Source organism: Selaginella moellendorffii, unplaced genomic scaffold (assembly GCF_000143415.4).
Source record: "Selaginella moellendorffii unplaced genomic scaffold, v1.0 SELMOscaffold_19, whole genome shotgun sequence".
In the NCBI taxonomy this organism is placed as follows: domain Eukaryota; kingdom Viridiplantae; phylum Streptophyta; class Lycopodiopsida; order Selaginellales; family Selaginellaceae; genus Selaginella; species Selaginella moellendorffii.
Window position 1 is genome coordinate 2,037,360 of NW_003314280.1, and position 126,839 is coordinate 2,164,198.

Here is a 126,839-nt window from a genome sequence, read left to right on the forward strand (position 1 = left end):
AGTGGCTATTTTATCCTTATTTATCCCCCAAGGTTCTAAGGATCCACAGTGACAATATATCCAAATCTCATCCTATGATCACATGCACTACACTTATCCCCCCTTTTAGAGATGTTAATGTCCTCATCGACTATTGACTAACAACACCCCCCATTCAAAGATATCAATGTCCTCATTAATTATTGACTAACAACCCTTACTGAGCCAAGGGGAACCAACACCTCCATCCCATTCAGAGATATCAATGTCCTTATTGATTATTAGCTAACAACCCTTACTGAGCCAAGGGGAACTAGCACCTCCATTTATCCCCAAGGTTCCAAGGATCCATAGTGACAGTATATCCAAATCTCATCCCATGATCACATACATTACACTCGCCCCCCCCTTCAAAGATGTTAATGTCCTCATTGACTATTGACTAACAACCCCTACTGAGCCAAGGGGAATCAACACCTTTATCCCCTTCAAAGATGTCAATATCCTTATTGACTATTGACTAATAACCCCTACTAAGCCAAGGGGAACTAACACCTTCATTTCCACACTAAATCTACCAATCCTTCCATTGTGTAGACTAACTATTCCATGTGAGTCAACTAGTCATCCACCCGTACTACAGTCCTACGATAACAACCCCTACTGAGCCAAGGGGAACTAGCACCTCCATCCCCTTCAAAGATGTCAATGTCCTTATTGACTATTGACTAACAACCCCTATTAAGCCAAGGGGACATTGTGTAGACTAGTTATTCCATGTGAGGCAACTAATCATCCACCCATACTACAATCCCACGGTAACAACCCCTACTGAGCCAAGGGGAATCAACACCTCCATCCCCTTCAAAGATGTCAATGTCTTCATTGACTATTGACTAATAACCCCTATTGAGCCAAGGGGAACTAGTCATCCACCCGTATCACAGTTTTATGGTGAATACTGAGCCAAGAGGACATTATGTAAATTAACTATTCCATGTGAGCAACTAATCATCCACCCGTACTGCAATCCCATGGTAACAACCCCTATTGAGCCAAGGGGAACTAACACCTCCATCCCTTTCAAAGGCAGCTAATCATCCACCCATACCGCAGTCCCACGATAATAACCCTTACTGAGCCAAGGGGAACCAACACGTCCATCCCCTTTAGAGATGTTAATGTCCTCATTCACTATTGAGGGACGGTAACAACCCCTACTGACGGTCCCACGGTGGATACAAATCCTTCCATTGTGTAGATTAGCTATTCCACCCGTATTGCAGTCCCCCTACTAAGCCAAGGGGAACTAATTATCTACCTGTACTGCAGTCCTACGATGAATACCAATCCTTCCATTGTGTAGACTAGCTATTCCACCCGTATTGCAGTCCTCCTATTGAGCCAAGGGGAACTAATCATCCACCCGTACTGTAGTCTCACGATGGATACCAATCCTTCCATTGTATAAACTAGTTATTCCACCTGTATTGCAGTCCCACAGTGGATACCAATCCAGACTAGCTATTCCATGGGAATGAACCCATGCCATTTGCTCCGATATCAATTGTAGTGCACCTTATTTCTCTCCTCTTAAGTTAACTAAAAAAGGGGCAATTGCTTAATAAGAGAGCTTTTAGTGACTATTTTATCCCTATTTATCCCCAAGGTTCCAAGGATCCATGGTGACAGTATATCTAAATCTCATCCCATAATCACATGCGCTACAAAAGGTAATAATTGTTGAAATTTTTGAAAAGTATTTTTGAAAAATATATATTGTGAGGTCCAAGTGTACAGCTACAATGCTGTATACTAATATTAGTGTAGTGAGATTTTAGTAGCCAGACCATTCGCTCTTATATATAAACTAGGGTTTTTGGGCTAATTGATATGCACATTTTTATATTCCACTTCCATATTCTATGCACTCATAGTATTATCTAAATTAGAAATATCTATAAACACAATATGAATTTAGAAATGAATTTCACATTAAAGATAGTATATACTAATCAATTTAGTTTATAAACATATCTTATAAATTAGAAAGGATAAGTTGGAAAAAGGGAAAATCCTTCACAGTTTTAATGATTTGCATGTGTAAGAGGTTACTCCTTTAGATTTAAAAACTAGAAAATACAATGGGTTTAGAAGTAGAAATTCCACAAATTTCTAATAATTGCCTCTTATTATATGATCATGTGATTTTTCTTTTGAATCCATCCAATGATTTATTAGAAAATATTCTTGATAAAATATTACAAATATATTTTACTAGAATAGTTTTATCTATAATATAATCAAACTATCTTCTTGCATAAAAATATTTGAGTGACATTTTAAGTTTACGAATAATCAAATCGACTACCAAAGCCACGACAATTGCAAACGCTTCTAAACACTTCTCCCACATATAGTTCCAAGCCAAACCCAGAAATCCAAGCAGGTAAGAGCATTCAAAGCTTTTGAAAAGCTGTGAAGGAAACCATCTGCTGAAAACTCTGGTGACAATGGCCTGGAACATATTCGAGGTAGCATTTTGTACCTGCGACGAGGCAACACTTGGGCTTGGACGGCTCGGCCCAGCGCTACTTGTGGTAGCACGAACGCTGCTTCCTTTGAGCTTGAGGAAGCTCTTCCAGCAGCTGATCCGAGCGGAATAGTCCACCCTCCTCCAAATCCCAGCACCATGACTCGCAGGTCCGCCATGAGGGGCCGGGCCAAGAAGCATGAAAATTCTCAGGTGGAGTAGCACTCCCTTCACCTTGGCTGTGACTGTCGCCTTGGCACGCATCTCATCGTCTCGCTTGCCCCACCACAGGAAGCGCCGCCTCGCCCTACCTTTGAAGCTCCACGAGAGGCCGCAACCCAGCGACCGGAACGAGAGACGCATCCTGTGAAGAGCAGCCATAGCCAAAGGCGGACGTGGCAGTTTACCGTTGAAAACAATCCGACGTGTCAAGCACACATGGCTTGGTTCTCATTGCGAGATGAATCTTTACACGCTCTCGCCACGAGCAACAATTCTAGGACAAATAAATTGTCACTCTACCTCTCTACTAGAGCTTTGGTGGAAGTGGTGACTGTGGCTCTGGCTTGATGACCCTCCTCCATGAAACATTGGATCCAGCTGCAAGAGCTGCGGAGGGGTGGGCGATCCTCCAGTTGCTGTTGCTCCTCCTCCCACGGTAGCAGCGGCAGCAGCAGCACCACCACCACCTTGCTGGAGATCACCCAGGCTGGTCGTGTCGCCACTGATGCTTCCACCAGCATCAACGCCGTGATCTTGCAACACTCCCTTAAAGATCCGGCCCCCTATTCGGACCACTGCCTGATACGCAAACTCGTCCTCCCCACCGTCCTCCACGCTCGTCACCTTGACGCACTTAAAAACCGCCTGGGCTCTCACCTCCGAGGGCAAGCTGCCTGCATCTGTCGCAAACAAATGCAAAGCTGAGTACGGATTATATGTTCAGTTCATTCATTCATGAATTCATGAATTCAGAGAGCAATCTTATGCAAGCTTTTCAGTTCGGCAGCTGCTCTCAGCTGCATGGAGCATTCAATTGCCCGGAACTTAAGGTGCTTTTGGTGACAGACAAACCTGACTAGTTGGCTGCAGTAACACTTTGGTTTCTCTTTTTCCCCTTGTACTCTGATTGCTGAGAGCAAACAAGAGGCAAGGTCCTTCAGAGATTCCTCACGCTCTTAGGCCACGCCTGCCTATATGCATCCCTAGGTTACAATGCCGTCGTGAATGATGCATGCACTGCCCAGGAAAAAGCAAGCAAATGGCAGTCGCTTCGAGAAGAAATAGCGTACCTTGCGGCTGCCTGGCGTCACTGTGAGGGGAATTGGAGGTGTTGGTGGTGGTGGGGGTGACGGCGGTAATATCCTCGTCTAAGATCATGACCTGCTCGGCCGAGGATTGTTGGTGTTGCAGCTGAAGCTGTTGCTGCTGCATGGCAATGACTCGGTTCCGCTTGGATTTGGGACGGGGCTGGCCCGATGCGACGGCTGCAGCCTCGGCGAGCTGCCGCTCTCGTCGCTTGGCAGCCGGGACCCAGGTGCTCCTAACGTGTGTGGAGCACTCAAAACCTCGGCTCTTGCAGCAAGTCCGGCACCTCTGGTACACGCAATCCTTCTTGGCCTGGTTGCCGCATTCCTTACAGGTGCTGCTCCCGCCGGCGCTGGCCGTGCTGGAGCTGCTTGCCAGCAAATTGTGCTGCTGTTGCTGCCCAGCTTGTTGAAGCTGCTGGTGGAGCTGATGATGCTGCTGCTCGTGCTGGAGAATCGGCTGCAAGCCCGATCTGTGGAGCTGAGCAACAACAGTGGGAGAGTCTGGCCTTTGGTGATGAATATTCTGCTGTTGTTGATGATGCTGTACATGCTGTTGCTGCTGCTGCTGAGCGTGTTGCTGCTGCTGCAGCTGAAGCTGGTGCAGTTGATGAAATTGCGCCAGCTGCTGGTGGTGGTGGTCGGGCCATGAACGCTGCTGGGGTGCTAAGAGGTTCATACCTCGCACGTTCATATCCAGGGTGTTGGGTTCGTCGGATCTGCTTGCCTGCGGCTGCGGCCTCGCCATATGCTTGGGAATTACGAGACCCGCCGTCTCTTGCTCTTGCCTTGCCGGCGAATCGCGCAAGCCATATGCCACTGGACCTGAGCTGAAATGCGGAGGCACCCCTCCTGCAGAGCGAGCTGCCCCAGGCCAGAAGAATCCCCCTTCCAGCACGTGTTGCTGCTGCTGCGGATGTGCCGGTGGCTGCCTCGAGCTGGGGATCGACTCGTAAGGCAATCTGTTAAGCTGGTAGAATTGGTCGTGTTGATCTCTACTAATCGCCATAGCCACGGGCAGTCGGCTGCCCATGTACGAGACGAAGGTGGGGGGAGCAGCCCGACCTTGTTGCTCTTCCAGGTCCAGAGACAAGGATTGCTGCGGTTGCGGTTGCGGCTGTGGCTGCTGCTCCGAGGATGATCGCCTGCTTGCAGACATGCCGACGGGTTGATGATGCCCAGCAGCGCAGGGCGTCGAGGAAGAGGGATCCCTGCCGACGATCAGGAAGGGGTCCTTGTGTGAGGACGACGAGGACGACGACGAAGACGACGGCCCAGCAGGCGCTCCTGCAGCACTGAAATGCTGCTGAGCTCCAAAAATGAATGGGAGGGCCGCTCCATCGCTGCGTTGGGTGGCCGTGAAGAGGTAAGCTCCATGGAAGCGATTGTCGAGAGCGCGTCTCCAGCTTTCGTCGCCTTCACCTCCTTCTCCTCCTCCTCCCTCTGCCGATGAAGTCCCAATTTCGTCCCGTGGTAGCCTTTCTTACATGTATGAATCTTGCTACAAGCTAGCTTTTGCTATATAGCTTCGCGCGCTGCTGGCTCGGAATGACTCCCCGTGTTGCCATGGACACAGCTCCTCCATTTCTCGTCCATCTCTCCGCCGTACAGCCCACGGGCACGAGATTATAGACGTCCGAGGCAAATCCATGAATCCGTTTGCTCTATTCCTGTGCTAGATCGATGCAAATCTGGTGTCGCGTTTTGGATTTCGTTAGAAAACTTAAGAAGATATGTTAGTCCAGAAATTTTTCCAGCGAATTTGATCAGTCGATGGTGGGAGTCGTCACGCTAGACGCGGAACAAGAATCGCTCGCCTAGATCTCTACCTACGCTAGAACATTGCAGCCATAGCTATTCTACCACAATGAACTCTACAGTAAAACGGAGGAACGAACAAACGAATGTAGGCATCCATGCCTCTCTTTGCCATACGACCGTGTATGGGGGGGGTCCTGTCTACGTGGCTTACATGATTGGATGTGAAATGGATGTGTTGAATGAATGCTTTGGCTGGGATCCAGTGTTTATACGTTTCTTTTACCTTTGTTTTCCTCTCTTTCAATGCTCGAATTGACTGAAGGATTACATGGACTCGAGTCAAGAAAGGCGGTCTGTCTGTATATAGAAATTTAAGAGCAGCTTAGAGGGTGTCTAATGATCCGACCACATTGGAATCTTATGCCTTGTTTATCAAAAGTTTGGTCGCTGCAAGCAAAGGCTGGTTTTTTCCACGTTTTGTTTAGAGAGGCCAGAGTCTTCCACGCTCCACAAGTACGTTATGAGAGGGTCTACATGCACCAACTTCTTTTCTTCCAATGTTCCAAGGAAGGCGACGACTGTTTCTCTCAATCGATTCATTCAATTCTTTCTCTCGTATCGTTTAGATTGAAATAAGAGTTGTAAAATTCCGGGGTGGGCTCCCGGCCCATATGCGCCGACCACATTGTCGTTACCTGGTGATGGATCAACCGCACTTACCAAACTGCCTAAGCTAGCAGTGTGCTCGCATTTAGAGGCCTGATCAAAGGAGCGGGAGGTATTAGCTTTTGGCCAGCTCTTCTTGATGCTTTCAGAGAAGAAACCAAACACACCAAGGCAAAGCGAAAGTAGACCACGATATCAAGGAAAACGATGTGCCAATATTGTTTGATTTCAAAGCAGAGAACTGTTTATAGCAACGTTGGAACATGCTCCTTTCAAAGAAGCTTCCATATTCGATACATACAGAGATAGATGATCTATACAGATGAGGAGACTCGTCCTTGTCCGCCTTACATTACAGCACATCCAGATCGGATGAGAAAACAAACAACAAAAATCAGGTTGTTAAGTTGCACTCCAGCTATAGTTTTTTCTTCTGATATAAAACAACCCAGGGATAATCTCTCTCAATCACTTGCCAGAATGACCCTTGTGCCGAATTGTGTCATGGACCACACCACACCAAATGATTCTTTGAGCATGAAATGCTGTGGGAGAGAAGGAAGAGAAAACAAAAAAGTCTTGGAATCACACAGCCTTCAGGTTGGAGGGGACCAGCAACGGGACAAGGCGAAAACAAAGGTGGTGGAGGTTCGGCGGAAAAGTGTTAGAGCTGCGTTGCCCTTTGCATCAAGTGCAATCCAATCCTCTCTCCTTGAATCCCCCCGGACCACTAGAACAAGTCTCGATTCACGAGAGCAGCGCAAGGACGGCGCAACTTGGGTGTGTAAATTAGTCGACTGAGTGGAGGTCCTCGGCGCCACGTACGGTTTTGTGTTTGTGTCAGCTTTGGCTTGCTTCCATGCATTGGCGATCATGCATGCCCATGCATAATGCATGGCTGGATCGGATCAATCGCTTTTGTCATCCAATTAATCCGCCAGATTTGCTCTTCCAAATCCCGGACTTGATCATTACTGACCATATCAATCATCAAAACACATGCTCCATAGAGTCCCTCGTCCCCCGTTGCGCTGAGTTAGTTCATCGCTTTGCGTTTCCAGAGTCCGTGTGGCTTTGCTAAAACCCTCCGGAGGAGCTCTTACGCTCTGTTTCATCACCAGTTCATGATTCGCTTGCAATCGCAGCAAGTTCAGGCTTTTGTGGCATGCGTTTGTTCCCATCCCAGTGTAGATTTTCGATACAAAGCAGACCTCCCAACTTTTTACATATGACTATTTAAATTGTGTGTGTGTGAGTCTGTGTCTCAATCTGATCAGATCAGAGCTGAGCCTGGCAGCAGCCAGTGCTGGAGCCTGGACACTGGTATGCTGCTGCTGATCAAGAAAGAAAATTCATTCTTTCAGAGGCACTGTTTTTGTTGCTGGCTGCTCTCGACTTACTGGGGCATATTTTCTCAATGGATCCTCCCCCGCAGTAAGGACGATCAAATCATGACATGCGCGCATTTATGACGCATGAACAGTGATTCAACGTATGGATGGAAGCAAGGACACGGCAAAATGTCCACAGAGATACGGTAACCGGTAACAAGTGTTCAACAACGTATATAACACCCTGAGACGCAATAAGATTTGCTTTTGCAAGAGAGATGAGAGGCATAAGGTCTAAGTCGCTTTCCCTCGAAGAGTTAGCAGACCGGACAATTTACAAAACTGGGATCCTCTCCTCTCGTGTAACTTCCTTGAATTTGTGGTGTGCAAGGGTGTTAGTTGGCTGTCTCTGTTACGGTACTATACTTTCCTATTGACACTACGGAAGGACTTGTCATATCTCCTCCCCGCTGGAAGTTTCATCAATGTATTCAAGTGATTTCTATCAAGGTTATACAAGATCATCGGATGATCATGGGTTTTTGAAAGAAGAAGAAGGAAAAAGATTTTATGGTCACCGTGGCGTACTTTGTAAGCGTTCAAGATATCCTCCAAAAAGAACGATCCTTTATGTCATGTCCAACTTGGCTACATGTATATACTGCATGAATCTAAGGAGCTCTTTGGCTCATAATTCAGACCAGCAACCACAGCCAGCGACAGAGTCAGCCGGCAACAGCAACACACACGAGTATATGGCCTGTAAATTTCCTGTCAGGAAGGAAAACACAAAAACAAAAAATCAAAAAAATAAAAATAAAAATAAAAAAGATGGGGAGACAATGACAATCCCGCATCAGTCGGTATATAATCTCATGTTTTTCTTTCTTCTTACTTTCTAAAGAAGAGCCATGCCAGGCCAGCCTTTTGAGCCAGGGGAAGAAATATACACTGTGTCTCTCTTTTTTAATGTAACTCGATCCTGCCTGCTACTTTTGTTTTGGAGTGCAGTCAGTGAGGAGAGGCTCTGTCTTTTCATACATCAGTGTTGTAGTGCTACAGACAACAGCGCCAAGTGGATCGAGATATATATGTTGGTGTTGTTAAGCTTGGAGCGCCTTTGTGGCGGTCGTATAATATACCACCACTATACTATACTATATTGGTCGTGCTATACTGACATACTCCAGCCAAGAAGAGCTGACTTCTCCCCCGATCTTTTGTTTCGTGGTGGTGTTGGTGTTGTTGTTGTTGCTCAAATTGGTTCTTAAGGATCTGGTTCTTATTGTTGTTGTGTAATGCCACTGTCGATATCATGCTGAGAACTTAAAGGAACTCCACTCTCCTCCCATTGTTTTTACTGTTTAGACTTTCTTCTTTGCTTGTCAGACACAGGCAGAGACGCACCATACATTACTTGGAATAAAAATGCAAGAAAAAGGAGAAAAAGTTTTTCACGGTGCTGTTGTGTCGTTGTCCGGTTTGCTCTCGAGATTCCTATTTCCTTTTGTGCAGTCTTCTGCTGAATTGCAATCGGAGGTAATGCTGTCATCACCTTCACAGCTTTGAGTAAGTAGCCATTGTAAATAACATATAGCTTTCACTGCAGGGACAAGCTTCCAAGAACAAAATGCCTACATCACTGGAACATAGAGTTGACCTCTTCCATGTACTAATAATAATAATACCATGACGAGCATTTTGTCTTTGAGAATTTGTCTTTGAGTAATGGTGCTGCATGCAAGTATGCATATTCACCAAGGCGGTCACGCTCTTGCTGCGAAATCTAATCAAGCTCATGTTGTCTTGAGAAAATATTGAAACTTCGTCTACTCTTGGGGGGAATTCATGCGGCATATACTCTATACGTATGGTCTCACACGTTCATGCCTCAACCCAAAGATCATGACGGGTGACGGTGGATGCTAGTGAGGAGCATTATAAAACTTCAGGTTGCCAGAGAAGCAGTAAAGTTTGAAGATAAGGGCGTTACTTGTCCACAGTTTGGGGCAAGTAGAGTTCTAGAAAGAAATCGAAAGAAAGATGAAAATGCTATTTGACGATGATCTTTAAGGACAAGTGTCGGAAGTGCCAAATGAATTGCGTTTCTGCTGGGAATTGCAGATGCAATAGCGGGGTCCTGAATCTCGGCCGCCACTCACCAAGGACAAAGATTTCGGCACTCCCCAAGGTCCACGAGGGGGATCGGGCAGTGGACTTACAAGAGCGCTCCAAGATCCACGGTATCACTTCCGCAGGTGTGTCGCCCTTGATGCCCACGGTAAGGACGTCGAAGTTTGCGAGCGGGATCAAAACGGTGGGCATGAATTTCGATCTGCCGTACTTCTAAGGCAAGGTCATAATTTTGGAGGTGGTGCTTTTTTCCTCCGGTGTAAACTTAGCTTTTAAAAGGTAAATCCTTAATCTGCTATTTTTTCTTCAGGCCATGGAGAAGGAGTTGAACGCGCCTGTGCTTTGTGCTGCATGGGCCAAAAACGGGCATATAATCTGCGGTGGTGGAGGTGGCAATCGACACATTGGAGCCGCCAACTTTCTTGTTGTCTTGAACTTTGACGCTGATTCCCTGCGCCTCAGTGATCCGGTTAGTTTTTGTACACAAATACTCCGTAATTGATCTCTTGGTTTCTGTCTAGCTCTATACGTTTGACACGGACGATGAAGTTCCCAACATTTTGGCCGTCCATCCCAACGGAACCGACTTTATGTGCTCCTTCATTGCTAACCGAAGGCAGACCGATTTTTCACGATTATATGTTGTGGTCCTACTGATCTTGTACAGACACGATGGAAAATTGGAGATTTTGAGGCTCTTTTGTGACGAAGAGGAAGGGAAGCGTATAGAAATTGCTGCTGATAGGGAACAACTTCAAGCTTTGAAACATGTCAACGAGCAGTCCGCCTTGAAATTTAGTCGGGATGGGAGCTTTCTCGCAATGGGTGGAAAGGTACCACTTTGCCATCTTTCCTTTCTTGTTTCCAATTGAAGCTGGTTAGAACGGGCATCTGCAAGTCTTCGAATGGCCTTTGCTAAAGCTTGTTCTTGACAAGCCGCACAAGGCAGACAAAGGGATAAGCGATCTGGATTTCAGGCAAGCAGTTTGATCATCAACTTTCGATTAAGTTTTCTCTGTTTTCTAAAATGTTAGCTCGGATAACTCTTGTCTGGCGGTGACGGTTGATGGGCGAGCTTGCGAGCTATGGGATCTCACAAAGAGGTCCCAAATAAGCACGATTCCTCTTCCTGGAGCAACGTTTGGCCGCTTCTCTCTAGCCGATACAAACCTTCTCCATTTGGTAGCCCAAGGCAAGTTTTTTTCTCTTTCCATCCGTCTCTTTTCATGTCAATGATCTAACTTCCAGGTCAAATCATCACCTGGAACACCGTAACGTCTAAGCGTGTCCGAGGGGCCAGAACTTGGGGTGGCAATTCGGCCATTGCTGAGATGCAAAACGGATGCTTGGCAGTGTAAGCTTTCCGTCACCCTTTAAATTCCATGGTTACTTACAGCAATGCTTGCGCAGTGGAAGGCCTTCAGGAGCAGTGACGCTTCTAACAGAAGACTTGCAAGGTTTCTGGCAATACAGACCCCATAAGAAGCTCGTGTCTTCCGTACAGTTCTCGAGTGACGATAGGTAGCTACGACTGTTTGAGATATAAACTCACTCTGATCTTTGTTCTTGTTCCTAGATTTTTGCTCTCGGCTAGCAAAGACCACACTGTAAGAATCACTCCTAATGACAGAGGTTGGTTTCACATTGCTTGAATTCTTTGAATTGCAGTTGTCTGAGATACGTGATCTTGTTTGTCTATAGGAATGGTGCCCGACCTTCTAGCTGCAATATTCGCGATTGCAGCCACCGCGGGTATCGGGGCGCTTTGCGTGTACTTACACCAATAAGAGAGTATATTCCGGTCCGAGGATATTCCCGGCGTGATGCTTGTTAGGGTACACGTGGCCAAAAGGTTTAGCAATGTTCGCTTCGAGGAGGGAGGCGGAGCGCTGATTTGAGAGGAGAGAGGGCGAGTTCCATGTGAAGCGTGAGTGCTTGCAATCTATGCCTGGACCGCGCATTGTCTCATCGCTGCCTGGTTTCCCAATCTCTAGCAGTGGCAGTAGTTCATTCCATCCCTCGCATTTCTCCAAGTCTTCCGCGCCAGTGATTTTTTGCCGCAGGCGCAGGCACGGCGCTAGCTCGAGAGGCAAGAAGAGGAAAGGTACATGCGCTTGCTTGACTGAGCTGCCGGGCGTGAATCCCTCTTCCTTGGTGGCAGCCGCCTCGTCTGGATCCATGGAGCCGGCTCCGTCCTTGTATCCCCTCCACCGCTGCAAGATCATCCACCTGGTAAGCTCACATCTTCCATCCAGAGCATCGCGAAAGTTTTGGATTTCTTTCTTGCAGGTGAGACATGCGCAGGGATTTCACAACGTTGCCGGTGAGGCGGATTATCGTGCGTACGAATCCTACGAGTTTCTCGATGCGAGTCTCACTCCAATGGGCTGGGATCAAGTAAAGTTCTTGTGGCATAGCTTTTCCAAGATCCTTCTTTTTCTTCTCTCTTTTGCAAAGGTTGCGAGGCTTCGAAAGCATGTCATGACTTCTGGGATCAAGGAGGCTCTTGGATTGGTGGTTGTCTCTCCGTTGACTCGGTGAGTGGATTTTTTCCTTTGGTTCCCTGGCGTAATATAAGGTGGTCTTGTACAACTCCGGCGTGGGTATTGATTTTCAGAACCATGCAGACAGCAGTGGGAGTTTTCGGTGGGAGCGATGTGAAAGACGGTGTGAAAGAAGAGAATCCACCTCTGATGGCCGAGGGAGTCGGGAAGGCTCAACACGCGGCGATTTCCAGCTCGGGCTGTCCAAAGTTCGTAGCAGTCGAGTGGTGTAGGGAGCATATGGTAATGCATTCCACCGTAAAGTTCCTTTGGTTTTTTCTCACACAATCTTTTCTCTTTCTTTGTCCAGGGCATTCATCCTTGTGACAAGCGTAGTCCTATCCGGGACTATAAGAATCTGTTCCCCGCAATTGATTTCTCGGAGGTAAGAAGTAGCTTTGTTGACAAGAAGGGGATCCAAACCTTGTTTTGTTCTCCAGATAGAAACCGACGAGGATACGTGGTGGAAGTGTAGCTCCAGAGAGACTTCCGAGGAGCTCCATGCTCGCGGCAGGAAATTCATAGAGTGGTAATTCTGTTGCGCCTCCGGAAGTTCTCTCACTCGCGATTTCTTTCAGGATACTAAATCGCGACGAGAAGAGAATAGCCGTCGTCTCGCACAGCAGCTATCTGATCCACCTCCTCGAGTTGTTCGGCGAAGATTGCTCTCCACTCGTCCAGCAAGAGATTCGCTCGCCGTAAGCTTTGAACTTTTCGTGTTTTCTCTGACTGAATCCTTTGCACTCGATGTCTAGTTACACCAATTGTGAGCTCCGGACGGTCGTGCTCGCGGATAGAAGGCGAGTATTCTTCTACTTTTGTTTCTATGTTCTCAAGTTTTCCTCGGTTGTGTAGAGCTACGAGCAAGATTGCGGCGTCTAGTGACTTCCCTGGAGGTGTTCCAGAAGGACCCAGTGCTGGCAGTGATTTGGCGGATGTGATCGAAGATACTGGCAAGGAGCTAGAGGATGCTGTTGAAAATGGATCTCTCTGAGCTCCATCCACATTTCTCTCTTTTATATTTTTTCTCACTCTGTCGAGAGTACTACTATAATCAAGCCACAAAGATTTGTCCATAATTTGTCCTATGCTTCAGTGTTACATAGCCTGGGTAGGGCTCTTAGGAGGAGAATGGAGCAAGGGCCGACGCTCCTCCCTCTCCAGCACTGCAAGATCATCCATTTGGTAAGCTCCCATCTCTTCTCGGCTTGCGTTTGAGCTTTGTGTGTGCTACAACTACAAGGTGAGACATGCCCAAGGATACCATAACGTTGCTGGAGAGATCGACATGGCCTCCTACAATGACTACGCTCTGCTGGATGCTAGCCTCACACCCAATGGCTGGAACCAGGTAGATCTTTCTCTTCGTCCCGGCAAGCAAATCTTTTTCTTTCTTGTTGCGTGCTGTTTGAAAGGTTGCACGACTCAGGAAGCATGTCGTTGATACTGGTCTCGGCAGTGGCATTGAATTGGTAGTGGTATCTCCTCTTACTCGGTAAGACCAGGACAGCCGTGCCCTTCTTTCAAGCTTTCGATCTTGCTGACAGAACTTTGCAAACTGCTGTGGGAGTTTTTGGAGGTGGTGAGTTCGTTGATGGCGAGATTGCACCACCGTTGATGGTGAATGGAGTGGGGAAGTCTCCTCATCCAGCAGTGTCGAGTGCACGGTGTCCTCCGTTCCTTGCACTGGAACTTTGTCGAGAGCACACAGTTAAGCTATTCTTTCGCGCTCCTCCTTTTGCATAATTTCTTTTCTTTTCCTCGAGCAGGGAGTGCATCCCTGCGACAAAAGGAATCCCATCAGCCGGTACAAACTCGAGTTTCCAGGAGTAGATTTTTCCGAGGTCTGACTTGTCTCTCCTGCTTCGCGATCATCTTTGATTTGCTTTGTAGATCGAGACTGACGAAGACGAGTGGTGGAATGCTGATATCAGAGAGCCTGACGAGGACCTCTGCCAGCGCGGTGTAGAATTTTTAAAGTGGTAAGTGATGCGAGAAAAGCTATAGATCTCTACCTGCAGAACGGAACTTGTTCTTCTTTGTTGCACAGGCTCCTCCGGCGTGACGAGAAAGAGATCGCTGTTGTCTCTCACAGCGGCTTCTTGACACACATGGTCACCTTGTTTGGCGACGACTGTGGAGATACTGTCCAGCAAGAAATCCGATCTCGGTATGAGCTCAACTTTATATTGCTTTTTGACTAACGTACAAACTTGACTTTAGATTCGCAAACTGCGCTCTAAGAACAGTGATCCTGACAGACAAGAAGTAAGTGGAACCACGTTTCCTTGAGATTTCACTTGCTTTTGTCTTGTGGCTAGTGGTTTCACGAAGAAGCCATCGCAAAGTATCAACTTTCCGGGAGGAGTTCCACCGGGGCCGAGCTCTGGCAGCCACCTCAAGGACAAAATCGAGAGAAGCCTCTCCCAGAAGAATTAAAGTTTCTTCATATAAATCATAAAGAAAAGCACTGCTGGTGCTGATGCAAGTTTTTTCTCTAAAAAACTGGGAATGGTGGAGGATGATTCAGGACGCGTCCAAGAACTGCCTAGCAAGAGGGTGGCTCGCGTTCTCTAGCTCTCCAGGCGTGACAATCTCCACAATCTGTCCATTCACGAGCAAAAAGACAACGTCGGCCATCCTCTGGACCTGGTTGATGCTGTGAGAGACGAGCACCAGCGTGAGGCTTTTGTCCTTGCACAGCTTCAGTAGCGAGGCTTCTATATTCTGGGTGGACACCGGATCCAAGCTACTCGTTGGCTCGTCCAGCAACAGCACCTATAACGATCAACACCGCATTAGGAAGGACCTCTTCGCCAAGAGCATCACGACTCCTTACCTCTGGACGATTCGCTAGAGTTCTCGCGAGCGCTACTCGCTGGGACTGGCCGACCGAGAGGCCGTGGACGGGCTTGTCAGCAAACGAGGAATCCAGATCGGCTTGCTGGAGTAGAGCAAGCACCTCGCCATCTTCCAGAGTTTTGCCTCGGAGCTTGGGTCCATAGCGAACGTTGTCGCTCACAGTCCCTGGATCACAGCTGATGGAACAAGTGAGTGGCCGGAGAGAAACAAATCTAGGTGGCGACTTCCAAGAGAAGAAGGAAAGAACTCCACGAACACGACCGCATTACCTTCGAAGAGGCAAGGAGTCTGGAAGAGCATTCCCACGCGGCGGCGGAGGGCGATCACGTCGAGCTTGGTCACGTCCTGGCCGTCGAGGAAGATGGTCTGCGCGGGGGGCTCCCAGAGGCGGTTGAGCGCCCGCAGGAGCGTGGATTTGCCGCTGCCGCTGGGGCCGATGATGCCCACCACGGCGCCGGGGAAGACGTCGAAGGAGAGGTTAGAGAGGATGGTGTCGCCCGTGTCGGCGCGCCGAGAGAGACGACGCACGCTCAGCTTTGGGTAGGACTTGGTGCTGGGAATGTTGAGGAGATGATCCTTGTCTTGCTCTGTCCAATCAGGAAGTAAGAACAAGGAGGGAGGGAAGGAACTGACCTGTGTAATCGTGCGCCATTCTTCTTCTTCTTCTTCCTCCTCCTCCAATACCTAAAATCAAAATGCGGGTGGTATCTTTGTGAAGGGGAGAAAGTGCTTGACCGGATTGACCTTTTCTGACCACCATTTTGTGTGATCTAGTATATTGTTGATACGTATCTTCTTATATGCTCCTATCATAAGCTCCTAAACTTGATAGATTTCACTTAGTACGATGTATAGCTCACTTGAGACCAAATTTGTGTGAGAATGAAAGTTCCAATTCCGCAGTAAAAACTTGCACAAGACCATTGACGTAACCAATTGCAGTAGCAGCAAACCCAGAATTATCAGCACAAGCTCCATGTTCCAAAACGCTAGTAGCACTAAGTTCACTCGTTCAAGACGAAACTTTCTAAAATTTGTCGTGGTCGTCGATGAACAACAAAAACATGTTGTCAGCCATGTACAACCACACTTTCTATACTTGTGGTGGTCGTCGATGAACAACGAAAGCAGATATTGTGTTCTTGTCAGCCATAAACATTCTAAACTTGTGGTGGTCGTCGATGAACAACGAAAGCAGATATTGTGTTCTTGTCAGCCATAAACATTCTAAACTTGTGGTGGTCGTCGATGAACAACAAAAACATCTATTGTGTTCTTGTCAGCCATGTACAACCTCCTCCAAAAACACGGCATGTCACCTTGAGTATAAAGAAGCTGGTCTCGTTTGAGCGGCATATGGTGCTTTGAAGTAAATAACGGCTGCCCCCATGAGGAGCTTCAGCAGCTTCCACATCTCCCCAATGAAATGCAAGCCTGCATTGCGAGTCCATCCATTGTGTGACAAGCTCCAGATGGAAATGGACCGCTGGTGTGTAGACTTCGCTTCGCCAGAGTCCTCGGACGAGGAGATGAGGTCCTTTGTAGCTCAGAAGCTGCCCTTTCTCTCGTGCATGCTCTTCCCCACGGTTCTCAACTCAAGGATCCCATGGCTGATCAAGTTCGTATGCTGGTTCACACTGTTCGATTCGCTCGTCGACGACGTCAAGTCCCTGGGCGCGAATGCCCGAGACGCGTCGGCGTTCGTGGGTAAGTACCTTGAAACCATCCATGGAGCTAAAGGGGCGATGGCGCCGGTGGGAGGCTCGCTCCTCTCGTGCTTCGCCTTGCTGTGGCAACACTTCCGCGAGGACATGCCGCCGCGGCAGTACTCGCGCCTGGTGCGCCACGTGTTGGGTCTGTTCCAGCAGTCGGCTTCGCAGTCCCGGCTCCGCCAAGAGGGCGCGGTCCTCACGGCCAGCGAGTTTGTGGCCGGGAAGCGCATGTTTAGCTCGGGGACGACGCTGGTTTTGCTCATGGAGTATGGACTGGGGGTGGAGCTCGACGAGGAAGTGCTCGAGCAGTCGGCCATCCGGGAGATTGCGACGACCGCCATCGACCACCTCATCTGCGTCAACGACATCCTCTCCTTCCGTGTGGAGTATCTCTCCGGGGACTTCTCCAACCTCCTCTCCTCGATTTGCATGTCCCAGGGCGTCGGATTGCAAGAGGCGGTGGACCAAACTCTCGAGCTGATGGAGGACTGCAACCGGAGGTTCGTGGAGCTGCACGGCTTGATATCCAGGTCGAGCTACTTCTCCACCGCTGTGGAGGGCTACATTGACGGCCTTGGCTACATGATGTCCGGGAACCTTGAGTGGAGCTGGTTGACTGCGCGCTACCATGGTGTGGACTGGGTGGCGCCAAACTTGAAAATGCGGCAGGGGGTGATGTACCTTGAAGAACCACCACGTTTTGAGCCAACTATGCCACTAGAAACTTACATTTCTTCTAGTGATTCTTGCTAGACAAGGAATGCCATGTATATGCATGCAAGGTTATAAACTGTTTATTGTTTTCTTTACTGGTCCTCTTTCCCCTTCTTGTTCGCCATCTTCATTCTTCTCCCAACAATTCTTGAACGAGATGATTCTTCTCTCCCTAAGTTTGATTTTGAAGCGTGATTAATAATTAAGAAACTTTGTAAAAGGAGATATATTTCTTGGAAGACCTATAGGAATCCACATTTCAAAGCCAAAAATCAAATGCTGGCCAGCATAAACTCATTAAATAGATTGCTTAGCATATTTGATTTGATTTGTATTCTATTCCGATTAAAAATCCGATTTGCTAGTAGATACAAACACTTGGTTTCAAAGAAGCAAGATGTGGGACAAGGGGTGGCTGCTGCTCTGGAAGAGGAAGAAGAGGAGGGAGGGAAGGAGTAAACAAAAGAGGATGTGGAGGAGGAAGGGGAAAGGGAAGAAGGGGAGGAAGCAGGGGAGGCCGAGGTGGCCGAAGTGGTGGTGGAGGAGGAGCAAGAAGAGTACTAGCAGCACCACCACCTGCTGTGCAAACCAGGCCGGGATCCATAGCCAGAGCTCCCGGCTGGGCAACGTTGCTGAGGTTAAACTTACACGAGGAGCCAACCGGCAAGTTGGCACCAATCTTGGCCAGCCGGTCGGCGGCCTCGTTCCCAAATAGCCCAGCGTGCGCTCGCACCTTGAGCAAGTGTACGTGCTCAATGTAGCTGCTGCGAGCGACGCTGGTGATGGCGGCCAGCACCTCGCCATGGACGTGCCTGGCGAAGCTCCCCGGTCGCTTCTGGAACTCGGCCAGGAGCTTGAGCGCCGCCATGCTATCCGTGTAGAGGTAGAGGCGCGAGTAGCCCCAGAAGCTCTGCACAAGCAGCAGCGCCTCGAGGATGGCCAGGAGCTCCATGGTGAGCGCGCTCTCATCGCCACCCAGCGCGAGCTCGATGATCCTTATCTTGCGACTCCCGTCCATCGCCCATGCATCGTACGAGATCCTGCTGTTGCCTTGGACGTGCTTGGCCAGGCCGCAGCCGCCGTTGCACCAGACGTAGTAGACTCCATAGCCGGCTTTCACTGCCTCGCCTCCCTCGGGGACGATGAGCGACCCGTCCGTGAAGACGTTCCACGGCCAGGTCGCCTCGATGTCTTCCTTGCCGTGCTCATGCGTGCAAATCGTGAAAACCGGCCTTGCTTGCTGATCATCCGGAGGAGGGTGGATCGTTTCTTCTCCTGGTGGTGTAAGAGCTTCGTTGACGTGCGCATGGGGGACGCCCGCCGGAGGGAAGTGCTGGGGGGTGTCTTTGTTGTCGCGGACGAACGCCAGGAACGCGTCCAGGCGCTTGGTGTTGGGACTGTTCATTGCCAGGAATGACTCCGGCAACTTTCTCTTGCGAGAGTTCTTCACTCGTCCGGCAATGGGAGAAGATGGCTTAGCCGTAGCTAGAGAAGCTGGAGCGTGCTTCGTCATCGCCGAAGGATCTTGAGCAGCGTCGGCGGCTTTTGGAATGGCACCCTTTTTCGCATTCGTGCTCGTCATCCTCTTTTCCTTCTTTGCCGCCTTTGTAACCACAGCGTGAAGCTGAGAGCCCGACGCCGATCCCTCCTTCTTTTGCTTGTTCTTCGTCATCTTCTTTTTCTTGGGACCTAGTTTTACCTTGACAGCCACCGTCGCCTCGATCTGGAGCTCCTTGGGCCTCTTCTTCATCCTCTCCTACCTTTCAATGCGATATAGCGATCGTTGTCTTGCAGCGCTGCTCCAGGGAATCACGTAGCTCGCCCGACGAACGCAATCGAAAACCTAGCCCTCACCTTTACGTTGAACCCAACGTTTTAGGGTTCCTCCCTTTAGCGTCATGAATGTATGCGGCGGCAGCTTCCTCGATACGATCGCTGCGATGAGCCGCTGGAGCGATCGGTTCCGCGGCTCGAGAGGCGCGAGATCGCCGCAGACAAGGCCACAATCGTCGCTCTCCTCGCCCGATGCATTCAAAACGACGCGCTGTGGATGGGTAGGCGAGTCCACGCACAGATTTCCAGGGCCGGCCGCGACGGAGAGGCTTTCATCGGCAATCACCTCGTGGAGATGTATGGCAAGTGCGGCAGCATTTCTGGAGCGCACGCTGCGTTCGAGGCCATCACGGCGAGAAATCCACACTCCTGGAATATCATGATCTCAGCATATGCCCAGAACGGGCATCTGGAAGAGGCTCAAGTGTTGTTTGATGAGATGCCGGAAAAGAATGTTATCTCGTGGAACACAATGCTTGCTGCGCATCTAGGGGTCGGGAATCTCGATCGCGCAATGGCGGTGTTTCATGCAATGCCCGAAAGAGATTCCATCTCCTGGAACACGCTAATCACTGCATTTGCCGAGGCCGGGCATCTGTCCACGGCGAGGAGCTTGCTCGCCCAAATGCCCGATCGGAGCGTCTCGTCCTGGAACGCGATGATCACAGGCTACGCTCGCAGCGGCGATGGGAGATCCGCCTTGCAGCTCTTCTCCGCCATGGATCTCGAGGGCCAGCGCGCGAACATCATAACTCTGGTGGTGGCCATTGGCGCTTGCCAAGATGTAGACGCCACGCTCTCCCTCCACTCGAGCCTCGCCGCGCCGGGCCTCGACTCGGACGCCATCGTTGCGAGCGCGCTCGTCGCCGCCTATGGAAGACACGGCAGCGTAGAGAACGCCCAGCGTTGCTTCGATGGAATCACCCGCAAGGACGTGGTTGCGTGGACGGTGATCCTCACCGCCTACGCTCAAAACGGCCATGCCCGCGAGGCCCTCCGCGTGTTCCAACTCATGAACCTCGACGGTGCCAAGCCATGCAAGGTGACGCTCTTGGCGATCTTCCACGCCTGCGCCAGCGACGCGTCGGCAGCGCCGTTTGGGAGGACGATCCACTCGAGCTTGGCCGGGACCGGGATGGATTACGACGTCTCGGTTGGCACCGCGCTGGTGGACATGTACGGGAATGCCGGGAGCCTGGAGGAGGCGCGGTCGGCCTTCGCCAAGATCGCCAGGAAGAACGTCGTGTCGTGGACTGCGATTATCGCCGCGAATGCCCAGAACGGGCATAGCCGTGAGGCGCTGGAGCTCTTCCGGGAGATGCTCGTCGAGGGGGTGAAGCTCAACGAGATCACGGTGCTGAGCGCGCTTTCGGCGTGTAGCCGCGCGGGGCTCGTGGAAGACGGCCATAGCCTGTTCGCTGGAGTGGAATCTGACTACCACTTTTCCAGGAACTTGGAGCACTACCAGTGCGCGATCGATCTTCTGGGGCGAGCCGGTCATGTGGAGCTCGCCGCGGAGCTGATGAGCAGCATGCCTTTCCAGCCGGGATCGGTGGCGAGCGCGACGCTGGTGGCAGCTTGTCACACTCACGGGAATCTGGAGCAGGGGCTGAGAGCTGCCACAGGTGGTGGATCATTGATAGCGCCATCACCTGGAGGATCATCCGGACGGGGACCAGGATCATCAGGAGGAGCAGCCGCCGCAGCGGTTTTGATCTCAAACATTTACTCCACGAGCTTGTGAGCGAGTGAGCGAGTGACGCATCGCTGCGCTGACCCTGACTCTTTGCGAGTAAATGCGAGTCACGGATGGAGGAGAGGAGCATTCATCGCGGTGGTTCCGGGACGCGGCTTCATCATCATCTTGTCCAGATCTATAAATCTTCCACAAAAAAATATCCATGCCAAAGTACACCACCTTTTTGTCTCTCAACGCTCGCTCGCTCTATCTAGCTATACAGACATTGATTGCTCGAAAACAAAAGAAAGAGAGCAAGGAATTTGACATCACCACCACACCACCAGGCAACGATGGTATGGAAGAAAAAAGGAGAGAAAGAAAGAAGAATAACAAAAGCTTGGAGAAAGAAAGAGGAAGAGCTTTCCAGTCGATCGCTCGATCGATCGATCTTGTTCTTCCCAATTGGGTCCTCTGGCTTCTCCATCCAATCCAAGCACTCACCAGTTCCAATTCCGCTCGCTCAAACCTCGTTTTTGCTCGATAGAAAACGGGAAAGAAAGCCCAATCCATCAATGAGCGACGCATTCTGTGCGTGCGAATCCAATGCGCGCGCTCGCGCGATCAAACTCGACGTGGTAGCCCTGCTGCATGAGATTCCCCAGCACATTAAACGCGAAGGGCGAGAGCGTGGGCCGGATGGCCAGGCACTTGACATCGTCGGCCACATCCACTAAGTAGTTACCAGTCGGGAGTTCGAGACTCAGCCCCTGCGCAAAGTCAATGGTGAGACGTGGAAACCCCCCATTGGCGGGGGCTAAGGAAGACGAGGAAGAAACGTTATAGCATAGTTCCAGGCCTTGGAAGAAGGTGGCCGAGGATGGAATCCGCGGGAGATGGACGCTGGCGGCGAAGGCACTGACCAGATGGAGGTACGCGCCCAGCCGGAGATACGTGAGCGTGGAGCCCGAGTCGATGACGGTACCGCCATTGCCCAGCACGTCGATCGCCCACTCGCTGCCCGGCACCGGCAGCACGCGGTTGCCCACCCGGATCGCCACCACGCCCACGTAGTAGAAGGTGGGCGCCAGTGGATTGCTCACCAGCGGCGTGTAGGCGAATGCCGCGCGCCTCTCGGGCCGGCCCAGGAAGAGGAAGCTGGAGCTCCGCCCCCGGCGCCCGCCCTCGAGATCGAGCAGGCAGTAGGAGAACGTCTGCGCAAAGAGCGATCCCGACTGGGCGGGGAAGGAGAGCTGCCCCTGGCCCAGCCCGATCACGCCGCCGGTGCCCGAGAAGCTGCCGCCCTGGTTGCGCGTGCCACAGCCAAACGCGACGCCGCGCACCGCCGCGCCGCCCGAGGTGCCGTTGCTGATGGTGGCGGTGTCGCGGGCGAGGAAGCCGGTGGTGGAGGAGCCGTCGGCGTAGTCGTAGGCGTAGCCGCACGGTACCGGCGCCGCCGGGCTGCACGACGGGCCGTGTCCGCGCGGTGCCGGCACGAGCAGGCACTGTGCCGCGCTGCACGGCACCACGGACAGCGTGGCCGACTTGCTCGCTACGAACGCTGGCCTCCTCGAGCAGGCCTTCTTGGGGCAGAAGGCCGGCGGCGCCGCGGTGGTGGAGCACTGGAGCCAGATGAGATCGCTGCCTGTGTCGGCGATGAGGAGGACCTCCTGTGGCGGCGTTCCAAACGCCATGCTCACCAGGTACTGGCCGAGGCCCAGGAACGCGCCCGACTCCATCGGGCTCTCGGCCCAGAAGGAGGTGATGGTGGCGAGCTTGGAGGAGCCGGAGGTGGAAGAAGCTCCTGCTGCTACTCCTCCTCGTCTTCGTCGATCCAGGAGGTAATGCTGCCTGGCGCTGTCCATGCCGATGATCAGCTGGAGCCTCTGGGCGTCGCTGAGCGTGTCGTTGTAGAGTGGCGACTGCTGCGAGTAGAGGACGTGGATGAGCTCGAGCTTGGTAGCTCCCGCTCCTCCTGCTAGCATTGAAAGAGTGAGCACCACCAGCGAGAATGCCATCACCAGGAGGAGCGCTCTCGTCCTGTCCATGGTCACTCGTCGCCCGCTGCCTCGTCCCTGTTGGGCCTAGCTAGCTCTTCTTCCCGGCCTTGCTCTGGAAAGACGAGAGAAGGATCTTATAAGTCATGGAAGATCTCCAGAGCTCTAGCAGAGGGAAGCAGGCGAGCAAGAAAGGAAGCAAGCAAATTGACGCATACAAACAACAAACAACGCTAGCCAGAGCCAGAGCCGAGCCAAAAGAGCAACGACTTTAAAAACATATATACCACCACAGAGGCATACGGAAGGAGATGTCCTTTGCTGTACTGGCGACAGGTTGTTCGACTCACACGCCTCGGCGCAAAGTTTTTACTCTCGGCGCTCTCTCGGCGGTGGTCATCGTCGCTTCGCCTGCTTGCAAAAGCTGTGGGCGTTAGAAGTTAATGGGATCTTGTTGTCAAGCGTCTTTCCAGCCAGCGAAAACGAAGCAGCAGGCAGCATGCAGCGATGAAAATTCAAGAGCAAACTTGGAAACCATCAGGACGAGACCAGACCAGAAGCAGACCAACTACGACGAGAGGAATTTCCACAAAGTAAATGACAGACTTAATGGGAGCTCGTAGCTGGAATGAATGAAACCGCTCTCTCTCTCTCTCTCTCTCTCTCACTCTCGCTCCCACTAAATCTCTCCGAGAGAGGTGGAGGAGGAGGCGGAGCATAATGAGTAAGTCCCGAGTGCCTCTCTGCTTCAGCAGCGTAAATGTATGGTGCCTGCGCTCACAGAGTGAAAGGAGGAAAAGAAATAAAATCAGGAGGAAGAAGTGAAAGAAATTCCTCACGGTCTCTTTTCTCCTCTCGAGCCTGCGACTCTGTCACTGCTGTGCGCTGCTGCTGCTGCTGCTTTGGAGAGATTATTGTACGTATAGCGACGCACCGGACAATGGGATAGAGTTGGACTCGAGCGAGGCAGGCAGGCAGGCAGGAAGACGGACGGCCTCTCCCACCTAGCTGGCACGACACACGCAAAAGACTGCCGGATTAGCGAAGAGATAGATATCCGAAGCGGCACTCTCTTTCGCACAAGGGACACCCAGCAGCGCCATGAGTCTGGCTGGCCTGGCCTGGCTTGGCCCTTGTTGGACTTGTGCCTGCGCGAAGAAAACAGCAAGCAAAAACATCAAAGCTGCTCTCCAAACGAAACCTCTCAAAAATCAAAGAAAAATAAAATGTCTTGGTTACCTTTGCAATGCATTGCGGCCCACGAACTCCGTTGTTAATAATGTCACATGCAAGCGCTGTCTTCCACTCTCTTCTTGGTCAGGCATAACAAAGGCTTTTGAGCGAGAAGCGGCTGGCCGATTAGATTGGCTGGGCAAATCTAAGGCGACAAGAAAGCCTGCTGCAAATGTGTGTTCAACGCATCTGTTAGTGTCATAAAGAGAAAAATCGCGAGCGAACCTGGTGCTTGGCATGCGCGCCGTGTCAGATTGTTGGCTCCAAACATGTGGTTCCAAGCGAGAAATAAGCTGCCATGTATCACGTACAAGCTTCTTGATCCAGGTAGAGAATGCTGTATATACACTACTACATAAATCAAACAATCAGAGAGCTCCCAAGGCAACGAAAAAGGGAACTGCTTTCATCGGAGAAGGATTAGAGTGCATTATGCGCTGCAATTCGGATGTCACAGCCTTTGGATATTGATTCCAGCTCAAGCTTGACATGCTACAAAGAGAGAAAGTCAGTGAGAATCTAGAAATGAACCAAAGAAGAAAGTGCAATGAACCTTTGGTTATTTAGATAGCCACCAAATAACCCTTTTTCCATTTGTGGTTAGAAATTTTAAGTGGTTCATGTTAAGTAAGATTAAATATTATTTCACATGATTTTATTATAATCACATAAATATATTTTTATATTAAAACTAAACTTAACAAAATTATACTAATTAAAATCACAAATAATTTAAGTGGATTGAAGGTCATATCTATATTTTAGTAAGTTTATTAGATTTTATAGTGGAACTTATATTGTTAAAAAAATTTGTTTATATATATCATTCTCATTCAAAAATTGTATAACTTATATTTCTTCTTATATTAGTAAAGTTTATTAGTAAAAAAAAAACTCTGTGCACGAAGTTTAAATATATCTATTATGGTTATACAAGTGACATTTATTATGCAATTCATAGTCTGTAATTTCAATTTTGAATTCAATTTATAAAGGGTTTTAAAAGTATATGAAGGATAGTGAAGCTAAGAATATAGTTTTGAAAAAACTTTTTAGTGGTGCTTCCAAAAAACCTTAGGGATTAGTAGCCTTAAATAGCCAACAAGCTTTTCAAGAAAGTGCTTAAAGAATAATTCCCATCCCAAAAACTATAGTATACCATATCCATTCCTAAAGGTTTAGGCCTTTCCTTTGGGATGGAATTGGGGAGTTAGGGTATCCATACTATCAAGCTAATTTAACTTCGTTTACTTTGGCATTAGGTAATTATATTGCTAAGGTTTTTACTTAGTGTACCAACTCTTTTTTTTTTTACTGGGGTTTTAACTATGCATTACATAAATAATGGGGTGTTAACAATTTCTTCATAGATTCCTGAACTCTCTCTTAAACCTAAGCTAAACTTAAGGTTTGGTTATATTCCTCGCAGGTACAAGCAACTAAATACATGGAACTTTTAAATTCATAACATCCCTTAGTACAATTAAACTTATTTATAGGATTCTGTTAATCCTTAGGTGCAGCTCCTAATTTAGGACCTTTAGAGGAAACACTATAAGTTATTTAAAAGTATGTATATATATATATATATATATATATATATATATATATATATATATATATATAGTCATAATTTATATCTTTAAATGATTATATATACTCTTTTATTTTAAATATAATATATTTCAAAATAAATTTAAAGGTGTGAGATCCAAGTGTACGGCAACGATGCTGTATACTAATATTAGCATAATGGGATTTTAATAGTTGTCGAATTAGTTTCAATCCAAACCACTCATTCTTATATATGTACATTTCTATATTCTATTTATGCACTCATATTGGTGAAGATGAGGGGCAACTTTCATTGTCCCTAAAGAGTGTTTGGATTTAGGATTTTGATTTAGATTTAACTTTTGTATTGTCTAAATTTGCCTTTCCTTATAGCTTTTTCAAATTTATTCTCTTTTATTTTTTTCTTTTTATTTATCTTCATGGCAAAGCACTAACCTCCTCCTCTTTTGACTTTGGAGCAGCAATTAGTGCATTTTCTTGATGCTATATGGTTATAGTTAGGCAATTAGATTCAATTGATAGCAGCATTTATAGCATGTGGTACATCTCCTCTTGCTCTTAGTGCCAATCTTCGTGTCAGACTGGAGTTCTTTTGTGGGAGTCTTGGGGATGATATGTACCATTGGTTTAATCACTTTACGGTGATTATCACATATTATTTTTAGGATGATGCTTAATGTTTGCATGGGTTTCCCACGTATCTCCAAGGGACAACACTATAATGATACAATGGTTTGAATACAACCACTCATAAGGATTGGAACATTCTCCTGGATGTCTTCAAACGAGCATTTGGATATGCTAACGATTGTGATGATACCTTTTAACAATTACATCATTTTTATCAAGGGCCACTTGAATCAGTGATGCAATTTAACATTCATTTCCGAAGCTTTTTGCTTTGTGCGGAGTTAAATATGTCAGAGTGGATCAAGTTGGGAATGTTGTGGCTAGCATTTTGTCAAGATATTATAGGACTTGTGCATACACTTGCTCTAACCATCCCTAACTTTTTGTAGGAGATAATCTTGTACTAATGGAGGTTGATGCTATGTCGCAAATGTGACTTCGAGTATCAAAAGATACTTATTAGCCAATCTTTACAGACACTCTCTCTTTACTACTATAACGGAAGGAGGATGAGCATAAGAAAGGAATTCCTAAATGTCTATTTAGCCAAACATACTTGGCCTAATTTGTTAATTATCTTTTACTCTGTCTTGCATTGGCTTGGGAAAAACCCTTGCGTATCAAATCCCTCAATATCATTATATAATAGTTTACCATGCTTGCCAAACACCTTTGCTATCATGCCCTTTGTGTTAGTCTTATTTCGGTCCCAAATATTATTTATGAAAAGTGTCTAGATTTGCTCATTTGGCATATCTACGGAATATAGAAATTGTTTTGAACACAATAGTGTTTTTTCTGTGTTTAAATTCATAATCTAAAAATATTTCATATTCAATAAGTTTCGAGCTTGTCCCAAAGACTAACTCCTAGTACTAAGGAAGGCTTGGGGTGAAAGCCCAAAGCGTGTGTTCCTCGGGGGGGGGGGGGGGGGAGGAGGCTATAGGGGGTTCCCAATGTATTGTAAGGATAGTAGTTGGAATGTATGTCTGACCATCTAAGACATACATATCATACATATATTGGGTTATATCACTCTTTATTCTGTGTCTGGCTTGGGTCTAAGCCCAGTGTAAAGCTCTTGAGTTTGGACTTCCCAGGAAGTCACCCAGCCTAGTACTATTCAAACCCAAGGACGCTTAACCCCAAATATCCCAAAACCCTTAATCAATTGAGAAAGGGGGTGCACTCTTGTTCATGGGCCCTTTCCCTCTATATTTGAACCTTATAGATCATCTCTCAAGTCGTTCCCTTTGGTTGCTTACACCAAACTCCACACTACTTTAGTCAGTGGGGTACCTTCCATGTTAAGTCACCAGTATGCCAAAATTGTGCTAGACACTGTTTGACACTATTTTGCATGCAAGTGCTGGATATGGGGAGCTGGTGCTTGTGGGATTGTACCAGACCCTCATTTCGTAATGCAATGGGCTTGGAATTCAACTCCAAATTCAAGTGCACTACATGCTGCTATTGTCAAGTTCAAGAACAATGTTGAAGACATGGTCGTGGCTGTGGCTATGATGTCCACTGCTGGGCATGTGATGAAGTTGGTCACATTTATCAGCATTATTAGCGTTTTCTAAATTGGCAACTTCTATTTCCTGGGTGGAGACCTTAGTGTCAACAACATCCTGTTAATGCTACTATAGTAGAAGGTTTAAACACTAAGATGCTTCTAGCAAATAAGGAGTTATGTGAGTAGTGAAGGGTCTTTATATAAATAAGTTAGTGATCCCTCCATATTTCATTCGAGAGTATCATCAAAGGGTTCACTCGACATTAGTTCATCTAGTGTTTACTTTTCAAGCTTATTTTATAACAAGAGATCTCCTTTTATTCTTTTTGTGTTGGTTGATATAAGCTTAAGTTTATCTTCTATTGTTCGACATGTTTCCACATGTTATCGTCTATATTTATGTCATATTGTAGAGCCAATTTTCATTATTTATAGCGACCATACATATGCATATGCATGGGATAAGGCAGACTAGTTGTGTGTGTAGGCAATCTCAAGCTTAAGCTGCAGTTATTATGGGTGGTATTGAGTCAAGCTTTTGACCTTATTATTGGTATGAATTGGTTGTAATGCAATTATGCCAAGTATGACTTTGATGTTTCTCTCCTTTATCTTATACTTCCTTAGATTTCTTTCATTCCTCTTATTTTTATTCTTTTTTATCCCTTTGTATTTACCTCTGCTTCCATCATATTTTTCTCCCCATTACTTCCTTCTTTGTTTCTGTCTTGTTCCTTTATTCCCTCTTCTAATCCCTCTAACGATCTTTGTGTTGTAGTAGTTGACCGACTCATGAAAGAGTATGCCAACCTCTTTGAATTTGACCTGTCGTCTGAGGCCAAGATTGCAATACATTATCCCATTCCAACTGGGGATACTTGTTTAATCTATGTTTCTATTCATCATTGGTTATCAAAAGAGATCAAGATTTTATGTGCAAATGTCAAAAAGATGTAAAAAAGGGTGTTATTCGAAAGTTGTGGAACCCTTGGGTATGTGAACCTTATCTCTTGAGGAAGCTTGATAGGAGTATTCATTTCTGCATTAACTATCGTTTGTTAAATGAATTAACGATTTTAGAGATGTACCCTCTTCCTCATACTACTGATCTTATAAATCGTATAGGGAGAAGTCATTGGTTCACCAAGTTAAATCTTGCTTCTGGGTATTGGCAAGTGCCAATAGTTGAAAAAGATATTCCTAAGATTGTTTTTCGTACATTATGTGATTTATACAAGTTCTTGGTGATGCCATTTGGTTTGAACAATACTTTAACCACTTTCTAACAATGATAAATGAGGTTCTTTATGATATGCTGAAGTGACTACTGACTTTATCAATGATGTTTTGATCCACTTAGAGGGGACATGGGAGGAACACATTTGTGATGTTTGTAGGTGTTGGATCAACTATATGAAGTTAGTTTAAAGCTTAAGTAGTTAAAGTGTGTGTTTAAGTCTAAGGGCATAACTTATCTTGGTTATCATATTTTTCGTAAAAGTTTGCAAATTGATCTTGACAAACTTGTGGCTATTCTAAAGTTTTCTACTCCAAAGTGTGTAAATGATGTGTAGCACTTTTTAGGCAAGGTGTAATATCTTTGTTGTTTTTATCTTTTTGATTGCATCTTCACCATTGTAAATGTTGTTGAAGTCATCAACATTGTCTTTCATATGATTTATAAACTGTGAACAAGTGTTTATGGATCTCAAAGAGCTATTAACAACTCCTCCAGTTTTGGCATATTTTAATTACACTTGGCTTTTCATTTTGCGCATGGATGTTTTTGATATTGGTCTTAGAGTTGTGTTGATGCAAGAGAGCTTGAGTGTGCCTAATCAGTGCCATCCCATTGCATATATCAGCCATATATTACAACCAGTGGAGATGAACTACTCCATGATAGAGAAGGAGTGTTTAATACCTTTTGGGTTTTGAGAAACTTCATGTATATCTATATGGTTCTTAGACATTATTAAAAGGTGATTATGTTGTAGTTACTTTGTTATTGAAGCAGAAGAACTTAGTTGGTCGTATTGCTTAGTGGCCTTTAAAGCTTTAGATATATGATTTTGAAGTTGTTTATTATTTGGGGAGTTCTATAGCTGATGTTGATGCCCTTTCTCAAGTTCTTTTTCCTTCTTAACTCTTTTCTCATGGTTTTGAAAAATTTATTATTCTAGCATCTATGGATTTTATGGATGAGGATTGTGTGTCATCAGAAACTGCTATACGTGATGTTCAATATTTATAAGGTGTAAAACAAGATTTACCTTCTCTTAACGAAGTTTCTGAAACTCAAAAAATTGAGCCATAGATTTAAAAGCTTCGTGACGGGTTTAAGAATCCTTCGATGACTTGCCATTTTAACATTTACATTCTCAATATCACCTTAAAGATGGTTTTCTTTATTTTGTTGGGATAAATTCTGATGATCATTTATGATTGGTGGTGCTTTCAATCTTCATTCTACATTTTTTTCATGTCTACCATGATTCTCTTATTCTAAATGGGTATATGGGACATATACCCATTCGCATGACCGAGAAGTTGGGCAAGTCTTTCTAATTAGCTGAAGATGTGACGTGATGTTATTTGGTATATGCATAATTGTGTTTGGTGCCAAACTCGTAATACTCCCCCTCATACTATGAAAGGACAGTTAGAGTCAATTGCAATTTCCTGTTCGTTTGAATTGGTCGCATTTGATCTAATAAGGCCTTTTCCACTAGCAATGAGTATGTCATTATTGTTTCTGACTACTTGACTTGCTGGATGGAAGTTAATTTTCTTGCTAATGCATTTGCAATTACTATTAAATACTTCATCCTCAATCAAGTGGTATTTCAGCATTCCTGTCTGAAGCAAATTCTTTTAAATAATGGTCTTACATTTATGGCTGAGGTATTTCATGTTTTGATGTCTTGGTTGGGGTATTGTGAGACATAAAATCCCTAGGCCCCAAAAAGGAGCCAAAAGGGTGCCATGTGGTAGTGGCTAAAGTAAAAGCCAAATGAGGTAACACATATAGACTAAAAGCTCTGACTTGAAAAGTTGAGAGTGGGAGTGGAACTCCCAACAAAGTGCTCAAGGAATGAGCACAAAGCGAGCAATAAGTGAGTCTCTAAAAAAGGGACACAAAAGGACCAACACATGACATATGGAAGAGTTCGAGATGGACCTGAGATGGAGTCTGAGATGGACCCAAGATGGAGTCCGAGATGGACCTGAGATGGACCCGAGATGGAGTCCAAAATGGACTTGAGATGGAGTCCAAGATGGATCTGAGATGAAGTCTGAGATGGACCTGAGATGGACTCCAAAATGGAGTCTGAGATGGATTCGAAATAGAGTTCTAGATGGAGTCCAAGATGGAACCGAGACCGAGTCTGAGTTCGAAGCCAAGACCGAGACCGAGACTGAGTCCGAGTTCGAGTCCAAATACTAATACAGGCTGTTGGGTGAAAGCCCAAAGTGACCGTCCCTTGGGGGCAGGGGGGGTTCCAAAGTATAATAGGGAGAGTGTGGGGATTGGACCCTAGTGGAGCCAGTTTGGCCAGGAAAGGCTAGTTTGTCCCAAAAAGGCTATACCAAGGTGTTAGGTGATGAGATAACCACTGGGAAGTCTAAGGCTAAAGTGAATACAGACTGATAAACGGGGTAGTTTGGTGAATTGTTCAAAAGCCGGCTTTAGTTCCCTCGGGAGATTAAATGGTCGATGTTCCTAGTCCAAATGTCGGTGGCACTACCTACTTGGATACCTGGTGTGGCTCAATGAAACCTCGTTTGAAGCCCATGGCTAGAGCACCCAAAGGCAAAAGGCGGGGAGAGTACCTATAAAGCTCGTGTAGGGCCATAGTATTCCAAAATGTTGTCCCAAAGTCCTATATTGTGGAAAGAAAGAGGGGTAGTCTTCTGATGTAGTGACCAAGGTTACGATCACATGGTGTGGAAGTCCCAAAGGACAATGGGACTTGGTGGTCGAGCCTGTGGGCCTTGACCCAGTGGCAGTGTCAGTGAACATAGAAAGGGATTTGGTAGAGATTAAAAAATGGATATTAAGGAAAGCTATTCCCCATGTCTATGGGCATCCAAAGGATGCTAAAGAATGGATCTAGGATGACCACTCATGGACAGATGGCCTAGTCTTTGAGAGATGAGACTTTGATGCAAGTGGTGTTGAACCACAAGTGTGGCAAAGGTGAATGGGCATAGCCTTAGCGTAATGAGCTGATATGTTAGTGGTACCTTTGGGTGTCAATTGTGGGATTGGACATATAGGGCACTTGGACCAAGTGCAAAATTTGAGTGGCAAGGATGCCATTCTTGGGGCTAGTTAGCCCTAAGTTCGGAATAGGACTTATGGAGGTTGTGAGTGAGACTCCTTTAAATGGTTGGAGGTATGGTTAAATGACTAAAATAGAATGGAAAATTTAATCACTTCACACTTTCATGAGTGTTTATCATCCATAGTCAGATGGTTTAATGGAATGGTTCGTTCGAACATTAAAAGGGATGATTATGAAGTACATGAGCTTTTAACATTCGAATTTAGATGGTTATTTGCTGTTTCTTTGATATATGTATATCATAAGGTTGCAAAGCTCTATTGGTGCTTCACCATTTTAACTTTTATATGGTCATGATCCAATATTACTAATAGAGTTGAGTTTACCTTTGCGATTACCATAAGTTGCTAATGCTAGGTCTTGGGATCAATATTTGATGAACATTCTTTCATTTGTCTGAGTAAAGTCTACCAAACACCTGAGCCGCATATAAGTGGGACAACAATGGTCTTACAACTCCTATCATCATCCACTTGTGAAGTACAAAATGAATGATTTAGTATTAATCTATTTTCCCAATCTTACAGTACGTGGGTTGTCTATAGGGCTCCTTGTTCAAGGGAACAAACTATGTCAGATATTGTGGAAAGTTAGACTACAAGTTTATGGGGTTTAGCATGATGTCTAACAAGCCAATCGTCCAGAAATTATGCATTTGCAATAGCTAAAATGCTTCATACAAAGGGATTAGGAACAATTGGCATCACTTACAAATCCATTAATGTTTCCTCCTTATGTTCCTTTAGATTTTGGCCTATTCACAAGAGGATCTTAATTGTTTTCCATCATTCTAGAGAAAGGGATGTTGTAAGGTCCAAGTGTATGGCTATGATGCTATATATTAATATTAGGTGTAATAGGATTTTGATAGCTGTTAGATTGGTTTCAATTTAGACCACTCACTCCTGTATATAAGCTATTATAAATTATTTTAAAAAAAATTATCAAAAGCTTATAAGAAAAAAAATTAGGTTTTAATTTTTAAAAATTAACTATTTTTATAAAAACAATTATATAACTTTATAATTTTTCTAGATTCATATATCATCTCTACTCTTATAAAGGTTTGTGAATGAAGTATTTAAATTGAAAACTATTTTATTTTTGTGAATTTGAATATCTACTTTTTATATTAATAAATATATTTATTACTTTAAAAATATTTTTACTTAATATTCTTTTATATAGGTTCTATAAGAGTATTTAATTAAAATATAATTTATTAACTCTATATATAGATATTTATGCAAAACCTATTTTTTGATGAGAAAACTTCAAAATCTAAAAATAATTAAAATGTATATATTTAGTACAAGTACATAAACTACTGTAATTTAATAAATATTTTAAATTAAATAAGTTAAAGAATATATGCATCCTATGTGTTTAGTTAGAAAATATGATTGTTAAATTTTTTTTACTCAAAACTATAGTTATTTTATATTTGTAGTAAATTTTTTTATAAAATCACATAATTTCTAAAGTATTTATTAATAATATCTTTTGCAAAAAAAAAATTAGATAATTATATATACACTAAAAATACTTTAAATCATAATACTATTATATTAATTAATAAAAATAAATCTCATCTTTGAGACGATTCACCTTACACCTGACTTGACTTTGCCGGTGATAACTTAAATTCTTCAACCTTGTCTCTTTTTAAAATTAGTATTTAAAATAAAAGTTTTTGTTTTGAATTTTTTCTATATATAAAATTAATTTTATATCTTTATTTTATAATATAATTATTAAAATTATTTCATAAATATTATCTTAAATTTTAATTTTAAAAAAATACAAATATTTAACCTTAAAACTTAATACAAATAAATTAATATGAGTGTGTTGAAAAAATTATTTATTATTTATTTATGAACTTTTAGAATTTCCCTATTGCTAACATTAAACTTGAATTTTTTTATCCTTTAAATACTCCAAAATAATCTAGATGTTACTTAACTTTCTATATAAGTTTTATAAAGTTTTATTTGAAGTATCAACCAATGTAAATCTAAATTCATCATCTTTTAAATTGTTAATTGTTATCCAACATTTGTGAAAGAAAATTGGAAAAATTACCTATATATATATTGTATTTTTCTACAATTTAAAAAGTTCCTAAATCATCATATCATCATACAGGGAAACTCAAGAATAAAACATTTAAATTAGAACTTTGCATTGTCTACTATTGCTTGGCCATACACTTACTATAATATAATGGGGTTTTCTCTTTATCTTGATCTTTTATGTAAGTTTTTTTTGTCATTTGTCTTTCAAGAAGTTTGGTGGGTGTAAAACTACTCACTAGAATGCAATTGTCCTTGGTTAAATAAAAAGACTGTTTTAGTATAAGTTGACTATAGTAAATATGGTGTAAAACACTTATTTGCACAAACTTGAATTAAGATATGCTCATAACCAATGATGCATGACTATATAGAGCCATAATTGCTGCCAATAGAGGTAAAAGAAAATCCCTTAACTCAAATGTTATTTTCTTTTTGGCAATTCAATACAATAATACCTCATACTTACAATGTCCTTTTGCAGTTTTTTTCTTAGCATCTGAAATTAAAGATGCCTTATTAGTAGACTCTAAAGTATCTTGATCTCTCATTCTCCTTTCATAAAACCAAATCATAACTTTTTATTAGATCACTTCTGATATGCAAAAGATAGGCATTTCTCTTGCTTCTAACAACCAACCACTTAGAACTTCACTAATGTTACATATCAAATGACCAAAATGATGATCTTAAAATAAAGTGATTCCCCAATGAACTTCCACTCCAATATGTACAAGGTTAATTTGAGATTTAATCTCTTCTACTACTTTTGTAAATGCCTACTTCCACACTCTTTTGAATTCCTTTTTAAAATTCTGTGCAAAATGTCTTAAATAAAACATAATCCAGAAACAGTTTTTAAGGTTCTAGAAAAATAACTTTCAACTATTGTCATTTTCATTGTCAATCACCCCAAAAGTAATCAAATATAAGTTTAAAAAATTTTGAGATAAATAAAAATTGAAACTACACTAAGATTTTTAAATGTTATATAGCTTAAAAATTGTAAGCAAGCAATGAAAACACTTAACTTGAATATAAGTTTTGTGCTTTTAAGCAAATCAGTATATCTGGTCTGTTTTTTTGTTCCTTTTTAATGGTCCAGATTTTATGATAATTTATTTTAATGGATAAGAGTTTTTTACTAAGCATAGTGTTTAAAATTTTTTAATTACCATACATCTTTGGTTTTATTAGTCTAATGGTTCTAAACTATTTACCAATACTACTTTTGATCATGCTTGGAAAAAGGAACAATAGATTACTCTAAAGCTTGAAGAGTCTACTCTTCTTTTTCTTGATTTGATCTTGATGCTCTTTTCGGAGTATAAGAAAAATATTAATAAAAAATTTCCGGATCCATTTATTTATTGATCTTACTAGCCGCTGCTTTTCAGCATCCACACAGCAAGCGCGAGGAGCAATGGCTGGGAGGTGAGCAGACCACTGACGAACGAGGCCTATAGAGGGTATGGAGACTTTCTGCTGCTCCGCCTAGACAACCGAGTCCTCGGCCAAGTTTTTCGGGCGCTAGGCGAATGTGATGGCGCCACGGGCTGCTTCCAGGCGAATCTCCTAGACCAGACGCTCAAGTACGCCGAAATCGTCAGCGGCGAATTCCCCCCACCCGCTGAAAAACCACTCGGGTTTGACGACATAGGCGACTACCCCATCCCATATACACACATGATCAAGCTCGTGGACAACGCCACGGAGAATGCAATCCGCTGCTGCCGTGGAGAGCCACCCATCCATCACCGCACACAGGAAGAAACTCCCCTCGTGCACGACTTTTGCCGGAATGTTGCCTGCCGAGCCGAGAAGGAAGTCTTTGCCGGGGAGCCAAACGTGCACGAGTTGAAGGAGCAGGCGCGTGCGTTTGCCGCTGAGTGCTATCCCAACCTCTTTGGTCTGCACTCCACAAACCTCACCGCTCTTGTCCATGAGCGCTCTCGATCATTTGCTACACCTGTTGTTCCACGCACTTTCTTCTCCAGCGATCACTTGAAATTGATGAGGTGTGCCAGGAGCCTCGAGTTGGCGCAGGAGGTGGCTGATGCCGGGGGACTGCCGGAATTCCCTCATCATGGAGGTCTCGTCTACAACTTTGAGAAGAAACACTGCTGCCACAAGTACAATAAAGCTATGGCTTCGATCCTGCCTGGAGTGTTTTAACTTCGGTTCTTTCTGTGGCTTGCTGAATATGACGAGCGCAAGCTATTGTGGTTGTCCTTCTAGAACCAGCAGTTCTACACTGTCGATGTGCAAGTGCCCGGTAAATAATTTGCAGACGTTATCTTAAATTTTTTTCTTGCGTACAGGTCTCACGTCGCTGGATCAAGTGACTGTTGTAAAAGATGGACAGGGCATGCGTGTTTCCATGGAGAAGGACGTGTTCCGCCCCGAGAGGCTTGCGGTTCCTCCTTATGCCGACGTCCACAGTGCAATACATAATCTCCAGGATGAGATTCGCACCATTCGCCTTCCCAAGGGGCCTCTGCGTTCAAAGGGACAGCTTCAACAATGCCAATTGACAACCTAGATGATCAATCTTATGTTTTTCTTTTTCCTTCTTTTAATTTCCTGTTGTTCTCTTCTTCTCTGCTGTAGCCAAGAGGCGATCCATCAGGGCAAATACAGCAGATGACGAGCATCACCACATTCTTTGTGTCGAAGTTCCAGGTATGTCTCTGAAAACTCTCGCGTTTTCTTGGCTTGTTGACCATGCAGGCTTGTCGCGAGAGGAAGTGATTGTGGACTGTGCAGGGCCGGAACTCATCGTTAAGACCAGCGGCAACGTCTTCAAGCAAAAGAAGCTTAAGCTCCCCTCTGGTGCAGACGTGAAGCAGGCTAAAGCGTCTTTCCGGAACGGCTTGCTTACCATTCGTGTTCCTAAGAGTGCAGAGCTAGCTTGTTCTGCAGAGCTAACTTTTCAGTAGCACTTTTTGTTTATGATGCCTGTTCTAATGTCATGTAATTGTAATATTGTTATATAAAGCGCTTAATTTCTATTGCGAATGTTGTGACGCAATCGCCCGCATGGATCTTCCGGAAGCTGTCGAAAATTCCTGCGGCTCCATACATCTAGATCTCAGGTCTCGGATTTTCGTAAAGGGCATGTAGCCAATAATCCCGATTGTGTGTTCAAGCAAAAAAAGAGAGAGAAAGTTGCTGGAGTAGAATCGAATAGTAACTTGATTAATCGTTGTCTAATCACGGTGTTAGCTATGGTTAGCTCTTTTCTATTTCTGAAGCAATAGATTTTCTTTTTCCACTAGAGGTACAAGAAATGTTCAAAATTCAGCATGAGACCTAAGGATTCAAGAAGCATGAGACCAAATGATCCCCTCTACCATAAGTTCAGCCGATGTCTAGTTTAGTTTTATCTATGCATTACTTAAGAGTGGCTTTCTTTATAAATACCTGCATGATAGATAGAAGAGTGAGACGAACGATCTTAAATAACTAGACGTTTGCACTACTTTGTCTTCGTAATGTATTACCGAAAAAGTGACTTTCTCATAAAATTGTGGGCTTTTATATGTGAGTTTTGAGTAATAAGCCAAGCAAGAAGAATACAGTACTGACAGGTATATTCACTTTTCTATCGTAAATTGCACCGTGACAGATTGTTGGCTCCAAACATGTAGTTCCAAGCGAGAAATATGCTGCCAAGGATCACGCACAAGGTTTTTGGGCCAGGAAAGAGAAAGCTGCATATACATCAACTACATCACAACTTGGAGAAGCAGGCCAATCTATCAGAGAGTTTTAAGGCAAAGAAAAAGCATTCTCGGAGCTGTATTACAGTGCATTGGTGCGCTCCAATTCGGATGTCACACTGGATAGTGAAGAGATTTCTTTCCAGCTCCAAAGGTGGAAGCTACGAAGAGAAAAAGACAGAGAATATAGAAGACCAACCGTAGCAGCTCAGTTCGCCCAAGATCCCTTGAGCTAGAGAAAGTTTCCGTCTACTCTATTGAATGATAAAAGTAAACAAAGGCACCTTTTCAGATTGTGCCAGTAACAAGTATCATTGGCAATGCCACACCTTAGAGATTCCGTGATCTAGCAAGGATCAAAAAGGCAAGCAGAGGAAAAAAAGGAAAAAGAAAGAGAAGATCCTTGTGAAAGCAGCGAAAGTTTCTCGAGCTTACGTAAGGGACGAAAAAGAAAGAGAAAAGCGGCAAAAGTTTCTCGAGTCGGATCTAGAGAAATTGAAAGTCACAAGAGAAATCACGCAATTGCGCTAAATCCCGCGCAAAGGATTTGTAGCCCTAACTCCGTTTGGACGGGAATCGAACCGCCAACGTTTTACTTCGCTAATTCAAGAAAGACGCCTTTAGAGCCTTTAGAGGGCAGCGGTTTGTTATGTTTTCTTGCTTCTTGTTTGCGTACTATAAGGAGGAGGAGCGGCGGCGCGATGAACCGGAGAGCTGGATGGCCGAGAAGATCCTCCACCACCACCACCACCACCACCGCCACCTCCATTCCCTCCTCACCACCTCCACCGCCGCCGCATTCCTCACGCTCGTCTTCGTTACCGCCCTTCTACTCTGCGCTCTCTACTCGGATTCTCCCTCCTCCACCCCGGCTTTCATCCTCCGGAGCCTCTCGGGCGCCGCCGCCGCCGTCTCCTCCACGCTCTCCGGCCAAAGCTCCCGCCTTTCGCCTCCGCTAGTCCAATCTCCATCGCCATCTCCATCTCCATCTCCCTGCGATCCAGAGAAAGCCCAGCGATTGCGCGGCGATCCAGAGAGGAGTACGAGAGGGCGATGGATCTACGACGATTCCTATCCACTCTACGAATCCCGGTCGTGCCCATTCATCGACGATGGGTTCCGGTGCTCCGAGAATGGGCGCCCGGACCTCGGCTACCTCAAGTGGCGGTGGAGCAGCGCCGAGAACCTCCGCGCGCCGGATCCGCGCGCCATCCTCGACCGCCTCCGCGGCCAGCGCGTCGTCTTCGTCGGCGATTCCATCGGCCGCAACCAGTGGGAGTCGCTGCTGTGCATCCTCGCGCAGGGCGTGGCCAACAAGTCGCGGATCTTCGAGGAGAACGGCGAGGCCATCACCAAGCACACGGGATTCCTCTCGTTTCGGTTCCAGGACTACAACTGCACGCTCGAGTACTACCGATCGCCCTTCCTGGTGCCGCAGGGCCGGCCACCGCCGGGCAGCCCCGCCAAGGTCCGATCGGCGATCCATGTCGATGTCTTGGACTGGACGTCGCCCAGGTGGATTGGCGCGCGCATCCTCGTCTTCAATGCCGGGCACTGGTGGAATTACGAGAAGACGCTGCGCGGGTGAGCTGCCCAATCCATCCCATCGATCGTTAGTTACTCTTTTCGATCGGATTCTCCCCTCTTCCTAACTGTTTCGCATGAACCCTAAAAACAGGGGATGCTACTTCGCCCAGCGCAACAGGGTGAACGTGACAATGCCCGTGGGCGACGCGTACGCGCGCGCGATCCACACATGGGGCGAGTGGGTGCGCCAGCGGATCGACACCAGCGCCACCGCCGTCTTCTTCCGATCCTACTCCTCGGTCCACTTCCGGTATCGCGAAATCCCCAAAACAGAGCACTCTGTTCTAAAGCTCCTCTCTCCAAATCTCTTTCTTTCTTTCTTGCCAGGAATGGGACATGGAGGAGTGGCGGGCACTGCGATCGCGAGACGATGCCCGGCCAGGCGAGCGATGGCGGGCAGCGGAGGGAGGAGGCGTGGACGACGCGCATCGCCCGCGACACGATTGCGAAGCTCCGCGGCGTGAGATTGCTCGATATCGGGGAGATGACCGATTTGCGGAGGGACGGCCACCCATCGCTGTGGTACCGGGGACCCAACGCTGGGCCGGCGGCGCGGAGCAAGCAGGACTGTAGCCACTGGTGCTTGCCGGGCGTCCCAGATACTTGGAACTTGCTGCTACTTCACCATCTCTGGCAAGATCTCTGACCATTCTTCCTTGTTTTCCTTTTCGATCGCCGCCACCACTGCCTCGATTCGCAAAGTGACCGAGCGGTTCCACCACACTGCCTCGATTCTCCAGTGATCGAGCGATTCTTTTTTTCGGACGACTGTATATGACAAGAGTTCTTTCTCTGCACAGCAATAAAGAAACCTTTAGCTTCCATGGGCGTTGACGACAAGCTTACTTACCTCTTCGACGACAAGCTTACTTACCTCCTCGATCGTTGGAACTGCCTTTTCGGAGTCGTAGCGTACTTTAGAGCGTGTGCTGGCTTTTATGTTGGAATGTCGACTTTGCGGGTCTGCGCGTTGAAGAGCTGTACGAGCTCGCTCGGCGACGTTGCGTCTTCCGGGGACTTGTCGATCCTCTCGCCCACGAATCTGGGGAAGCGTAAGGAAATGCCTCGGTCTGGATGGACTAGGCCAGCGGCTGCCTGGTGAACCGGGGAGATTGTATAGTCTGCATTAAACAAAAGAAACGCAATCACAACTGATAGCTTTTGTGCTGACTATTCTCACCGGCGCCGCGAATCTCCCACACTTTAGCAGCTGCGAACCACACATCGGGCCGCTCCAAAGTTTGATAGTAGCTTGGTTTTTTGCTTAGAAGCTTGTCCTCCGAGTAAAACTCCTTCATCTGGAGAGCAATGAAACGGAGGACGGATCATACAGAGGATTTACCTGCTCGTAAAAGGCGTCGGTGAAGCCGGACATAACGCGGCAAACGCTTTGGAATACCTCCTGATCAGGATCGTAGCACGCAAGGAGAAACGGGCTATGCCTGCAGAGGACTTGATGAGCAAAGACTGGAAGCTATTTCTTTGTACGTACCATCCAGCTTTGCGTCCATTCCCATACCAAGCTCCAATAGGTACAAGGTCAAGACTATCGCTCAATCCCTCGACATAATCTCGCTTCAGCTGTTTACACATACTTCAAATGATTATCAGCACAAAATTCAAAGAATCACCTTGAGCCAAGATTCTGCTCTTTTTGCTGGAGCGTAAAACGAGCCTTCGTCCAGGGCCTTTACCATTAATCCTTCACATGAAGCAGCAATAGCTTGTCCCAAGAAGTCCTGGATATGCTCCGTGTTATGCTCCTCGGGTGTGAACTGCAAAAGCCTAGAGTCGGTTCTTACCTTTTAAACTTAGAACCACTTACAGTCTTCTCCGCCGCAAAATCGAGATAACCAGGCCTTACTTCTGGAAACAAGTCATGCATGCGTCGTCTCCTGAGCCTGAGAGGTGCTTTTACAAACCTGCCAAAACTTACACGCTATGATCAGGCAAATTTCGACGGAACAAGGAAAAAAACTCACGGTTCACCATCCACGTACATAACATCGAAGACGAAAACGCAAACGTTGACCTGCGAGAATCTTTTCACGGTATGCTAGCAAGAACATGGGCTGTACGCACCGTAATTTTGTCCAAATCCACACCCGTCCCTGTTCGTCCCCCTCTCTCACGAGTACTGAGTGACTGGAAGGCCATTAACTTATTGTTGTTTGCCCTGTCAACTGCGACCAGCTGACAATACAGTTTTAGAATAAGGCCATACCAGAATCAAGAAACGATCAGACCTCTGCGTCGATGATAAATGATCGGCTGTCTCTTTTGATCGTTGACGACTTAATAATTTCGACCACATCCGGGAAACGCGACGTTGAATTCTCGCAATTACGAGAAAAGATTCGAACGGATCCGTCGTCTAAAAGATGAATTTGTGCTCGAAAGCCATCATACCTGTCGAGAAAAAAAAATCTGTTACTAAATTTACATCTCGCTCCTATACATACTTAAACTCCGACGTAAACGATTTTCCTTCAAAGATTTTCAACACGTCAGGGACCCCGTTTGCAATTCTGTAATTAAACGTTGTTATGGCCAAAGAAAAAAAGTCGAATGTGTGCAACATACTTTGCTAGCATGGGCTTTATGGGAATTCCAGGGGTTAAAACCATCCTCGTAGCTAGTGCTACCATGCCTTGTTCTAGTAGAAACGGAACTAGTATGTCCTGAGTCACAGGAATTGAGTGACATGTAAAACAATGTTACTACTTACAAAATTTGGAACAAGATTGAACGCCTCTACAATTAGCGCTGACACTTCCTGTGATCAACTCTTGACAAAGGAGCGTGTAAGATAAAAGAGCGTACCTGATGCTTCAAGGCCGCTACTGCAGAATTGTCCCGATGTAATACAACCGCTTCTGCCAGAGCTGGAAGAACCGTTCGTACCATAGCACCAATTCTCATGTTCTGTACCTGTTTGGATCATTACTAAAGAATAATTATTTGGTCGTCATTGTCCTACCAGAGTGCGTACAAGATATGTGACTTCCTTCTCACGGCATGATCGCAGGAGACCCACAACCATGTTTTTCTTGCGACTACTGCTTCCGATGCCGGTTTCTTTGCTGAAAAGGAGGCTCGGTGATCGGATTTAAGATGACCAGCAATTTCACCTTATCTGCTTTAATGTGCTGAAAACGTGACGTATCAGTAACGGTTGCGGATTCCTCAGCATGGATTGTGTTTGCTTGCATGCTTGTGCAACGTCACCTGCAAAACAGAAACACATTCCTCAGTACTTTGTGTAGCTAAACAGAGTGACGCACCCAGATCGCCCATACGGTTGTACATCTCCTTAAGTTTGGACTTCGGTGTTCCTGTTGCTTCTTCAATAGCCATAACCACGGTAGCTGTTCCGATGCTCAGGTCCTAAGAACAAGTAGACTAGTCATAAACTGATGAAAACTATCCTTTGAGCACGCCGTATGAGACAGAAAGACAACTAACCACATTTTCATAATCGGGGGCGATACGATTTGTTGTCAAATACAGTGCAGCAAGAACATCTGCCGATGACAGCGCTAGCAAACTGCAGGACAAGTTTTGCAAATTACGAGATAAACAAAGAGAAAAGAATGTCAGCGTACCTCCGGAACATGTTACACAGCATTTCTGTGGTACGATAGCGACCACTCTCTTTCTCAACGAGTTCAAACGTGCGTGCCAGATGCAAGTATGGTGCTAGTTCATCGGCTTTCCAGCAAGCTAGCACGAAAAGAAAAGGAGAGACAACTAAGCTTAGACATAAGATAATAGAAAACTATACCGTGGTGGACAGGATCATAGCTGCTGAGTGGTAATGCTACGTATGTTGCTCTAGAGCTTTCTTTGGGTTGTGATAATCGACCACTTGAAACGTTTCCATCCAGCCTGCCTTCGCTCATGTCATCTATTGTTTCCACCGCCACTGCTGTCGAAGGATCTTGCAAGTTCTCCTCGTTACAATCTTTCAATGTTATAGCTGGTACCTCTGAGATGTTGGCGGAATTGAAATGCAAGTCTAGTGCTGCCGCGATATCCCCGCCTCCCTTTTCTAGTAAAGCCAACGCTGAAGGTTCAGACACCTCTAACATGGTGACTAGCTGCTTCACCTTTTGATCAGTTGTCGTTCCAGAGCTCCTACTTTCTGTTGCTTCGGACGACGCGGATTCTTTCTTGAAGAACGAAAGAAGAGACCTTTGGCCGCTGATTAATGAGTTCTTCGTCTTACTTTTAGATCCTCTAGACTTGTTTGTAGTTGGAACTTTCGTTGGTCTACCGGGAGGCGGTGTTGCTGGAGGATGCTTCGGCCCTTTAGCACTCTGAGAACTACAGGATCTCAGAGTGATCGTTGTGCCTGTGTCCTTCCGTTCTGGTGAAGCTTGCTGTTTGCAAAAAAGAGCCACCGCGGCATTAAGGTCTCCCGATGCTTCCAAGAGCAGCTTCTCAATCTGTGTATCCGAGACCGACTCAGGCAGGACGCTCTTTAGCTGCATTTTCGTCTCGATATTCTCGTTGCTTATATCGTTGCTTCCATCGTTCTGCTCAAAATCTTCCCTGCTCCTCCTCCTGGCATTACGTCCAAAGGCAGTCAGATGCTCGCTGCAATCCTCGTTTTCTACCTCCGGTGTTTTATTCGTCGCTTTCCTGTTAAAGCCTTTAAGGAACTTCCTCTTGCTTCCAGTCTCGTCCACGAGATTACGAAAGTGTTTCTTCATAGCGTCCGCGGTCTTGCTGTCCATGCCTTTGTCATCAAGCCCGACCGTCGGAAAGACTTCTCTTGGCCTTAAGAATCCCACGTACTCCCTCAGCTCTTCATAGTTAGAATGCTCGCTGTATGGCACCAGATGAATTTCCAGTGAGCCCCTTTTCCTCACTGGAAAAGTTGCCTCGTGCGTCCAGCCCGTTGGAACGAAACCAACCACACGATCAACCTTGTTTTCCAGGCACAACATCTCCATATTGCTGAAGTTGGGACGGAAGAACGGCCAAGTCTCCCCAAGAACATTCCAGCCTACGACATGCACGGAGCTCCGTGCTTGATCGGTCGTGAAGCAAAGCATTGCCTGCTCTCCCAAATCCAAGCACTTGAGCAACGCGAGCTTCTTCTCGTTCACGTAAATCATGCACTTGCACCTCTCAGCCACGGCCAACAAAATCTTCTCCTTCCCAATCACGTACGTGGATATCAGGAACAGCGTGCGCTGCTGGCTTCTCTCCTCTTGCAGCATCATCCTCTCGATGGTCTCTGCGATATAGCTGATTGACTCTTCCTGTGCTGGAAACACGAACTTTGGATTGCAGTAAGTGGTGTCCAGGAACACGGCATCGGCTCCAACAAAGTTGCAAAGCGAGGCATCCTCCTTCATCACCGGCGTAAACCTCATATCCCCCGTATGAACAAACCGAGTTCCGTGCTCGGGGACCTCCACCAAGAACTGCACAGCCCCGGGGCAATGATTCGCATCCACCAGCGTCACTTGGCACTCGTCAATCCAGATCACAGAGTTCATCGCAAGCTCCACCACGAAATCCCGGCGAACACCCAGCGCCCCCACCACCAAGTGCCCGGTCACCTGCGAGCAGAAGATCATCCCCTTGTCCCACGACGGCGCCAGCCCGGCGTAGTGATCGCCGTGGAAGTGCGTGAGGAAATACGCCCTGGACCAGTCCCCAGCACACTGCGCCCCGAGTCCATCCACCACGAATCGAGTACCTGGAATGCGCTTGTGGAAGGGAAAATCCGATGGAAATCTCGAATAGCTGTGGCCGCCGCCGCCGCTGGCGCCATCGCCGCTGGCGCTCGCGCGGCGCCAGAGATCGAGCGAGGAGAGCGCTACCATAGACGTCGCTAGGGCAACTTCATAAACCCTAACTTTTGAAAGTTTCCCGCCATTAGGGTAACTCTATAAGTTTTGAGTCAGTTTAGTGTTTGAAAAAGTTCTACAATCGATTGCGAAGCTCGCGATGGTGCTTCACGAGATTGATCTTGCCATCCAGGAAAACGTCCCGCGAGATGGTGCCGGAGCTATGGTACCCACCCACACCGTCGAAGACGATGAGGTACCTCAGCGCGACACTCTTCTCGTGCTCCTTTGGGATGACATAGTAATGGCTGAGGCTCACCGGCGCGAACACCTCAATCACCCCAACGCACGACGTCCCAGTGCCAAATCTCCCATACCCAGCCCCACTCCCGCCGACGCTGCAGTAGCCCCGGGACATCGCGAGTGTAGTGGCTGCATAGATTCCCATCCCGGACGCCGCCCCGGTCGACATGTAGCGCGTGTTGCTCATGGATCGCACGCCGTTGCGGAGAATCGAGTACCAGTTATAAGTCGGGCTGCCGTGAAACGCAAAGAACGAGGCCGTGGAGGAGTCTAGAACCGCCTCCTGCTCGGGCGTGTCGTAGAGCACCACAAATTGGTCCGAGCACGCAATGGGCAGCCGCTCCTGTTCGCCCAGATGCCGCAAGCTCAGCCGGTCCGTGGCGAGGCAGAAGCGCAGGAGCTTGAGCGGGAGCCTCTCCGGTTTGCCAGCCGCCGCGCACCGCTGCCACTCCTCCTCCAGCAGCGCCACCACCTCGGCCTCGCTCGAGCACTGCGCCAGGCGCTCCACTGGCGGCACCGTCTCGAGCGCCTGGGACACCAGCCCGACCATCTTGTTGGCGAAGTTGGGGGACTTGTTCATGGATCCAAACCAGCCGTTGCTCTCCCGTAGCTCCCTCTCCTTGAGCATGAAGCTCGGGAATGGCTCCAGCACGTCCCGGGTCGTGGACAGCGACGCGAACTTCATGAACGCCACCTCCAGCTCCACCACCGCCGGGCTCGCGCGCACGGCTTCCAGGACGTTGGATCCCAGCCCGGTCTCCTGGCACGTAAACTGGCACAGATCGTTGCTGCACGGCTGGACCTTGAACGTCGAGGCCGGGAGGAGCCTGTAGCAGAACGGGCAGCTCTCCCACAGCATATCCAGCTGCAGCGCCATGAAGGAGACGAGGCCGAGCACCGGGTTCTCGCGCGCCGCCGCCTGCTGGAGCTGGCAGCTCATGATATAGTTGCTCCACTCGCCTCGGCTGCCCAGGCAGTAGAAGTCACAGAACACTCTCACCAGGTCGGGGAGCATCGTCGAGAGCGCGTACGAGGCCTTCTCCGCCTTGAGCTCGCCGCCCTGCGTCACCTCTACGCTCCGAGGATAGAAGCTCTTCTTGGGAGCCAGCCGCGCGTTCCCCCACACCGACTCAAACTTGAGAAGGATCTCCAGCGGCTTCTCCGTGACGAGGCCGTAGGCGTGGGCGATCCTGGCGTTGAGAAGACCGATCCGGAGCGCCACCTTGATGCCAATCTCCACCGCCACCCTGCAGTGCTTGAGCGCCGGGTCCGCCTCGCAGGCGCTCGCCGCTGCCACCGCCAGGCCGTATAGAGAGCTCGGGGACCGGGAGAAGAACTCCGAGTTCTCGTCCACGAAGTCCTCGCCCTCGAAGATCCCAACCCTGTCCTCGTCGTCCTCGTCGTCCTCGTCACCGCCACCATCGTCGTCCGCCACCTTTTGCCTCTTCCTCCTCGCGTCCAAACCCATGATCGTGGCCAGTAGCATGTCTAGAACCGTGTGGAGCTTGGCCGGTGCCAAATCCTGGAGCTTCGAGTTGAGATCTCCCAAGAGGTCCTCGAGCTCGTCGGCCACCTCCACCCCGATCACCAGCGCCGCCGGCATCATCACCACCATTTGCATACTCCCAATCTCCACGGCCACCGAGTACTCGCTGCCATGGTTCTCGGCTATTCTTACGTTGCAGTGGATCGCGTCCAGCTCCTGCTGGTTCCGTGACGTCCAATCGCTCAGCCACTCTTGAGCCATCCAAAAACCTTTAAACCCTAGAAGTTCAGCAAATTTGACCATTATTCTCGTCAGCGCACACTGGATCTCATGCTAAAGTCGATGGTGTTGAAGCAAAATGGATGCCCGATCACTGCGTTCCTGCGCACGATCTCTTCGTGTTGAAGAGAAAAAGCAAAGCAAAGACGCAAGCTTACTGGCGAGGGCCGTAGATTTTGATCTGCCGGATGTGAGTGTCTCTTCCGTTTTGATGATTCGAGAGCACGGCCAATTGGACTAGAAAAGCTCGCAGGTATTCCCTGAAGAACACAGAATCCCAAATCTAGAAGAAGAAGAATGGCGGAGAGAAAGATTTCTTACTTGGAGTCTGTGGGACACAACGAGACTTTCACCCATCCAACTGGCTCCGCGAGCTCCACCATTTTGATCTCCTTGGAAGAGGAAGAGAAAAGAGAGATTTTGTTGACACAGTCGAGACGAAGAACGAAAAGTAAACATACCCTCAAGTCATAGAAAGAATTTCCAGTGCGCACCGAGATCTTGTTGGGCGTGTAGCTCTCATCCAGCTTGAAATCCACGTAAATCGCCAGCAGCTGCAAGCGCACCTTCTTCTGGAACTGGATGTTCACCAAATGCGGCTGCGCGCCATCGGATCTAAGAACCCCAGCGATCAGAGACGGGGAAAATGCGCAAGAACACAATACCCCTACTGCCAGTAGGTCTCCAGGCTCGCATCGCGCAGCAGATCGACGCCATTCCCGGGCTTGGCGGAGCTCACGCTCCACACAGCCAGCTTCCCGATCTCCCGCCGCTCGCCTTCGTCCTCGTCCTGCTGCATTAAGCGCCGGATCTTTTTAGGGTTCTTGCGGATCTTTAGGGTTCTTGGAGGAGGAGCAGCGATGGTGTGCATCCGGCAGGCGACAGTGGACGATCTCCTGGCGATGCAGAGCTGCAATCTTATGTGCCTGCCGGAGAATTACCAGATGAAGTACTACTTCTACCACATTCTCTCGTGGCCGCAGCTCCTCTACGTGGCCGAGGACAACAAGAAGATCGTCGGGTACGTCCTGGCCAAGATGGAGGAGGAGAGCTCCGAGTGCCACGGCCACATCACGTCGCTGGCGGTGCTGCGCACGCACCGCAAGCTAGGGCTGGCCACCAAGCTCATGAGCGCCGCGCAGCGCGCGATGCAGGAGGTTTTCGGGGCCGACTACGTCTCGCTCCACGTCCGTAAGAGCAACCGCGCGGCATTCCACCTCTACACCGAGACGCTGGGCTACAAGATCAACGACATCGAGGCCAAGTACTACGCGGATAGCGAGGACGCCTACGACATGCGCAACATGTTCCACAAGCCCGGCAAGAGCAAGGCCGCGGCGCTCAAGGACAAGGACTCTGGCGGGAAGAAGCCATCGCCCACTTCGGTCGAGAAGGAGAAGGAGAAGGAGAAGGAGAAGGAGAAGGCGTCCAAGGCGCCCTTGGAGAAGAAGCCACACTCCAAGGACAAAGACAAGGATCCGGAAGGAGGAGGGGCGCCGACCAACACGAATTCGCGAAGAGGTCTCAAGGCTGTAGATTGATAAACGAGGAGCTCGAGAGCTCAGTGAGCTTGGAGCTTGGAGCTTGGAGTACAAGGTATTTTTTTTATTTGATCTCTCATTCTCACAGCCGAGCTCGCGCAAAACACACACAACACTCCAGAAACTTACTTCTATTCGTCACACTCCATGGCTGGCCGGGGCTTATTCATCCTCCATCCACCACCTTCTATGCCTGGGAATCACACCTCCTGGTCGCAGGATTATACATCTTCGGCACCAGGAACTGCCGCTTGCGATAGCCGAAGACGTTGAAGCTGGCTCCGGTGGTCTTGTTCCGCAGCAAGTCGTCCGGGAGAGCCTTCCTGTCCTTGCAGAAGCCCACGGCCTCGCTCATCACATTCTTCCCCTGGAGCGAGTAGTATCCGTTCAAGAACGGATTCGTGGCCACCGACGACAGCATCTCGGCAATGTTGACGATCATACCATCGATCCCGACGTCCCCGTTTGGCGGAACGAGCCCCTTGACTTGCTGCGGCGGCGGTGGCGGCTTCTTTCCTTCTTTCTTTGGCGGCGGCACGGGCTTCGGCTTGGAGCTCCCGAAAGGCCAGCTACAAGTTGCCGGGCATCGCTTCTCGGTGTTGGCGATCCAAGCGTAAGCAAGGCCTTTTCGGTCGGTGGCGGACTGGGGAACCACGAACGAGTGCTGTCCGCAAAACTGCTTGCACAGGCCTTTCACTTTGACGTCGTCCGCGAGGAGCAGTAGATAGATTCCCTGGGGATCGGTCGGGAAGTGGCCCAGCAAGCGCAGGATCATCGTCTCAATCTGCGTCAAGTTGAGCTCCTTTCCCATGGAGTAGGACTTGTCTCGGACCTCCCGTCCCCGCCTCACGAGTCGTCCCACGGTAGCGCCCTTCCGGTTGACGTAGCTTTTTGTTATCTCCCACCATCGTGCGACCGTCGGAGACGCTGGAGGCCTCTCGGACTTGAATGCTGGCTGATGCTCGGGTAACGGCGATGGCCTTGGTGGCTTCGGTGGAGACTTCTTCGGTGGTAGTGGCAGCGGTAGCGATGGAGGTGGCGGAGAAGGCGGAGGTGGAGATAGCGGTGGTGGAGAAGGTGGAGGAGGAGACGGAGGTGGTGGAGAAGGTGGTGGCGGAGGTGGAGGTGGGGAGGGAGGTGGTGGTGGTGGTGGCGATTTATTCGACTTTGGAGGATTCTTTAGTGACGGAGGCGGTGGTGGAGGTGGAGAAGGAGGTGGCGGTGATGGCGGCGGCGGCGGTGGTGGCGATTTGAGTGGCTTTGGCAGCGGCGGCGGTAGCTTCTTCTCTTGCGACTGGAAGGACCTGAGGAAGGACCTGATAGTTCTTCTCTGCGCCTTTGTGAAGTTGCCGTAGAACGTCACGTAAATGGAGATGGTGTTGTTCTGGCCGACCAGGATGGGTCCATCGTGAAATGAGAGGCCGCTGGGGCCTTTCACTCGGCCAATCGGCTGAGCCTTGAGCTTGCTGCTATCCCATGGCGAGGCGGCCGCTATCTGGACAAGAGCCGGGAGTACGCATGCCAGATACAAGAGCAGGCTCGTCATCCTTTTGCTGGCATGAGAGCATCCCTCCTTTCTAGTAGTCCACTTAGCATCCTTGTCAGCTTGCCGTTCACAAGCTCGTTGCGGAGTAACTGTCAAACGGTAGTTACGGGTAGCGGGACCAAGGAAAAAACAGAAAAAAAATTGCAAGCAGCTATAAAAACTCACATTTCAGATGTTGTGAAACAATCTCGGACTTCTTCCATCCGATGCTCTGCAGTGTGGCGCTGATTGAATCGTCCAACCGGAGCAGCTGAGGTGGGATAACAGTCTCCACACAAATCGTAGCCAACTTTCTCTGGACAGTCTATACATTTGTATCTTGAACCGATAATTGGCAAGACCTGCGAGCGACTGTCAGTCCATGCCAACTTCCGATGTAAAATCTAAGAAGCTTACCCCACAGCCATCACAACCTGCACCCCGGTGGACATGGCAAGCTTGTTTGTTGCTACCATCCTTTGATGATGCTGCGGCAATGTCAATGTTAGCGATAGCGGCATATCAACGAAAAAGAAACGAACATGAGCGTGAGCATGTTGAGCTCGAAGCCCGGGTCGAGGCTTCCGTCGTCTCAACTTCCTTAAGCTTGTCTTCTCTTTGTTTATACTCCGCGGGAAACGTCTTCTGTATGTACTCGTTTAGCTCCAGGCAAACTTGCACTGGAAAAATCCTTTGTGGCATACCGCAAGACGGGCACTTGGGACTTTCACCTTCGACTGGGGCCCTCAGACAGCTTTGACAAAACGCTGTGCCGAGAAAACGAACAAGTTAGAAGCAAAAATAAACAATGACAAGGATTGATCTCACCGTGTCCGCAATTTAAGACGACTGGACGGTATATCAGCTCCTTGCAGAGCTCGCAAGGCAGGTCGGATGCCTCTATAGCTCCATCAATGCTTTTTTCAATCACTTCTTCAGGAGAAAAGTATTCCATCTCGCTCTCCATCTCTTCAAGAACAAAAAAAGAGCTTCAAATGAGAGCATTGATAAGAGAAAGAAAAGAAACCTAAAGCGTAAGGCTAGAATGGATTGCCACTCACCTAGTATCTCTTTCCTTCGCTCCTCGTACGCCTCGCGAAATCCAGCTCCCAGCAAGCGATGGAGGAGCCCGCAAATCCTCGGGAACTGCGTGTACTCGCATCTACACATCGGGCAGCGCGAAGGGCCGGATCCATTCATCGCGTAATCGACACACCAGAAGCAAAAGAAATGGCCGCACGCTGCAATGGCAACAAGAGATCACAAAGAGAATCCATGGAAAGAACAAACCGACCTTGGACGATAGGTTTGAAACAAAGCTCCCTGCAAGGAAGAAAGCATGAGAAGAAATCCCCCACCGCGCAATCGAATCGATCTTACAAGCACATCGCGCACTGGAAATGCGGCCAATCCTCCAGCGCCTTGGGATCGAGTGCCGCGTAAGCGTCCATCTCCATTCACAACCCTGCCCTAGTTTTTTGAGGACACGACTTCTTGGAATATCTGTGTTATTCCCATTTCTTCTTCCTATTGGAGAAAGTAGCCACTGAGGAAGAGGATAAAGAAGAAGACGAGCGATCCATAGATGAGCAAGCTCTTCTGGCCGGATGTGAGAGTGTTGGTGCCAAATCCATAGCTCTGGTTCTCGGCGAATCCGGCCACTTCCACGCTGATGCTATTGAAGTAGGACTTGGCGGCGCCGCAAGTGGAGCATCTCCAATCCTCGGGCAGCTGCGCGAATTCCACTCCTGGCGCGATGGGGTAGGATGGATCGCCCACGGTTTGATCGTAGACGTAGCCGCAGGAGCGGCATTGGTGCTTGCCCAGATCGCGGACGGCGAATTTCTCCTCTGGAGATTGATTGGGATCGTTCTTGGAACTGGGGGAAGAAGATTATCGATGCTTACCTCTCCTCCGATCCACATTCTCCAGCGGCAGCGCCAAATCGATCTCGCTATCGTCCTGCTCGCTCGCTACCACATCGTTGTCCACCGCCCATCGCCGGATTGCTACGAGGCGGGATTTCTGGAGAGGCCGGATGATCGATCGATGCGCACTAACCTGGATGATCGATCGCGATGCTGGATGGTGGGATTTGTGGACCACAGGAGTGGGAGGATGATCGAGGAGCGTGGCCGCCATAGCTCTCCCAGACCTCAAATCCATGACGTGGCAAATGTGGTGGTCTAGCTAGTGCCACGTGGCAAGAGGAATTTAGGCCAAGTGGATTAGGGTTTTTCGGGGGTTTTAGGGCTCTTCGGGCGATGATAGAGAGAGATCTCCATCCAGGGCAGATCCTATGGCGGAATATAGTGACGAGAAGCAGGGATTCCAAGGCGTTCTTGGTCGGACTGATGGGAGCGTGCATTGTGGTGCCGTGGGCGGTCGCGGAAGGATTCATGTGGGGCGCCAAGCGCAACCAGGCCAAGCTCAAAGAAGAGCTCCGCCACGCGCCCTTCAATATGACAGAGGTGAGAGATTTTAGATCTAGTTTCGATCGATTTCTCGCAAAGTCTAGCTCCATTCCTTGCCGCATTCCCTCGGTCTTGTCCAGTTTTGATTGAATCCGAGAGGAATTTGTAGGAAGTGACCAGCGCGAACAAGGAGAGGATCGAGCAGCTGTTTGACGACATCAAATACAAGCGCAATCTAAGCGATCGCTACTTGAAAGCGAAGAATCCTCCACGAACACGAGGAAAGACTACCACAGTGCCAGAGCAAGAAGATCCAAAGCTATGATCTTAGTACAACTTTTTGTTCTTGATAAAATGAGGGAAAAAGAAAGTTTTCCACTTTGCATCTGTTGGAGACATGGGGTTTTGATCCCCAGACCTTTCGCATGCTAAGCGAATGCTCTACCAACGGAGCTCTATCCCCGACTCACGTACACGTGTATGCGACCATTTCCCCTCGGCCCTTTTCATCAAATCAAGGTCACTCTGTCACACACTATTTGAATTATTGTTATGAGTTCCAGCAACTGTGAGATGATATATCACACATTTTTATTTCATGAACATGATTGCTTCACAGTCTTAGAATTCAGACTATCATTGTCACATGTCACTTGCTACATTGTCACAATGTCATGCGATAGCCATACGCATCCGCGAGAGAGGACTCCACCGTGTTGAACAGGAACTCACAGCCGTCGTATGCAAGCGTGATGCTTGGATTTCTTTCCCACAGTCTTGTAGAAATAGAAAGAACCACTTGTCTGTAGTTTCCAAATGATCCATAGTTTATGAACATGTAAGAATGATAACAAACAATGGCCGAGAACAAAAAAGACTTCGCATGATTTACTCGAAATCTTGGGGTTGGCTGCTTGCAAAGACGTTCCACACGATGGCTCCTGTCACGTAGAAGAAGATTGAAGGGAGAAACAACGAGAGCTGAGGAGGAAAAGAAAAACTTTGAGCCTCCTTGAGCATCTGGGAAGTGCTTGAAAGGCTTCGCTTACCGTCCAGGAACCGGTTTGATCGAAAATGTAACCGGTTGCCGCAACTCCTACCACTCCAGGAATTGCACCAGCAGTATTTGTTATGCCCTGTGTGAGAAATGCTTTGGTTTAGAAAGGAAAAAAGAAAGGAGATGATTTGATTCCATACCAAAAGAATGCCGGCGTACTTCCGTGATATATCTTGGTGTGTACAGTAAAGCCCTGGCAACACTGTTAGCAGCCGAAGAAACAAGGAAAATGACTACCAGATACCTGACAGCGCGAAACTTGACAATCCAATACCACCGGTTAGAAGCAGTATGACCGACCACGGTGGTAGACTAGGAACCAATGAGACAATACTCATGGAAGCTGATGGAGAGAGAAAAGCGATGCTTTGGCAGATTTTTCTCACCTAGAAACATAACAGTGCTAGTCAGAGGGACAAGAAAGAGAACACCAAACTTACCACTGTGGTGCTTAGTCCAGATGTGATCATGCTATCAGCCCAGACAGCCGCAAAGCTTGTTACTGGAACAGATGCTAGAGGAGGAAGAATTGATATCTGTACTTTCATTAATCAGCCATTTTGATAGCAAAAGGAAAAGCTCTCACCAGTGCTGCATTAGTCAGATTCAGGTGTAGCTCATCACTGATATAAAAAGTCAGTACACATTGGTTTTTCTACAGTTTAACGCACCTGACAAATGTCGGCATCCAGGAAAGAAGTGTAAAATATCCCCAATTTCCACAGAAATGGGCATAAATCATCGCCCAGACTGGTGGACTTCTGAAAAAAGCGCTCCAAGGGACCTGTGACGAAACAGAAAAGATGATTACGGCGTCGAACGAAATGTTCCTAACCTTTGACGGTTGTCCAGTCTCATTGTCAGCAGCTGCTTGATCTGTCTCTGCAAAAAATGGTGTTTACATCACTCAGAACGCTGTATACTTGTATTTACCTGAATCGCATCCTTCCGGATTGAACAGAAGGCACCTGGTCAAACACACGTCAACAAAAGTTCAAAGGCTTGTTCCATACCAGAAAAGGCCGAGCAAACCAAAGACGTAGAAAACAGATTGCCATCCAAAGTTTTCAATGAAAACAGGAGCGAAAAGCAGCCTGGTTTGCAAGATTCCATAAGTTACGCATTAGAGAGGCACAAAAGCTCACCCCGCTATACTTCCAACGCTGAGGCCACCGAAAATAACAGAGACCGCTCGCGAACGCTCGTTCGCACTTACTGTTCTACATTCACACATGAAAAACAAACAGTTACTGATAATGTTACGTAATTGTACCTTGCTACGAGATCGGTAGCGGCTGAAGGAGACACGCCTTCGCCGACACCGACCTGTCAATTCCGGAATCCATCACTCTTTGTCAGAGAAAGAAAAACTATGCTAGAATGGAAAACATACCATCACCCGGCTTGCCAGAATTAATGGTAGATATCGGGCTGAAAGTGGGACAGCCATAGTTGCCAACGACCAAAGAAAGACACCACCACGCAACACATATCTAGTACCAAACGGCAGGGAAAATAAAAAAAGAAACGGAGAATATAGAGCCTTACTTTCCAGAAAATTTACGTGAAAGCCATCCACCAGGCAACTGGCTGAAAGCGTATCCCAGAAACAGCGACGACTGAACTAATCCAGAAGTTGTTGCCGGCCATCCAAACTGCTGCGACATCGGTATAATAGCTACACTCAAGTTCACCTTGAAACAAACAAGTAAATATCGTTAAGTCAGCGATAAAATTAATCAGCGAGAAACTGAGAGGTACCTTGTCCATGTTGCAAATCACGAACGCGAGAGAAGCCATGAGAATGACCCTGTACTTGGGTTGATTCCAAGAAACACTAGCAGTATCTGTGGACGAAGGTATTGCAGTAATTTCATCTTCTTTATCCTGTGAGACACAATGGAATCTCAGCCCTGAGCCGTTCCGGAGTCTGAGATGCTTTGTACTTAAAGGGCTAGACTGCGGACAGATACTCATCTTGGTCGCGACTCGAGGTAGCCCAAGACACAAAGCCACTGCTGCCATTGACGGACCTTTTATCTACAGACCATAGCTGACCTTCTAAACTCTTTGGTTACACAGACTGGGGGCGTTTCACTGTTGCTTTACAGTCAGTGAGGGCTGGCCCCGAGGCAGCCTCTTTGCAATCTCCTGTATGTTTCTGAGAGTTAAAAAGGGATTCAACAAAAGACCTTAGCGTACCTCGAAGAGCTCGTTAATGTTGCCGGCGGTTTTCGCCGACGCCTCCGTAAAGAACATGGAGTTGCTCTCTGCATAAGCCCGAGCTTCCTGTAGATAGCATGTTGTGAGAGCAATTTTGAACTGCCAGCTTGAACATACATCTGTTGAAACCGTGCGCAAGTTGTCAAGGTCGGCCTTGTTCCCAACAAGCGCAAGAACTATCCCTGCGTTCGCATGTTTTTGTAGCTCCTACACGAAAATAAACGAGCAACCATAGTTAATGACAAACACGCAAAATGAAAAGCAAGGGTGGAACCTTGACCCAGTATTGAGCTTTCTGAAATGACTCCTTGCTGGTCAGGTCGTAGACTACCACCGCTGCAGAAGCTCCCCTATAGTAAAGTGGTGCTAATGAAGCATATCTCTCTTGTCCTGCGGTGTCCCATATCTCAAACTTAACTGTGCTCGAGTCTTGGAGAGCTATAGTTTGCGACAAAAAAGAAGCACCAACAGTAACCTGTAGCACCATATCAAAATAATAAACACATTAAAAGCACTACTTGCCTTTGATGACGGATCAAACTGCCCCCTTACAAAGCGCAGAACAATGCAGCTCTTTCCCACTCCGGAGTCGCCGAGAAGAACCAGCTGATTGTAGAGAGTTGGATCAATTCACAGCACAGGCTTTCCAACTCACCTTGACCCGTAGGTGTTTAGTATCTTGCGATCCATTTTCCAGAGAACCGTCACTCAGATGTGGCAAACCTTTAACTGGAGAAAAAGGAAATCAGCTTCGAACTTGGAGCTCACACAAATAGATCGCATAAATTGACGATTTGGGTACAACCATCGAAGGAGCAAAACATACCGGGTCTAGAAGCCGCACACCCCATCGTCGTCCTCCGGAGCTTAAGAACCTATGGAATATGCTGATCTCTCACTGGAGTTTAAGTAGTTCCGAAATAGTCACGACCGAATAGCCCTTTCGTTTAAGCTCGGGGAGAAGTACCCTTAGCACCTGAAACCAAACTCGTGATCGAAACTAGGAAAAAGGGTAGTACCTCCGGAGTCTGTATCTTCTGCTGTTCCCTGTCGTGAAGAACGATAATAGCACCGGGATGAACCTACAACTTTCCACAATAAAGGTTTAAGGACCATCTGGAAAATTGACACATACCCTCCACAATAGGTACTTGGCAATCAACTTTCCTTTGTTCCTGAACAACGTGTCGAGAGGATACAGAGAGCCGAGTACCAATTTGTAGCCGTACCCCTCGACAAGATCTATCATTTCTCGAGTGTAGAAGCCGTGTCCCTGCACGAAAATTATGATTGATCAGTGAACGAAGAAGCTTGAGTTACATACGGGTCGAAACCACTTCCACGGTTTTCCGTCCTCGCCTTTACGGAAAAATGGATTGAGCCGTCTCTCTGTGGCAAGAAGCTGGGCAGTAAACTCCTCCTGCATGCACACAAATGCTTCAACTTACACCTATAAAAACGAGGCATACCGGAGAGAGACGCCAGGAAGCACAATCGTACATGGTGTGGTTCCCAACCTCATGCCCTGTATCATCCAACGTGATGAAAAGCAAAGCTATGGCGACGCACCTTCTTTGTAAATTCTCTCGACCACCTCTGGGCACTTGTCCATATTACTTCCTATCAGGAACCACGTCGCTTTGCTGTGGTTTTCCTCAAGAATGTCCAGTAGCTGAAACACGAAAATCCCTTGGGACGATTTAGCTAAGAACATGTCACAAAGAAAAAAAAAAGAAAAATCTCTCCACTCACTCAAGAAAAACTAGTTTACTACCTCGTGTGTAATGTCTCTGTGAGGCCCATCGTCCAGAGTGAGCGCGACCAGAAGCTCTGGACAAAATCAAGCAATGTGAGAGTGCTAGGGAAGGAAAGAGAAGAGCAGACCGTGCTTTTCTCGTCCTTGATCGAGAAACAAGACTCTTCGCTGCCTCGTTTGCACGATCCTGACGAGCCATGTCGGGTGAACGGCGAGCCTGGATTCACAAGAAGGATGAGCAACGAAAAGAGCTGCCTATGATCGACCACTCACGTAAGAATGCCAATGCCGGCGATTCCAAGCGCTCCAAATCCGAGGGTAAGCGTCGCGGCGGCCACTCCCCCTTGTGGCCACATTCTCTTTTCTTCCAAGATATTAGGGCTCTACGAGGAAATGGCGCTATGTGGCATTCCGCTGACAATTCTAGGGCTCCTCTAGCGCCGATGGATGCGGCGAGCGAATGTAAGAATCTGTGCCTCTCGCCTGCTCTCTTGTGATCTTTCTCTCTGCAGAGCGAGCACACAACCAATCTGGCAGAGCAGCAAGATCGAGGAGAATCGTTTGGTATCCAGGAGTTTCGATGGCACTGGGTTCGCCCTCGCGGCCTCGAGAGCTTGCGGCATTCTCAGGGATCTGGAAACAGCACGAAGGCTACACAAGGATGCGATCGCGATCGACGGGAACAGCAACATCTACATCGCGAGCAGCTTGGTGGACAGCTACGCGAAATGTGGGAGCCTGGTCGATGCTCGCAGCGCCTTCGAAGCTATGGATTCCCGCAATGCAGTGGCGTGGACGTCGCTGATCCTCGGCTGCGCGGAGAATGGGGAGGCCGAGGCTGGCCTGGAGTTGTTCCAGCGGATCATCGACGAGGGCTGCGAGCCAAGCGCTCGATCTTTCGTGGCGGCCCTCAAGTGTTGCTCTCGGCTGGCCAGGGAAGAAGAGGGAAGCCTCGATCGTCTCCATGGCAAGACGCGCAAGAAGCTGAGAAGCTTGGCTAGAGGCGCGGCTATTCATCGCTTGATCGAGGGATGCGTGGATATCTTCGTCGCGGGCAGCCTGATCGACATGTACGCTAGCTGTGGAGATTTGCGGCGAGCTCGTCGCGTCTTCGACAGGATTCCATGCCACAACTTGGTAGCGTGGAACGCTATGATCCTGGGCTATGCCGAGCAAGGTGACGGACGCTCGTCGCTGGAGCTCTACGATCGCTTGTCTTCGGTTCCGGGGATGGTTCCAGACGCTCGGACGATTGGAGCTGCTCTTAAGGCTTGCTCCCTCCTAGCAGCTGACAAGCACCGCAACGAAAAGTTCTATGAAAAGTTGGAGCATGAAGAACACGAAGAAAGGATAGAGCATGAAGAACAAGAACACAGTAACGCTCTCCAGGTGAGGGAATTGCTGGACAAAGGCAGGCAGCTTTTCTCTCGAGCAGTGGAACTCGGGTATGGCTCGGACGTCTTCCTTCTTAACACGGTGGTGGACTTTTACGCGAAGTGTGGGAGCTTGGCCGAGGCTCGGGCGGTCTTCGACAGGATTCCATGCAAGACGTGCGTCTCCTGGAACGCTCTCATGCTCGGCTACGTGGAGAACGGTCATGCCGAGCAGGCTCTAGACTTGTTCATGAGCATGCCGGACGAGATGGATTCGACGACGTTTGCTGCGGCTTTCAAGGCCTGTGGTAGCAGAGCTTTTCTGGGAACTGGGAAGTCCATCCACGCACATATCTGCCGGTGTGGAGCTGAGAAGAACCTGGTTGTGGCGACCGGAGCTTTGGATTTCTACTCCAAGTGCGGCAACATGGTCGAAGCTCAGCACATCTTCGACTCCATGCCGTCGAAGAACACCGTAACTTGGACAGCGCTCATCGGCGGATTCAGTCGCCTGGGAGGAGAGGAATCGACACAGCAGGTGTTTGATCTCTTCCGTGAGATGCTCGACGGTGGGCTCAAGCCAGACGGTGCCACTCTCGTGCTGGTCATTGCCGCTTGCAGCCATGCCGGCCTGGTCGACAAAGGCCGAAAGATCTTCGAAGAAGTTCTTCCGAGGCACTGCGTCTCTCTCGGGATAGAGCACTACCACGCCTTGATCGATCTTCTGGGACGAGCCAACGAGCTCCAGGAAGCTCTGGACGTGGCGGAGACGATGCCTTTCAAGCCCAGCTTCGTGACATGGATGACGCTGCTGGCCTGCTGCAAGAAGTGGGGCAATGCAGCGATTGGGAAGCTCGCGTTCCAGAGATTGATAGCGATCGATGCGACAGACCCCACTGCCTATGTGCTCCTGGAGAAGATCTACGCGAGCCAAGGATCGTGGAAGGAGCTCGCGGAGATCGAAGAAATGAGGAAGAAGAAGAAAGCGAAGACCGTTGACTCTGTACGTCTTTGACTAGACCGCGTTTGACTGAAAATTCTACGGTGCTATGGCTGTTTCCACGACGCTTCTTCGATAACTAGCTAAAAGCGTTTTTTACAGTGAGCTATTTGTTAGTCCATTCTTCGCTAGGGCTCTCTGGCGCTCCGGACTAGGGTATACATGGTCCTCGTGAGCTTGGCAGCTGAGAGCGCGGCGCCAGCGTGTTGATCTGGGCAGAGCGGAGCTTCCAATTCCACCAGTGCCGGCAGTCCGCGAGCTGAAATTGTGAGTTTCTAGGGGCGAAGAAATGCGCGATAGCGCTCCTCGCAGCGATCCTCACAATGTATGACAATCGCCGTTTAAGATTCTTTCCCTCTCAGCCAGGTATGTGCTCTGTTGTGGAGAAGCGATTTTTTGGATTAATTTTGTGTTGTTTGACAATGTCTATAGAGATTGACATCTATCAGATTATACGCGAAGCACAGAACAGATGGTTGAGGCCTCTGGAAGTGATCGAGATCCTCCGCAACTACCAGAAGTTCCGGCTCAACCCCGTTCCACCGAATAAGCCTCCAAGTATGAATCGATCGCTTTGAGCTTTGACTGGACATTTAATACTTTACAAGCAGGTGGATCGTTGTTTCTCTTTGATCGTAAGACACTGCGCTTCTTCCGCAAGGATGGTCATAATTGGCGGAAGAAGAAAGATGGTAAAACTGTCCGAGAGGCTCACGAGCGTCTTAAGGTATGGCTAGAAGCTTGCTCGAAGAATTTCTAAGATATTCCTATTGTAGGCCGGTAGTGTAGATGTTCTTCACTGTTATTATGCTCATGGAGAGGACAATCCAAATTTTCAACGTCGGAGTTATTGGATGCTTGAAGGGTAATGTCAACAAAAAGAATAGCCGATAGTTATAACGACAGTTTTACAGGGCATATGAACACATCGTCCTTGTACACTACAGGGAAGTCACGGAGGTACAAAGTTTTATTTTTTACCTCTCCATGTGTATCTCGAAAGTCATTTCTTTATTTTGCACTTTCCAGGGAAGCAGATCATCTGTGTATCGATCCATGCAAGAAGCAAAAGAGAATGCGTCGCATTCTCGTGCTACGGGACAAAGCCTACCTGCATCCAATTCAGCCATTTCCGACGTTGAGGTGACAGGCCCCTACAAATCCCCCGAAGCTCCTGTGACGCCCATCGAAAGTGAAGGCACCGACTCTGGTGAAGAAGGCCACGTTAATGAAAACAATGTTGTGGAGCAATCGTCCTTACTGCAGCAAGTCGCTCAATCTTCTCCAGTCGCTCCACCTTCTACCAGTGTTCCCGTTGCAGCGGTGCCTGCTGCGGCGAAAAATCTGGAAGGAGTGGACTATGACGATCTTCTACGAAATCCTGGTAAAATCAATCTGTTCTCTACGCATCAAGCTGACTGTCCTTTGTAGACGCGTATCTTGGTCAAAAGTCAATAGATGCCCAGACATGGAGTACGTTGCTGGATAACTTCGGAGGCACCAACACAACTGAAAAAATGGAAAGCACTTCTCAAAGCCATTTCCTGTCTCCCGGTTTTTCAAATCACGTGTATAACTCCATTACACCTACTAATCACCCTTTTCCACCTGTGGTAAGTTGTGCTCATGCTATCAGTTCGTTTCCTGAGATTTTTTTTGTAGCTTTCGACCCCGGATTCTCAGCATATGGAAGTTGATCTTCGTCAGGTGATTCTGCAAGCCATGCATTTCTTATGACGCATTGTTTTTATTGCTACATATTTTTGTGACGCAGGCTCAGTATTCCGCACAAGATGTTTCTAAAAAACCACAAACCGCTATTCCGAATGATGCTTCCGAATACTACAAAGTCGCTCTGCCAGACGTGTTGGTTGAAGACGAGGGGAAAACTTCGTTAAAAAAGCTGGATAGCTTTGGCCGATGGATGAGCCGGGAAATTGGAGAGGATAGTCAGAGCTCTTTACTTTCAGGCTCTACTGACCACGCTTACTGGACACTAGACGACCATAACACGTTCGATGAGATTTCAAACTTTACTCAACAAATACAGGACGTTGGTCTTGGCCCGTCTGTCTCGCAAGATCAGCAGTTCAGTATCGTGGATTTCTCACCGGATTGGGCGTTTTCATCAGAAGAAACGAAGGTGAAACATTTTCCCGGTTCAGTTTTGTTGAAAAGTATCTTAAGTTTCTTCTGTTCCTTTTTTTTTTCCAGGTTATCGTTGCAGGGAACTTTTTGAAGAGGGGTGCAAGCCCTGTATGGCACTGCATGTTTGGTGAAGTGGAGGTTCCTGCAGAGACCATTCATGAAGGTGTTCTTCGTTGCAAGGCCCCTATACATTCTCCAGGAAGGGTTCCTTTGTATATTACTCTTGGAGATAGGGTCGCTTGCAGTGAAATTAGGGAGTTCGAATATCGTACCGCGACGATGAAGCCTGTAGCGGGTAATCCAGAACAATTACAGGTTGAAGACGAGGTTTTAGAACAGCGGTTTGCAAGGTTAATTTCGCTTAACACCGACGAAGCAACGAAGTCCGAGGAGCAGTCAGATAAAGTACAGCTATCGAAGATCTTGGAACTTACTTCTGGTCTGTGGGAAGATCCTGAGCCGAGTGAGAGCGAGGTGGGAAGTTCCACAAGAGACACCGTTCTTCAAACGCTGTTGAAGCAGCAACTTCAGAGATGGCTGCTTGTGAAAGTTTGTGACCGGGATAAAGGTGCTGCGGTTTTGGATGCGCAGGGACAAAGTGCGCTTCACTTGGCAGCTGCACTAGGATACGATTGGGCCGTCAATCCCATACTGGCTGCTGGTGTCGGAGTTAACTTTCGAGATGTCCACGGTTGGACGGGACTTCATTGGGCCGCATCTCGTGGAAGGTTTATTTTCTTTTTCTCTTTTGTTTTTCCGATCTTCTAAAGCTCGCGGATCTTGTAGGGAGAAAGTGGTTTCGACACTTCTGGCAGCTGGTGCCTCTCCAGGACTGGTTACTGATCCTACTCCACAAAATTCATCTGGACGTACTCCCGCCGACCTCGCAGCAAGCAGCGGTCACAAAGGAATGGCAGGATTACTAGCGGAGATGTCTCTGACTACTCATCTCACGTCATTGACGCTGAAGGAGAGGAACACCGACGAAATAGACTCGCTGTCTGCTGTTCTTGCCGAAGAGAAAGCCGTAGAGGATTTCTCGGACAACCAAGCTGCAAATGGTGGAACCGATCGGTCCCTGCTCCAAGGTTCCCTCCGAGCTGTCAGAAACGCAGCCCGCGCTGCAGCGCTCATCCATGCAAGCTTCCGCCAAGAATCGTTCAGGAGGCGCCAGGAGAAGATTGGAGAAGAAATCGACAACGAATATGGAATGTCGATGAACGAGCTGAAGGTTTTGGCTTCGCGAAACGGCGGCGCGAACCGGAAGGAACACTCGGCAGCGACAAAGATACAGCAAAAGTATCGCGGCTGGAAAGGTCGCAGGGACTTCCTCCTCCTCCGCCAACGCGTAGTGAGAATCCAGGTAAAACCGTCGATTCAGCGTCGCTTTTGGTGACTAAAAGCTTGTGCCGCTCTTCAGGCTCACGTTCGCGGACACCAAGTTCGTAGGAAATTCAGAAAGATTCTCTGGACGGTCGGCATACTGGACAAAGCCATTCTGAGATGGCGGAGGAAGCGCGGTGGCCTCCGCCGAGCGAGCGCGCAAACTCAGAACACGGACGACGACGACGTCTTGAAAGCCGGCAGGAAACAAAAGGAGGCACAGTTCCAAAAGGCCGTGACGCGCGTCCAGTCCATGGTTCGCTCGCACGAAGCGCAAGAACAATATCAAAGAATACAGGAAGCTTACCTTCAAGCTGTGGTGAGTAGTCTCTCGTTTTTTCCTAGTTTCCCAGCATTTCGATCGTGGGCTTATAGTCTCCATCTTCATTCGATCTAAAACTTTTGCGTTTGCGCAGGCTGGTGACTCTCAAGCTCGTAACGAGAATGAACGAGACGAGACAATGCTGGGCTGACCGAAAAAACTAACAAGCAGTACTCTTATATCGGATAACTTTGGTTTCCTTCTTTCGCCATTACGTTTTAAGCTTCTTGTTTCTACTAACATTTGAATGCTGTCATTTTTTGCGCGATATATATAAATTCCACACCAAAGTTTTTCCAGACCGTTAGATGAGCGAGATCCGCGGCTGAAACGTTCCACGGCTACATGCCGTCGATATTCTGGACGGGCGGGATCTTTCTAACGGCCATATGATGTTTGAAGTGTAACAAGAAAAAAGAAAAAGAGGGTTTTGAGGAGTCCTATGCCACTAGATTGGGATCCACGCGCGCGCTAATGCGATCGGTCGCTGTTCTAGGTACCTGATCGATCGATCTTGCGTTTCTGGTTTCTGGGAGTAGATTAGGCGATGGGGAGTCATCCGGTAGAGGTAGTAGGGCGCATTCGCGGCCATCCCGACGGCAAGGGCGAGCAATCGTCGGCGCTGAGTGTTCTAGCGGGCGGCAAGTCCGTCCGGCTGCGATGCGATCAGGGATACAGGGATTTTGTGCTGGATGGAGTGTCCGTGGCCGAGGAGGAGAATTTGAGAGCGTTCTACGCGAAATATGTGGAAGCCAGGGTCGATGACGTGAGGGCCGGCGGGCGATGCACGGTGATGATGTATGGGCCGACTGGCGCGGGCAAGAGCCACACGATGTTTGGATCTTCCAAAGAGGCTGGAGTGGCATACCTTGCTCTCCATCAGATCATGAAGAGCAAGCTTCCAGTGCCGCACGGCAATCGCACGAATGTCACGGCCAATGTTCTGGAGATCTACAACGAGGAGGTGTATGATCTTCTCGCCAGTAACTGCGTGGCTAGTCCGGGGCCAAAGTCATTAAAGCCCATTCCAGGCCGGGTAAGTTAGTTCGTCCTACCTAGGCACCATTCTAACTCTTTTCTTTCTTTATTTTTGCTAGGCAAGGCTCGAGGTGCGAGGAGGAAAAGCGAAAAATGCGACATTCATTTCTGGTGAAGATCCCTCCAAGCTTGTGAACGAAATTGCCAACGTCGAGAAGCGTCGAGTTGTGAAAAGCACCAACTGTAACAGTCGAAGTTCTCGGAGCCACTGCATGGTAATCTGATTACTAGCGCGACCTCTGATAGATTAACTTGTCCTAGCAGGTTGTCCTGAATGTTTCTGGAGCGGGTGGGAAGCTGATCTTGGTGGATATGGCCGGCTCTGAGAATTCTGATCAAGCGGGATCCATTGGGTCGGAAGCTAAAATACAGGTACCAATACTATGGAGATTTGAAAGCTGTTGTTAAGTTTAGTTTTCAGACTGGAAAGATAAATCAAGGAAACGGTGCACTAAGACGGGTGGTAGAGTGCATTGCCAACGGAGATCCTTACATTCCTTACCGGGACAGTAAACTCACAATGCTTCTTCAGGTAACTTCTCAGTATGAAAGTTCGAATAGATCTCAAGTACGGTTTATCCAGGATTCGTTTGAAGAGGATGGCGCAAAGATTTTGATGATTTTGTGCGCCAGTCCAGACGGCAGAGATGCCTACAAGACAATCTGCACTTTGGAGTATGGAGCTAAAGCGAAGTGCATCGTTCGACTTCCTTCTTCTCCACCTAAGGACAGAGCGACATTTGCCGACGGCATGGAAGCTGTGTTACTGGCTCGCCTTCGTCATAAGGACGAGTGCATTGAGAGGTTGCGCCAGGAGTATGATCAGAAGGAAAGGGAACGTTTAGAAATTGCTCAGAAACTCATCCAGCGGCAGGAAGATTTGAAGGCACTGACGCTAAGGACCGAGAAGATGGAGGAAGAAAAGGTGAAGAGATTGGCGGAACTGCAAGCTGAAATGGAACGTATGATGAAGGAGAAGGCAGACGAACTGAGAAGAGAAATGGAACTTGAACTGCAACTTCAAGTTCACAAGATTTGTCCTGAAAATGGTCAGTATCGACTTGCTGAGCTGGAGAAGGTAATCCAAGATCAAAGGCAGGAGATTGCAGTGCTGCATTTGAGAGCTGAGCGAGCAGAATCTCAGGTTCAAGAGTTCCTTCAAGCATCGAGTCAGGCGTGGGCTGAGTCCAACGACATAGTGGATATGGATTTATCCAACAGCATTTGCATGTCAAGAGATTTCACGAACGGCAGCACTGCGGATGATCGAGCAGGAGATAGTTCTGTCGTATCGGCAACACCTGCATCAGCAGACAATGAGCGTGGCCGGGAAGATCAATCGGACAAGTATGACACACCGAAAGATGGAGTCAACCGGAACTTGTTTGCTCTGGATAAAGTCCACAGCGAGGTGGAGGTTCCGTGGAGCGAAATCGGGCTTTTCAAAACAGGTTGGCTACCAATCATACCTGAAGAGGCGGATGAAGAGGCTTTGAAACCTGTCGAGACTTCGAGTGGAGATACAGGAGAAGACACGCCGCAACCGTTATGTCCAAGTAACCTTGAGAAGAAGTTCGAATTGCAGTTTGAGGATAAAGGTAAAATTTCAAGCGCAGAAGTAAGTGTTGGGAGGATCGAAGCAGGAGCCGTCTCTCCGGTCGGTACCAAGTCAACAATCGATCATTTCACTTCGCATGAGAGGGTTGCCAGCAGAAAGGCTCGAATCGAGAACATTTTCCTACTTTGTGGCAATCACAGAGAGCTTGCCAAGAGTCCACGACGAGGTGACGCACCATCTTGGGATACTACTTCGGACATCCAGGATGGACATCTTTCTCCATTCCGCCCTCGCGACAGAGATTCATTGAAAGCGGTACTTGACTCTCTTAGCACTCCGGAGGCACTACATGCTGCCGCAACGATTTCCAACGACAATAGTGATACAGAGGTCTACGTCAAATGGGAATCGACAAAGATGGCCGCTGGAAAGCCGATTTGCAGTGTCCACGTTAGCAGCAGCACCAGCCTGGCAGATCTGCGGACTAAGATCGGCCTCCACGTTATCTCTCCATCGGACTTTTCGTTTTCTCTCGGCGTAAGTAAAACATGCGCTCTGCTTTCATGTCTCATATTCTAATGGTGGAGGTTACAGGACTTCGGTGGTGCTCCAATCGACAGAGCGGCAGAAAATGCACTTCTCGTGAGATCGCTACCACTTCATGAAAATAATCCAAACTGGAGGCTGGCGTGCTTGAGAACCTCAGCAACGTCACCAGCGAAATCAAGCCCGAGCAGCCGGTCAACCCCGTTCAAGCCAGTGGAGAACCGCGCGACGTCAACCAGTCCTCCGAGCGCGTCCAGCAACAAGCTTGTGAAAGTCCGCGGAGGGGAAGAGAACATCGCGCCTGTAGCAGACATAGACGTGCTTTCAAGAGGTGCAGTTTTCTTTTGCAAACACTAGACAGATTTCTTGCTAAGTGCCTGCTCTTTATGTTCCAGTTTGTGCGAGGTAGCTGTACAGTGGTGTGTGACAAAAACAAGCTTAAAAGCGTCATTTCCAGGTAGCTCTAATCGATATTACGAGTCCACAGATCTCCGTTAGCGCGCGTTTTTTGAGCACTTAATAAGGCAAAATAGAAAAATACTGATTGTGGTCTTCCAAACGCTACGCTAGAACAGATTATTTCTTGCAACTAACTGCTGCCTCTTTTTGTGTTACATGTACAAAAACTTGCGAGTATTCCTGTACACAGACTAAAAGTCAAGCTAAAACGTCCTCCCCAGGTAGTGTTTGATAGTACGGGTCTGCTGAATCCTTGAGGTTCCTCGTTTTGTACAGGGACAATAGGAAGAAAGCGGCAGCCATCGCCAGAAAAGAGCTGCCCAGTATATAATATTGCGTGAAAATTGTTGGCGCAACCATCACCTTCGAAAGGAAAGAATCGAAGGTTAGTAAAAAACCAAAGACACAATAGTTTTTTTGGCTTACAATGACAAACTGGAAAACAGATTGGAGAATGCGACCAGCGAGCGTGTTGAGGCTGAAGAGAAGAACGTACTCCTTGTTCGCCAGAAATCTCGCGCACTGGACGTGAACGATGCAGACGAGAATCCTGTTAATCCCCACGATGACAATGAACCCAGGATACGCGACCCAAAGAGTAGCGGTATACGGCATTGATAGGAGAAGAACTCCAATCAGCACGGAACCAGCGGTGTAGTAGGCAATGCCGGCGTCCCTGGCAACGAGCACCGAAAGTGGAATGGCGCACAATGCGGCTATGAAGTTTGTGATCTCAGTGGCCGCCATGACGTGACCGCTGTAGATGGAGGTAGAGTCGATCGCTTCAAACAGGTTGAGCATGTATGTGGAAGCCATGGCGTATCCCGCGACATCAAAAGCCCACCTGGTAAGGAAAAAAAAATCAGACATCTTTTAGTCCTAACGTTTTGGTGGTTTTCAGATGATAGTGACGATCAAACAAGTAGCAGTACGTACCAAATTGACAGAAGTTGCACGAATGGATTTTCCCAGGTCTCCCTGACGACGGTCGCAAGTCCCTGATGATCGCAAGCAAGCAGAGAGAATTGGAAGCTTTTCTTCTCGAGAAAGTAGCTCGAATCAAACCTTGAGGCGACAGATCGATAGTAGCTCCAGAATTGGTGGCCTTTTGGATTTCCTGGGCGCTGCTGGGCAGTCTGAGCACTGAGAGCTCTGCGGGTCTCTGGGCAGGACGAGGCAAATCAACACGGAGAGAGCAACCTGGTCAATGGTAAAACTTATGAAAGTTCTGATTTTTAAGAGACTTCGCTCACCATTGACATGGATATGTAGAGAAGCACGTCAATGGAGATCCCCTCGTGAATCAACGCTTGGCCTGGAACAATCAGTTAAGTCTTTTGATTTCTCGAATTTGGTTTTCTCACCGAGCTCGGAAGCACCAAAGTGCGCGATACTCGACGCTGCTTCCGTGCTGCTGGTCTGGATTCACTGAGACGGCATTAGAGACGGCAGAAAGAATTTCATTCACGTCGAGCAAAGCGCACCATAATCTGGAACTTGTTCTCGGGCACAAGCAAGAACAAGTATGCCGGGAAGACAACTTCGATGCCAGCAGCCATTGATCGAAAGAGCTGCAACAAAATTCACAGGGCAGGCATTAATACACTCGCCAAGTTTTTGCCTGGGAACAGAAGCAAAACCTGCATCAACTGTAGCCAAAGAATCGAATCTCCCCATAGCAGCAGCGAGTACTCCACAAAGACCGCTAGAGAAGCTGGGGAGCGAGAAGAAGGCGTAAGAATCAAGCAGGAAACAAGAAAATTCTCACCAAGCATGAGAGTGCCATGATACGAGAACAAGGAACAGGCCGGAGCCGCGAGGAAGATGAAGAGAGATCGCGAATACACTCCCACTGGCAGGATCCTGGTGCTTATCTGCACAAGAAACAGGGGTGCTAGTGCTATAAGATCGATCGATTCTCTCGGAGCTACAAGGAAAAAAACAAAAGCTCTACTACGAGGAAAGGGACGGACAGGGACGAGCGAGAGGGGAGATTTTTTTTTAAGCGTTAAAAGCAACCTCTTGATTGGTGATCCCTTTGTTGTGGATCATGTAACGAACTTCGTAGGGGATGACTGGAGCGAAGCGCTGCGCGAATCGGTAGGCGCTGGGCAGAAGAACCGCGAGGGCGATTGGCAATCTGGCTGTTGCTGCTCGTCCTCCGTTTGGCGATGCGAGGGCCATGTCTTCTTCGTCGACCATGGCGCGACGCGACGCGATGGGAAAGAAAAATCGAGGAAATGTGGGCGCGCTACTAAATTTACTAACAAGCAAAGGTCTTAAATATTTGGTCCACGGCGGGGATTCTCAACTATAGTCCGACGTGGCCACTACGGTACCGAGGTGGCGGTCCCGAGCCGCCTTTTCCCTTCATATCATCGGGACGATTCCGTAGGTTCGCGGATGAAAAGCCGGGAATATGTCATGTCCATGTGGCACGTGCCCGGCACACGCCACCATGCGCTGCCGTGTGCCAACGTGGCGCCAAAATGGAAAGTTTGGATTGGTGAAGGAACGGTTGGAATCGCCTTAGTTTAGATTTCTGAAGAAGTTTTTTCCTTGTGTGGGAGAGATGGCAATCGATCAAGGGACGCAAGAGGTGGTGACAGCGTGGCCACAATGACCACAACTTGAGGTTGGGTGACCATTAACACTTATGCTTGGTTATTTTAGAATATTTTTAATTGATAAACATGTTTATAATTCATAAACTTTCCTAAACACTTTCTAGTATATTCTAGTATATTTTACCATTTAATGGTTTATATACAATAAGATTAGTTTTGTGTTATAAATTAGATTTTTTAAAAAACTTTTTATAATTTATACTCCAAAACTATAAAGTAGAATTAGACTGAAATCTTGATTACTATAATCATGCAATCTAATTACATAAAAATACATAATTACATAGTTATAAAAATTATTTATTATAGAAATCAGTAATCAAATATAAATTAGACCTTTTACCAAACTTTATTTTAAAATATAATCATTTTTCCTCCCACGGTTAAACTATAAATATTTTTTTTAAAAGCTTTAAAATATGTGTAGAAGTTTACTGCATTTACTTATCATCATCATAGGAATTTAAAATATACTTTATTTATTAAATAATTATAATTAGATTGTATTAAAATTATAGATATAAATTACACTTGAAGAGAAATAAAAAATTTATACATAAACAATAATACATCAAATTTTGTATATAAACTAAAATGAACAAACAAGTTTTTACATTAAATTTTAAGTAAAAAAAATTTAATCTTATCTGAAATATTCAAGACAAAAGAAACTTAAAAATAAAATTTTTACAAGGAAAATAAATAAAATCAATAATTAACTAAAATAAACCTTTCAAAACATGTAATTTAGTTAAAATTAAATAAAAATAATAATATAATTTTAAAGTTAATATTAATTTTTAATATATTTTATAATAAATCCTATTTGTATAGTGTGTAAAGGGCTTTTACAATTCATAAATTTCAATAAAGATGTCAAAAAATCTTGATTTCTATGTTAAAATTGTAGTTAAAGTGATCAAATTAACCATAGGTTATTGGCTACTAGGTGATCCGTTACTTCAATGAAAAATAACATCATTATTAAATATTAATTAATTAGGGGTTTATGTGTTACATTATACTTATTTATGCATATAGATTTAAAATTTAAATTTGGTCGTATGGCCATAAATTTACATTTAAAAAAATCCACCAAAATTTTATCATTTATCATCATGCTACAAAAGAATGTTTTTTATACTAAAATAATTTTTAAAATATGTAATCTATATAATTTTAAAATATAAAAATTTAAAATAAAAAACCTTTCAAGTTTTATATTATGTTTAAATTTCTTTCTTCCACTTATCAATTAGTTAAATTTTACAATTTATTAAAAAAAAAGTTAAAATTTTATTTTAATACTTGACTTATAATGGTGTTAATTTAAATAGAACATACTCATTAAATTCTCAAGCCCTTTCAACAAACGTGAGCGTTAAGTGATTGATTGTGCCGAACCAGTAAACCCTAAACTCTAAACCTAGTTGGATTGTTTAGTATTAGTAATAATTCAGTTGATAAATTATATTTTAATTAAAGAATTGAACTTTTTTTGTTTAAAACAAATTTTATATGAAGTTGGAGAAATATTTAAGCATAAAGATAAACCACTTTAAAATAAATATTATTATATTATATTTATTGTATATATATACATTGGATATATGTCAAAATAAAATTTAGTAAGAGTTCCAAAAACTTACTTAAATAGTGATTTTTCTATTATACTTCACAAAAAACTTTCTAAGATGCAACTACTTTTTTTTGTATAATAAATTTGTTTTTATAGTATTTATATTGTAAGTGATTATAATCCAATTGTACTCTTTTATACTTTGGAGTGTTAGAGTATAAGTTTCATTTACAAAATATGTACATGATTGTGTTTATATAAAAAAAATTATATAATTTTTTCATTATATTAAAGAATAAACTAAGAAGTGTTTAGGGGAGTTTATATGAGTTATAAAAATGTTTAAAAATTATAAATACAAAATTAATTTAAATACATAACAACTGAAAAATGAGAGATATGTAAAATTCTTTATATCCATTGCAGAATTATGAGAAAATAGAGTATGTAGTCAAAATACCATGCTAAAGGCAAATCTCATAATAAGTATTTAGAGCTACAATATAAAGATGGTGTGAGTGCAAGGGAATTTACCTTGCAGTTTTTGGAATTTAGATATGTAAGGCCCAATCCTTGCATCCACACTCGTTTGTAGAAGACCTCACCAAAGTAAATTCAGCTGTACACTTGGAACTGTGTCTCTTTGGTCTAAATGAATCAAACCGATAATGCAATGAAACTTATCTAGAGATACATACGTATCCATTATTATATATATACGTGGCGGAAGTAATCAAATTGTGACCCACAAGTGTCAGTCAGGAGTTTGCTTCTAAAGTCCCCGGTAGGTCTTTTTTTTGTTATTCCTCGTTTTTGTGCTCCATTCGTCTCAATGGAAGATAGACAGGCCGCGGCTTTGCGCAGGTTACAGGTGCTCTCGCCGGGATTCCTCCCCGACGTTGGTCTGTCGGGTGGAAGTCTGAGACAAGCTCCCTGCTCTTCCTCTCCATCCAAGCAGGAAGATAGCAGCGATCTTGTCTCCGTGCCGCCGCATTTGTTTCGGGACGCTCCAGTCTCGTCAAGAAGTCAGGTAAGCTGCCGAGAGGCACAAAGAACAACTTGAAAAGCCTGTGGATCGATCTGTGTAGTATGAATCACTTTACTCCCAATCCCTGGGAGATCCCGACGGGTTTTGGGGAGGAGAAGCGAAGTGTTTGTTTTGGAAGAATCCATGGGACGCTGACCGTCCCGTCTGTGCTTACAACTTCGACAAACGCAAAGGGCCCATCTTTGTGGAGGTATTGCGGGACTCTTTTCTCTTTTCGTTTCTCTGCGGCCTTAGTGCTGATGAAATGCAGTGGTTCCGAGGAGGCTATACGAATGTTTGCTACAACGCCATCGATCGACACGTTGACTCTGGAAGAGGAAACCAGGTCGCTGTTTTGTGGGAGGGAAACGATCCCAGATTCAATGCCCGCATCACTTACAGTGAATTGCTTAGATACGTTTGTCAGGTTCGCGAAAAGATTTGTGTTTTTTCACTCTTGCTCGATGATTTTTTTTTTCTACCAGGTTGCAAACTTGCTGCGCTCGCGAGGAGTAAAGAAAGGTGACCGGGTCTGCATTTATATGCCCATGATCTTGGAACTTCCCGTGGCGATGCTCGCCTGTGCTCGCATTGGTGCTATTCATTCCGTAAGTCACAGGTGTTGTCCTTCTTGTTTGTTCTGTCCTTGTCTTTTCATATGGATCGTCAAAAAAATGCTTGCTTTCTCCTGCTTCAGGTTGTCTTTGCTGGATTCTCCGCCGAGGCGCTTTCAGGCCGAATCCTTGACTGCCAGTCGCAAGTAGTGCTAACTTGCTCGGCGGTTCGAAGAGGAGACAAGATGCTCCTACTCAAGGAAATAGTGGACGAAGCTTTGCAGCTGTGCTCGCAAAGATCAGGATTCTCCGTTGGTACGTTGATCCTTTCTCTTTCGATTACAAAAGCGAAACGTCCTGTTCTACAGAGACGTGCGTAGTCTATGATAACGAGACTGCAGTACCGCGCAAGAATGTAGCTTGGCAAGCTCGAGACATTTGGTGGCAGGTACTAAAAACCACCATCGTTTTTTAAGAAAACTTCTCCCTCGAATCCAAACAGGACGCGGTGAGGGAGTGTAGCACAAGTGCAGAAGTAGAATGGATGGAATCAGAGGAGCCATTGTTTATGCTCTACACAAGTGGTTCTACAGGAAAGCCAAAGGTAAGAAAGTGTGTGATTTTTCTTTTCTCACACCATTCTAAATGCCTCGAAACAAAACCAGGGTGTTCTTCACACTGTTGGAGGCTATATGGTGTACGCTTCCACGACTTTCAAGTACTGCTTTGCTCCGCGCAAGGAAGATATTTTCTGGTGATTTTTCTCGTCATGGTTCCACCAGCGCGACAACTCCTCTAAGAACTTCTTCGCAGGTGTACTGCCGACTGTGGATGGATAACGGGCCACACATACGTCGTGTATGGGCCCTTGCTGAATGGTACAACCTCTCTAGTCTACGAAGGGGTATTTAGTCCTTGCTTTCTCTTTTAGACTTTTTTCTCAACCTTTTTCTTTTTTTCCTGTGATTCAAGGTCCCGGCCTGGCCTCATCCGGGTCGCTGCTGGGAAATAGTAGACAAGTACAAAGTCACCGCATTCTATACCGCACCGACGCTCATTCGATCCTTGCAGGCGTACGATAAAGAGGTAAAGCACTTGCATCTCACCTATTAGTGATTCCTGACTTTGCGTCTCGTGTCAGCATGTCAAGAAATTCTCGCGGTCCAGCCTTCGGCTGCTAGCCACGGCCGGAGAGCCAATCAATCCAAAAGCTTGGAACTGGTACTTCGACGTGGTTGGCGATAGAAGATGTCCGATCTTAGATACATGGTGGCAAACGGAGACCGGCGGAGTTATGCTCACGCCTCTACCCGGTGCGTGGCCTTTGAAACCAGGATCGGCAACTCTTCCTTTCTTTGGAGTGGAGGTAAAGTTCTTCGAGTAGTGTGATCTTCGAGCTAAAATACTAAGTTTCTTGTTTCTGTTCTTCCTTGATGCAGCCAGTAGTTTTGGATCAACAAGGCAAGGAGCTGAAGGGCCCTTGCGAGGGCTACCTGTGTATACGGCATCCCTGGCCAGGAATCGCCCGGACGATTTACGGTGACCACAAGAGATACGAAGAGACGTACTTTAGCACCTGGCTGAGTTACTACAACACCGGAGACGGGTGCCGGCGTGATGAAAATGGCTACATTACTATCACGGGACGCGTCGATGATGTTATCAATGTCAGGTAATCGGATTCTACGCGAGAGCTTTCGCTAAGATATGTATGTGATGTTTTTTTTGTTCGGATTTCTATCAGTGGTCACAGAATAAGTACCTCAGAGGTGGAAGCTGCTCTGGCTTCTCATCCCGGATGTGCTGAAGTTGCTGTGGTGGGATTTCCACACGAGGTGAGATGCCACGGCAATCGAGCGAGAATTGTTTATCAGATTGCTTTTGTTGCAGGTGAAGGGAGAGGGAATCTACGCCTATATCATCCAGATGGACGGGCATACAGACAGAGGGGAGCTGATCAAGGCCTTGAAAGTTCTAGCCAGAAAAGAGGTATACTTTTTAGTCTACTCTGATGAAAGTTTCGATTTTGTCCTTCCGTTGCTCTGTAGATTGGAGGATTTGCTGTTCCGGACGTGCTACATTTCGTTCCGGGACTCCCCAAGACGCGAAGTGGGAAAGTCATGCGAAACATTCTTCGTAAAATCGCCTCGAACAGAACTGACCTGGTATGTAAACAATGCATTGAGGTAGATCATATGAGTTTTCGTTCGTTTTTGCCGCAGGGCGACACAAGTACGCTGGCCGACCCGGCTGTAGTTTCAAAGATCATTAGCTCCAAGATGTAAAACAAAGAACACCAATGTAAAGTGATACCATTTTCCATCCATTTGTTTGTGATAAGGAACTTATCTTCGCCAAAACAGGATTTTGAAGCGTCGTAGGGCTCTTGCACAGTGGAACGAGGTAAAACTCCGAACTTCTTCTCGCAATGCTCCAATCTTCGCGGTCCCAGCCATGGATTTAGCTGTGGCGCCATCGACAAACTCGAAACCCAGCGAGCTTCCACAGTCACGAGAAAAGAAAACAACAGTGGCAGGAAAATCCATCTCCAGTTTCCTAGTAGCACTCAGGGAATGCTCCAATGCGAGGGACTTGAGAAGTGGAAAAAATCTCCATGTCGAGGCGATCAACAAAGGCTGGAGCTCGACCACTTACGTATCAAACAGCCTTGTCAACATGTACGCAAAGTGTGGAAGCTTGGCCGATGCTCGCGAGGTGTTCGACAAGATGCAAACTCGCAGTGTGGTCTCTTGGAACTCCCTGGTGCTGGGATACGTCGACAATGGCGAGCCAAGAGTGGCGCTGGAGCTCTTTGAAAAGATGCTAGCGGGGAGGAGATGCGAGCCAAGCGCACTGACTTTCATGGCGGCGCTCAAAGCTTGCGCGGCTATGGCGGCCAGCGAGCACAGCCACAGGGTGGAAGGGAAGTCTCTCAAGCTTCGGTGCTTGGAGATTGGCATGGTGGTGTACTCTCGAGCCGCCATGGCCGGTTTCGACACAGACATCCTCGTCGCCACCACGCTCGTCAACATGTTTGCAAAGTGTGGGAGCTTGGACGACGCTCGGAGGATCTTCGACGCCATGCCGAACCACAGCGTCGTCTCCTGGAACGCCATGCTGCTTGGCTGCGTCGAGAATGGTCGCGCGAAGCTGGCGCTTGATTTGTTCTCCAGGATGCTGCAAACCAAGACTCTCGCGAACTCGAGGACTTTCGTCGCCGCTTTCAAGGCTTGTGCTGCTCTAGCCGACGAAGAACAGGGCCGGGAACTCGATGATCGCAGTGGGAAGATACTCAAGCTAAAGTCGCTGGAGACAGCCATGGCGCTCCACCTGCTCGCCGCAAGCTCCCGCGCCTGCGACCTCTCCGCCAACTTGTTCGTGGTGAGCGGCTTGGTCGACATGTACGCGAAGTCTGGCTGCATGGATCTCGCGCGCCGCCAGTTCGATGCCTTCCAAGCTCGTCACGACGTGGTGTCAACCACGGCCTTGCTACTGGGATACGCCGAGAACGGCGAGGAGGAGAGAGCGCTGGATCTCTTCTCCAAACTCCCGGGAGACGTGGAGCCAGGCACGCCAACTTTCGTGGCGGCGATCAAGGCGTGTACCGGCATGGCGGCGAGGGAGGAGCCCCGGCAGCTCGGCAAGCTCGCGATCAAAGCTCGGTCTCTCGAAACCGGCATGGCGATCCATGCTCGACTGATCGCCTCGCGGTTGCTCGATCTGGACAAGTTCGCGGCGAGCAGCCTCGTGGACATGTACGCGAAGTGTGGCAGCGCGCTCGACTCAGGGCGCGCTTTCGCCGCGATCGAGCTTCCGGACACCGTCGCGTGGAACGCGCTCATCCTCAGCTACGCGGACACCGGCGAGGAATCCCTGGCGCTCGAATCCCTCGCGCGGATGGAGCTCGCCGCCGCGGATCGCTGCTCGTGCCGCCCGGATTCCAGGACCTACGCCGCCGCGCTCAAGGCCTGCGGCAATCTGGCCTCGCTCGCGCAATGCCGGAGGATCCACTCGGCGCTTCTCCGGCGCGGCTTTCGCGAAGAACACGACGAGGTCCTCGCGAATTGCCTGGTGGACGTGTACGGCAGGTGTGGCGGCATGAGCGACGCGCGCCGGGTGTTTGACTCTATGCCCGCCGCCGGTCTGGTGACGTGGAACACGCTCCTGGCTGGCTACGGCCGACAGGGGGACACCGACATGGTGTTCCGGAGCTTGCGGAGCATGTCGCGCGAGGGCGGGCACGCCGACACGGTGACGCTCACGTCGCTCCTGGCGGCGTGCAGCCACGCGGGGCTGGTGGGCAAGGCTCGCCAGATCTTTGGAGCGATCGCGACTGGCGGGGGAAACCATGATGGAGTGTTTAGCAGGATCTCTCCGGAGATCGGGCACTACCACGCGATGATCGACATGCTGGGCAGGGCGAACGAGCTCGAGGAGGCGGCGGCGATGGTGGCGGCGATGCCATTCCAGCCCAGCGCCGTGACGTGGATGATCCTGCTCAACGCGTGCGCGAAGTGGCGGAACGTCACGGTGGGGCGGCGGGCGTTTGAGTCGCTGGTACCGCTCGGTGGCGCCGCCGCCGCCGCCGCCGCGCACGTGCTAATGTCCAACATCTACGAGAGCGAGCCTCCTCTTGACACGTGGCAGCCCCAGCAGCTGCCAAGTGTTCTAGGGGTTAGTCGGACGTGGCCTTTAAATATCTGCCACGTCATGGACACTTTGCCCTAAAAGCTCTGATTCGTTTGCTGCCACCATATCGCCCCAGGGAGCACTAGCAAAAGGGACAACTCGTACCCATTCGGATTGTCACTTCACCGTCTCTTAAATCTCTGCTCTCTTTTTCTCCCCTCTCTCTATCTCTCTCTCTCTCCTCCAGATCAACTTGCACTTCATCTTTGGTTTCTACTCTATGATCATTTTTGTGTGTGGGCGAAGATCTTTGGTGCCGAAAGAGACAACGGGACCCCGCCTCTCGCCCCAGCGCATTTCCACGCGAGTCGATTACCTGGGCACCACACGTTGTTGAAATCGACCATTTGTATGTAAGTCCTCCATGCTACGCGGAATCGGTCTTGAGGCGAACGCAGCCCACATTTTACAATGCAGTTGAGGATAACGGGAAATCAACTCCACACCTTTTCTAGAGCCCTGGTTTTTGCAAGAAAGATCCAAGTTTTTGACGATGAAAAACACGGAAACTGCGTGACTTTAAGTTTTTCAATCGCATTGTATCACCGCAAGACTATAAATAGCATATAGATAGATCGATAAATAGTATATCGTGGTTACATTCATTCAATCATTTGAAGTGCTCGCGTACACCCAAACCCTTCGCACTAGTACTGCCCGACGATCTTTGCTGCGCCTATAATTCTCTATACTTCTATATATTTCTTTTCTTTTTTGTGGGCTATAGAATTTCACACATTGTTGCTATACTATTCTACTCCTTGTATCAGATCTTCCATACAAGGGATAATCCGAAAAGAGATAACAATTCCTTGGAGAAGATTCAATGAAACTATATTAAAGTTTTGAGACCAATCTTTGTTCGTCATTGTCGTCATCTCGGCTATATCATGGCTGGAAGAACGCATACATATAACCAGAGGAAAAACACGGAAACAGAAATTCGAAGTAAAGAACGAGGAAAGGAAAAAAGAAAAAACGCAAGAGAGACAAACTTCCGCTAGAGCCTGGCTAAAGATCGCCGAGAAATCGGTGATTGATTTTTATCAATCCAACTCGGAATCCATGTCGATGGTGCTGCCGGTGCTGGCGGTGGTGGACAGGAAAGTGGTGGTGGCGGAGGAGTCGCCGCTGGGGCTGGATTCCAGCGGCGGCGATGGCTCCTCCTCAGTCTCGGCCTCCTCTAGCTCCTGATCGGTCTCGCCGCCCAATTCGTCGTCCGAATCGTGGCGGAGCATTTGGAGGACGAGCCTCCCCTGGCTGCGGATGGGCTGGAAGAGCATGAGCTGCGCGCCGTGCGCCGCCTTGATCTCGTGGAGCACCACGCGATTGTTGCTGCGATTGGCCGAGAGGAGCGTCCACGGCACCTGGAGCGGCAGATGGTTGTAGCTCGTGCGCGCCAGCGATGGCATCGGCGGCGGGAATTCCCCCTTTCTGAAGCGGTGGGGGTGCTGATCGTCCTCCGCGCTGCTCTTCTCCATTTGGGGCAGCTGGATCACCGAATCGACCATCACGGGACCTCTCATTCTTGCCTCCTTTTCTTTTTCTCCTCCCTCGCTAGCTGGATCGATCAGACGATCCGGGCGCGCGGCGCGACTGGATTGGATTTCAATCGGTTAAAAAACAGAGGAAGATAGAGGAGCGCCAGGCCAGAGGGGATCCCAGAATCGATCCAATCGCGCAAAGGGAATCCAATCCAATAGACTGGGAACTGTGATGGGCGCTACTACTGCATTGATCGCTCACGCTCTTGGGTGAAAGACACAGGAAGAAAACTAAGTGGACTACCTAGTAGCATATGACTGGTGGTATATATAGGAATATCCCCCCGGCGGCTAGGGCTTTGCTTTCACTCTCCCTATAATTCAAACCAAGAGAATCAGTGTCAGGGCCAAAACTAGCATGCTTCATGACAACACGAAACCATGTATCATAGCCTAATTCTTCTAACGGATTTTCCCACCGCCACCGCACCACCCAAAACAAAATTTTCTCTTTTTCTCCAGAGAACAAGTGGGATATCCCTTGCATCTTCCATGGACCAATCACATTTACAGGCACACGCCCGTTTCGTTTGGCGGAGCCGAGCCGAGTCTACGCTTTCTCTTCTCTCGTTTTTTGTGGTTTTGGAGTTTTCCATTCATCAAAGTTCGTTTGGAAGTACACACGTCCACAAACAAAAGTTTATGTGTGCACGCTTTGCGGCAGTAGGAAACAACTAGAAAAAGGAGAAGATACTCCTCGTTTGCTGGAATTTTCTCACCGGTGATCACTCTCGGTTTCTTGCGAAGATCGTATCGTCTCGTCTCGGTCGATCGGTGGCACAAACTCGCATCATGGAAATTAATGGCGAGGAAATCGGGCAATGCAGCAAATGCCCAGTGCTGGGATTTCTTTCGAAGATGACGTGGCGGCAATGTTGCCCGGGCCAGCCGGCAATATGACGTGGCGGCATCGGATTTGTCTTGTTTTCCACGGCACAACTTATGAGTACATTCCCGTGGCTGGAAAAGCTTGGGCCATCGCTGGGCGTCCACGTGGCATCTGGCGTGGAACGCATCCAGAGAGGATAAAAAGTCCCCACTTCTCTCTTTTACTTTTCATTTTTTCTGGTGGTTTGTTTGTCCACTGGCTAGAGAAAACTGTTACTCCATAGCCATTGGACCAGTGACGCTTTCACGCTTTTAGAGATAGATAGCCCATTTGCGAATGTACCACCTCTGAAGATTAGGGCTCCAGCTTTTGGAGGGCTTCCGTTCTACTCATCGAACAGGATCTCGCCAACCGCGTTGTCTGCATTGGCCAGCCAGTTTTAGGGCCCCAGTACCTTTGAAATCTCCGCATTTAAAGGCTCAACGTTGATGTGGTGTCAATCACACAAGCGCCCAGCATTATCATCTCACGCAATCTCTCCTGAAACTCGGGCAAATCGAAATAACAAAAAGAGGACAGCCACTCCAATTTTCACTTGGCTTTTCACTTAAAAGGCATGGAAGTGATATCAAAATCTCCCAAGGCTGTTGCGGCGAGATCATGTCCTCCCAGAAACTTTGCTAGTTGCCGGCACGATTCCACAAAATGATACAGGACGATACCTGGAAACTGGTGTCTCGAATGAAAGCCACCACTTTCCCCGGGAGTACCATTGCAACTTGGGGGACTCCTATCCGTCCGTGCAATCCAACGGCTGTTATTCAAACAAAAGTATATTCTCCGGCACCGAGAATATACCCCCTCCCGGCAAATTCTTTTAAACTAAAAGTCAACACTTTTCTAGGTAATGGACTTGTTCTTCCATGGCATACAAATGCCGCCGCCGCCACTGGCCACTGCTTGATCTCATCGCGATCGCTTTATTCTGCCATGGAGCAAAATCCGAAATGTCTTCCCCGCGGCAGGAAGATCGGTGCTCCACCGATGGTTTGCTCCGAGAATTCGAGCACTGCGTGGCCTTGGGAGCGCAGGGTGCGTTCCTGGCGTGGAATTTCTTCGCCCAAAACCAGAGCTTGGATCTGGCGTTCTCGGGTGAGTCCCCGGGCTGGGCTGGATGGGGCTACAATCCAACCGGGGACAACATGATCGGCAGCAGCGCTCTCATCGCCTTTGGAAACGCCACTGGAGCTCACCTCCATCTCTACAGCATCACCAGCGAGACCTACACGTACCGCTCGCTTCATCCCTCCGCCTCCAATTCCACCCCGGATCTCCAGCTCGCGAGAACAAACTGGATCAAAATCTCTGGAGCGAGCATCCAGTTCTCCGCCAGGATCAAGTTCCGCTCCAATTCCTCCAGGATCTTCCACATCTGGACGCGAGGAACAGGAGTCAACGGCGATTCACCGCTGCCGCACAGTGTCACCCGATCGAGCGAACTGCGAGGGCGAGGGACGCTCGATCTCGCCAATGGAACTGGCGTCCTTGGCAAGGCTCCAAGCCTGGCGCTTAAGATCACACACGGATTGCTCTGCGCCTCCTCGTGGGGATTCCTTTTGCCGCTGGGAGCGATCGCGGCGCGATACCTCCGGCGATTCGATCCGGCCTGGTTCTATGCCCACGAATGCTGCCAGGGGCTAGGGTTCTTGCTGGGCACCGCCGGCTATGGCATCGGCCTGAGCCTGGGAGCCAAATCTACGGGGATCGAGTACACCACTCACCGCAGGATCGGCATCACCGTCTTCACCTTGGGATCACTCCAAGCGATCGCGTTCTTCCTCCGCGCCAAGAAGGATCACAAGCTCCGCTGGCTGTGGAGCCTGTACCACCGAACCGTGGGCTACACCGTTATCGCCCTGTCGATCGCCAACGTCTTCGAGGGATTAGACATCTTCTCACCGGAGAGAGCGTGGAGAAGAGCCTACATTGGCGTGATCGCTGGGCTGGCCTCCATGGCCGCCCTCCTGGAAATCGCAAGAACTCTAAAACCCCAGCTATTTGGCTGATGGTTAACCAAGGGGAAAAATAGCTTAAAGGAAAACCACTCCTTGTTTTGATTAAATTATTCTGCGAATGTTACATGGTATATGTGTTTAACTAAGGGGGGAATATAACTTATTTATACACCGTCGGATGCGATCAAAACCCACACGAGGTGAAGATCTCATCGTTGGTGTGAAAGTAACAATTGTTTACGTTGGGCTGGCACCTTGCTACCCAGCTACACACGCAGCTTAACCGGCCTCCGGTGGCACACTCCACGTAGGGTCCGTGCGAGCACGTCGGAGGCGTGGAGCACACTGCTTTTATTCCAATTTACACCAAGGCTCTAGTAGCTAGTCAATGAGCGTGGACTAAGAAGGAAGACGACGACGAAGACTAGGTTATAAGAGAGTGGGCTGACCGCGAATCTAGTACGTACCATCCGTTGCTTGGAGCAGGCGACGGTTGTGATATGCGCTGACCGGCGTGGCGGCGCCGCCGTTGACCTTTTCTTCTCCCATGGTGTAGGAGGTGGTGGGCGCCTGGGCCTCGAAGGAGGCGCTGGGCGAGATCTGCTGCTCATGGTACGCGGCCACTGGGGAGATTTGATCGAGATGGAGGGAGGAGACCGGCACCTGGGCGAGGAGGTCCTCGCTCAATCGGCGATCCATCTTGAGCGACGCGGTCGGGGCGAGCTGATCGGGGTGGTGATCCATTCCCACGCTCGCGGCGGGGGCCTGCGATCGATCGAAGTACATGTTCTCGAAGGACGCGGTGGGAGTGATGCTCTCCCTGGGGATGTGGTTGATCCCGCGGGATGCGACCGGAGCTTGGGCGGCGATGAAGTTCCTGCGCTCCTCGCGGGTCATCCCCATCATGGTGTCGAGCTCGCGATCGAGATTGGCGAGGGAGACGGTGGCCGGCTTGAGCGACGCGGTGGGAGCTTGCGAGATCTCCTCGATGTTCATCCGGCCTCTGTTCATGCCAAAGGAGGAGGTTGGTGCCTGGGACTCCCTCTCCATCGCCACAGGGACTTGCGCCGCCGCCTCCCAGTTCTCCATTCCAAATATCCTGGAGGCTGTGGGAGCTTGCGCCGCTGCCTCCCACTTCTCCATTCCAAAGTTCTTGGAGGCGGTGGGAGCTTGCGCCTCGCGGTAGAAGGCGGCGGTCGGCACTTGGGCTCTCTCGCGGATGGAATCATAGCCGAAGGACGCAGCGGGGGCTACTTGCTCTGGCTCGTACGAGGCCACTGGAGCTTGATCCAAGTTAGACAATGCCTCTGGAATTCACACACGATCAGCACAGTTCTTTCTCTTCTCCATCGAGGAGCAATCCGATCGAAGGGGCAGCTTACCCGAGAACCGCATCACCAGAGCAATGCTCAAGAGAGCAAAGACCAGCTTGGAGCTCCTCATCTTTGCTTCTCCAAAAAGAGCGAGTGATCGGTCGATCGACTAGGAAGAGTCCGAGAGCCTACATTTTGCCTCCTAGCCCGCTGGATTTTATACCCGCGGCAAGGGTGGCCAATTGTGCCTTTGTTTTTTACCTCGCAAGGCATGCTTCATGCCTTCCCAAGTGGAGAGGTTCATAAGGAACTGGCTAGTGCCATCCTGGCCTGACGCGTGGCACGTGAGAACAAATCACAGCCATACAATGCGGACCATGTGTAAAGGCCCTAAAACCCTCGTGATTTTAGGGCTCCTTCCTCCTGTGATGGAGGAGGAGCGCGGGGGAAGCGATGGCGGCTTGCGCGGCAGCGCTGTGGCATTGATGTGCGTCTACGCGTTTTGTCTCCAGTTCACGCCGTCGGAGCCATACCTGGTGCCATTTCTCACCAAGGTGAAGGGATTCAGCAATAATGTGGTAAGAATTAGCTTAATCAGCTAGAGTGTGGCTCTGGGAATTCGATCGCTCACGAGGATTGAGCCACACTCGCAGGTCACCACCGAGATTTTTCCAGTGTCGGTGTACTCTACGCTGGTCTTTACGCTTCTAGCCGCGCCTGCGTGTACTTATCTCAAGTATCGCTCGGTCATTTTGATTGGTACGTGAGTGAGTGTTTCGTTTTGATGATTCACAGTGCTCGGTTCTTCCAGGTACTTTAGGTCGTTTGTCGACGTTTTTTATCCTTCTTTTCGGAAGATCATTGCTCTCAATGCAGCTTATGCAGGTTTGTGACAACCTCAGAGAATTTTGAGTTTTAGTTCTGATGTGTTTCCTTGTTTTTCTTTCTAGGCTACGTATGCGTTGGGAGTCGCCAGCGATCTCGTTTTTTCTTCCTACCTTTTTGTTCTCGTCAAGGAGAACATGTATCAGTCGCTGGTACGTGCGCACAATTTTGAGAAAAGTTCTTAGTTTCTTTTGGGAACTACAGACTAGTTTCACTCAGGCCTCATCCACATTTTCTTTTTTCATTGCTGCTGAGCTAAGTAGGTCCGGTCAGTGGGATCTCTAGGAACTGACTGGTTATATTTCCTTTCCTTTTCTCAGGTCAGCTCCTCGTTTCGGAGGGGGTTAACTTGATCGTTCTACTGTACATTTCAACGTGCATGGTATCCATGGATAGAAATGTTCTCGGAAGATTGTGCTGACGATTTGCATCTGTGCTAGGTTGCACTTGCGTTGGTAGCATGCGTTTTTCTTCCGGTGGAAATGCGACACTGGATCGATGTATCTAGCTTGGGAGACTTGGAACTGGACTGGGAAACTCCTACTTCTTCCTGTCAGGTATGGCATATCGTAGACGGCCTTCGGCTTCCCCACTTACAACGACGTTTGGTCTTAGAACTTCGTGGAATTGGTGAAAGCTACCTGGAGCAATCGAAGTCTACAACTACTGTCTCTCTGGTGGGTTTAAGATGTTCTTAGATGACTTAACCACGCATCGTTTTTTGTAGGTGGGCTTTTCAGCTAGGCGGCACGGCGATGATCGAGAATTACGGCACGAATCTGTTCGATGCTGTCGATCCAACGTCCATCTACAACGGCCATGTCATTGCTGCAACGCAAGGGGCGTCTTGTGTTGCAGCTCTCATCGCTGTTCCAGCTTCTCGCTACACGTCAAAGGCTGGTGGTCTGCTCTACGCCGGAGGATCTGGACTGACATGGCTGCTGTGCGTTGTACTGTCCCGCTCCAAGTCCTTGTGGATCGTGCACGCAGCATACATCTTGTGTGTTGCTCTGAACAAGTTCCTTCTTTGCATCCTCTACGTCCAATGCGCTCGGTTTCTCTCTCACGGCCACTTTATTTTCTTGTTCAGCCTCAATGCTGTGGCAGCTCTGCTTGTCCAATCCTCTCTCCAGGCGTTCGTGGTACGTTTCGATTTGTTTCTGTGCCTGACCAGTTTCCTTTTCTCGTTTCTGCAGGAAGTCCTGAACGCCAACTTGTCCGCTCAGTTCTACTATGTTGGAAACTATTTTCTAGTGCTAACCATTGTCTTTGCTGTGCTTGTGAAGGCATACTATCAATCGAGCAATGCTACATTACTTCGTTAAAGATAGAAAAACTGTTAAGTTGTTTTTTCTCCTGTTTTACTAATCCAATCTTGTCTAGTTCTTCCTGTTCTGTGACAACCAGCCAGCAATCCTCTCTGGTTTGTTTCATCCCCAGGAATGTGTCCTCCAGTTTTCACCGCTTTCTAAGTTTCAGCAGGCCTTTCCCAATTGCAACAAGCTTCTCCAGATTCTCCGGGCCTGCGCAGCCAGACGTCTACAAAACTTGCAAAGAAAAAACAGGCAAAAGAGAGAAGCATGGATCGCAGGAAGTTTTGCTCGATCGAAAGAGCAAGGGTTTAGGTCTTATGGAATTCATATTTACGAATATGCGTCTGTTTGAAAAACTCATCGCCAGCCGTCCATCTCGGAAATGGACGGCCAGCGCGTGTGCATTGCCACGGCGAAGAGAGAAGAAAGAGCAGAGCCACACACTTCTTTGATGTGAGGATGAGCGCTGCTAGGGTTTGCGTTCCAGGTACCGGCGGATGCAGCGGCACTGCCAACATCGCCAGGGGAGGCCGCGGATCAGCGCTGCTGCTGGGCGACGCCTCTCTTCGGTTCAGGTGGGAGGCTTGGCGCCAGGATTTGAGGGTAGGCCACGGGCGCTCCATCACAGCTGTGGTAGAATGCGTCGCCTCCGATGCGTCGAGCGTCGAGGTGAAGGATTCCGGAAATGTGGACGTGGAGGAGGCTAAGGAAGATCCGGCAGACGATGCGGAGGCTAAGGATTCGCTCGACAGTGCTGCCGAGAGCGATGAAGAGAAGGATTCGTCCGAGAAAGAAGGGAAGGGGTCTTCTACTTACTGGCAGAACTTTCAAGCCATTCGTGCTCGGGTAAGGATTTTCTATGGTTCTACGCTCATTCTTTTTGACTGATCGATTGTGTTGCAGAGGCTGCAAGACTGGAAAAGAGCTGAGAGCTTCCAAAAGAAAGGAGGGATTTTCCAAGCTAAGATAGAGTCCTTCAATCAAGGTGGCGTGGTGCTTCGTTTCTACAGTTTACGTGGTTTCTTGCCTTACTCTCAGCTGAGTTTAGCTCGGCTACCCCGAGGTAAGAGAAGAAGAGCTTCCTTCGTTTTCACTTGGATTTTCCTTGCAGACACGTCCAAGACTGTTATGGATGTGGGGAAAGAACTTATCGGAAAGTCTGTCCCTGTCTTGGTAAGTCCTTTCGTTTCTGATGCTCGTGACAACTTAAAGCAATTCGCAGGTCATTGAAGCTGACAGAAAAAAGAGAAAGTTGGTGTTTTCCGAGAGGAAAGCTCTCTGGTCGCAGTTTGGCTCGAAGATTCAGATAGGAAACGTACTGGATGGCCAAGTTACCGGCATAGTTGATTATGGAGCCTTTGTGGACATTCGCTACGCAGATGGTTTGTTCTCTCGCGTTTCCTTTGGATGTTTGTTCTTACGGTTGGAGGGACAGGAACATACCCTGCGGTGGGCTTGGTTCATGTGAAGGAAATCTCCTGGGATACTGTAACTAATCCGCGAGACGTACTATCAGTCGGCCAAGACGTGAAAGTAAAAGTGACCGGGATTGACGAGTAAGTCAAATCGGATCATTTCTCTCAAGCTCGTTTTCCTTTTTATTTCCAGAGAAAGCATGAGGTTAGCGTTGTCTATAAGGCAACTGGAACCTGACCCACTCATGGAGACTCTGGATACATTGATGCCAAAGGTAGTGACTTTCAGCACACAGTTTTCCAATTCCTGCAACACTCTAAGCACAGGATTCTTCAACGGAACCTGGCTCAAGCGACTCAGACGAGCAGCTGTTAAACTCACCTCTACCTGGGATTGACAAGATCTGTGAGGAGCTGGAGAAGGAAAGCGGGTATGTATGCATTTGAAGTTCTCTCTTCTCACGACCAATATGATCACACGAACAGAGTAACTGCAGTGACTCTGGGTAGGCAAAAGCTCGAGAAGCACGTCGTGTCGCAAGATTTGGAACTCTGGCTTTCACAGGTAGGAGTATCGCTTAAGTAGCTCGAATCTAAACATCGCAAATTCCATAGGGTCCGGTTGAAGACGGGCATATCACCCTCTTAGCACGCGCAGGCCGACAGGTTAAACCACACGGAAATCCAAAAGATCTAGCTGACATTCTCATTGCAGGTTCAAGAAGTTCACGTAACAACATCACTGGGAAGAGATGAAATGAAAGTTGCCGTGAAACGAGTCACGCAAAAGATCCCGTGAGTTGTACAAAACGCTTGTACATGAAGCTTTCCGGTTTGAGCTCATCAGGTACTCCCATCCTCCTCAGGCACGGTATGGTTGCTCGTTATTCTTGTAGCATTCGCGATCGCTTCCTTTCTTCCTTTGCCAGCAGGAAATACAACACACCGTGTTGGAATCCTCTTCTTGCCAACACTTCTGAGAATCCGCAACCTCATCAGCCTCATTCTGATCCCAGCCATAGCCAAGCACCTTGTGATCTCCCTCCGGTTGATCTTCCTGGGAAAAACCACGTATCTCTTTTCGCCAACTCCTGGAGCGTGCCTCAAGTCGACCTCAATCCCGTGCCTCACGTAGCAATTCTCGACGACCACCCTCTTCAAACGCCTGTAGCCTTCCGAGTCCATCTTCCCTTCTAGCTCGAGTTGTTCCTCAACGAGCCTCGAGAACAAAAACCCCGGCTTGAGCCTGACGTGGTTTGGAGCCTCGTCCGAGAAGCCAACCTTGAAGGCCCTGTGCCGGAAGAAGAGCCTGCTTATGGCACAGACTGTGAACTCTCGCCGCCTTGGCATTCGGCCCATCTCCTCCAGGACGGACACCACTGCCCAAGTTTTCATCCGGCGACAGTCTGGGACTAAGCGGTTCCTGTGCTTTGCCTTTGGCATCTGTCCCTTCCCTGTCAAGTCGAGGTAGAGATCCTTGAAAGCCCACTCGAGAGCGAGCGGCTTTTCTTCCGGTGGCGGATCTCTTGTGTAGAAGAGGAGAGCTTGCTTCTTTGGATCGTGCTTGAATGCCAGCGTAAACTTTTGCCGAGCGAAGACCATCAGCTGTGGAAGGGCCTTCGCCCTCGAGTGGAGAAATCCCATACCAGCTATAAAACCTCGCAAAACGAATGGACAAAAGGTGGCAGTAGTGTTTTACCGATTTAATTTACATCCAGCTTTGGTGGGAAGAGCTTCCCTCGGTGATTGAAGATCATGAAGTCAAGGTTTTCCGGAAGCTGCAAGATCCTGCCCAAGAACAAACGTGAGAGGAGAAAAAAAAAACACGAGAAAAGATGGAGACAAACCTGTCGTGTTTCGAGTCTGGAAGAATCTCCAGGAATGTGCCAGGAACCGAGAGCGCTGCCCAGAGGCACAGCGCCGAGCTCACCAAAACTTCGACCAAAATCTGCGAAGGCAGGCGCTTGTGATCACCAAATCGAGGAAAGACAGGAACAAAGCAAAGCACCTGGACTGAAACGCGAGAAAATTCTTCCTCCTTGATCTTGAGAGCCGCGCGATCTGCAAGTGGATGCGAGATGAAATCTGGAAGATCCAGAGAGGCGCCGCTTACACTGGATCGTGGAATGCGCCGCATGCGCGAGGAGAAGCACGCCGAGAACGCCGATCGCGAGATCTATCTTCTTGGCGATCCCCATACCCTACAAGAACCCTAAAAGGCTATTCGTGGAATATACCGTTTGGGAGGTTTTGTCTAGGGTTTATGGCGATGGAGCCTGCCGCCGACGAGCTAGAGCAGCGGTCGATCGAAGGTAAAGATCCCAAGAAAGGGGCGCCAGTGGAGGAGGATCAGAAGCATTTTCTGGAGATCGAGAATGTGAAGCCGGTGGTAATCGATGAGAATTCGAATCCGATGGTAGTCGATGGGAATCCGAAGCCGGTGGTAATCGAGCAAGACCAGCCGCCGCAAGATGGTAGCGCCGAGGGTGTGGAATCCTCCAGGCTCACGAGCGTTGACGATGATCGAGAGGAAGGCGAGGTGGAGGAAGATTTGGCCGAGAAAATCAGAGTAAGTGCTCCTTGTGTCCAGAAAGAAGAGAATGAGAAAGAGGAAGAAGAAGAGGAGGATGAAGGGGATGATCTGGGAGAGACCATGGAGGACAGTGAGCCTCTTTACAGCGACCATGGAAAAGAGGAGTCTTCCTCTAGTGACGACGACAATGAGGACTGGACGGCTTCTTTCGAGCAAAACTTTGGAAGCGAAAGCAAAAAAACTCAGAAGGATAGCAGTGATGATGAAGATGACAAGCCTCCGAGAACCAAGAACGAGATTTCGGTATGACAATGTGGATTCTACCTCCTCCTTTTCATTCTTTCTTTCATTCTTCTTCTTGCAGAGCTTACCTCCGGTACCAAAAGTAGATGTCCAGCTCCAGCCTTGTCACACTTTAGTTCCAATCGGTACTGTCTCTTCGGTAAACTGCGGCATACTAGGCTTTTCTTTTCTATCTGTAGCTTAAACTCGATGTTCAGATAGTGGAAGCGATGATCATCGTAGAAGGTGATGAAAATCATCAGGCACTCGATGAAGGCTCCATTCTCTGGCTGACGGATAGCCGAGCTCCCCTTGGTTTTATTGATGAAGTCTTTGGCCCCGTGAAGAAGCCCTTCTATGTGGTACGATTCAACGACGTTACAGAGGTTCCCAAAGAAGCACGAGAATCGGCGCGAGTGGCCTTCGTTCCCGATTTCGCGAGAACAGTCTTGAAGAACGAGAACCTGTTCAAGAAAGGTTACGACGCGTCTGGGGTGGACGACGAAGAGCTTTCGGACGACGAAGTGGAGTTCTCTGACGATGAGAAAGAAGCAGAGTTTAAGCGCGAGAGAGCTAAAGCAAAGAGGAAAACAAGGGAGGACTCAAGCTGCCAAGCTTTCAAGGAGAAAAAGCCACCTCGGGCTCGTAATTCCAGCAAGTTTGGCAATGGAGGACCACACAAGGTATCCGCTTCGACATCCAGGCTCTAGCTTACTTTTTCTTACGTGCAGGGATTCCAATCGCCTCGTGATAGGAAAATGAGAAGTCCCGGCGATGAGCAGGTAATCTAAATACTCAGATTCCATGACAGGAAAACTAACTGTGGTTTGCAGCGGCTCATACATGAAGCACAGATGAAACGATTCAACGATAAGCGGGTACACAAACATTTCTCGCCTTTTTTTTTCCTTCTGTAAGAAAACTGCTAACGTTTTGTGCCAATCAGCAGGATGAAGATATAAGTTTCCAGCAGCTGGCACTCAATCAGAATCGCAGCCACCAGTACGAAGCTGGACAAATTCCTGGCGCACGTATGAACAATCCCGTGCTGCTCGCTGATAACCGGGTAACTCACAAATTCTTTCCTTTCCAACTTCTATGTACACTCAAACTTCTTCCTTCTAGCAGAACCAGAGCTACCAGTCTGAAAGACAGCAGCAAATCCAAAACTACGAGCACCAAAGTGGATTACTTCCGCCTCAAGTGATGGTGGGATACCATCCTTCGGTCGCCCCGCCATCATACTGGCCAGGACAACCATACCAGATGCTACCCACGCCTTATCAACACCCCGGCGTTAGCTTGCAGCAGTACGAAGCCGCGGTACCACCACCACCACTACCACAACAACAACAGGCTCCAGGTTTCTATCCCACCGGGGGCCAGTGCTTTGGAGGATATCCAAGCCAGCACGTCGGCTATATGCCGGGGCCGGTTTGCTTTCCGGGGTTTGGATGGATGCCAAATGCCTCGCAAGTGATACCACCAGTCCCGGCAGCTCAGTTTCCACCATTGCAAGGAACAGAGTTCCTGGAAGATTTCATCCAGGAGGAGCACTCGAGCTAGAATTCCATCGACTGTTTTTTTCTTCCTTCTGGTAAGAGCACCTTGTAGATAATTTATCATTGTATCATAGTTGTACAGTTTTAGATGGCGGCGGCCGAGAGCTCCGGGAGTTGGACGTCTTGGATGCCGGAGGTGGCGGTGGCTTTGACGACGATGGGACTTCTCACTTGGTGCTTGCCGTCGCTCCAGCTAAAGTCCCCGAAAACGTATGCGCCTTTGGAGGATCTCTCGGCGGTGAACGTCAGAGTGAAAGACTTCTTCTCGCCGGTGCTGGAGAACTTGAGAATGGAAGGCGTGATTGACACTGAAACTCCAGGGGGAGGATTGATGGCTACTTTGTATTCCGCTTGGCCGTCACCACCGACGTTTGTCACGGTTCTGGTTACGGTGGTACTCCCTTTCAAGTTGGACAGTGTCACCGATGGATAGTTAAAGTCGCTCAAGCTGAGCTTGGCGTCGGGGCAGTGGACTTCGTAGCCGGTGAGGGTTTCCATGGCGACGCTGCTGTATCCGAGGCCGCACAGGAAGAAGATGTAGTCCTCGATGGCTGCGTCGTAGACGAGTCCCGGGTCTGCCGCGGCATTGACATTTACATGGCCCGCGCCGTAGTTGAAGGGCCCTGCGACTTTGTTGCTACCATCCAGGATCTTGTTCCCGGTGTTGTCGTAAGTTATAGCTGGAAGAAGCACAGATCATCGACCGAGACAACGGAGGACAAGGGACGAACCTGTTGTCATGATGGCCGACTTGATGGCCGCTGGGCTCCAATCCGGATGCAAGGCCTTGAGAAGCGCTACGATGCCCGCTAAGTGAGGACAGGACATCGATGTTCCGGATTCGACGTTGAACTCTACGAGCCGGCCGTCTCCCGCAGGTGCTGTAGCTCGAGTGAAGGCTGCGAGTATGTTCATTCCGGGACCTGTTATGTCAGGCTGGAAGAAAAAAGATTGTATAAGCATCCCAGACTTGAAAGCAGGCGACTGTTACCTTCAGGATGTCTGGAGTGAGAGTGTTGGGACCTTGTGATGAGAAAGAAGCCATCTTGGGGGATGGCTCCACTCCGAGTAAGGTTTTTGCGGGTGTGATATATCCAACAGATGATCTGGTGAAAGAAATATGTCAGCAAAAAAATAGATGAAATGGAGCATACGTACTTTGTGTTCTTCAAGTAGGCGTATATTTCTTTACCACTTTGGGCATCAACATTTGTCGCAGGCAGGACGTGTGGATCTGCAATGAGCTCTCCGCCATCTGCGTCGGAATTGGCTAGAACCAAGCCAGCTCCACCAGCTTGCTTCACCGCGGTGCCTTTGGAAAGACGAGTTGTCACACCCCGCAGGCAAACCACTATTTTGCCTTCAGTTTTCTTTGGATCCAGGGATCCAACAGTGCACAACAGACTACAGAAAACATTTCGTTGATGTGTGAGAACAGAAAAGGTGAATGAAAAATACTTACCTGCCTATCGAGGATCTGTAGCCAACGTCAGATGAAGCCACGATCGGGTATAGCCGATCTTCCAGTTTAAATTCGGACAAGCTACTCCCCTTCAACAAAAAGTGGACAGTTGTCGAAACGAAAGGATACTACCCATACTTACCAAGTATGTCTTGTTGTTGCCGAGAATAACTGATGCACTGAAACTCCGGTCGATGCTGCTAGCTGCGACCGTCAGAATCCAGGGAGGAAGGTTCACAACACTGCCAACTTTCGGACCATCATTTCCAGCGGAGCAAACAACAGTTATCCCTTTCTGAATAGCGTGAAACGCTCCCAAGGCAATTCCGTCCTGGAAAAAGTCCGGCAGTGGAACCTTGCCTCCAATCGACAGTGTGAGGATGTCCACTCCGTCTGCAATTGCGTCGTCCATGGCAGCGAGAATGTCCGCCTCCCAGCAGCCTCCCGGCCAGCAGACTTTGTAGACCGCTAGCCTGGCTTTGGGCGCACCTCCTTTGGCCGTCCCATTTGCAAAACCGAGGATGTTTGCTCCCTCTACGAAACGTCCACTGGCAGTCGAGGAGGTGTGTGTTCCATGGCCATCTTTGTCTCTTGGAGAGCGAAAGTCGCCAGTGGCTGTTGTGTTGAGTGGGCCTTTGCTGAGCTCGTACGCTTTAATGTAGAAGCGAGCACCAATAAGCTTCCTATACCAGTCACCAATACATACATAAGTTTGACGAGTACACACATAGCTTACTTGTTACAATCGCTAGGATTGAAGGAGTTTGTATTCACACAGGTGCCTTTCCAGGTATTTGGAACAGGATCAAACGAACTGTCATCAAAACTGGCACTTTCAGGCCAAACTCCTATCAAAGCAAATGTGTGAGAAGAGTCTGATTAAGAAATTCCTTTCTTGCTGTTACCGGTATCGAGGGACCCGATGGTAACGCCGCTCCCAAAGTTGGCTTTTCTCCACAGTGAGTTTTCCGGAATCTCACCGTTTGCGTCCTCGAGGCCCAGGAACTTCCACGAATGCGTCGTGTGTAGTTGGTTCCTTTTGTCAGGAAAGACGGAGAGCACGCCAGGCATCTCTGCAAGACAATCGCGTCAGCCTCTGTAATCAGCCCCGTCTACTTGCTTTTGAGCGCGGCAACGTGCGTGGCATTGAGCCTTGCAGAGAATCCATTGAAGCTGCGAGTGTAGCTGTATAGAATGGATTCCCTGGCGGCCTCCTCACTGTTCCAGCCATTATAGTTTGAAAATAAGAACCAAAGCCAACGAGATACCTGTGAAGAACGGATGCAAGCATGCGATGGTGCGAGTGAGCCAGCTTATGGCGGCGCGGCGACTCTGGCTTGCTCCCCATGTAAACTATGTAGCCGGAAGAAGCCTGCAACAGCGCAATGCGATCGATTTCATTCACTGCTCCATCTCATTACCTGATCATTCGATGAATCCGCGCAAGGAAAATCCGCCGCGAATGCGAGCAGCAGCGCCAGGGCCAGCGCCGCGCCATGGAAGACGAAGAGCGCCATAGATCTCGAGCTATGGCAAAATACCTCTGTTTAGGGGTTTAGACTTCTCGCTAAATTAAAATTTAAAAACGTCTCGCCCCAGGTTTCGACCCCTGGACGTCACAGTACTTGGCCAGGACAAAGATGGCAATGGAATAGCTAGAAGTGTAGCACGGCTCCCTGGCAGTGGTAAAACGTAAGCAGCAGCGCTCTATACAACTGCCTGGAGTTCTTCAAATCGGTCACGTCCTCTCCGCCTTTGCTGGTGACGAAGAACGCATCGTTTCTAAACAACACGGCGGACGAAGAATTGGAGCCGAGATCCAAGCTTGACAACGACGATGGCGACGAGGCAGCGAACGGGAGAAAGTAGCGCGACACGATCCCGACCTCCTTCCAACCGTGTTCTTTGTCATCGTCAAGCCTCCCCACGTACCCAGCCTGATTGATCACGTATAAGTGATCGCCAGTCGCCACGAACTCGCCCTCGCGGAGATTTCCCTCCAAACTTCTCTCGAGTTTCCACCGCCCGGTGTCGCTGCTGCTGCTGCTGCTGCCACTACTCCTGGGATCGAAAACGAGCACCCTCCTGTTCCTGCCGGCCCGCCCCTTGACGTAAAGTTTGCTCTGGAACACCGCGAAGCTCTCGATGTGGTTGAAGCCAAACGGCATCGATTCCAGCAGCGTCCACTTGTCCAGCTCGCTGTCGTAGGCCTCTGTACTTTGCTCGTTGTCGCAACCACCGGCAACGTACAAGGTCCCCTCGATGAAACCGCACGCAAAGTAGGACCTTGCGATCTTCATCCTGGATCCGGTCGTCCATCTGCTCGTCGCCGCGTCGAAAATGGTCACTTCCGAGTGGTTTTGAAACTCTATCCCATCGTGACTGGCCGACGATCCCCCGAGGACGAACAGGCGGTGACCCTGGCTCGCACAGCCGACTCCCATCAGGTCCAAGTGTTTCTCTGCTTCCATCGGGCCTTTGATCCTGTGGCTGGCGGCCGAGTTGAAATCATAAGCGAGGAGCCGGGCGGACTTGTGCAAGCGGGAGTTCCTTGGTACAACGAGGACCAGCCAGTCGTCCACGAGGAGGTGCCTCTGGCGCAGGAGATAAAACTGCTTGCTGCTCACGAGCTCGTTCCAAGCCTTGGAAACGCATCGGATCCTGAGAAGGGAGAACTTTGGCAGCCGAATCAAGCACTGGAGCGCTATGTCATCTGGGAGACCGGGTATCACCATGCTGTGCAAAAATGAATCATCTGCTGCCTGCCGTGAGATGAGAGGAGTGAATCTTGCTCTTCCTAACTTGCAACTTCGGAAAAGAAGAAATTTGTACCTGTCAGTCTACCTGAATTTGCTCGTCAGTGACTGGTTGGTGCAATTGCGCGTCCAGAGCCAAGGACAGCAACGGGTGGAGCTACGAAGGTCACGTTACTAGGAAGGAGCGTTGACAAACTCACTGGAACAAAAAAGTTTAGCGAAAGAAAGTTCGACGAGAAGAAAAGAGTAAAGAGAGAAAAAAGAAAGCTAAAAGCTCTTTTCAACTGTTTGCCTTCTTGAGCAGAGACTTCCTCCAGGCCCAGTAGTTCCGGCGCATCGAATCTGCCACTTCCAGGCGCTCACAGACTTGTCTCGCAAGTTGCTCTGGCGACAATCCCTCCGAGGGGAAGTCCAGCAGCCTGCAATCGTCAGCTGTGGGCCGATAACCACGGCATAGCAGGTCCAGGAGAAAGTTGAGCGCGTGGACAGAGATCTTGTCCTTGGCAAGCTCTTCGATGCAGACACGGATGACCTCCGGACTTCTCACAAGAGCGCTCTTGTCGTCCTTAAACAAGCCCCCCAAGTATCTCCATGCACTTTCATTGTCCGGGGCGAACCTGATCGCGTCGCAGCAAAACTTGAGCTCGGAATCTTTGGCAGCAACGAGACCACCTATCGCAGGACTGTTGGTGATCACAAAGAAGCGCTGTAGGGAGCACAAGGGAAACACCATAAGGGACAAGCATTGTTGTCTAGGATATATACCTGGTTCCACACAGAGTTGTTGTACACATCTTCCTGAAGCATCTGGACGAGAAACTCGAGCTCTTTCTCCCAACCTCCAAGTTTTTCCAGAACCCACTGCACATTCATACCATAAATGAATGAGAACGACTGAATCAGTATAGTACTTCTTTACCTGTCTGTGTGACCAGGCGTGATAATTCTTGCCATCTTCGCTGAGAATATTGGCCGTGAATTCCAACTCAGCGTTCATACAAGCCGGTCCGCGCTTTTCAGCTAGCCATCGCCGGTGATGCCTGCGTGATAAAAGAAGAGAAAAGGTTCGGTTAGTGCTTTTAGACGAACCAAACACATACCAGATTTGATAGTTTTTAGCATTGTCCTCTGCCATATTCTCGATGAAGTCCATTTCTTTATCCAAATCTCCTTCGATAGATTCAAGAACTAGCCTCCGAAAATGCCAAACCTGGAGAAGAAAGATCAGATCCAAGAAAATACAAGAAGGGCCTTACCGTGTAGTTCCCAGGATTCAAGGCAATGACTTCTCCAGTGAGATTCAGTGCTCGTGCCGAGCGCTCGTCTCTGGCAACCACAGCTCGAAAGTAATCCATGACTTCCCGGAACTGGCTTGTGTAAGCGATTGGCACAACAGGATTTGGACCATCGTCCTGAGGAATAGGCTCTACATCCTTCCACTCTTCACGCTCCCTGAGCGGGATCCACACTTCCTCGTCGTCGTCACTACTCATTTGGAGCTGGAATCCATCCACCACCAACACCCAAGTCAGGCACACCCAAGCTCTCCCTCAGGAAAACTTACGTGAGTTTTACGTAGTTTTCACGAAATGTGCTTGGGCTGTGAGCGTGGCGCGGCGAATTTCCAAGCATCCGCGTCCAGGAGCTTCTCCTCCTTGCGAAGAGACTGGAGAAGATCCTCGAGAAGCGCTGAGTCCACACAGTGCGATGCTCTCAACGCGATATTTCCAGAAATCCAAAGACAACCCCACCTCTCTCGGTCTCGGCCTTGCGATCCTCCTTGAGCGTCAGCTCCTCGGCAAATCGCTCGAACAGAGAATCCTCCACCACTGCCGCCGCGGAGGAAGACGAAGCTCGCGCAGGCGATCCGGTCACGCCGCTCTGCATCGCTCCATCCAAAAACCCTAGCCCTCCCTCTATTTGAAATATCAAAGCAATGAATGGTACGCAACCTCGCCAAGAACACGCACACCACGGCGGCCTTGGATCCACCAGAGATCGCTTCCTACGCATCCACTCTCCGGCAATGCAATCGCTCGCGAAATCTGGCCCTGGGAAGGACAATCCACAAGAAACTCCGAGAGCTCGGGCTGGATCGGGTCACGAATCTCAGCAATCTCCTCATCCAGATGTATGGGAGCTGCCACTGCGTCGCGGAGGCGTCCCGGGTCTTCGCCACGATCAAGGAGCCCAACGATTTCTCCTGGAACGTGATGCTCACAGCGTATGCCCGAAATGGGCATCTTGCGGAGGCGCGGCGGTGCTTCGATCGAATGCCGCGCGCGTGGAGAGGAGTCTTCACCTTCAACACCCTCATGCTGGCCTACGCGCGGAAGGGAGACCTCCGCGAGGCGAGAGATCTCTTCGATCGCATGCTCTCTCGCAACACATTCTCGTGGAACGCGATGATCTCCTCCTACGCACGCGGCGGCAATCCTCGCGAGGCGCTGGAGCTCTGGAGAGCGATGGACATCGACCCCAATAGCATCACGCTCGCCAGTGCGCTCCACGCTTGCTGCGAGCTCGCCGATCTGGACGAGGGCAGGAAGATCCACGCGAGGATCAAACACTCGGGGCTGGAGTCCAACATCATCCTGGCCACCGCGCTCGTCAATCTCTACGGGCGATGCGGCCGCGTGATGGACGCCCAGGAGATCTTCCACTCCATGGCCGATTCACAGGACGTGGTCCTGTGGACCGCGATGCAAATGGCGCTGGCGCGCAACGGCCGATTGATCCAGGCCAGCGCCCTCTTCGATCGGATGCCGCGCCGGGACGTGGTCTCCTGGACGAACATGCTGGTGGCGCACGCCAGCGATGGCGATCTGGGCCGCGCGGCTCGTATCTTCGGGGCGATGCCCGAGAGGAGCTCCGTGACCTGGACTGCGATGATCACGGCCTACGCCCAGAACGGCCGCCCGCGCGCCGCGATCCACCTCTTCCTCGCCATGGATTGCGAGGGCTTCCCGGCCAACAGCGTCACATTCGTCACGATCTTCGACGCTTGCTCCAGCGTCGCGGACATCGCTCTAGGCCGGAGGCTCCACGCGGAGCTCCTGGATCTGGGCGCCGGGCAGCCGCCCCAGATCGATGTCTCGCTCGGCACCGCGATCGTCAACATGTATGGCAAGTGCGGCAGTCTCTCGGAAGCGCGATCGTTCTTCGATTCCATGCCGGATCGCAATGCCTGGTCCTGGAACTCCATGCTCGCAGCGTATGCTCAGAGAGGGCAAACGCTAGCTGCCTTGGATCTCTTCAAGCTTCTCAATCTCCACGGCCAAGATCCCGACGAGGTCTCCTTCCTCGCGCTCTTCTCTGCGTGTAGCCACGCGGGGCTCCTCCGCGATGGCCACTGCTACTTCGTGTCGATCACGCACGACTATGGGCAGCGCCTGACGATCGATCACTACGTCTGCATGATCGATCTCCTGTGCCGCGCTGGGCGGCTCGCTCACGCGGAAGAGCTCCTCCACGCCATGCCCTTCTCGCCCAGCTCCACCGCCTGGACGGCGCTGCTCAATGGGTGTGAGATGCATCGCGATGTGGAGCGAGCGCGGGGGATTCCTGGGCGAGCGCTGGGTGACGATCACGGCCCCTATGTCTTGCTCTCCAATACGATGCTCGTGTCATAGATCATCGCTAGAGGCACAGATCTTCGCGAGCGAGATGTAAGGTGAGGAGCTACCGGGGGTCATCTCGGAGATCAAGCTCGCAGCTCTCCAAGCTCCCTCGGTTTTCATCCCACCAAGCGAGCAAGCTCCAAGCAGCGCTCCCCAGGTGGGATGATCCGGGTGGTATGGCATGCTATCGATAAGCTCCTCGGCCGCCACCAATCGCCCAGATCGAGCCAGGAGATTGACAAGCCACGCGTAGTGCTCCGCCTTTGCTGCGATCCCAAAGTCCACAGCCATGGACGTCCAGAGCTCACATCCCCGCTCGAGCAGCCCCTCGTAAGCACACGCCGAGAGAACCCCCAGGAACGTCACGTCGTGTGGATCGACTCCTTGGTGGATCATGTCCACGAAGAGCTGGAGGGCGCGCTCCCGATTACCGCTCTGGACGTCGGCGGTGATCATCGCGGTCCACGACACCGAGTCGCGCTCCTCCATGGCATCAAAGTGCCTCTTTGCGTTCTCGAAGCTGCCACACTTGGCATACATTGAGATGAAGGAGTTTCCAAGCTCGACGCTCCCCCGGCTTCCTCCAATCTCCTCGTCGATGAGAATTCCGGGAGTGAGCGCCGAGGCCTGCGAGCACGCATCGATCAGGCACAGGAAAGTTATCCCGTTAGGACGAACTCCCTCGATGGTCATGAGCTTGAACAGCTCCAGCGCCTCGATCGCTCGCTCGCTCCGCGTGTAGCAAGTGAGCATCGCGTTCCACGACACCAGGTCGCGCTCCGGCATGCCGTCGAAGATCCTCCTCGTCTCCTCGAAGTGCGCCATCTGCGAACACGCCAGAAACATGCTCGTCCATGACCGGATGTTCCACTGTGCCATTTTTTCAAACACCAGCCTCGCGCTCTCCAGATCGTTTCCCTGGCCGTAAGCAGCGATCAGCGCGTTCCAGGATCCGGCGTCTCGGTCCATCGCGAGGAAGATCTTCCTGGCTTGATCGATGTCTCCGGCTTCGGCATACCCGAACAGCATGCTCGTCCAAGTGATGGAGTTCGGACAAGGGACGCTCTGGAACAGCCTCCTGGCCTCCTCGAGCATTCCAGTGCGCGTGTAGGCGGGAAAGATCGAGTTCCACGACACCGAGTCTCGGGCTGGAATGCGATCGAAGAGTGCCCGCGCTGCTCGAGCATCCCCAGCCTGGGCATTTGCCGTGATTAGAGCATTCCATGACACAATGTTTCTCTCGGGCATTTTGTCGAATAGAAACTTTGCTTCCTGGAGCTGGCCAGTTCGGGAGAGCCCGGAAAGCAAAGCCGTCCACGAGACTACGTTGACGACAGGCATTCTTGAAAAGAAGCTGCTCGCTTCAAGACAATCCCCGGACTGGGCATATGCAGAGACCATAGAGTTCCAAGACGCAACATCGCGCTGGGCCATTTTATCAAACATTTCTCTTGACTCGGCAATGTTTCCAGAATCCGCTAACGCAACCATGACCGCATTGCAAGAAACCGCGCTGTGCTCTGGCATTTTCCAGAACCATTTCCCGGCCTCGTTAAGATACCCGTTTTGGGCAAGAAGTGCCACCATGATTGTCCACGAGAAAACGTTTCTCCAGCACAACCTCTCAAACGCTGCTCTGGCTTCGTCCAGGCTTCCCAGCCGCCCAAACATTTGGATGATGTGGTTGCCCAGAAACTTTTGGCTGTCCAGGCCCTTCCTTGCGAGCTCCCAGTGCAATTGCCTTCCATCTGATAGATGGTTACAAGCTTTCAACTTCAAAGCATAATCAGCCTCCACAAGCCTCATAAAATGCTTAGGTCCAAATTAGCTTCGTTTATATGCATTTTGCAACAATTAAAACTAAACAATTAATTTTCATTTTAGGTGGGAAAAGCTTTGCCCTTAATCACGGGTGTGATCAAGCTTTGACTTCCAAGGAATTCATATTTGTCATAGGTTTCCAAAACTTAGAATTGAATCACTTGGAGCCAATAAGTACATAAGATACACCATCAACTAACACCATCTGTGGAAAATAAGAGTCATAGAATGCATCACTCTACTCCAATCTGGTTATTGGGAAGTGAACATCAACTGGGTATAAAGCATACATACTATATGACAATGGCATTGTATGGAGCAGAGTACTAAGCCAAGACTTGTAGGATAAATTAGAGGCTCTCAACAAATCCTTTCCTTTAACATAGTTTGGCCTACCTAATTCTTGTTCTTGACACTGGGCTTCTTCCACTGGAGATCCTCACGTGGAGATGCTACCTTCTATATGTTCATCGCAAGTACTTCTTGCACCATTAGGGGATGCTGTCATGTAGGAATCATAAGAGATGGCAAACTTAGTGGTGTTGTTGTAGTTCCATGAGGAATTCATTGGCTTTGACTTGGATCTCCCCAGGAACTGGGACCGTGACATCTAATAGGGTGGACAATGCGTTGAATCGGTTGGAGGCTGCCATGTTGACTTCAATGTGTAGTTCCTCCACAAGCATCCAGCCCAAGTACAACACCTTTGATTCCTTCATTTTTGGAAGCTGCAGTAGTGGGGCAGACATGTAGTCTGTTGGTGGTGGACTGTTCCATCCTGGGGAGAGCTCGACTACCAGGATGGTCGGAGGAGCTGGAATGGAGCTGGTGCCGATGGAGAGGCATGGCACTAGCAAAGTGAGCCACAGGGATCCTTTTGGGGTTTCTGAACCGTGAGGCATGGCATCAGTGCTTTGTTTTCCCAGCAAAGCCTGAATGACTTGGTCCCTTTGCTACATGGTCAGGATGAGGTCGTTGCCCATTGGAGAGGGGGCATGTGAATTGGGAGCTTGTCCTTGTGTCTCATTAGCACCTTTGTCCATATAGGTGCCAAGTCCTTCAAGTGCTGGGGGGAGGGGTGGTGCCTTGACCATTGGTGGTGTTGCTGTGGATCTTGTGGCTAAGACTTTTCAGGATGAAGATGTGTTAGCTCCTCCTTTTGGCATCTTGGGGTTCTTTGTAGCTGGTTTTTTCCTCAAGACTTTGACAATATCTGCTAATGATGTTGGGGAAGACATTGGGTTGCTCATTGTTTGCACCTTGTCTGCTTCCTTCTCCACGTGGGGGACATCAAGCTTTTATGGTTGTAGTGAACCTTATCTCTCTCCCCTTAAGCCAACTGAAAAAGGGGCAATTGTTTGATGAGAAAGCCTTTAGTGGCTATTTTATCCCCATTTATTTCCTAAAGTTCCAAAGACCCACAGTGACAATATATCCAAATTTCATCCCATGACTATATGCGTTACACTCACCCCCCCGTTTAGGGTTTACTAGCACCTCTAACACCTCCATTTCCACACTGAATCTACTAATCCTTCAATTGTATAGACTAGTTATTCCACATGAGGCAACTAATCATCCACCCATACCGCAGTCCCACAGTGGATACCTTTGTCTATGGATACTCCACATAAGAGGAAGGATATACGCATGGATGCTCAATACGTACGATTTCAAATTTAGGGGTAGGAATATACCTTGCTCAAGGGTATATTATATTTTTAAGTAACCACTAATAAATAGAAATTGAACCCATGCCATTTACTCCAATACCACATATAGCGCACTTTATCTCTCTCCCCTTAAGCCAACTGGAAAAAGGGTAATTGCTTGATGAGAGAACCCTTAGTGGCTATTTTATTCCCATTCATCCCTTAAGGTTCTAAGGATCCACGGTGATAGTATATCCAAATCTCATCCCATGATCACATGTGCTACAGTGGTGGTAGAGGATATTGTTTGAGCTTGATGGAAAGCTTCATCCCTGTGTTCTCTATTGCCGAGCATGGGGCAAGTACTGCCTCGGGCTCTTCCACGTCCTCTTGCTGGATCTGGACTGTGTCTGGGTGTGCCATAAGTGGAGCCTGTATGATTATTTCTTCTACTGATTGTTCCTACTCGTCCACAAGGATCCCGCGTTTGTGTGCATGCTTTGTTCTTGGCATGTTCCATTGGCTCCGAGGGGCTGCAAGACGTTCAAGGATAAGTGCCACACCGAGGAGGAGAAGTGAGATTCCTGTGTCAAAAAAATGACTAGGGGCAGTGGTGCAAGGGGGGAACAACACTGTAGTGTTGAGAGCTTTCATTGGGGGACAGGCTGGAGAGCAGGGGAGAGGTGATAGCAGGGAAGTGGTGGAGGCAGTGGAGGAGAGAAGGGGGGAGGGGGGTGATGTAGCCACTGTAGAGCACAGGGAGGGGAGGAGGCAAACCTTTGCGTTGGTGTTGAGTGTTGGGTGCTTCTATTTGCTCTGCTTCATGCTTCTGTGCTGGCGCTGGCGAGGTGAGCCGTGGACTTGTCTTTTTGCAGTGTGGGGTGGAATTTTTATCGTCGGGGATGAGGAGAGAGTGACTAGGTTACGTGGAGCTCCCCCAGGGGTGACATGTGTTGGCACGAGGTGTGTGGCCCACGAATGTGACTGGCAATTGGATTGTGCTGACATCCCTAGTCCTCGACTGTTGTGCTTGGGAATGTCTCGATTTTGTGGAGACATCATTAATGATTGCTAGGTCGAGGGAGGTGCATGATGATTCCCAAGGTACGTGGTACTGTGGGGGCTTAAATTCTCCAGTTGTGAGCGTGATGGTGCCACCACTTAATCTGAACCATCTAGTGGCATGAGGAGTGATCGGGGCCATTGGCGAGATTTTGTTATGATCGCTCCCTTGTGTAAGATCGTAAGCCATAAAGGTGTGGATTTGGGCCGATTGTGAGTTGGGGTTGCAGGACTACGGCATTGACGAGCAGTCTGACAGGCAATCCAACCCATCCAATGTGTGTATGGGGCGCTGATACCGTACTTTTGGCTTGGGTGTGCTCCCCGGCTCTTGCTGAGCATTGGATGTCACAAGCACCAATCCTGGTCGTTTCCGGGACTTAGCCGATTTCTAGATGATTTTTGTTGAAGTAGCATGGAGTTCTCTTCCTAGGATCTCCAATTGCTTCGATTCTTGGCTCGGCAAGAACTAGATTGGCAGTGGGATCCTTGATAAAAGGCCATAACACTGCAATTTGTTGTGAGAGGAGAGGGGGGAGTTGCCAACCCGTCCACACTTCATGTTCACAACCATGGTGCTAAAAATAGGACACATACAAGGAGGACTGTGGGCATGTTCATGGCTTGGCCAGAGGGCATTCCTTGCTCAAGCTCTTCTGGATGTGCTTGTTAAAGGTGCTCGTGTTCAAGAGATAGAAGGTTCATGATAGTATGTGCTCAATTTGCTTCTCGTATACTTCTATCTCTTTTTAATGCTTCGAGCATCCTTCCCCCGATCCGGCTTGGCGTGTTGGCTTTTTTGTTCATGATATGGGGGATCAGGGGGGAACTTTTGCTATGTCCACACCTGGGTCCTCTTTTTTTAACTTTGTAGGGGTGCAAAGAGGATTATGGGTTGTGTAGCCATTAGTCCTATCGGTCTTGGAGGTCTTGAAATGATCCCTTCACTACCCAAATGGATCAGTGTGGACCAATTGTTGGGTGGAGTGAGCTTGAATAAGGGGAACCCAATGTAGATCTAGTGGAAGTGGTGAGAGAGGGAGTGTTAGAGAGTGTGTTTGTGGAGACCGCGCTAGATTAGGGGGGAGCTGAGAAGAATTGAGATCTCGGCACTTCCACCAACGAGATCGCTAAGCGTGTTCCGGACGTGCCCACGACCCCCCGAATAGTAAGGCGCTCAACTGCAAATCTATGGCACCAAAGATAGGAACTTGCCCGAGTGCTGTGAGCGTGAGAAGAGTGAGGGCATAGAGAGAAGGCACTGATACATTAGGGTTTCCATCTCTATCTCGCCTTCCCATAGTTTTGATTCCATCTTTGTGGTGGTGGATCAATTCACCAAGATGGCCCATTTCTTGCCTTGCTCGAAGTCCATCACTGGCATAGCAATGGCCACCTTGGTGCTAAGGAGGTGTTTTGGCTTCACAGCCTACCAACAAACATCATCACCAATAGGGGACCTCAATTCATCTTCAGGTACTGACACCATTTTCTTGAGCTGCTTGGCATTCATGGCAACCTCTCATTGTTGCTGGAGCAATATCCTCATTGCTTCATCATAGCAAGATGATTGGGTGGACCTTTTGCCCCTCATAAAGTTCTCTTACAACAACTCTTGTCATTCTTCCATTCAGTACTCTCCATTCTTTGCCTATACTAGTCGTCACCCCCATTTTGATCTCTCTCACCCCCTTTCTTCCACCACTTTGACCATTCCACAGGCTAATGCTTTTTTCACTCATCTCCAAACCATTCACACCACCGTCTCCCATCATTTCCAATATGCCATTGAGTCTCATAAGCGCTTTGCCAATCATCATCGTCAACTAGCTCCTCCATATGCTATTGGCAACCATGTCTAGCTCCTTCACCACAACATCTCTACGAATCGACCTTTTAGCAAGTTGGACTTTAAGCACCTTGGCCCATTTTCCATCTTTGAGGTACTTAGTCCTCTTTCTTTTCATCTTGCTTTGCCTTCTTCTTATTGTTTGCACTTTGTTTTTCACTCCTCTCTTCTCGAACCTTATATTTCCAACACCATTCCCAACCGCACTTCACCACCTCCTCCTGTTATCCTCCATAATGAGCCTAAATTTGAAGTTGCTTCCATTCTTGACTCCAAAATCTCCCACAACCAACTCCTTTATCTTGTTAACTAGCTTGGTTATGGCTCTAAGGACCACTCCTAGGAGTTGGCCAAGCATCTGGCTCATTCCCCTCTTAAACTCCATGATTTTCACACTTGCTATCCTTATAAACCTAGTCCTCATTCTCTTGCTTCTACTTCTTCTCCCTCAGCTAATCTTCACACTCGCTTTGCTTATCCTTGAGGGGGGGGGTATTGTTAGGAAGCCCCCTTCCTACCATCAGATTCCTTGCCATTACCAATTTCCAAGCCATTATTCCAACTATTATCTTAGCCATTACCTAATGGCTTCCTTTGAGATTGATTCCTGTTCTTTGGGTGGTCTATGTAGCTCGGGCAACATGAACCCCCAATTTGGGAGCTCAAAACCAATGGTCTTCATTCTTCCATTTGCATTTTAAAAGCGTAATAGTTATTGTAAAAACTCATCCACAATCAACACCAATCTTGGGGATAATTTTCCCTTGACTTTTCTCATTTTCTCTTCTCAATTCCCCTTTTTTTTCCTTGATTTTTGGAGTTGGTTCTTGACAAAAGGTTACCCCATGCACATAAATACCACCACCTCAAGCTCTTTTAGCAATAAGGTTGTTTCATGCTCTTTTTTTCTTTCTTTTTATTTCTTTTCTTCTCTCTTCTAGGATGTGATCCCATAGGTGGAGCAAGCATGAGGCTGGATTTCACTTTGAGGTTGTATCAATTCTTCTTGTCTAAAAGCTCAAGTATTTTTTGGATTATTTTTTAAGGTTTCTAGGTTTTTACAACCTTAATACATTCCATATATTACCACTATCATTCTCCATCACTCACAATCATCATCTATTCATTCCTTTACTTTCTCCACCACAATTTTGTACTTAATATAGTTTCTCACTCACTTTTCAACCACTTTTTATGCCATGCATACACAATCTTAGGGATCCCATTATATCACTATCTTCAACATTAGTAAACATGACAGATGAACCAAGAATCAACAAAATCTAATATACCAAAGTCAAGATATAATGCAAAATCTTATAATGTAACAATTTTAGCCAAATCTAAGACATTTAGTAGTTGGTTTTCGAGAGTCAGTTGGATCTAATGCATATAAGAGACCAAGCATTACCATGGACAAATGTTTGTTCTTGATCCCAACAATTTCTTCCAACACAAATAATGATCTATGCACCAAGATGTAAGTAAACAAACAAAATGACTCAAAAGATGATCCATAAAGGTTCAAATATAAAAGAAAAGGGTCTATGAATAATATTACACCCCCTTTCCCAATCAATTAAGGGTTTTATAATATTTGGTGTTAAATGTCCTTGGGTTTGAAAAGTATTACGTTATGTGACCTTTTGAGAAGTCTAAATTCAAGAACTTATATAGAATAAATTGCAAGTTTTTTCTTCTTCTATGACTTGCATACAAATTGCCAACCATTTCAACTGTTATCAAAGGCTCAAAAATCCCCTCCATTACCACTACATTACAATTGGATATTATATTCATCCACATTCCATTCCTTCAATCACTATATTTTATCACTCTAACAATTACCATTCCCAAACAACACATTCATTTTACCATTCCATGTCTTTGGAACTTTAGGTATGACCCAACTATGCTAAAAGAACTTTCCAAAAGTGAAGGGATCTTGAGGTGGAATTCTAAGTAAGTAATTCCCCTTCATTTGGTTTTATGTTTCTTCATTGCTCTTTTTCTCTTTTGCTTTCTTTTCCACTTACTCTATTTTTGGTTAAGTGTCAAATTCTTGCTTTTAAGAAAATGAGGGGAAAGTTAGGGGCTTGAAACTTTTCACTTTCTTCTTTTTTCTTTTGTTTTGTATTCCTCTCCACTTTCTCTCACAATAATGTTGACACAACCTATCAAATTGCAGCATCATGGGTTTCTCGTATACAATGGAGTTTGGCACAATCCCCCATAGTCAATATACATAGCATTTGAGTGAGATTCCCTAGTCCACTATTGAATTATTCTAGAGGCATGAGAAAATTTTTAAGGTATATATTCTTCTTTCTCTCCACTTTTAAGGTAGGGAGTTCATATGAAAGATTTTGGTTGCATTTTTTTCGTGAATGTGATTATGGGTATCAAAAGTTATTTGTCGGTAAGTCCTTTCAAATATTATTTTTTTATTGCCACAACAGTATGAGGTCGGTATTGTTGGACCCTTTATCAGTCTCCACCCAAGCTAGTTATGAAATTAGTCATTATGTATGTACTTATGCAGAATAAATATAAGGTAGGAACTTCTATATATGTTTCTTGTTGGGCATATTCGGCCTAATATGATAAACTCATATGTTAACTTGCACTTGCTAGTGTTGGGAACCCCTACGATATTAAGCTTAGTCCCTCACTAAGTGATAATTTACTGTATTTGCTAAGACACTCTTGCTATCATGCCCCATATGTTGGTCTTGTTTAATTCTATTGGCTATTTATAAAAAGTGTCTAAATTTGCTAATTTTGCATCTCTTATCTACAGAATGTAGAGATTGTCTTAAACATGATGGTGTTAGTCTTGTGTCCAAATTTATAATCTAGCACCATTCCATATTTAATATGTTTTCGTGATTGTCCCAAAGATTAACTCCTGGGATTAGGGTGAAAGCCCAAAGCATGCATTCCTCAAGTAAGGGGGGGTAAGGGCTGTGGGGGGTTCCAAATATAAAGTAGGAATAGTGGATAGATCAAGACCAACCTGAGGCATAGTGTAGCTCTTGCTTGCATGCCTATCCTTGTTCTACATTCAATTTGGATATAAGCCCAAACTTCATATCATACTAGCTAGTGGAGTATTTATATCCTCACATTAGGTTATCCATATGCTGAAATAGTGCCAAACTTTATTTAGCTTTATTTTGTATATTAGTTTTGGCATTGGGATGCTAGAAACTCTAGGATTGTTCTAATGTCATTCCAAGCTCTTGTCCTTTTGCTCTTTGGGCTGAATGTTTAAAAGTTGCTCTATGCTTTGGTTCCTTCGCTCTTTGGTTAAAAACATAGAACTTTAGCTCTGTTTCTTCATTTAGTGGCCCAGAACCCTAAAACTCAGGTTCCACTTTGTTATTCTTGGACACATGGTATGTGACATGTGGCACATAAAAGTTTTGTAAGTGACTAATTTTTCCATTCTACTTTAGTCACTTAACCACACCTGCGACCACTTAGAGGAGTCTCATTCACAACCTCCATAAGTCCAATTCAGGACTTGGGGCTTGCTAGCCCCGAGAATGGCATCCATACCACTCAACCTCTACACTTGGTCCAGGTGCTCCACGTGATCGATCTCATGATCGACACCCCAAGGTACTACCGACATATCAGCCCGTTACGCTAAGGCCATGTCCATTTACCTTGGTCACACCGGTAGTCCAGCACCACCTGTATTGCAATCCCATCTCTCAAAGACTAGGCCATCTGCCATGAGTGATCATCCTAGATCCACTCCTTAGCATCCTTAGGATGCCCGCAAACATAGGGAATAACTTTCCCCAATATCTCTTTTTTGGTCCCCACCAAGTCCCTTTTTGTTCATAGCCGTGTTCGCCAACACTGCCATTAGATCAAGGCCCACAGGCCCGACCACTAAGTCCCCTTGTCCTCAGGGACTTCCTCACCGTGTGACTGTATCTTTGGTCACCACACTAAAGGACTACTCCTCTTCCTATCCACAGTTTGGGACTTTAGGACAACATTTCGGAACACTGTGGCCCTATGCAGACCTCGTGGGTACTCTCCCTGTCTTTTGCCTTTGGGTGCTCTAGCCATGGGCTTAGAGCGAGGTTTCATTGAGCCACGCCAGGTATCCAAGTAGGTAGTGGCACCCACGCCTGGATTGGGAGCATCGACCACTCGATCTCCCAGGGGAACTAGAGCCGGTTTTTGAACACTTCACCAAGCTACCCCACATGTCGGTCCATATTCACTTTAGTCTTGGACTTCTTAGTGGTCAAATCATCACCTAGCATCTGGGTACAGCCTCCCTAGGCCAAACTGGCCTTTCCTGGCCAAACTGGCTCCACTAAGCTCCAACCCCCATACTCTCCCTACTATAATTTTGGAACCCCCCACAGCCCCCCCTCCCCTAGGGGACGATTGCTTTGGGCTTTCACCCAACTACCTACATTAGTATTCGGACTCGAACTTGGACTCGGACTCGGACTCAGTCTTAGTCTCGGACTCGGTCTCGGTCTTAGTCTTGGACTCGGTCTCGGTCTCGATCTCGGTCTTGGACTCGGACTCGGTTTCGGTCTCAATCTCAGTCTCGGTCCCGGTCCCGGTTCTATCTCGGACTCCATCTCGGGCCCAACTTGGACTCCATCTCAGACTCCATCTCAGGTCCATCTCGAACTCCACCTCGAACTACATCTCGGACTCCATCTCAGGTCCATTTCAGACTCCATCTTGGGTCCATCTCGGACACTTCCACATGTCATGTGTTGATCCTCTTGTGTCCCTTTTCTAAAGACTCACTTATCGCTCACTTCGTGCTTGTTCCTCGAGCACTTCATTAGGAGTTCCACTCCCACTCTCGACCTTTCAAGTTGGAATTTTCAATCCAAACGTGTTACGCTTGTTTGGCTTTTGCTTCGGCCACACCATGTGGTGCCCTTTCGGCTCCACTTTGGGGCTTAGGGATTTATATCTCACAACTCCACCACCTATAGACGAAGTTCGATATCCTCATCAAACAATAAATTATTTTATAAAGTAATACTAGTATATATTACCCTTGCCATCCTTGGCACCTAGCCAATATTCGTTAATTGATCATGGGATGAGATTTGGATATACTGTCACTGTGGATCCTTGGAACCTTAGGGGATAAATGGGGATAAAATAGCCACTAAGAGCTCTCTCATCAAGCAATTGCCCCTTTTCCAGTTGGCTTAAGGGGAGAGAGATAGGGTGTGCTACAATTGGTATCGGAGCAAATGGCATGGGTTCGATTCCCATTGATTAGTGGCTACTTAAAAATATAATATACCTTTAAGCAAGGTATATACCCCTAAAATTTGAAATCATACATATTGGGCATCCATGCGTACGTCCTTCCTCTTAGTGGAGCATGCATAGATGAAGGAATCCGTGGGACTGCGGTACGGGTGGATGACTAGTTGCCTCACATGGAATAACTAGTCTACACAATGGAAGGATTGGTAGATTCAGTGTGGAAATAGAGGTGTTAGTTCCCCTTGGCAACAACAATACTACAACAGTAGTAGTAGGGGGGGTGAATGTAATGCATGTGATCATGAGATGAGATTTGGATATACTGTCACCGTGGATCCTTAGAACCTTGGGGGATAAATGGGGATAAAATAGCCACTAAAAGCTTTTTCATCAAGCAATTGCCCCTTTTCTAGTTGGCTTAAGGGGAGAGAGATAGGGTGTGTTACATTAATGGTTTGACACCAAAGGTTCGCCATGCATTATTCATCTTCTAAGGAGCATAATCTCTTGAATTTAGAGACTCATTCGACCGCTTGTGGTGGTTCTCTCCTTTTATCAGTTTAGTTCTCGTTAAACCTGTCAGAGACACCTTCTATATCTCAATCCCACTATTCATTCTCGAGTAGTCTTAGTTTCCACCGATATAACTTTTGCACTTTGGAACTTTTAATTTTGACTTCTCAAAGTCAATTTCTTGGGTGTCTCTGACACCTTGCATTACACATATTATGCAATTCCACTTCCCCATCCTAGAAAGTTCTCTACTTAAAGGCATTATCATCCTCTCTTCTATTTCGGGTCACCTTTGGCACTAAGTTCCAGTTATTATAATTTGTGCTAGAACTATCCACGCCTATCATTTGACTACCTTACCGCTCCCTCCCTTGAAGCTTCCACTTTCACCAAATCAGAGCAATTAGGAATCCATCCGTGGAAACACATTGCCTTTCCCACAATTTGTTAGCACCCAACACTTTAGTGTTCTTGGCCCAACTTTGCCATCTGGATTCTTTTCCATGATTCCCATAGCTATTTTCTTAACCACTAGTTTTTTGCTCTTATCCTTTGATTGTTGCACCTAGCAACATAGGATCACTACCTCCATCTTTGAGGTATTCTTTTGGTTCCATAGCAAAGTCTTTGCTTTGCTAAGTCCAGAGGGTATTCACCCCTAGTAAGTATTTTTAGCATTTTCTATTGTGGGCTCTATCCACAGCCTAACTTTGTGACCCTCCCATGGGTCTCTCCCAGATATTATTTTCTTCAGACTCTCTATGCCATCGCATTGACATATCTCATTTCCCTTAAGTGTTCTTCCCACTTGGTCACCTTGATCAAACCACACCATCATCAATAGTTCAAATCAACATTTTGAACTAGAAATCTTATTCCTTAACCTCACAAAGACTTTATCCTTGTTTTAGCCATAAGATCACCTAATGATCTACTTTAATAGATTTGCCAATAGGTACTAAGTCTTCTAGACCTTTAAGTTATTCACTATGACCCCAGGGGTATCCCCCACACTTGGCAGTGCACCCAAGCTAGCCCTTCCGGCCAAGGGTCCATAACAACTAAGACTAGGTGTCTCTATCTCATTCACCACGTCCTTGGTACCACTTGCATCAAAGTGTTCGAATTAGATATGCCGAGCCTTCACACTAAGCAATCTAGCTGTGCATTATGACTTTGGGGCATCCCCCGCTTGACAGTGTGCCCAAGCTAGTCTCCTTACTAAGAGTCCATGACCACCGAAAAATTGAGTGTCCTCATATTCCAAACCATCACCTCACCCTAGTGAGTTGGGACTCGAACCCAAGCACTAGAGGATTAGGACTCGAACCCAACCTTCGTATATGCATTTATGGACAGCATCACATTAGATGCCTAGCATGACTCCCCACGCCGGTGCACCAACTTATACTTAAAGCGCACTACAGATCACAGCTTAGGAACTTCTAGTACGTCCATACTACCAAGTCCTCTCACTTGACATGTTTATGATCATGCATGGACTCCTCCATGTTTGGCCCCATGAGCCACCCCTTTTGAAGTTAGCATCTTCAATTAGGGTATTTGTTCCTTTGACTTGCCAATCTCACCTAACAAGTCATCCGACCACCGTAATATGGTTCATGCACAAGCGTGAAAGCCCTTAACCATCGACTTTCGTTCAAAGCCCTCTCTTTGAACACTCGGGAACTACTTCCCTAACCTTGATAGCCTTGCTTCATGGCAAGCTTCAAGACTACGCTTCTGTTGCACCACTCTGATTTTGCGTGCTTTATGAACGATTTACACTTGGCTTTTTAGGTATTTTCTACCTAGAATTGTCTTTGGGAACTTTCAAGGAACTTTGTTCTTTAGCTTGCTAAGGCCTCTCTTTTCACAAGCTTTCAAATTGCCATATGGTTTAACATGGACAATTCCATACTTTAGACCCTTCTGTAAGCAACCAAAGGGAACGACTCGAGAGACAATCCATTGGGGTTCAAATATAGAGGGAAAGGGCCCATGAACAAGAGTGCACCCCATTTTCTAATCGGTTAAGGGTCTTGGGATATTTGGAGTTAAGCGTCCTTGGGTTTGAATAGTACTGGGCTGGGTGACCTCCCAAGAAGTCTAAACTCAGGAGCTTACATTTGGTATCAGAGGGGTCTCGGGTCCGACTCTGTTGGTTGGCTAGGGGAATCGCACCACATGTTGATTGACATCTGGCTGGTCCAATTTGCTCCCGCTGGGCTCAACCCGAGGGGTAGGGTGTCAAAAGAGCGGGGCTCTCGGGAGAGCTGTGGCTCTCAGCTTCCGTTCACGAGGGCGTGAACTTGCAGGGAAGTATGGTGGATTGTAAGCAACCAAAGGGAACGACTCGAGAGACGATCCATTGGGGTTCAAATATAAAGGGAAAGGGCCCATGAACAAGAGTGCACCCCCTTTTCCAATCGGTTAAGGGTCTTGGGATATTTGGAGTTAAGCGTCCTTGGGTTTGAATAGTACTGGGCTAGGTGACCTCCCAGGAAGTCCAAACTCAGGAGCTTACACCTTCATGGCATCACGGTTGCTAGTGACAATATGTTCGAGCACCCATTTGACTCTCCACTCCCAACTTGCATAACCCCCTTTGGTTATGTCTGTCAATTTCTATAGTTTGATTCTATCCCTTTACTACTTGCTTTTTGGCCTCATACATTTCCTTCGGTCATTCTCCTCTAAACTAGAAGGTTAGCTTTGCACTTTCTACCATGCCTTAGCAAATATTTATAGGGATGAACTTACCCGACAACCCAGGGAGTGATTCCTCAATCCGGGTATGCTCACTTTATAATCCCACACACTGAGATTAACATTGCTACTTATGGGCCTTTATATGCCCATCACTAGCCTTGCCAAAATCCCTTTTTGGTTTTGTCCAATTTGGATAGACAGACTTTTCCTGTCTCCGAAACTTTGGACATTTGAATAGCACCTCCTATCCATCATTCACTAGAGACTTTGTTATTTGGGCCTTATTCATGCCCTCACGACACCAAACACCACCTCTTAATGTTCTAGAATGCTTGGGTGTCCCAATGATGGCCTTTTTGACAATAAGCACTCCCTAAGGATATATTTAACTTCCTTATCCCAATAAGAAATCTTAGGTAGTTACCTTCTACCAGTTTAACTAATTATTTTGCTTAGTTACTTCATAATTGTCAAGTCCTACAACTCATTACTAGTGCTTTCACACCTCCATCATTATTTGGGTCACTACACTCTAATTGCATGCCTTTCAGCTTAGGCTTTGCCATTCCCATTTCCATTAGGATTCCTTTGGGAAGGGGTTTTCATGAACCCATCAATTTGACCTCAAGGCATCATGCTTTGGCATATTCGTTGTCTACACACCATCATCTCTACAAGCCTACCTTTACGATACTTCCCACTTGTGTCTGGGTCTTTGCCAAGACCAAAACAGTCATTTCTCATGCTAACAATCAGTTAGCAGTGCACCATAGTGTTCACACATAACTCAAAGTTGCTTTCTTTTGGGAACACTTTTCCCACGACTTTAGTATGGCATATTCTGCCATCGATGAGATACCCACTATTCTCATACTTGGATTTTATGATCTCCCTATCCTTCGTGGGGTACAACACACCTCAGTCTAAATGCTTCCATCAATCCCTTAAGATTATTCCTTAACTCTACTTGAGTTATCTAGCTTTTTGGACTTTGCTAATCCGACGACCTGTGAGGTCCTACTTTTGAAGTGTCAGCTCACTAGAATACAACTTCTTGTATTCATGTCTTACTTACAAGAACCATCTTTGCAAGTGTTACTCTGACACTTGATTTTATTCTCTGGGGGCAACCTTTGCCCCTTAGAACCACTTGTCCATGTGATGAGAATATTAACTCATCTTCTAAATACACCCCCAACTCTTTGGGTTGTTCTAGCATTTATTAAAGGTAGCCCCAGCTACCATTTCAAGGACTTGTGTCCTCTTCCGTATTTGACCTCCCACGGTCATCAATTCCAGTCTCAAATTCATGACTAGCAGCCTCAACTATATAAGGGTAATCTTGTGACTCCTTTATTGTTTTGGAGTCTGCATCTTTCTTGTGATCCCAACTATAGTTGTTACCATAACTACATTAGCTAATTTGCTGAGTCAAACACTCATCTAGATCACATCCTCAACTCTTTGAGGAAACCCTTATATTATTCTCAAGATCCCAAAATCGTTCCCTTACTGGCCCTTTTCCATCCACCACATTGCGCACAAGTTCACGCTTGAACTTGAGTGGAGAGCCATGTCCTCTCGACATGCTACTCCTTGAGGATATGTCCATACCTAGGACCTTTCAATTCTAATAAAAGTGGTGATATACTTGGCCACCAATAAGAGTCGAACTAAGGAACAGCTCCGATACCAAATTGTAAGTGACTAATTTTTCCATTTTACTTTAGTCACTTAATCACATCTGCGACCACTTAAAGGAGTCTCATTCACAACCTCCATAAGTCCAATTCAGGACTTGGGGCTTGCTAGCACCGAGAATGGCATCCATACCACTCAACCTCTACACTTGGTCCAGGTGCTCCACGTGATCGATCTCATGATCGACACCCCAAGGTACTACCGACATATTAGCCCGTTACGCTAAGGCCATGTCCATTTACCTTGGTCACACCGATAGTCCAACACCACCTGTATTGCAATCCCATCTCTCAAAGACTAGGCCATCTGCCATGAGTGATCATCCCAGATCCACTCCTTAGCATCCTTAGGATGCCCACAGATATAGGGAATAACTTTCCCCAATATCTCTTTTCTGGTCCCCACCAAGTCCCTTTCTGTTCATGGCCGTGTTCGCCAACACTGCCATTGGATCAAGGCCCACAGGCCCGACCACTAAGTCCCCCTGTCCTCAGGGACTTCCTCACCGTGTGACTGTATCCTTGGTCACCACACTAAAGGACTACTCCTCTTCCTATCCACAGTTTGGGACTTTAGGACAACATTTTGGAACACTGTGGCCCTATGCGGACCTCGTGGGTACTCTCCCTGCCTTCCGCCTTTGGGTGCTCTAGCCATAGGCTTAGAGCGAGGTTCCATTGAGCCACGCCAGGTATCCAAGTAGGTAGTGGCACCCACGCTTGGATTGGGAGCATTGACCATTCGATCTCCTAAGGAAACTAGAGCCGGTTTTTGAACACTTCACCAAGCTACCCCGCTTGTCGGTCCATATTCACTTTAGTCTTGGACTTCTTAGTGGTCAGTTCATCACCCAGCACCTGGGTACAGCCTCCCTAGGCCAAACTGGCCTTTCCTGGCCAAACTGGCTCCACTGGAGTCCTCCCCCACAGCCTATATTAGTATTTGAACTCAGACTCAGACTCAGTCTCAGTCTTGATTTCGGTCTCGGCCCATCTTGGGTCCACCTCAGACTCCAACTCGGACTCCACCTCAAACTCCACCTCGGACTCCAACTCAGACTCCATCTTGGGTCCATCTCGGACTCCATCTTAGGTCCATCTCGGGTCCATCTCAGACTCTTTTTCGGACTCCATCTGGGGTCCATCTCGAACACTTCCACATGTCATGTGTTGGTCCTCGTATCACACGTGGTTTTGACCCTTTATCCTATGGTGATTTACCATATGATAACACCACGAAGCGGAAAATAAACCCTCTTTGTGACACATGTCATATGCCATGTGTCCAAAGGAACGTGGTGAGGAACTCGAGGTTCAAGGCCTTGGGCCACTGAATGAAGGAACGGTGCCAAACTCCCAAGCGTGGAGCCAAGGAGTGATGGAACCGAACCATGGAGCAACTCTTGAGCATAAAGCCCAAGGAGCGTAGGGACATGAGTCCGGAGCGACTTAGAACAGTCCTAGAGTAACTAGCATCCTAATGCCAAGACCAGCACGCAAAACAAAGCCAAACGAAGTTTGGCGCTATTTCGGCATACCGATGGCCTAACGCAAGGACATGGGTACTCCACCAGCTAGCATGGAATGGAACTTGGGCTTAGACCCAAGCCGGACGCAGAACAAAGATAGGCACGCAAGCGGGAGCTAAACTATGCCTCAGGTTGGTCGGCCATGCCCAACCTACCCACTATCCCTACTATATATTTGGAACCCCCCATAGCCCCCCGCCCCCTTGAGGAACACACGTTGGGGGCTTTCACCTCCAGCCTCCCTTGTCTCTGGAATAAGCTCGAAACTTACTAAATATGGAATGGCACTAGATTGCGAATTTGGACAAGGGATAAACACCATTGTGTTCAAGACAATCTCTACATTCCGTAAACATGCCAAATGAGCAAATCTAGACACTTTCCATAAATAGCATTTAGGACCGAAATGAGACTAACACAAAAGGCATGATAGCGAGGGTGTTTGGTAGACACGGTAAGCTATCATATAGCGATATTAAGGGACCAATCTCAATATGTGAAGGTTCTTGTCAAGCTAGTGCAAGACAGAGCAAAAGAGAACTAAGAGCCAAGCCGAGTATGCTTAGTTAGAAACACATAGGAGTTCCTACCTTATGTCCATATGGCTAAGTACAGATGCTAAGCCTAGTAAACTAACACTTGAACAAGAGGGGCTGATAAAGGGAACCAATAATACCGACCTCCTGCCATCGTGGTAATAAGGTAAGAGTGTCTATAAGGATTAGCCGACAGGTAACTTTTGATACCCGAAGTCACATTTGCGACACTCTCCCCCCCTAGGGAAGATCGATGTCCTCGTCGATGTATACTCGAGTCTAGACCATCGCCAAGGAAACAACTCCAGAAAAATTTCACGGTATTCACTTTATGTGAGAAATGCACCAACTTAAATGAGTAAGGAGGCAACCTCTTTGTCTAACATGGATGCCCTACTAGCTCAAACACTTTCTGGCCGTCGCCGACAAGGAAAGGACCAACGGAGTTAGCCACCCTTGTTGCTTTGGTTATCACCCAGCTTACAAAAGTGTGATATGCCCCTGCCTGCAGGAACATAGAGAGAGAAGCTTGAGGCCCCAACCCTCTTAAGCAAAGAAACCAAACTCATCGCTAAGGTTTAGATAGACTATTGTAAACAGGCAGTTAGAGTTGTTTACACAGTCACGCCCTTTTGAACTGAATAAGGAACATTGACAGAGAGGCGGGTTATGTGACCAGTCAATAGTAGCTACCCCATGACTAAAGATTTCACCATGCACATGAAGTGCTGAAGCCAATCTGCCTATACTGGCCCAAACTCAAAGATCAATAGATGGACAATATCAAAGTCTTAGACAATGATATCTTAGAGTCTTAATTATTAGTGAATAAATCTTATATTAGAACATAATAGTATTCCAAGTAAGTTATCATCCGATAAACTAGTATTATAGGATAGGAACCACCAAAATCATCATAATTGGTAAACATAGGAATCATCCTCCAACAAAATTCAATAGCAAGTATATCATCAAGGAAACTCAATGATGAAACTTAACTACTGAAGATGGTAGACAGTATGCCAAACAATTTACTAAAGATAACTCAAAGAACACAAAGTATCATTAACTAACAAACACAATGCTCGCGAATGTATCACTCAAAGGAAAGAACATCCCAATCTATCAGAACTAACTCAAACAATGATCAACAGAACAGAATGAATGTTGCAAGACCAACAAATATAGCATTCATGCCAACCATCGCACTAGCCAATCCGAATAGATCCCAACCAACAACACTAAGGAACTCAAGTTGCCTAAGTGTAGCACATGTGGTTTTGACCCTTTATCATATGGTGATTTACCATAGGATAACATCACAAAGTGGAACCTAAACCCTCTTTATGCCACGTGACACATGCCACATGTCATATGCCACATGTCTAAAGGACAGTGGTGTGGAACCCGAGTTTCAAGGCCTTGGGCCATTGAACGAAGGAATGGTGCCAAATTCCTAAATATGGAGCCAAGGAATGACGGAACCGAACCATGGAGCAACTCCCAAGCATACAGCCCAAGGAGCGAAGGGATAGGAGCCCAAAGCGACTTAGAACAGTCCTAGAGCAACCAGCATCCCAATGCCAGGACCAACACGCAAAACGGAGCCAAACGGAGTCTGGCGCTATTTCGGCATACCGGTGGCTTAACACAAGGACATGGGTACTCCACCAGCTAGCATGGAATGGAACTTGGGCTTAGACCCAAGCCAGATGCAAAACAAGGACAGGCACGCAAGCAGGAGCTAGACTATGCCTCAGGTTAGTTGGCTATACTTACCAAATATGGAATGCGCTGGATTGCGAATTTGGACACGGGATGAACACCATTGTGTTCAAGACAATCTTTACATTCCATAAATATGCCAAATGAGCAAATCTAGACACTTTCCATAAATAGCATTTGGGACCGAATTGAGACTAACGTTAAGGGCATGATAGCGAGGGTATTTGGCAGACACGGTAAGCTATCATCCAACGATATTGAGGGACTAATCTCAATACACGAGGGTTCTTGTCACTAGCCAGTGCAAGACACAATGAGACGGGAACTCCTTACTGGGCTAAGTATGCTTAGCTAATAACATGTAGGAATTCCGTCCTTATGCTCGTCCGGTCTAAATACACTCGAAATGCCCAATTAACTCCACTAGCACAAGAGGGGCTGATAAAGAGATCCAATTGTACCGATCTCCTGTCGTCATGGCAGTAAGGAAAAAGTGTCCATAAGGACTAGTCGACAAGTATCTTTCGAAACCCGAAGTCACATTCGTGACACTCTCCCCCCCTAGGGAAGATCGACGTCCTCGTCGATGTATACTCCAATCTAGAATACTGCCAAGGAAACAACTCCAAAAAAAGTTCACAGTATTCACACTATGTGAGAAATGCACCAACTTAAATGAGTTAGGAGGCAACCTCTTTGTCTAACGCGGATGTGCTACCAACTCAGACACCTTCCGGCCGTCGCCAACAAGGAAATGACCAACAAAGTCAGCCACCCTTGCTGCTCTAGGAGTCACCCAGCTTACAAAAGTGTGATACACCCCTGCCTGCAGGGACATAGAGAGAGAAGCTAAAATCCCCCCAACCTTCATGAGTAAAGAAACCAAACCCGTCGGTAAGGTTTAGATAAACTAGTGTAAACAGGCAGTTAAAGTTGTTTACACGGTCATACCCTTTTAATGAAATAAGGAACATCGACAAAGATGCAGGTGATATGACCAGTCGACAGTAGCTACCCCATGACTAAAGATTTCATCATGCACATGAAGTGCCGAAGCTAGTCTGCCTATTACTAGCCCAAACTCAAAGATCAATAAATGGAAAATATCAAAGTCAAAGACAATGATATCTTAGAGACTTAATTATCAATGAACATATCTTAGATTAGAACATAAAAGTATTCCAAGTAAGTTATCATCTGATAAACTAGTATTATAGTATAGGAACCACCAAGATCAGTATGATTGGAAAACATAGGTCCAGCAAAATTCAATAGCTAGTGTATCATCAAGAAAACTCAATGATAAAACTTAGCTACTGAAGATGGCAGACAGTATGCCAAACAACTTACTAAAGATAACTCAAAGAACACAAAGTATCATTGACTAGCAAGCAAGATGCTCGTGAATGTATTACCCGAAGGAAATAACATCCTAATGTATCAAAACTAACTTGAGCAACAACTAACAGAATAAAATGAATACGGTAAGACCAACAAACACTCATTCATGCCAACTATCACACCAGCTAATCTGAATAAATTCCAGTCAACAATACCAAGGAACCAGAGTTGTCTAAGCAAGTGTCAACAACATCCTATCAATATCTCAAACCTAAGAGACCAATCCAAGGCAAACCACAAATAACATATGGTATTGCAAAAAGCCATAAGCTATCAAAAAGAACAACTAATTATCATGAAAGAACATTAATCATCCTATTAATAAAGTGATACATAATCATCATTGAAGAAAGAATCTACTATCCCGAAGAATGACAAATCATTCTATACCAACAATAATTAAACAAAACTTTTGATAAAGATAATCAACTATCCTAGATGATAGTCAATCATCACCAATGATTGCCATGTGCAAAAGCCAACTTTAGCATTGAAGCTAATGAACCAAAAATGCCTTCCCCAACAACTTCTAACAAATGGAACAATGAGCATGAAAACTAAAAAAACCAAAAGCTCGAAAAAGCCTATACCTAAATCTTGCTTAATAATGATCACGAGTCTCGCATGAATTAACTTCAATGGTAACGAAGAAATTATGGTGTAACTCACAATATCCTCCTCAACACATCCATAAGCCAAACTTCATATTGCCAAAGCTAATGAAGAACATATCTGCATCAATCCAAAAGCTAAGCACAATGGAGATATGCTCAACAAGTGATCACGAAATCGATCCTCCATGAATCTATCTATAACAAGACGTAACTTACTTCATAATAAGCACAAGAAGAATCATCAATGGTTGATATATTCCAACTCAAACCCAATAAGGATTCAAACATTCCAATATCAATCACTAACTCTTCCGCTTGTAAAGTTAGCATAGTCCACAACTGAATCACTTTTCAAAGAAAAACCAAAGCTCAACCCCTACTAAATAATCTCATCTAGAACACAACAAACTCAAACTTGCCACTCAGTTTATTTGAACGTCAACACAGTTGCTAACTAGCAATGCATAATTGTCATAACACAAAGCCATAGCTAAATCATCAACACTATCTTCATTGAGATCAATGAAATTCAACATCAATCCTTTGGAGAGACATCTCATTTCACTCAAATCTCAACATCAATAATGTCAATGACAAAGCATCACTTCAATGCCATCAACATCATAACAAAACTAGAAGAAAGCACGAGTGATTCACTACCCAAAACTCTTTAGCAACCAAGTTAACCAAAGTCGAAGATACTATACTTAGTATCCGAGACCAATCTTTCAACATTACTCAAGTACAAATAACACATCATCAAGGGGTGATTCACCACATCCAAGACTCAATGAAATCCAACACTAAGAACTAAACACAACCAAATAATATCAACAGAGATAGAGTCGACATGCTAACATGGAAAACCCATGTAAGTTTAACGACATGATCCTCCGCAACACCATCCAGTAAAGCGAGCACATCATTGCTAAATCATTATCAAGTGAAACAAGTGTCAAACAGTCCTTGCCAAAGTCTACAAACAATCACTAGTCGCAAAGCAACCAACAATTACCCTTCAACTTGCCTTCACAAGACCCAACGCTAACCCACATCATTGAGTCATATATTTGTCTAACATGAACATAATACCCCAGATATGAGATAAAGGTTCATGGACAAGCACAAACTAAATGACCACTCGAATCCAACTCAACCACGATAAGCTCACCAACACATTTAGCCAATATCTCTGAGCATGCTTTGAAGAGGCTAGCTATGCATGATCATCACTTAGTCAAAACTAAAGTGAAGACCATGAGATGGACTCATATCAGTACACAACCTCCTCATAAACAAAGCTATAGTATGGGTACCAACATCTCAACTACAAACAACTAAATTGGACATCATTATCCTCAACCAAGGTGCAGAGCCACTAAGTCCAAGTCAAGATCAGTGAGAGCTCACTACTCTCATAGAGTTTTAGCGAAATGCAAAGTGCAACCTACCACCAAGCAAAACATTATAGAAAAAAGGCACAAGGGTCACCTTTCTAGAAAAGTGCAACGGCCATTTTTCTACATCAACTCCAGACTTTATCCAACTCAATTACTTTAGCCCCAAAAGTCAACATCTCTTTCGGGCCGCATCATACAAACTACCTACTAAGATCTAAGCCAACTAAAGTCAACTCCACCCCTTTCATTAGTTTGTACTGGCTTACGAAAACAAAATGGTTTTCGGACAAAGTGATCAACAAATTAGCTATTGGAAGAGCCTAAGAAAATTTGTGAAAAATTTCCATCCTAGAAAAAGAATGACTCTTAGTCCAAGAATGCAAACTCTCAAGACTCAACCAACTTCCTCCTACCAACAACTTCACATACATTCACTTCAACACTAATTCTCATGACCCATAGTATGCTTAAACCTCGAACATCTTTGCCCATTTTTCCAACATCCAACATTGATATCCACAAAATGTAAAATGAACATCTAAGGCTTGATCACGAAGACCATATCTTCGGATATCCACATTACATTGACACTTTTCTTCAATCACTTTCAAGATCCAATGTGAAGCCAAAACACTAACAAGAAAAATGACATAGAAAATCAAGGTCTAAGGAAAAATTCCTCATCACTCAAAATGAAAATGCCACTTCCACTAACACAAGTGCTAGTGATGTTAATGCCTTAACTACACATCTTCTCCATCCAACAATCTACTCTAAGTGCTAACGGATCAACCAATAAGCCATAGCAAATGAATGCTATAATCCTTTTCCAACACCACAATGGGCAAACTCAAGAAAACAAGGTACCAACTTAAGCTTAGCATAATGGACCATCATCGAGAATCTAGTCAAAGCTACTTCAATATTATTACATGTAAGTAGACTAGCTTCACCATCAACCACTTTGGGGTTGATCATTGTTTAACCAAGCAACTTCGTAAACTCATTGCTCATTATTACATGGATATGATATAAAATCACAATGACTTGATCATTAATTGAGAAACACCATGAACAATGCTAATGTCATTACTTCAAAGGTTTATGTGAGCATCAAGTGCCAACTCAATTCGACAAAATGCAACGCAAATGCCACACCCCACCGATAGAGATTAACAACACTCAACACCACTAACTTTTGTTCACAACACGGACAAGCTCATGCCACTCTCTTTCCAACCAAACTCAAAACTAATCCAACACTATGCTACTCAAGGAGCATTAGCAAGGTTCCCTGGAAAAGAATTGAGCATTGCAATCCAAGTCTTTCAATAGCAAGTTTAGACAAAATGGTTTAGCGCTTCACTGCTATCCACCCCATAACTCACCATTTGTAAGACCATCATCTCTAAGATGCATCAAGGTAGGGACTCTTGATTGCATAATATGAACACAAGCAATGAGTTAACACCTCGTTGCAAATCATCTTTCCAAGAAGGGAAGATAATTCACGTGTTTAATCCTTCATCTCTAATGACTCTCTTTTCGGTTTCTACTTTGACTAAACTTCAAGCTTGCTTTTGCACTGCCTTCAGTTCAATCCAAGAAAAGTTTATGAGAGAGCATGGAAATAACTACTTGAACCATTAAACTAATCCCTACAATCTTGATTGATCCACTTATAATCATGCTTAGAAAGGATCCACTAGTGCCATGCTAAACAGCTACGGACCAACGTATTTACCACTTATAGTAAACCCAGGGAAGGTTTGCTTTAACTCATGGTACATGGAATAACTCATGGAACCACCAATAGGCTAATATTAATCCTGCCAACTCAAAGTGTAACCTTGAGTTGCTAATGTGCCTCACTTATGAGCCCAAGCTCAAACTCGTGCAACCAGAACAACTCAATCTCTCTTATGAGCCCAAGAGCAAGCTCACATTACAAAGTACAACAAGGTAACAAAATCCATACCCAAGGAACAATTGCAAAGCCTTGCACACAAACATGTACCCACTGGGATCATCGTATTTATCTCTACGTATACAACAAGACTAGTTGCCCAATCTCATTGTATAGTACTCGCTAAGACTCACTCTCTAATACCAAATGTAGCGCACGTGGTTTCGACCCTTTATCCTATGGTGATTTACCATAGGATAACACCACGAAGCGGAACTTAAACCCTCTTTATGCCACGTCACACATGCCATGTGTCATATGCCACATGTCCAAAGGATAGTGGTGTGGAACCCGAGTTTCAGGGCCTTGGGCCACTGAATGAAGGAACGGTGCCAAACTCCCAAACATGGAGCCAAAAAGTGACGGAACCGAACCATGGAGCAACTCCCAAGCATACAGCCCAAGGAGCGAAGGGACAGGAGCCCGAAGCGACTTGGAACAGTCCTAGAGCAACTAGCATCCCAATGCCAGGACCAGCACGCAAAATGGAGCTAAACAGAGTTTGGCGCTATTTTGGCATACCGGTGGCCTAACGCAAGGACATGGGTACTCCACCAACGAGCATGGAATGGAACTTGGGCTTAGACCCAAGCCAGACGCAGAACAAGAACAGGCATGCAAGCGGGAGCTAAACTATGCCTCAGGTTGGTCGGCCATGCCCAACCTACCCACTATCCCTACTATACATTTGGAACCCCCCCTCCCCCGCCCCCTTGAGGAACAGACGCTTTGGGCTTTCACCCCAAGCCTCCCTTGGAATGGCGCTAGATTGCGAATTTGGACACGGGATGAACACTATTGTGTTCAAGATAATCTTTACATTCCATAGATATGCCAAATGAGCAAATCTAGACACTTTCCATAAATAGCATTTGGGACCGAATTGAGACTAATGCTAAGGGCATGATAGTGAGGGTGTTTGGCAGACACGGTAAGCTATCATCCAACAATATTGAGGGACTAATCTCAATACGCGAGGGTTCTTATCACTAGCCAGTGCAAGACACAACAAGACGGGAACTCCTTACCGGGCTAAATATGCTTAGCTAATAACATGTAGGAATTCTGTCCTTATGCTCGTCCGGTCTAAGTACACTCGAAATGCCCAGTTAACTCCACTAGCACAAGA

At 47.6% G+C, this 126,839-nt stretch overlaps 32 protein-coding genes and 1 long non-coding RNA gene across 45 annotated transcripts; 18 read left to right on the forward strand and 15 right to left on the reverse strand.

Moving 5' to 3' along the window:
- Positions 1 to 2,914: 2,914 nt before the first annotated feature.
- On the reverse strand, positions 2,915 to 5,761 carry LOC112347133 (homeotic protein female sterile-like). Its single transcript, XM_024677484.1, has 2 exons — positions 3,805 to 5,761; positions 2,915 to 3,414 (listed from the first exon to the last, which is right to left on the reverse strand). The coding sequence occupies exons 1-2, from the start codon at positions 4,976 to 4,978 to the stop codon at positions 3,026 to 3,028; spliced, it is 1,563 nt and encodes a 520-aa protein (XP_024533252.1). The 5' UTR covers positions 4,979 to 5,761; the 3' UTR covers positions 2,915 to 3,025.
- Positions 5,762 to 11,562: 5,801 nt separating this feature from the next.
- On the forward strand, positions 11,563 to 13,332 carry LOC9651580 (phosphoglycerate mutase-like protein 1). Of its 5 annotated transcripts, XM_024677344.1 has the most exons (11): positions 11,563 to 11,637; positions 11,705 to 11,814; positions 11,872 to 11,942; positions 12,000 to 12,107; positions 12,168 to 12,247; positions 12,328 to 12,496; positions 12,564 to 12,638; positions 12,694 to 12,782; positions 12,832 to 12,951; positions 13,009 to 13,053; positions 13,109 to 13,332. In XM_024677344.1, the coding sequence occupies exons 3-11, from the start codon at positions 11,889 to 11,891 to the stop codon at positions 13,245 to 13,247; spliced, it is 879 nt and encodes a 292-aa protein (XP_024533112.1). In that variant the 5' UTR covers positions 11,563 to 11,637; positions 11,705 to 11,814; positions 11,872 to 11,888; the 3' UTR covers positions 13,248 to 13,332. The 5 variants fall into 5 exon arrangements, with proteins under 5 accessions (XP_024533112.1, XP_002972381.1, XP_024533111.1 ...); XM_002972335.2 differs by having other exon boundaries at positions 11,563 to 11,814; XM_024677343.1 differs by having other exon boundaries at positions 11,708 to 11,942.
- On the forward strand, positions 13,332 to 14,741 carry LOC112347075 (phosphoglycerate mutase-like protein). The gene is made up of 9 exons (XM_024677346.1): positions 13,332 to 13,438; positions 13,497 to 13,604; positions 13,669 to 13,748; positions 13,801 to 13,963; positions 14,023 to 14,097; positions 14,147 to 14,235; positions 14,304 to 14,423; positions 14,477 to 14,521; positions 14,575 to 14,741. The coding sequence occupies exons 1-9, from the start codon at positions 13,385 to 13,387 to the stop codon at positions 14,690 to 14,692; spliced, it is 852 nt and encodes a 283-aa protein (XP_024533114.1). The 5' UTR covers positions 13,332 to 13,384; the 3' UTR covers positions 14,693 to 14,741.
- On the reverse strand, positions 14,685 to 15,799 carry LOC9650890 (ABC transporter I family member 17). Its single transcript, XM_024677347.1, has 4 exons — positions 15,749 to 15,799; positions 15,385 to 15,702; positions 15,093 to 15,280; positions 14,685 to 15,031 (listed from the first exon to the last, which is right to left on the reverse strand). The coding sequence occupies exons 1-4, from the start codon at positions 15,765 to 15,767 to the stop codon at positions 14,780 to 14,782; spliced, it is 777 nt and encodes a 258-aa protein (XP_024533115.1). The 5' UTR covers positions 15,768 to 15,799; the 3' UTR covers positions 14,685 to 14,779.
- Positions 15,800 to 16,501: 702 nt separating this feature from the next.
- Positions 16,502 to 17,632, forward strand: LOC9651581 (microbial Terpene synthase-like protein 13). Its single transcript, XM_002972336.2, has one exon. It carries the CDS (start codon positions 16,504 to 16,506, stop codon positions 17,578 to 17,580), a length of 1,077 nt encoding a protein of 358 aa, XP_002972382.1. The 5' UTR covers positions 16,502 to 16,503; the 3' UTR covers positions 17,581 to 17,632.
- Positions 17,633 to 19,447: 1,815 nt separating this feature from the next.
- LOC112347039 (pentatricopeptide repeat-containing protein At4g02750-like) lies at positions 19,448 to 21,118 on the forward strand. Its single transcript, XM_024677162.1, has one exon. It carries the CDS (start codon positions 19,448 to 19,450, stop codon positions 21,116 to 21,118), a length of 1,671 nt encoding a protein of 556 aa, XP_024532930.1.
- Positions 21,119 to 21,362: 244 nt separating this feature from the next.
- On the reverse strand, positions 21,363 to 24,243 carry LOC9651582 (aspartyl protease family protein 2). Its single transcript, XM_002972562.2, has 2 exons — positions 23,889 to 24,243; positions 21,363 to 23,820 (listed from the first exon to the last, which is right to left on the reverse strand). The coding sequence occupies exon 2, from the start codon at positions 23,098 to 23,100 to the stop codon at positions 21,625 to 21,627; it is 1,476 nt and encodes a 491-aa protein (XP_002972608.2). The 5' UTR covers positions 23,101 to 23,820; positions 23,889 to 24,243; the 3' UTR covers positions 21,363 to 21,624.
- Positions 24,244 to 38,842: 14,599 nt separating this feature from the next.
- Positions 38,843 to 40,561, forward strand: LOC9650892 (protein trichome birefringence-like 11). Its single transcript, XM_002972338.2, has 3 exons — positions 38,843 to 39,736; positions 39,831 to 39,989; positions 40,067 to 40,561. Exons 1-3 carry the CDS (start codon positions 38,871 to 38,873, stop codon positions 40,383 to 40,385), a joined length of 1,344 nt encoding a protein of 447 aa, XP_002972384.2. The 5' UTR covers positions 38,843 to 38,870; the 3' UTR covers positions 40,386 to 40,561.
- Positions 40,422 to 45,585, reverse strand: LOC9650996 (DNA ligase 6). 2 transcript variants are annotated; one of them, XM_024677341.1, is made up of 20 exons: positions 43,524 to 45,585; positions 43,345 to 43,462; positions 43,205 to 43,286; positions 43,024 to 43,126; positions 42,871 to 42,967; positions 42,720 to 42,822; positions 42,563 to 42,664; positions 42,468 to 42,515; positions 42,323 to 42,420; positions 42,202 to 42,267; positions 41,986 to 42,148; positions 41,822 to 41,932; positions 41,722 to 41,771; positions 41,565 to 41,661; positions 41,371 to 41,514; positions 41,232 to 41,320; positions 41,082 to 41,181; positions 40,920 to 41,037; positions 40,590 to 40,860; positions 40,422 to 40,531 (listed from the first exon to the last, which is right to left on the reverse strand). In XM_024677341.1, exons 1-19 carry the CDS (start codon positions 45,577 to 45,579, stop codon positions 40,676 to 40,678), a joined length of 3,930 nt encoding a protein of 1,309 aa, XP_024533109.1. In that variant the 5' UTR covers positions 45,580 to 45,585; the 3' UTR covers positions 40,422 to 40,531; positions 40,590 to 40,675. The 2 variants fall into 2 exon arrangements, with proteins under 2 accessions (XP_024533109.1, XP_024533108.1); XM_024677340.1 differs by having other exon boundaries at positions 42,563 to 42,670.
- A 52-nt stretch (positions 45,586 to 45,637) lies between these two features.
- Positions 45,638 to 47,871, reverse strand: LOC9651689. Its single transcript, XM_024677320.1, has 2 exons — positions 47,770 to 47,871; positions 45,638 to 47,713 (listed from the first exon to the last, which is right to left on the reverse strand). The coding sequence occupies exon 2, from the start codon at positions 47,633 to 47,635 to the stop codon at positions 45,680 to 45,682; it is 1,956 nt and encodes a 651-aa protein (XP_024533088.1). The 5' UTR covers positions 47,636 to 47,713; positions 47,770 to 47,871; the 3' UTR covers positions 45,638 to 45,679.
- A 547-nt stretch (positions 47,872 to 48,418) lies between these two features.
- On the forward strand, positions 48,419 to 49,226 carry LOC9651690 (N-terminal acetyltransferase A complex catalytic subunit NAA10). The gene has a single exon (XM_002972339.2). It carries the CDS (start codon positions 48,472 to 48,474, stop codon positions 49,150 to 49,152), a length of 681 nt encoding a protein of 226 aa, XP_002972385.2. The 5' UTR covers positions 48,419 to 48,471; the 3' UTR covers positions 49,153 to 49,226.
- On the reverse strand, positions 49,122 to 50,251 carry LOC9650997 (protein EXORDIUM). Its single transcript, XM_024677323.1, has one exon. The coding sequence runs from the start codon at positions 49,961 to 49,963 to the stop codon at positions 49,340 to 49,342; it is 624 nt and encodes a 207-aa protein (XP_024533091.1). The 5' UTR covers positions 49,964 to 50,251; the 3' UTR covers positions 49,122 to 49,339.
- Positions 50,252 to 50,404: 153 nt separating this feature from the next.
- Positions 50,405 to 52,720, reverse strand: LOC112347094 (E3 ubiquitin-protein ligase PRT1-like). Of its 2 annotated transcripts, none has more exons than XM_024677416.1 (9): positions 52,585 to 52,720; positions 52,058 to 52,527; positions 51,972 to 52,000; positions 51,739 to 51,918; positions 51,506 to 51,646; positions 51,220 to 51,444; positions 51,095 to 51,165; positions 50,864 to 51,039; positions 50,405 to 50,787 (listed from the first exon to the last, which is right to left on the reverse strand). In XM_024677416.1, exons 2-9 carry the CDS (start codon positions 52,132 to 52,134, stop codon positions 50,766 to 50,768), a joined length of 921 nt encoding a protein of 306 aa, XP_024533184.1. In that variant the 5' UTR covers positions 52,135 to 52,527; positions 52,585 to 52,720; the 3' UTR covers positions 50,405 to 50,765. The 2 variants fall into 2 exon arrangements, with proteins under 2 accessions (XP_024533184.1, XP_024533185.1); XM_024677417.1 differs by having other exon boundaries at positions 50,406 to 50,787; positions 51,506 to 51,666.
- On the reverse strand, positions 52,205 to 52,819 carry LOC9651691 (rubredoxin). Its single transcript, XM_002972567.2, has 2 exons — positions 52,585 to 52,819; positions 52,205 to 52,527 (listed from the first exon to the last, which is right to left on the reverse strand). The coding sequence occupies exons 1-2, from the start codon at positions 52,817 to 52,819 to the stop codon at positions 52,205 to 52,207; spliced, it is 558 nt and encodes a 185-aa protein (XP_002972613.2).
- A 100-nt stretch (positions 52,820 to 52,919) lies between these two features.
- On the forward strand, positions 52,920 to 53,478 carry LOC112347095. The gene is made up of 2 exons (XM_024677418.1): positions 52,920 to 53,148; positions 53,261 to 53,478. The coding sequence occupies exons 1-2, from the start codon at positions 52,942 to 52,944 to the stop codon at positions 53,414 to 53,416; spliced, it is 363 nt and encodes a 120-aa protein (XP_024533186.1). The 5' UTR covers positions 52,920 to 52,941; the 3' UTR covers positions 53,417 to 53,478.
- A 182-nt stretch (positions 53,479 to 53,660) lies between these two features.
- On the reverse strand, positions 53,661 to 58,511 carry LOC9651692 (ras-related protein RABF1). Of its 4 annotated transcripts, none has more exons than XM_024677414.1 (17): positions 56,489 to 56,542; positions 56,351 to 56,437; positions 55,910 to 56,299; positions 55,697 to 55,842; positions 55,542 to 55,641; positions 55,422 to 55,474; positions 55,294 to 55,368; positions 55,162 to 55,242; positions 55,082 to 55,116; positions 54,984 to 55,030; positions 54,820 to 54,932; positions 54,735 to 54,771; positions 54,589 to 54,684; positions 54,393 to 54,534; positions 54,289 to 54,341; positions 54,141 to 54,227; positions 53,661 to 54,032 (listed from the first exon to the last, which is right to left on the reverse strand). In XM_024677414.1, the coding sequence occupies exons 3-17, from the start codon at positions 56,171 to 56,173 to the stop codon at positions 53,820 to 53,822; spliced, it is 1,542 nt and encodes a 513-aa protein (XP_024533182.1). In that variant the 5' UTR covers positions 56,174 to 56,299; positions 56,351 to 56,437; positions 56,489 to 56,542; the 3' UTR covers positions 53,661 to 53,819. The 4 variants fall into 4 exon arrangements, 3 of the variants coding, with proteins under 3 accessions (XP_024533182.1, XP_024533183.1, XP_002972614.1); XM_024677415.1 differs by having other exon boundaries at positions 53,896 to 54,072; XR_002992666.1 differs by lacking the exons at positions 53,661 to 54,032; positions 54,141 to 54,227; positions 54,289 to 54,341; ... (12 more) ...; positions 56,351 to 56,437; positions 56,489 to 56,542 and adding exons at positions 57,028 to 57,100; positions 57,198 to 57,347; positions 57,391 to 57,453; ... (5 more) ...; positions 58,256 to 58,344; positions 58,401 to 58,511.
- Positions 58,512 to 58,574: 63 nt separating this feature from the next.
- LOC112347040 (pentatricopeptide repeat-containing protein At3g26782, mitochondrial-like) lies at positions 58,575 to 60,771 on the forward strand. Its single transcript, XM_024677163.1, has 2 exons — positions 58,575 to 60,503; positions 60,685 to 60,771. The coding sequence occupies exons 1-2, from the start codon at positions 58,575 to 58,577 to the stop codon at positions 60,769 to 60,771; spliced, it is 2,016 nt and encodes a 671-aa protein (XP_024532931.1).
- Positions 60,635 to 64,652, forward strand: LOC9651693 (calmodulin-binding transcription activator 3). The gene is made up of 13 exons (XM_002972340.2): positions 60,635 to 60,866; positions 60,933 to 61,058; positions 61,112 to 61,227; positions 61,277 to 61,365; positions 61,415 to 61,460; positions 61,530 to 61,884; positions 61,932 to 62,113; positions 62,163 to 62,207; positions 62,275 to 62,643; positions 62,715 to 63,376; positions 63,435 to 64,011; positions 64,069 to 64,350; positions 64,448 to 64,652. Exons 1-13 carry the CDS (start codon positions 60,824 to 60,826, stop codon positions 64,502 to 64,504), a joined length of 2,949 nt encoding a protein of 982 aa, XP_002972386.1. The 5' UTR covers positions 60,635 to 60,823; the 3' UTR covers positions 64,505 to 64,652.
- Positions 64,653 to 64,815: 163 nt separating this feature from the next.
- Positions 64,816 to 68,048, forward strand: LOC9650998 (kinesin-like protein KIN-10A). The gene is made up of 7 exons (XM_024677412.1): positions 64,816 to 65,389; positions 65,451 to 65,606; positions 65,656 to 65,763; positions 65,813 to 65,923; positions 65,975 to 67,486; positions 67,544 to 67,826; positions 67,891 to 68,048. Exons 1-7 carry the CDS (start codon positions 64,901 to 64,903, stop codon positions 67,902 to 67,904), a joined length of 2,673 nt encoding a protein of 890 aa, XP_024533180.1. The 5' UTR covers positions 64,816 to 64,900; the 3' UTR covers positions 67,905 to 68,048.
- On the reverse strand, positions 68,026 to 70,370 carry LOC9650999 (folate transporter 1). Its single transcript, XM_002972569.2, has 10 exons — positions 69,974 to 70,370; positions 69,723 to 69,828; positions 69,595 to 69,668; positions 69,439 to 69,525; positions 69,319 to 69,373; positions 69,208 to 69,269; positions 69,020 to 69,154; positions 68,891 to 68,952; positions 68,381 to 68,798; positions 68,026 to 68,317 (listed from the first exon to the last, which is right to left on the reverse strand). Exons 1-10 carry the CDS (start codon positions 70,154 to 70,156, stop codon positions 68,153 to 68,155), a joined length of 1,347 nt encoding a protein of 448 aa, XP_002972615.1. The 5' UTR covers positions 70,157 to 70,370; the 3' UTR covers positions 68,026 to 68,152.
- On the forward strand, positions 69,058 to 69,576 carry LOC112347096. The gene is made up of 2 exons (XR_002992667.1): positions 69,058 to 69,164; positions 69,227 to 69,576. It is a non-coding gene; the product is annotated as an uncharacterized LOC112347096 (long non-coding RNA).
- Positions 70,371 to 72,957: 2,587 nt separating the features above from the next.
- LOC9651694 (acetyl-coenzyme A synthetase, chloroplastic/glyoxysomal) lies at positions 72,958 to 76,065 on the forward strand. Its single transcript, XM_002972342.2, has 16 exons — positions 72,958 to 73,190; positions 73,249 to 73,398; positions 73,459 to 73,614; positions 73,673 to 73,795; positions 73,885 to 74,056; positions 74,110 to 74,189; positions 74,244 to 74,345; positions 74,407 to 74,495; positions 74,555 to 74,645; positions 74,714 to 74,827; positions 74,883 to 75,107; positions 75,181 to 75,413; positions 75,486 to 75,576; positions 75,632 to 75,730; positions 75,790 to 75,906; positions 75,964 to 76,065. Exons 1-16 carry the CDS (start codon positions 72,993 to 72,995, stop codon positions 76,024 to 76,026), a joined length of 2,103 nt encoding a protein of 700 aa, XP_002972388.1. The 5' UTR covers positions 72,958 to 72,992; the 3' UTR covers positions 76,027 to 76,065.
- A 39-nt stretch (positions 76,066 to 76,104) lies between these two features.
- On the forward strand, positions 76,105 to 78,585 carry LOC112347060 (pentatricopeptide repeat-containing protein At5g16860-like). Its single transcript, XM_024677268.1, has 2 exons — positions 76,105 to 76,144; positions 76,194 to 78,585. The coding sequence occupies exon 2, from the start codon at positions 76,196 to 76,198 to the stop codon at positions 78,467 to 78,469; it is 2,274 nt and encodes a 757-aa protein (XP_024533036.1). The 5' UTR covers positions 76,105 to 76,144; positions 76,194 to 76,195; the 3' UTR covers positions 78,470 to 78,585.
- Positions 78,586 to 81,624: 3,039 nt separating this feature from the next.
- On the forward strand, positions 81,625 to 82,878 carry LOC9651695 (cytochrome b561 and DOMON domain-containing protein At2g04850). The gene has a single exon (XM_002972343.2). The coding sequence runs from the start codon at positions 81,727 to 81,729 to the stop codon at positions 82,867 to 82,869; it is 1,143 nt and encodes a 380-aa protein (XP_002972389.2). The 5' UTR covers positions 81,625 to 81,726; the 3' UTR covers positions 82,870 to 82,878.
- Positions 82,879 to 84,542: 1,664 nt separating this feature from the next.
- On the forward strand, positions 84,543 to 86,406 carry LOC112347137 (thiamine transporter 1-like). Its single transcript, XM_024677490.1, has 10 exons — positions 84,543 to 84,709; positions 84,785 to 84,890; positions 84,943 to 85,016; positions 85,082 to 85,168; positions 85,221 to 85,275; positions 85,337 to 85,398; positions 85,457 to 85,573; positions 85,632 to 85,693; positions 85,744 to 86,158; positions 86,213 to 86,406. The coding sequence occupies exons 1-10, from the start codon at positions 84,560 to 84,562 to the stop codon at positions 86,339 to 86,341; spliced, it is 1,257 nt and encodes a 418-aa protein (XP_024533258.1). The 5' UTR covers positions 84,543 to 84,559; the 3' UTR covers positions 86,342 to 86,406.
- Positions 86,407 to 86,760: 354 nt separating this feature from the next.
- LOC9651696 (30S ribosomal protein S1 homolog) lies at positions 86,761 to 88,587 on the forward strand. Of its 2 annotated transcripts, none has more exons than XR_002992675.1 (10): positions 86,761 to 87,175; positions 87,233 to 87,392; positions 87,441 to 87,502; positions 87,552 to 87,711; positions 87,765 to 87,885; positions 87,938 to 88,019; positions 88,072 to 88,175; positions 88,242 to 88,309; positions 88,360 to 88,410; positions 88,460 to 88,587. XR_002992675.1 is itself a non-coding variant. In XM_002972344.2 (10 exons), the coding sequence occupies exons 1-10, from the start codon at positions 86,789 to 86,791 to the stop codon at positions 88,541 to 88,543; spliced, it is 1,290 nt and encodes a 429-aa protein (XP_002972390.2). In that variant the 5' UTR covers positions 86,761 to 86,788; the 3' UTR covers positions 88,544 to 88,587. The 2 variants fall into 2 exon arrangements, 1 of the variants encoding a protein (XP_002972390.2); XM_002972344.2 differs by having other exon boundaries at positions 88,231 to 88,309.
- An 830-nt stretch (positions 88,588 to 89,417) lies between these two features.
- On the reverse strand, positions 89,418 to 89,985 carry LOC9651002 (membrane magnesium transporter). Its single transcript, XM_024677550.1, has 4 exons — positions 89,858 to 89,985; positions 89,753 to 89,805; positions 89,592 to 89,692; positions 89,418 to 89,532 (listed from the first exon to the last, which is right to left on the reverse strand). Exons 1-4 carry the CDS (start codon positions 89,940 to 89,942, stop codon positions 89,448 to 89,450), a joined length of 324 nt encoding a protein of 107 aa, XP_024533318.1. The 5' UTR covers positions 89,943 to 89,985; the 3' UTR covers positions 89,418 to 89,447.
- On the forward strand, positions 89,984 to 92,141 carry LOC9651697 (H/ACA ribonucleoprotein complex non-core subunit NAF1). Of its 3 annotated transcripts, none has more exons than XM_024677544.1 (7): positions 89,984 to 90,580; positions 90,642 to 90,719; positions 90,778 to 91,242; positions 91,291 to 91,341; positions 91,393 to 91,437; positions 91,506 to 91,625; positions 91,685 to 92,141. In XM_024677544.1, exons 1-7 carry the CDS (start codon positions 90,008 to 90,010, stop codon positions 92,123 to 92,125), a joined length of 1,773 nt encoding a protein of 590 aa, XP_024533312.1. In that variant the 5' UTR covers positions 89,984 to 90,007; the 3' UTR covers positions 92,126 to 92,141. The 3 variants fall into 3 exon arrangements, with proteins under 3 accessions (XP_024533312.1, XP_024533313.1, XP_024533314.1); XM_024677545.1 differs by having other exon boundaries at positions 91,688 to 92,141; XM_024677546.1 differs by having other exon boundaries at positions 91,509 to 91,625.
- LOC9651003 (subtilisin-like protease SBT5.4) lies at positions 92,125 to 95,158 on the reverse strand. The gene is made up of 11 exons (XM_024677543.1): positions 95,005 to 95,158; positions 94,852 to 94,955; positions 94,704 to 94,801; positions 94,489 to 94,656; positions 94,320 to 94,431; positions 93,726 to 94,266; positions 93,584 to 93,672; positions 93,280 to 93,525; positions 93,113 to 93,227; positions 92,853 to 93,057; positions 92,125 to 92,801 (listed from the first exon to the last, which is right to left on the reverse strand). The coding sequence occupies exons 1-11, from the start codon at positions 95,098 to 95,100 to the stop codon at positions 92,206 to 92,208; spliced, it is 2,370 nt and encodes a 789-aa protein (XP_024533311.1). The 5' UTR covers positions 95,101 to 95,158; the 3' UTR covers positions 92,125 to 92,205.
- A 50-nt stretch (positions 95,159 to 95,208) lies between these two features.
- On the reverse strand, positions 95,209 to 96,534 carry LOC112347148 (F-box/kelch-repeat protein At1g16250-like). The gene is made up of 2 exons (XM_024677548.1): positions 96,428 to 96,534; positions 95,209 to 96,345 (listed from the first exon to the last, which is right to left on the reverse strand). The coding sequence occupies exon 2, from the start codon at positions 96,316 to 96,318 to the stop codon at positions 95,239 to 95,241; it is 1,080 nt and encodes a 359-aa protein (XP_024533316.1). The 5' UTR covers positions 96,319 to 96,345; positions 96,428 to 96,534; the 3' UTR covers positions 95,209 to 95,238.
- Positions 96,535 to 96,586: 52 nt separating this feature from the next.
- Positions 96,587 to 98,223, reverse strand: LOC9651698 (protein farnesyltransferase/geranylgeranyltransferase type-1 subunit alpha). Its single transcript, XM_024677549.1, has 7 exons — positions 98,091 to 98,223; positions 97,904 to 98,028; positions 97,596 to 97,838; positions 97,440 to 97,549; positions 97,259 to 97,379; positions 97,105 to 97,200; positions 96,587 to 97,045 (listed from the first exon to the last, which is right to left on the reverse strand). Exons 3-7 carry the CDS (start codon positions 97,830 to 97,832, stop codon positions 96,620 to 96,622), a joined length of 990 nt encoding a protein of 329 aa, XP_024533317.1. The 5' UTR covers positions 97,833 to 97,838; positions 97,904 to 98,028; positions 98,091 to 98,223; the 3' UTR covers positions 96,587 to 96,619.
- A 46-nt stretch (positions 98,224 to 98,269) lies between these two features.
- LOC9651699 (pentatricopeptide repeat-containing protein At4g02750) lies at positions 98,270 to 99,992 on the forward strand. The gene has a single exon (XM_024677547.1). It carries the CDS (start codon positions 98,280 to 98,282, stop codon positions 99,969 to 99,971), a length of 1,692 nt encoding a protein of 563 aa, XP_024533315.1. The 5' UTR covers positions 98,270 to 98,279; the 3' UTR covers positions 99,972 to 99,992.
- LOC112347041 (pentatricopeptide repeat-containing protein At4g02750-like) lies at positions 99,979 to 101,765 on the reverse strand. The gene is made up of 2 exons (XM_024677164.1): positions 100,085 to 101,765; positions 99,979 to 99,992 (listed from the first exon to the last, which is right to left on the reverse strand). Exons 1-2 carry the CDS (start codon positions 101,763 to 101,765, stop codon positions 99,979 to 99,981), a joined length of 1,695 nt encoding a protein of 564 aa, XP_024532932.1.
- Positions 101,766 to 126,839: the final 25,074 nt, after the last annotated feature.

What these genes read in the sequence shown, in the direction of transcription:
- LOC112347060 (XM_024677268.1), top strand. Translation starts at nt 76,196, where the DNA reads ATGGATTTAGCTGTGGCGCCATCGACAAACTCGAAACCCAGCGAGCTT.
- LOC9650996 (XM_024677340.1), bottom strand. Translation starts at nt 45,579, where the DNA reads ATGGTAGCGCTCTCCTCGCTCGATCTCTGGCGCCGCGCGAGCGCCAGC. An exon ending in CCCCCGATTATGAAAATGTG is followed by an intron (nt 43,127 to 43,204) that starts GTTAGTTGTCTT and finishes ACTTGTTCTTAG; the next exon opens with GACCTGAGCATCGGAACAGC. An exon ending in CCGACGCCTTTTACGAGCAG is followed by an intron (nt 41,038 to 41,081) that starts GTAAATCCTCTG and finishes ATTGCTCTCCAG; the next exon opens with ATGAAGGAGTTTTACTCGGA.
- LOC9650890 (XM_024677347.1), bottom strand. An exon ending in GACTCCTTGCCTCTTCGAAG is followed by an intron (nt 15,281 to 15,384) that starts GTAATGCGGTCG and finishes GCTGTGATCCAG; the next exon opens with GGACTGTGAGCGACAACGTT. An exon ending in CTCTAGCGAATCGTCCAGAG is followed by an intron (nt 15,032 to 15,092) that starts GTAAGGAGTCGT and finishes TGATCGTTATAG; the next exon opens with GTGCTGTTGCTGGACGAGCC.
- LOC112347148 (XM_024677548.1), bottom strand. Translation starts at nt 96,318, where the DNA reads ATGGTGATACCCGGTCTCCCAGATGACATAGCGCTCCAGTGCTTGATT.
- LOC112347137 (XM_024677490.1), top strand. Translation starts at nt 84,560, where the DNA reads ATGGAGGAGGAGCGCGGGGGAAGCGATGGCGGCTTGCGCGGCAGCGCT. An exon ending in AGAACATGTATCAGTCGCTG is followed by an intron (nt 85,169 to 85,220) that starts GTACGTGCGCAC and finishes TGGGAACTACAG; the next exon opens with ACTAGTTTCACTCAGGCCTC. An exon ending in CTCCTACTTCTTCCTGTCAG is followed by an intron (nt 85,574 to 85,631) that starts GTATGGCATATC and finishes GTTTGGTCTTAG; the next exon opens with AACTTCGTGGAATTGGTGAA.
- LOC9651580 (XM_024677342.1), top strand. Translation starts at nt 11,655, where the DNA reads ATGCCTGGACCGCGCATTGTCTCATCGCTGCCTGGTTTCCCAATCTCT. An exon ending in GGCAGGAAATTCATAGAGTG is followed by an intron (nt 12,783 to 12,831) that starts GTAATTCTGTTG and finishes GATTTCTTTCAG; the next exon opens with GATACTAAATCGCGACGAGA. An exon ending in CAGCAAGAGATTCGCTCGCC is followed by an intron (nt 12,952 to 13,008) that starts GTAAGCTTTGAA and finishes CTCGATGTCTAG; the next exon opens with TTACACCAATTGTGAGCTCC.
- LOC9650997 (XM_024677323.1), bottom strand. Translation starts at nt 49,963, where the DNA reads ATGGGAAAGGAGCTCAACTTGACGCAGATTGAGACGATGATCCTGCGC.
- LOC9650998 (XM_024677412.1), top strand. Translation starts at nt 64,901, where the DNA reads ATGGGGAGTCATCCGGTAGAGGTAGTAGGGCGCATTCGCGGCCATCCC. An exon ending in GTTCTCGGAGCCACTGCATG is followed by an intron (nt 65,607 to 65,655) that starts GTAATCTGATTA and finishes TTGTCCTAGCAG; the next exon opens with GTTGTCCTGAATGTTTCTGG. An exon ending in AACTCACAATGCTTCTTCAG is followed by an intron (nt 65,924 to 65,974) that starts GTAACTTCTCAG and finishes CGGTTTATCCAG; the next exon opens with GATTCGTTTGAAGAGGATGG.
- LOC112347040 (XM_024677163.1), top strand. Translation starts at nt 58,575, where the DNA reads ATGCGGCGAGCGAATGTAAGAATCTGTGCCTCTCGCCTGCTCTCTTGT. An exon ending in AAGCGAAGACCGTTGACTCT is followed by an intron (nt 60,504 to 60,684) that starts GTACGTCTTTGA and finishes TGAGCTTGGCAG; the next exon opens with CTGAGAGCGCGGCGCCAGCG.
- LOC112347039 (XM_024677162.1), top strand. Translation starts at nt 19,448, where the DNA reads ATGCGGCGGCAGCTTCCTCGATACGATCGCTGCGATGAGCCGCTGGAG.
- LOC9651692 (XM_024677414.1), bottom strand. Translation starts at nt 56,173, where the DNA reads ATGGCAGCAGTGGCTTTGTGTCTTGGGCTACCTCGAGTCGCGACCAAG. An exon ending in GGTTTGCTCGGCCTTTTCTG is followed by an intron (nt 55,117 to 55,161) that starts GTATGGAACAAG and finishes GTGTTTGACCAG; the next exon opens with GTGCCTTCTGTTCAATCCGG. An exon ending in TCCGGAAGGATGCGATTCAG is followed by an intron (nt 55,031 to 55,081) that starts GTAAATACAAGT and finishes CATTTTTTGCAG; the next exon opens with AGACAGATCAAGCAGCTGCT.
- LOC9650999 (XM_002972569.2), bottom strand. Translation starts at nt 70,156, where the DNA reads ATGGTCGACGAAGAAGACATGGCCCTCGCATCGCCAAACGGAGGACGA. An exon ending in TCATGGCACTCTCATGCTTG is followed by an intron (nt 69,669 to 69,722) that starts GTGAGAATTTTC and finishes CTCGCTCCCCAG; the next exon opens with CTTCTCTAGCGGTCTTTGTG. An exon ending in AGAACAAGTTCCAGATTATG is followed by an intron (nt 69,374 to 69,438) that starts GTGCGCTTTGCT and finishes CAGTGAATCCAG; the next exon opens with ACCAGCAGCACGGAAGCAGC.
- LOC9651694 (XM_002972342.2), top strand. Translation starts at nt 72,993, where the DNA reads ATGGAAGATAGACAGGCCGCGGCTTTGCGCAGGTTACAGGTGCTCTCG. An exon ending in TTCCTTTCTTTGGAGTGGAG is followed by an intron (nt 75,108 to 75,180) that starts GTAAAGTTCTTC and finishes TCCTTGATGCAG; the next exon opens with CCAGTAGTTTTGGATCAACA. An exon ending in AAGTTCTAGCCAGAAAAGAG is followed by an intron (nt 75,731 to 75,789) that starts GTATACTTTTTA and finishes GTTGCTCTGTAG; the next exon opens with ATTGGAGGATTTGCTGTTCC.
- LOC9651697 (XM_024677544.1), top strand. Translation starts at nt 90,008, where the DNA reads ATGGCGATGGAGCCTGCCGCCGACGAGCTAGAGCAGCGGTCGATCGAA. An exon ending in GAAGTCCCGGCGATGAGCAG is followed by an intron (nt 91,342 to 91,392) that starts GTAATCTAAATA and finishes TGTGGTTTGCAG; the next exon opens with CGGCTCATACATGAAGCACA. An exon ending in TGCTGCTCGCTGATAACCGG is followed by an intron (nt 91,626 to 91,684) that starts GTAACTCACAAA and finishes TCTTCCTTCTAG; the next exon opens with CAGAACCAGAGCTACCAGTC.
- LOC112347133 (XM_024677484.1), bottom strand. Translation starts at nt 4,978, where the DNA reads ATGTCTGCAAGCAGGCGATCATCCTCGGAGCAGCAGCCACAGCCGCAA. An exon ending in TGACGCCAGGCAGCCGCAAG is followed by an intron (nt 3,415 to 3,804) that starts GTACGCTATTTC and finishes TGTTTGCGACAG; the next exon opens with ATGCAGGCAGCTTGCCCTCG.
- LOC9651693 (XM_002972340.2), top strand. Translation starts at nt 60,824, where the DNA reads ATGTATGACAATCGCCGTTTAAGATTCTTTCCCTCTCAGCCAG. An exon ending in TCCACCGAATAAGCCTCCAA is followed by an intron (nt 61,059 to 61,111) that starts GTATGAATCGAT and finishes CTTTACAAGCAG; the next exon opens with GTGGATCGTTGTTTCTCTTT. An exon ending in AGGCTCACGAGCGTCTTAAG is followed by an intron (nt 61,228 to 61,276) that starts GTATGGCTAGAA and finishes TTCCTATTGTAG; the next exon opens with GCCGGTAGTGTAGATGTTCT.
- LOC9651695 (XM_002972343.2), top strand. Translation starts at nt 81,727, where the DNA reads ATGGCATACAAATGCCGCCGCCGCCACTGGCCACTGCTTGATCTCATC.
- LOC9651003 (XM_024677543.1), bottom strand. Translation starts at nt 95,100, where the DNA reads ATGGCGCTCTTCGTCTTCCATGGCGCGGCGCTGGCCCTGGCGCTGCTG. An exon ending in GCAACAACAAGACATACTTG is followed by an intron (nt 93,673 to 93,725) that starts GTAAGTATGGGT and finishes TTTTTGTTGAAG; the next exon opens with GGGAGTAGCTTGTCCGAATT. An exon ending in TACAGATCCTCGATAGGCAG is followed by an intron (nt 93,526 to 93,583) that starts GTAAGTATTTTT and finishes TGTTTTCTGTAG; the next exon opens with TCTGTTGTGCACTGTTGGAT.
- LOC112347094 (XM_024677416.1), bottom strand. Translation starts at nt 52,134, where the DNA reads ATGGAGATGGACGCTTACGCGGCACTCGATCCCAAGGCGCTGGAGGAT. An exon ending in TTCCAGTGCGCGATGTGCTT is followed by an intron (nt 52,001 to 52,057) that starts GTAAGATCGATT and finishes TCTTCCTTGCAG; the next exon opens with GGAGCTTTGTTTCAAACCTA. An exon ending in CAGGTTGTGATGGCTGTGGG is followed by an intron (nt 51,040 to 51,094) that starts GTAAGCTTCTTA and finishes AGTCGCTCGCAG; the next exon opens with GTCTTGCCAATTATCGGTTC.
- LOC112347075 (XM_024677346.1), top strand. Translation starts at nt 13,385, where the DNA reads ATGGAGCAAGGGCCGACGCTCCTCCCTCTCCAGCACTGCAAGATCATC. An exon ending in AACTTTGTCGAGAGCACACA is followed by an intron (nt 13,964 to 14,022) that starts GTTAAGCTATTC and finishes TTCCTCGAGCAG; the next exon opens with GGAGTGCATCCCTGCGACAA. An exon ending in GGTGTAGAATTTTTAAAGTG is followed by an intron (nt 14,236 to 14,303) that starts GTAAGTGATGCG and finishes TTTGTTGCACAG; the next exon opens with GCTCCTCCGGCGTGACGAGA.
- LOC9651581 (XM_002972336.2), top strand. Translation starts at nt 16,504, where the DNA reads ATGAGGAGCTTCAGCAGCTTCCACATCTCCCCAATGAAATGCAAGCCT.
- LOC112347041 (XM_024677164.1), bottom strand. Translation starts at nt 101,765, where the DNA reads ATGAGGCTTGTGGAGGCTGATTATGCTTTGAAGTTGAAAGCTTGTAAC.
- LOC9651582 (XM_002972562.2), bottom strand. Translation starts at nt 23,100, where the DNA reads ATGGACAGGACGAGAGCGCTCCTCCTGGTGATGGCATTCTCGCTGGTG.
- LOC9651689 (XM_024677320.1), bottom strand. Translation starts at nt 47,635, where the DNA reads ATGGTCAAATTTGCTGAACTTCTAGGGTTTAAAGGTTTTTGGATGGCT.
- LOC9650892 (XM_002972338.2), top strand. Translation starts at nt 38,871, where the DNA reads ATGGCCGAGAAGATCCTCCACCACCACCACCACCACCACCGCCACCTC. An exon ending in TACGAGAAGACGCTGCGCGG is followed by an intron (nt 39,737 to 39,830) that starts GTGAGCTGCCCA and finishes CCCTAAAAACAG; the next exon opens with GGGATGCTACTTCGCCCAGC. An exon ending in TACTCCTCGGTCCACTTCCG is followed by an intron (nt 39,990 to 40,066) that starts GTATCGCGAAAT and finishes CTTTCTTGCCAG; the next exon opens with GAATGGGACATGGAGGAGTG.
- LOC112347095 (XM_024677418.1), top strand. Translation starts at nt 52,942, where the DNA reads ATGATAGAGAGAGATCTCCATCCAGGGCAGATCCTATGGCGGAATATA. An exon ending in CGCCCTTCAATATGACAGAG is followed by an intron (nt 53,149 to 53,260) that starts GTGAGAGATTTT and finishes AGGAATTTGTAG; the next exon opens with GAAGTGACCAGCGCGAACAA.
- LOC9651691 (XM_002972567.2), bottom strand. Translation starts at nt 52,819, where the DNA reads ATGGCGGCCACGCTCCTCGATCATCCTCCCACTCCTGTGGTCCACAAA. An exon ending in GAATGTGGATCGGAGGAGAG is followed by an intron (nt 52,528 to 52,584) that starts GTAAGCATCGAT and finishes ATCAATCTCCAG; the next exon opens with AGGAGAAATTCGCCGTCCGC.
- LOC9651699 (XM_024677547.1), top strand. Translation starts at nt 98,280, where the DNA reads ATGGTACGCAACCTCGCCAAGAACACGCACACCACGGCGGCCTTGGAT.
- LOC9651696 (XM_002972344.2), top strand. Translation starts at nt 86,789, where the DNA reads ATGAGCGCTGCTAGGGTTTGCGTTCCAGGTACCGGCGGATGCAGCGGC. An exon ending in TGGAACTCTGGCTTTCACAG is followed by an intron (nt 88,310 to 88,359) that starts GTAGGAGTATCG and finishes CAAATTCCATAG; the next exon opens with GGTCCGGTTGAAGACGGGCA. An exon ending in TAGCACGCGCAGGCCGACAG is followed by an intron (nt 88,411 to 88,459) that starts GTTAAACCACAC and finishes TTCTCATTGCAG; the next exon opens with GTTCAAGAAGTTCACGTAAC.
- LOC9651690 (XM_002972339.2), top strand. Translation starts at nt 48,472, where the DNA reads ATGGTGTGCATCCGGCAGGCGACAGTGGACGATCTCCTGGCGATGCAG.
- LOC9651698 (XM_024677549.1), bottom strand. Translation starts at nt 97,832, where the DNA reads ATGAGTAGTGACGACGACGAGGAAGTGTGGATCCCGCTCAGGGAGCGT. An exon ending in TGAATCCTGGGAACTACACG is followed by an intron (nt 97,550 to 97,595) that starts GTAAGGCCCTTC and finishes TTTCTTCTCCAG; the next exon opens with GTTTGGCATTTTCGGAGGCT. An exon ending in GCTAAAAACTATCAAATCTG is followed by an intron (nt 97,380 to 97,439) that starts GTATGTGTTTGG and finishes TTTATCACGCAG; the next exon opens with GCATCACCGGCGATGGCTAG.
- LOC9651002 (XM_024677550.1), bottom strand. Translation starts at nt 89,942, where the DNA reads ATGGGGATCGCCAAGAAGATAGATCTCGCGATCGGCGTTCTCGGCGTG. An exon ending in GGCGCATTCCACGATCCAGT is followed by an intron (nt 89,806 to 89,857) that starts GTAAGCGGCGCC and finishes ATCCACTTGCAG; the next exon opens with ATCGCGCGGCTCTCAAGATC. An exon ending in CCAGACTCGAAACACGACAG is followed by an intron (nt 89,533 to 89,591) that starts GTTTGTCTCCAT and finishes GTTCTTGGGCAG; the next exon opens with GATCTTGCAGCTTCCGGAAA.